Here is a 131,101-nt window from a genome sequence, read left to right as displayed (position 1 = left end):
AGAGTTTTCCAAACTCATTAATTATGTTGTTATTATGTGTAATAAAATCAAGATAAATATTTCTGAAGTAATTATTTATAAATATTATAAAATTTATTTATTTATTTTTTTAACAGTGTTTAATTTAATACAAAGATAAAAATTTATATTCAAAGTATTTTTTAATTTTATATTCATAATTCTAATAGATAAAAAATATTTTATTTTAAATTTTATTTTTAATTTATTAAATTATCTTTAATTTTATTATTTTTTTATTAAATTATTAATTTATACTTTTATTATATCTTCTTACTGTATTACACATTATTATTTTCTCTTACTATTATTTTCTATCAGACATTATTATTGCCTTGTTCTCCTTCTCATTTTCTTCTTCTTCCACTTTCTCTTCACCCGATCGTAATTAATGATCATCAAGTACCATTATTGCAACTTTCAATCTTGTCTATCACTTTGATCTATAATCATTTATTATGTTAACTTTTATGAGTTGTTGAAGTGTTGTTAAAAGAATTAGTTTTTGTGTCTTTTGAATATCTAGATGTATAAAAATAATAGTTTTTTCTTAATGTACATTTTAAGTTGTTTTATTATTCTATTAAAAAAGATGTATGACATAAAGCATTCAAAATTTTTGCTCAAATTATCAAAATTTGATGTTAATAATCCATAAAAATAATATCAAAATATATTATTTTTAACTAATTTAATAAAAATAGTATATTATTGTAAGTTTTTAACTAATAATTATAAATTTAAGTTGCAATTTAATATAGACCCTTAGAATAAAAGACGGTTACTGTTTCTTATATTTGACTACTTTTATATAAGTTGTACGTTTGTTTTATTGGGTAAATTAATTAAACTGTATTTTATTATTTTATTTTGCATGTTTTGAAATAATGCGATCCTACTATAAGGATGACATTAGTTTTCATAATCTTATAATACGAACCTTCTTATTATTTTGTTTGTCACTTAAATACTATTTATAAAAAAAATAATTACTTAAAGTGAAACACAGTAAAAAGAGAGACATTTTTTTGAATTTAGAGTTTTAATTTGTTTCTTAATCATCATTTGATATAATTCAAATTTAATATGTTAAAAAATTTGCTCGGTCTCTCACTCACTCATATTCTTAACTTCTTCTATAATAAATTTTTTAAATTATCTAATGCATAAAAGGTCACATCTTTGCATTTATCTTAAAAGTTAAAAGTTAAAAGTAAATGATATTAGTATTTTTAATAAAATTAAAATAAAAAAGATAGAAGGCTCTTGATATGTTCTTTTGTACTAGAATATTACAGTTTATTATATTATTATTTTATCTTTGTACTACAGAACAAAAAATAAAATTTTATATCTTCTTATTTTTATTTATTTTACTTTATTTTTATTACAGTTTATTATATTATTATATCATCTTTGTACAAAGTAGAATTTTATATCTTCTTGTTACTTATTTTACTTGTTTTGGCTATCTAAATTAGGCCGTATAATATCGTGAAAGTTGAAACGTTAAAAAATATATAATAAAAAATTTAGATGTTTATTGTGTTATCAGATTATTTAAAAAAATTAATTAATAAATATTTTTATCCTACCACATTTTTAATGTTATATGTTATCTAATATTTAGTACAAAAAATAATATTAACTAACATAGAATTGATTAAAAATTCAAAAAAGAATTAGCAAAATATTCATGAGAATTTTTTTATTTTACCATTGATAGGTACAGATTTTTTTGCGTCTTTTATATGCCAATCAAATAATTAATACCATATGGTCAAATGAATAATATTAAATTAATAAATTTTTTTGCAATATAAGTTATTTATTTTAATTTAATTACAAACAAATTTGCATTTACTTGAATATCAGTACTCTACATCATTAATTGTTTTAGGAAATAAACATATCAATTTTTTAACAAATCATTGGTAGGTGCAATTTTTTTTGGCATCTTTTCTATGTTAATCAAATAAGAATTTAATTTTGATATTCTATTAGTGTAAAATAGTTTCACGTGCATCTAATTATGCAACATTATCAAGATTAAACTCATCAAATAATCAAGGTTATATACCAAACAATATTGTGGAATACAAAATCATTAAATTTTTTGTTATGTAATTTATTTAATTTAATTTAAAAATAAATATTTATATACTCAAATTTTAATTACAATACTTTACATAATCAATAATTTAAAAAATAAAAAAATAATATCATTCAATACAAAATAATTTAAAAAGATAAGATTTAACTAAAAGGTAATAATTTATAATTGTAGTGAATAGAGGCGATACAATCACGATGTTGAAAGAAGGAGAAGGATGGCAATAGTAAAAATACAGAAAAGTGTATCTAGTGGTAAGAGAAAAAGCACTACGAATCCAATAATAAGATAAAAAAAATTAATAATAGAAAAATGAGATCAAACTCTTGGTATAAAATACTCACATAAAGAATATACCCAAAACAAAATGATAAGATCTATAAAAAAATTATTTATCACTGCTAATTATTCTTTTCCTCCTTTTATATATGGTATCGAAAATCAACATTTGGCATCGTCGTTATTTAGTTCAAAAAATCATAAAAATTAATCCAAATAATTGTTATATACAGAGAAGCACATTTAGAAATGGAGAAGAGAATTAAAAAAAATTGAAAAGGATAAATTATTGAAATGAAGAATTGAAGAAGATGTTATGCGTTTCTACAGTTATTAGTGAAAACACAGAATGAAAATGAGATAGAAGAATATGTGTTGTTAACTGTAAAAGTTTTTTTTTTATTTAAAGTAACTGACACATGCATGTACGAAAAACTTCTATCATTAAGGACAATATTAAAATATAAAATTGGACACTAAAAATTCAGTATTGGTATTATATATTATTATTATAGATTATAGATATATATTATATATTTTAACATATTTTTTATACTAATAGTTAATTTTTGTATGCAACTAGCTAGTATCATTGTACTATTAAACATTAGTTTCACGCTACCGTAAAAAAAAATATTTAATGAGCTTGAAAGCCATGGACCAAACTCGTGAAGGTATCTAACGGCTAAAAATTGTGAGTGCTTGATTGAATACAATTGTGGCTGTTGGGAATTCGGATTATATGTGGGATTAGTCTCACTAAAAATAGAGTATTTTTAACAATTTTTTGTACCAAATTTAAAATTGTGGTAAATAATTGTTTTTTTATAATAAAACTTTGTTGTTATTATAGAATAAGAATATTTTGTAATAAGAAATAATTTGTTACAAAATATTTTGATATTTTATAATAATATAATTCTTTTTGTTACAAATAATGTTGTCTTTTGTAACAATTTAGTATTTTATTGTAAAATTTTATAATGTTTTTGTTAGTCAAAAATAAAATAAATTTTTGAGATATCGAAGTCAATGTTCGATAAATTCTTTTCTATGGCCGTCAAAATGGGCTAAATTTATCGGGTCAGTCCGTTTATCCATTTAAATCGGCGAACTTTGCTTTTAAAATTAAGCTCATTTAAATTTCGGGTTAAACGGGTTGAACCCGATAAACCCAAAAAAATGACAGGTTAAATGGGCTAGTTTGTGGGCTAAATGGGTGGCCCATTTATTTTTTTTATATTTGTTTAAAAAAAGTAACACTTTTAGCAAATATTTATCCCGATCCGACCCGAAAATCCGACCCATCAACTAAAAAAATATTAATTTTCTAATATTTTTTTTACTTAAAAGTGATATTTTTTGTCAAAATATTTTTTAAAAAATAAAATAAAATGATAAATGGGCTGACCCATTTAACCCATCGGGCTGACCATAAAAAGTTCGAGTTAAAAAATCCTAACCCGCGAATATAGCGGGCTTAAACGGGCCGGGCTAGCCCGTTTGACAGCCCTATTCTTTTCAAAGGATAAATGACTCATCAAAAGGGATTTATCGATGAGAGAGATGAGGTCGATTAACAAGTCTTATGGAAGATAATTGTTGGCAGTTGTTAGCATCATTTAAAGTGCGGGAACAGATACTTAAAGATTAATGCATGTGAGAAATGTATTTGAAATTTGATTGGTTGAAGAATTTTATAAATAGCTGAAGATTAGAAGAAACACGGGTTGAAATCTCATTTTAGAAAATACTCTCGCACTCTTATATCCCCAACGAATTTCTAAGTTTGCTAAGAGCTTCCTTTTCTGTAGGGTTCCTTCCATAGCTTTTACATTTACTATAATTTCTTGTAATCTTTATTTTCTTGCAAATTTTCCTTTTCAGCAAATCTGTTCTTTCCATTTTCCTTTAAGATTCTTTACTTTGTATTTGATTTTAAAGTCCTTCGATTTTATTGAAGACAATTTATTGCTTTCTTTGAATTAAATGTTGTCTCTTTTGTTTCCAGTCATTTTATTTCCAAAGTTGTTTTCTTTTCTTTTTAGATTTTTCTTTATTATTTTAACAAATTAAAAGAATCTTTGATGCACTTTCGAAAACTGGTACTCGTAAGAGGAGTAGGTTTTGCTCCTAGATCATTAGATATCGAACCATACAGATTTACTAAAAATATGTAAAACAAATTGGCACGTCCAGTGGGACAATTTTAAAAATTATGTGTGTCAAAAAGCTTTTGTAATGATCTAGTGTATGCAACTTCAAAATGGTAGAATTATACATATGGCAAATGATGAATCATCTGCAAATGTAATGTTGCTATAGTTGCATAAACATCAGTAGAGATGACGTCGCTTTCTGAAAGTAGCACATTAGTAGAGAACGCAATGGTTACTGATCCCCTCGTTGGAAATAACAGGCATAACCCATGCCCACGAATTGCTTTGATCACCTTCATTATAACCACCAGTAACTGTTGGTTGGTCTCCTTATAGCCTGCCTCCAGGTTATAATCGACCATTGGGTGGTTATGCTCCTCCAATTAGATTTAAAAATATGTCAATTAGCAATTCGGTTCCTCTATTACATCCTGAGTTTTTTCGTGACTATCAAATGGGTTCCACATCGAATGGTCTTGGTTCGATGTCTGCTTTTCAATAACATGTCGATAAAAGTCATAATGATTTGGTTAATTTATTGACCCAGCAAATGACTACTATATTAAATCCTATGATGGCTGATCATGAGTCAAAATTTGAGCGACTTACTAGACAAGTTGAGCAGATTGCTCGAATTATTGATTATAATGAAGGAGATTAACAAAATATGCAAATGAACCGACAAGATATGATGAATATGCCTAGAAATAGGGATGGTGATATGCATGTCGAAGGAGATATTTGATAGGAGGATTTACACCGGTTCGAAATTCCACAAAAATAATTTCGTTATTAGTATAGTCCAAACCAATAGTCAATCCTCAAATCAAATTAAATTTTAGTTTTGTCACAAGTACAAACCCCAATAAAAATTAACCGAAATATTTAAACCTCGGGTCGTCTCATAAGGAACTGCAATGAAGTGCTCAATTATTGGCTATGAAAAACAATGGGTTTGATTTTATATTTTTGTAAGAAAATAAATGGCAAAAAAAGTAAATGAACAATTAACTAATAAAAGAAAGGAAAAATAATCTTGGCTAGATATAGATAATTGAGATCACCATCCTTGTCTACAAACCATATATTGACAATTATGAGGAACCAAGCTCATTAAGTCTACCTCCAAGAGCTTTAAGTACGTAATATCTACTCCAAAACTTGAGGTACGTCAAATGGCTTGATCAACATCAATCTATAAGTTCTAACCTAACTACTAATTAACTTAGTAGTAGGCTAGAGTCAATGGGTATCAAACTGATCACCAAGGGTTCTCAAATCACTGATTCAATGAGATCCAATGACTCAAGGTCACTCGATTCCTTTAGCTTAGGCCAAGAGTAAAGAAAACTACTCAAAAACTAGAGAAAACATTTCATCAAACACCTAGAGTGCAATAAAGGTAAACATCACAAAATGCAAGAATTAACAAAATCCATAACTAACACAAGCAAGAGATCAACAATAACAATGAATATAAACATAAAAGAGACATGGAAACATAAAATTTCATTAGAAGAAATCAAGATTCAACAATGGTCCATCAACATAAGAGAGAGAAAAATAAGAAATGACAAGTAAAACTAGAAGAGCAAAGATGTAATAACAAGAAATTAAAAGGGAAGACTAAATCAAAACAATAATTGAAAATTGGATTTAAGAAAATTAAACCTAAACTACCCTAAATTCTAGAGAGAAGGGAGAGCTTCTCTCTCTAGAATTCTAACCTAAAACATGATGAAAACTAAACTATGACTACTTGGTTCATCTCCCTTCAGTCCTTGGGTTCAATAGCATCAGAAATGAGTTGGATTGGGCCCAAAATGCTTCAGAAATCGCTGGCCACGAGTTGCCTTTAGTGAGTCACGTGCATCTTCCCACGCGTACGCGTGATGCACGCGTACGCATGTCTAGACGCCAGACAACTATAAGAAATTTTATATCATTTTGAAGCCCCGGATGTTAGCTTTCCAATGCAACTGGAACCTTTTCATTTGGATCTCTGTAGCTCAAGTTATGATCAATTGAGTACAAAGAGGTCAGGATTGACAGCTTTGCGATTCCTTCATTTCTTCATAAGTTCCCCACTTTGCATGCTTTCCTTCATTCCTTCAATCCAATTTTTGCCTTCTAAACCTGAAATCACTTAATAAACATATGAAGGCATCGAATGGAATTAAAGTGAATTCAATTTAGCTATTTTACGGTCTAAAAAGCATGTTTTCACACTTAAGCACAAATTTAGGAAGAATTACAAAACCATGCTATTTGATTGAATAAATGTGAGAAAAGTTGATAAAATCTCCCAAATTAAGCACAAGATAAACCACAAAATTGGGGTTTATCAAACCTCTTCACACTTAAACCAAGCATGTCCTCATGCTAAGAATAAAGAAGGACAAGAAAAGGGATATGAATATTTATTCAATGCAAGGAAACTATGTGCACCTATCTATATGAATGTAACCAAATGCAAAGTGATTCTACCTACTTGGTTAAAAGTAAATCAATCCCCAAGAACACATATGCACATGTAGGGCTAAGTAGTATGATGATTCATGAATCCTACCAATTTGAATATCAAAATAAAGTACAATTAGACTTGCAAGAAGAGAAGCTCATGAAAGCCAGGAACAAGGAATTGAGCATCGAACCCTCACCGGAAGTGTATCTGCTCTAGTTACTCAAGTGTATAGGTTCGATCACTCAATTTTCTTCTACTCATATTTTCTAAGATTTTTATTTCATCTAACAATCAATAATTATTCAATGCATGCATACATTCATCATGAGGACTTATTCATAGGTTGTAATGGGGCTAGGGTAAAGGTAGGGATGCATATGGTCAAGTGAGCTTGGAATTTGAATCTTTGATTAACCTAAGCTCTCACCAAACACATATAACAACCTATACAATTCTAACACACAACCTAACTACCCATGATTTCCACTTTTTCACATACTCATGCATTCTTTTTAATTCCCCACACATATGCATTGATTTTTATTGAACTTTACTTTGGGGCATTTTTGTCCCCTTTTTATTGATTCTTTTTTTTCTATATATATTTTTTTCTTTTTCTATTTTTTCTTTTGATATATATATATATATATATATATATATATATATATTTTTTTTTTCTTTTTATCTTTTTTTTTTCACTAAAGTATATACAAACGTATCAATGCATATGGTTTTACATATTTAATACATGAGTATGTTCCCAACTCTCCCAAACTTGAATGATAAGCACCCTCACTAGCCTAAGCTAATCAAAGATCCAAACAAGGGACATTTATTGTTTTTCACTTAAGGCTTGTAATGTGCTAAAATTAAGAACAAATGGGTTAAGCATAGGCTCAAAGTTGGCTAACAATGGGAGAAAAAAGGTAAGGCTATTTGGGTAAGTGAGCTATTTGAAATGATGGCCTCAATCATATAAATGCATATATACATGGAATAATGGACATATAGACTCAAACAAATTAAAGATTACAATCATAGAAAGAGAAAAATGCACACAAGAATAGAAAATAAGTGGTTACAAGATGTAACCTCACAATTGGGCTCAAAACTCACATGCTTGTGTTCTTAGCTCAAAAACTATGTTCCAAAATACATTCTTCAAGCAAGTTAAACAAAAAATTTTTTCAAATAGGTAGGGTGCCATAAAAACAGTTTCTTGGAAAAGAAATCATCACCCTAACCAAGTAGTCCTTAACATAAAAAGAAGTGGTAAAATATGTATGATAAACCACTATTTTATGGTTTATCTTGTGCATAATTGAGTGGTTTTTATCAACTCTTTACCCACTTATTCATATGATTTGCATGTTTTACATTTTTCTTCCTGATTCTGTGCTATGATTGAAAACATGCTTCTTTGGTCTTAATTTTGCTATGTTTAATCCTCTCTTATTACCATTCGATGCCTTGATATGTGTGTTAAGTGATTTTAGAGATTAATGTACAAATTCTAACTAACATGCAATCTGTCATGCAATGCAACAACTAACTAGCAAAGAAAATTAAGAATTGGTGTTGAAAGAAAGAGATTGTTACCCATGGAGATCGGTCGGACGATTTCCCCACACATAAAAATTTGCACCGTCCTCGGTGCATGCAAAGAAGGGCAATGTGGATGGATTGCTACAACTGATGAGCTCCTTCAAAAGATTGTGCGAGTGGACTTATTTGTTGCCCCATTTAGAAAATTTTTCTTTTCATTTCCTTCTTGGTGGCCAACCTCAAAGGGGAGAAAGAAGAAATAAAATTAAGCCTACAACAAAGATATTAAAGCAAAGAGAACATAGGCGGGGGCTAATGCCAAATAAAAGTAAGGTTCTCACTACATGTTAGCTACCCATGTGAGTGAGAAAACAATTTGAGCAAAAACATATTAACTAATACTTGATGCAAGAACGAAGTTGAAGCATGAAGAACACTTAGGAGCATCAAGTTTAAATAGAAATTGACACAAACAAAATTAGGGATAAGCATGAGAGCAATTGATCTTATCCTAACTCAATGATAATGAAGCGTAAAAATAAAGAATAATGAGTTAGGAAGGACTAAAGCACTAATCTTGTGTGTATATCAAGTATTACAGTTAATGCCAAACAAGTCACGAAGCCCCAAGATTAACCAAGAAATTCCCAACAATTGAGTAAAAGAATTCAACACCATTATTAAAATAAGAACATAGAAAAAAAGGAAAAACAAGTTACAAAAATAAAATTGAAATGCAATGAACGAGAATGAACAAATGCAACATGCTAAAGGAGAATGAAAACTAAGAGAAATAAGAAGTGAAAGTTTGAAGAGAGTAAGAAGAAGAAAGTAAGAAAAGAAGAAGAAAGAAGAAAGAAAGAAGAAAGAAAAGAGGAGAATAAGGGAAAAAAAAGAAAACAGGGGAAAACAGGGCGCGGAAGGCGACGCTCCACGTGTGCGCGTGGGTAGCAGGGGAGACAAGCGACGCGTACGCGCATAGTACGCATATGCGTGTATGGAGAGAGTGCGAATCGACGCGTCCGCATGATGCATGCTCACGCGTGGAATGAGAATTGTGCCTGAGACACAATTTTGGCACCAAGTTGGCATAACTCTCGGGAAAAAAGTATGGGTGCTGCACTGACGTATCAACGCGTACGTGTGATGTACGCGTATGCGTGCCTACCCCTTTTTTTTAGAAACACCAAAAACAGCTTTAAATAATCCTAACACTATCTACAACTTAAAACTGACCAAAATGCAAAATTAACAAAAATATTTTTTGGTTTTTGAAGAATTTTCAAACACAAAACAAACATAACTTGCACCTCAAGCAAAGTGCAATTCAAGATAAAAGTGCAACCTAAACCACTAACAACCCAAGCATTAAAACAAGAATATATGAAGATGAAAACTACCTACAATGGCAACTCAAATCACTTATTCACTATATCTACAAGAGAATGGAAAGAGTTTACCATGGTGGGGTGTCTCCCACCTACCACTTTTGGTTTAAGTCCTTAAGTTGGACATTTGAGAGGCTCTTTGTCATGGTGGTTTATGCTTGTATTCATCCTTGAACCTCCAAGGATGCTTGCTTCTCAACCAGTTGTCAGAATTTCCAACCAACTTCACCAAGCTTGGGTGAGGTTCTTTCCAAGATATGAGCTCCCAAAATTGGTCTTCATGTTGTGATCCGGGATCCCATATCTTATTTTTATACCCATCTTCTAATTGATCATCATGATTCCATCTGGGTTGTAGGTATATAGAATTCTCCTTAAGGCACCAAATTCTCCTCCTAGACCCATACAATTTAATATTCCTCCAACCATAGTATCTATGCTTTGAGGGTTCAACCTTAATGAGCCGAACATTGTTTTTCCAACCACTACACAATTTTCTCATACTCTTAACTCCACAAAGAGCTCTAAGTTTCCTATCCGTCTCAAGCAAACCATATTCAAGTGAGAAAGTAAAGCTTAGGGATAGCAATTTTACCCACTTGAATATTGTGTTGGATGGTGACTTAGGAAGGGGTGTCTCCAATAGTCTTGCAAGTTCCACTCCCTTGTGCTCTTCTATGATTATCTCCACCTCTTCACAAGCTTCTTCAATTTCAATCTCTTCCTCTTGGTAGCTTCCTTCCAATTCAATCTCTTTTTCATTGCTTACCAAGGGCATGTGAGGTTGTGCATATTCTTCTTTGATCTTAATTTCAAGCCCAATAGGAGAGGATTCGATTGTAGATAAGAAATTCTCAATGATTGAATCCATCTCTTGATCAACCTCTTCTAATCTTTCATCACTCATACTATGCCTTGGAGGTTGCGCATTATCCTCCTCAACATTAATTCCAAGTTCAATGGAAGAAGGTTCAACAACTTCTATAAAATCTTCAACAACATCACTTGGTGTGGAAGTGTTCTCAAGCTTGAAATCTACCTTTTGTTCAACTTTGCCTAGGCTTTCAACCACTTCTTCTTCATCAATAATCTCCATCATTTCCACTTGTTGCACGATACACTCCATGCTCCGCTCTTTGGTTGATTTTCCACATTCATCCGTGGAGATGCTTTGTCTACAATATGAATCTCATGTGTCCAATTTGGCTTTAAATTTGGCAAGGTTAGCCTCAATAGCTTCGTTCATTCTTTGGGCTTCCTCTTGCTTTCTTTGACGGATGATTGCTTGAAGCCGATCCATTGCTTCCTTGAAGCAATCCATTGGCTCTTGTTCCGCTTGACTAGTATAAGTAGGATCATATTGCTTTTGTATTGATGGATATGGGTATTCTTCCATGGAGGGTTGTGGTGAAAAGGAGGGTTCATTTTGTGGTTGAAAGTTATCATACATGAGAGGTGATTCATCTTGGTAAGAATAGTAACGTGGTGGTTTTTGAGGGTATTGGTGGTGGAATTGGGGTGGTTTTTGGGAGTAGTTATTTTGGAATTGTTGTGGTTCTATGTATGGTTCATATGGCTCATAAGGTGGTTGGTATGGTAGATAAGAATTAGAGTCATATGGAGGGGTTTGGTGATAGGGGGATTGTCAGTATGGTGGTTCAAAACTATGTTGAGGAGGTGGTTCATAGGCATATGGTGGTGGTTGTTGACAATCACAATAAGGGTCACCACATCCATTATATTGATATGCATTAGGATTGGAATTATACCCATAAGAAACCGGAAGTTGTTGTTGCCACGAAGGTTGATCAATCCCTTGAGGCTCCTCCCATCTTTGATTGTTTCACCCTTGATGCATGATGTCATTGTAGCTCCCATTTTCTACAACATAATTTGAGCCAAACTCGTAGCCAAAGTGAGGATGAGAATTCATAATAGCAAATAAAAAACAAAAGCTACAAAAATAAGCAACAGGTCCTAAGCCTAACAAAAACTAACAAACAAGCAAAAGATAAACATATTCACATATTCACAATAGCCAACAATATAACACCATTGCAATTCCCCGGCAACGGCGCCATTAATTTGATAGGAGGATTTACACCGGTTCGGGATTCCACAAAAATAATTCCGTTGTTAGTATAGTCCAAACCAATAGTCAATCCTCAAATAAAATTAAATTTTGATTTTGTCACAAGTACAAACCCCAATGAAAATTAACCGAAGTATTTAAACCTCGGGTCGTCTCACAAGGAATTGCAATGAAGTGCTCAATTATTGGCTATGAAGAACAAGGAGTTTAATTTTATATTTTTGCAAGAAAATAAATGGCAAGAAAAGTAAATGAACAATTAACTAATAAAAGAAAGGAAAAATACTCTTGGCTAGACATAGGTAATTGAGATCAAAATCCTTGTCTACAAATCATATATTGACAATTATGAGGAACCAAGCTCATTAAGTCTACCTTCAAGAGCTTTAAGTATGTAATATCTACTCCTAAGCTTGAGGTATGTCAAATGGCTTGATCAACATCAATCCATAATTCCTAACCTAACTACTAATTAACTTAGTAGTAGGCTAAAGTCAATGGGTATCAAATTGATCACCAAGGGTTCTCAAATCACCAATTCAATGAGACCCAATGACTCAAGGTCACTCAATTCCCTTAGCCTAGGCCAAGAGTAAAGAAAACTACTAAAAAACTAGAGAAAACATTTCATCAAACATCTAGAGTACAATAAAGGTAAACATCACAAAATGCAAGAATTAACAAAACCCATAACTAACACAAGTAAGAGATCAACAATAACAATGAAGATAAACATAAAAGAGACATGGAAACATAAAATTTCATTAGAAGAAATCAAGATCCAACAATGGTCCATCAACATAAGAGAGAGCAAAATAAGAAATGACAAGTAAAACTAGAAGAGCAAAGATGTAATAACAAGAAATTAAAAGGGAAGACTAAATCAAAACAAGAATTGAAAATTGGATTTAAGAAAATTAAAACTAAACTACCCTAAATTCTAGAGAGAAGGGAGAGCTTCTCTCTCTAGAATTCTAACCTAAAACATGATGAAAACTAAACTATGACTACTTGGTTCATCCCGCTTCAGTCCTTGGGTTTAATAGCATCAAAAATGAGTTGGATTGGGCCCAAAATGCTTCAGAAATCAATGGCCACGAGTTGCCTTTAGTGAGTCAAGTGCATCTTCCCATGCGTACGCGTGCATCACTAGACGCCAGGTAACTATAAGAAGTTTTATGTCATTTTAAAGCCCCGGATATTAGCTTTCCAACGCAACTGAAATCTTTTCATTTGGACCTTTGTAGCTCAAGTTATGATTGATTGAGTGCAAAGAGGTCAGGATTGACAGCTTTGTGATTCCTTCATTTCTTCATGAGTTCCCCCACTTTGCATGCTTTTCCTTCATTCCTTCAATCCAATCTTTGCCTTCTAAACCTGAAATCACTTAAAAAATATATCAAGGCATCGAATGGAATTAAAGTGAATTAAATTTAGCTATTTTAAGGCCTAAAAAGCATGTTTTCACACTTAAGCACAAATTTAGGGAGAATTACAAAACCATGATATTTCATTGAATAAATATGAGAAAAGTTGATAAAATCCTCCAAATTAAGCACACGATAAACCACAAAATTGGGGTTTATCAATATTCCTCGAGTGGTTTGACGTGATCAAAACGCAAATGAAGTGTTGGCTCGAATGCGAGCCAATCAACATGGTGAGAGATACCAAGTTACTAGAATTATTGATGATGTGCTTAATAGAGTCAGATTCAATGTGGGTTTCATGAATCGACCATATTTTGATTTTGCCTTTCTTGCTGTTATGCAACAGACAGAGGTGCCTAGGGGTGTGGAAACCCCAAAATAGTAACAAAGTTTGTAGGAGAAGTTGGTGAATCGACTACTGAGCATATTGCTTGATATATGGTTGAATTGGAAAATTTAGCGAATGATAAAAACTTGAAGATGAAATTTTTTCCTTATTGTTAACAAAGAATGCATTTACATGGCTTTCTAATATTAGGCCTAATTCGATTGTAACTTGGGCACAATTAGAGAGTGCTTTTCTTTCTCAATATTTTAGAAAATTGAATGTGACAGTCACAGACTTGGTGGCTTTCAAACTTCAAGATGGTGAATCAATAGATGACTTCATGATTCATTTTAAAAACGCTCGAAGTCGATGCTATGTGTCTCTTTCTGAAAGTGAAGTAGTGAAAATAGGAACTATGGGTTTAGAACTTTACATGCCTCGAAAGTTGCTTAATATTCATATATTTGACTTAGCTCATTTAGCTGAAAGAGTTCGTCAGTTAAAAATTCTTTGAAAAGAGAAAGAAAGAATTAAAAATGAGAAAATATTGAAAAATAAATCTTTTTTCTCGAGAAGAAAAGGTTTCATATGTTGAAATGGAATCCTCAAGTGAGGAATTTGATTTTGAAATGGCTGAATTAAAGAAAGGTCCATCTTATGTATATTCTTTGCTTAAGAAATCTCGAATGTTGATAGATCTAATGATACAAAATATAAGAGTGGAAAGAAGTACAACTTCGATATTTCAAAATCAGATCAAATATTTGATGTGTTACTGAAGAACTGAAGATTGATGGTTTAGAAGTTATAGTAAACTCTCGTTGTAAGTATAGTTACTAAACCAAGCAATCAACCTTTCTTACAAACGTTTTGGTTATCACAAGTAACAAACCCCTTTGAAATTGATAACTGAAGTATTTAAATCTCAGGTCGTCTTCTCAAGGAATTGCAGGGAGGTATGATTTATTATTGGTTATGGAAAAATGTATGTTTTTGGGGTTTCAATGTATAAGATAAGAAGCAACAATAGTAAATGGCAAAAGAAATAAAATAACTAGAAAAGCTCTTGGCAAGGTATTAGAACTGGAAGTCCTATCCTAGTTATCCTTATCAATTGTGATGAGAATTGGATTTTTCTCCCACTTTGTTAACCTCTAACTATGAAGGTAAGTTAAGTGGATGAATTAATTCGAATCCTCAGGTCCCAGTCTTTTCTTGGGAAAAGTTAGAGTTATTGGATCTCAAATTAATTCTTGAAGAATTCCAATTTTTAGTCAACACCTCGAGTTTGATAACTCAAGCGTCACCAATTATTTAACGCAAGCTAAAAGGGAAAATTCTAAATTAAATTAAAAGCATTCATGTAAATAAAGCAATCATAAATCTGACACATATCATATTACGTCTAAACATAAATTCAAGTCATAACATGGAAAGGTTCATAAGCCAATTGGGCAACATAATTCAAATACAAATAAAAGTATTAGAGTAAATAAAAGTAGAAAATAAATATTGAAAGAATATAGAACCTGGAATGAAGATGAATTGAACTAAACTAATAGAAATCCTAAGAGAGAGGAGAGAACCTCTCTCTCTAGAACCTACATCTAAATCCTAATAATTGTGAATTATGAATAACTTCTTGAGTCTCTGCATGTTCCCTGACTTTAATCTGTGTTTCTGGGCCGAAAACTGGGTTGAAATGTGGCCCAGAATCTCTGCCAGTGACTTTTGTAATTCTGCAGATCGCGCACGTCACGCGTCTGCGTCGTCCATGCGATCACGTCACTCAGCGTTTTTCGTATCACGCGTGCGCGTCGTCTACGCATTCGCGTCGTTCGTGCAGCTTCCAATCCGTGCGGTCGCGTCAGGCACGCGATCGTGTCACTCTGATTTCTTCCATTTCACGTGGTCGCGTGAGCCATGCGACCGCGTGACTTCTCGCTGGTCATCTCCTCAATTCCTTGTGTTCCTTCCATTTTTGCACGCTTCCTCTTTATTCTCTAAGCCATTCCTGCCCTATGAAGCCTGAAACACTTAACACACAGATCAAGGCATCGAATGGTAATAGGAGAGGATTAAGATTAGCTAAATTAAGACCAAAGAAACATGTTTTCAATCATAGAACTAAACTAGGAAGGAATTGTAAAATCATACAAATCATATGAATAAGTGGGTGAAAAGCTTGATAAAACCACTCAATTAAATACAATATAACCCATAAAATAGTGGTTTATCAACCTCCCCACACTTAAACATTAGCATGTCCTCATGCTAAACTCAAGGAGACCAAATAAATGAGTAGGGAAAGGCAAGACTCATGCAATGCAACCTATAAATGTGAATGCAACTACATGCTAAAATGATTCTACCTACTTGGTGAAAAAGTAAATAAATCTTTCAAGAATAAATATGAACTGGATTTCACTAATTCAAATCACAAAATACAATACAAATAACTTGCAAGAAGAAGATAGCTCATGAAAGTAGGGAACATAGAATTAAGCGCTGAACCCTTACTTGGTGGTGTATATCATTCTAACTCTCAAGTGTCTAGGGTCAATTCTCTCAATTCTCTACTAATCGTGCTTTCTATAGCTTGCTCTTCATCTAACAATCAACAAAAATTTAATGCACCAATACACAAATCAAGAGGTCTTTTAAGGGTTGTAATGGGGTTAGGGTCAAGGTAGGATTGTATTTGGCCAAGTGGACTAAAATCTGAATCCTTAATTAACATAAACTTTCCATCTAACTTAAGACAATCCATTTAATTAAAATGCAAAATCTAACTTCCCATTAACTGTGCTTTCCACATGTTCATGCATCCTAAATTTGAGTTTAGTACATATGCATTGATACCAACACTTACTTTGGGGCATTTTGTCCCCTTTTATTAATTGCTCTTTTCTTTTTTCTTTTTCACTTTTTTTTATTTTTACTTTTCTCAATGCATATGATTAAAGTATTGAATGCAATAATATGTGCTCAACCATTATTTTGCACATTTTCACTCAAATATACAACACCCAATTATTCAAACCAAATATTTTCAAACCCAACTTCCCTACACTTAAATCATGAGCACTTTCACTAGTCTAAGCTAACCAAGGATTCAAATTAAGGACATTATTATTTTCCGCTTAGAGTTAGTAATGAGCTAAAGTAAAGAACAAATGGGTATATTAGGCTCAAATTGATTTGCAAAGGATAATGAAAGGGTAAGACCATATTGGTATGTAAGCTTAGTGAAACAAGGGCCTCAATCATATTAGTGCATGCATACATCAAACAATGGAAATATAGAATTAAGCAAGACAAAGATCACAATTTTAGAGAGAAAAACACACACTAAAAATAAAATATTGGTTGATAAAATGCAACCAATCAAATAGGCTCAAAATCTCACTAGTTTTGTGTGTTCGAGCTTTAAACCATGTTCCAAAATAAGATTTCTTCAAACAAGTTTTTTCAAAAAGTTTTATTCAAATTAGTGAAATACTATAAAAATTTCTTGAAAAAGAAAATATTACTTTAACCAAGTGGTAAAATATGCACAAAAAAACAAACATGCAATCAAACATGCAAATGCAACAATGAAAAACAAAAATTGGTGTTGAGAAGGGACTAACTAACCCGTAGAGATCGGTATCGACCTCCCCACACTTAAAGATTACACCGTCCTCGGTGCATGCAAAGATATGCAGGTGGCGGGGGTTGTGGTTCCTCAGCCGGTGCTCGTTGTAGAGTCTTTCTCTTTACTCTTCCTGGTGGCCAGCCTGAAAAAGGGAGAGGAGAAAGGGACATGAAGTCAAAGGGATAGAGCAAGGGAGAGGGCAGTACTAATAAGAATCATGCCAAAATAAAGAAGAATGTCGTTAACACATGGTCGCGACTCCATGAAATTAGGATAGCAATGGAAACAGGGCATGATAAATTGAGGCAATTAAATGCAAGATGTTTATTGGCATGCTGGCAAAGGCATGAGTAGCGTAAATCAAGCATTAAAAGCCTTAATGTATTATTAGTCGTGAGAAACTAACAATAACGTTTGTATTGACAATGATATTTTATTAATAAAATAGTAAAGGGAATTTGTGAAAAGTAAGCATCGAATAGTAGAATAGAATAATGTAGAAAAGTGCATGATGCCATACGGGCTTTTTCACAAACACATAGCATGCATGATAAATAAGTTATTGAAAGTATTAAATTGAACATGCAAGCAGCCTTTTTTTTAAAAAGTTATATAATTGTCAAACAATTCTTTGAATAACCCACAAGCAAAATAAATAAATTTCTAACACCAATGAAAATAATGGAATGAATGAAATATGCAAATAAATTAAGTAAAATAAAATGAAAGATAATAAGAATGAGACGGGAAGGAAGGGAAGAAAGAAGTAATGAAGAAAGGAGGGAGGAAAAATTAGGATTGGGGAAGAAAAGATAAGATATTTTGGCAATTTAGGGTAAGCTATGCGACGCAAGCAACGCGGACGCGTCAGGGACGCGGTCGCGTGACTTGCGCTTAAATTAATCGACGCGGTCACGTCGGTCACGCGGACGCGTGACGCATTTTGTGCTACTGGCACGAGGGCAGCCTCGCGCTCGCACAACTCTCTGTTCAAAAATTCATTATTGCCAAATTCCAGGGTGACGCGGTCGCGTGGTTGACGCGATCGTGTGGATGGCTAAATTATGAAAATGGCACGGACGCGTGGGGGCACGCGTACGCGTGGCAAGGCTTGTGCTTCTATCACGAGTCCAGCCCAATTCTAGCTCAACTTTCGGCCATACACCCTGTTTACGTCGATTTCTAGGCACACGTTCGCGTGGGTGACGCGGACGCGTGGGAGGCGTTTTTTCCAAATGACGCGGCTGCTCGGTTGACGCGGACGCGTGGTCCTGTTTGTGCCAAAGGCATGCCTCCGGCCACGCTATCGCGTGACTCTCTGTTCATATTATTTTCTTTCCAACGCACATATGACGCGGAAGCATCAGCAACGCTTACGCGTCACGTGCGTGATTTTTTTTATGCAATATGCAGAATGCAATGCTTAATATGAATGCTATGCATGATTCCAGGTTCGATAAAATTTCAAAAACAGATTGAAATGGAAAAGGAACGATCATACCATGGTGGGTTGTCTCCCACTTAGCACTTTTAGTTAAAGTCCTTAAGTTGGACATTTGGTGAGCTTCTTATTATGGTGGCTTGTGCTTGTATTCATCCAAAAACCTCCACCAGTGTTTGGAATTCCAACAGCCTCCGGGGTCCCAAACAAGGAATGTAAAGCCCTTGAGCAGTTTCAAACAGGTTCTCAGGCTTCCGGGGTGTTGAATGTCAGAGCGGATTCCAGGATCCCAAACATTGCTTTTGCACCCGTCTTCTTATTGAGCAATATTGCTCCATCCGGTAGCAAGCAATCTGAATTCTCACTAAAGAAGCCAAATAACTTCCTAGACCCATTCAGTTGAGCTCTACACCAACCTTTGCATTTAAACTTAAAGCTTCCAACCATAATGAACCTTGCAGGACAATTCTTTCCATTGACCATCTTCTTCTTACTCTTAATGCCACAAAGAGATCTAAGTTGACCATCCGTCTCCAGTAGCCTGTATTCAAGTGGAATTAGAAAGCTAAGGGATATGAATTTCACCCACTTGAATGTTTTGAAGGATGATGGCAACTTCGGGGGAGGTGTTTCTAATGAACGTGCAAGCTCCACTCCCTTGTGCTCCTCTTCGACATCTGCCACCTCTTTGTAATCTTCAATATCAACCTCTTCCTTTTGGTGAATTTCTTCCAATTTAATCTCTTCTTCATTTTTCACCAAGGGCATGGGATGTTGTGCTTCTTCTTCTTTAATTTCCATGTCATGTCCAATGGGAGAGGATTCAAATGTAGATAAGAATTCATTAATGATTGAATCCATCTCTTGATCGTCTCCTTCAAAGTCTTCAACTATGATATGCTTTGGAGGTTGTACTCCCTCCTCAACATCAGCTTCAAATGTCTTTGAAGGATGCTTTATAACTTGACTTTCCCATGGAGGTTCAGCATCTCCTAAGTCTTCAACCACTGCTTCCTCTTCCTCTTCAATAATTCCGACTTCCTTCACTTGTTCTAGTACAAATTCATGCTCCTTACTGTCCACCGAAGTTTCTAATGTCTCCTTCATGCTTCGTTCTTCATTAGATTGTCCACATGAAGCCATGGGGGTTCCTTGAGTGTCCGAACGTTTGGAAGCTAATTGATTTATTGCTTGCTCCAGTTGATGAAGGGTTGCATGAAATTGGTCTACTGATTCCTTGAGGTGAGCCTGTGATTCTTGGGTCGATCCAAAAATTGGCAGTGGTGGTTCTTGGGAGTAATTGGGGTTGGATTGGGGTGGTTCTACATATGGTTCATACGGTTCATAGGGTGGTTGGTATGGTGGATATGAGTTAGGGTCATATGGAGGTGAATGGCAGAAAGGGGCTTGTGAGTGTGGTGGTTCAAAGTTATGTTGTGAGGATGGTCTCTGAGCATACGGTGGGGCTTGTTGGTAGCTACTAGGTGGTCCACCATATCTATCAGCTTGGTATGCATTATAGAATAGTCTTTGTCTGTGATATCTTGGAAGATGTTGTTGCCTAAAGGGGTGATCAGATCCTTGTGGCTCCATCCATCTTTGATTGCTTAGACCCTGATGCATAGTCCTGTTATAGCTTCCACTCCTTGCAACAAAATTAGAACCAAACTCAAAGCGAGAGGGGTGAGAATTCATAATAGCTATCAGAAATAAGAAGGAAGAGAAGGAACAAATAAACAAGTAAAAGAATTTTTTTTTGAAAATATTTACAATAACCAATAATAAGGCACACGTTTGCAATTCCCCAGCAACGACGCCATTTTGAAGAACTGAAGATTGATGGTTTAGAAGTTATAGTAGACTCTCGTTGTAAGTATAGTTACTAAACTAAGCAATCAACCTTTCTTACAAACGTTTTGGTTGTCACAAGTAACAAACCCCTTTGAAATTGATAACTGAAGTATTTAAACCTCGGGTCGTCTTCTCAAGGAATTGCAGGGAGGTATGATTTATTATTGGTTATGAAAAAAGGTATGTTTTTGGGGTTTCAATGTATAAGATAAGAAGCAACAATAGTAAATGGCAAAAGAAATAAAATAACTAGAAAAGCTCTTGGCAAGGTATTAAAACTGGAAGTCCTATCCTAGTTATCCTTATCAATTGTGATGAGGATTGGATTTTTCTCCCACTTTGTTAACCTCTAACTACGAAGGTAAGTTAAGTGGATGAATTAATTCGAATCCTCAGGTCCCAGTCTTTCCTTGGGAAAAGTTAGAGTTATTGGATCTCGAATTAATTCTTGAAGAATTCCAATTTTCAGTCAACACCTCGAGTTTGATAACTCAAGCGTCACCAATTATTTAACCCAAGCCAAAAGGGAAAATTCTAAATTAAATTAAAAGCATTCATGTAAATAAAGCAATCATAAATCTGACACATATCAAATTACGTCTAAACATAATTCAAGTCATAACATGGAAAGGTTCATAAGCCAATTGGGCAACATAATTCAAATACAAATAAAAGTATTAGAGTAAATAAAAGTAGAAAATAAATATTAAAGGAACATAGAACCTGGAATGAAGATGAATTGAACTAAACTAATAGAAATCCTAAAATCCTAAATCCTAAGAGAGAGGACAGAACCTCTCTCTCTAGAACCTACATTTAAATCCTAATAATTGTGAATTATGAATAACTTCTTGAGTCTCTGCATGTTCCTTGACTTTAATCTGTATTTCTGGGCCGAAAACTGGGTTGAAATGTGGCCCAGAATCTCTGCCAGTGACTTTTGTAATTCTGCAGATCGCGCACGTCACGCGTCCGCATCGTCCACGCGATCGCGTCACTCAGCGTTTTTTGTATCACGCGTGCGCGTCGTCCACGCATTCGCGTCGTTCGTGCAGCTTCCAATCCGCGCGGTCGCGTCTGGCACGCGATAGCGTTACTCTGATTTCTTCCATTTCACGCGGTCGTGTGAGTCATGCGACCGCGTGACTTCCCGCTGGTCATCTCTTCAATTCCTTGTGTTCCTTCCATTTTTGCACCCTTCCTCTTTATTCTCTAAGCCATTCCTGCCCTATGAAGCCTGAAATACTTAACACACAGATCAAAGCATCGCATGGTAATAGGAGAGGATTAAGATTAGCTAAATTAAGACCAAAGAAGCATGTTTTCAATCATAGAACTAAACTAGGAAGGAATTGTAAAATCATGCAAATCATATGAATAAGTGGGTAAAAAGCTTGATAAAACCACTCAATTAAATACAATATAGCCCATAAAATAGTGGTTTATCAGTTACCTAAAGAAATAATTAATCTTTTCAGAAGGCAAGATATTGCTTTCAATAAAAGATTTAAAGAGAAAATCCTATTGTAAATTTTATCAAGCAACTAACCATTCGACTAATAATTGTGTCTATTTCAAGGACTTGATTCAAGAGGCAATAATAGAAGGGAGATTAAAGTTCGATGATGGCAAGAAAGATATGAAGGTTGACTTTGATTCTTTCAATGCTAGTGCAAAATTTGTGTAGCCTTTCTTAGGGATCAGCATGGTTGGTTTTTCCTATGGATTTGATACAGCTTTGGGAGATTTCAAAACCAATGTTCGAACAGTGTATCCGAGTGTTGGTGAAGGATTGTTAAAATTTCTGATGCAGTAGAAATTAAAGGATCGAGATGTGTCTTTATGCCCTCAATGTAATACTGTGTTCGATGTTGATACTACATCCATTTTCGAGAAAGATTGAATGAAAAAAGAGTTAGCCCATAAAGAAGGACAAATTCGTCAGAGCCAACCTCCTCAAAGACAAGAGGGACAAAGGTTTGGTGTCCCTCAAAGGAATTTTTCCTCTTTAATAAGTCGTTCACAAGCTTTGAATGTGCAATGGATAAGAAATTGTCAAGAGTTTTATAATCGAGATGCGCAATATAGGCTTAATCCTCAGAGAGGTCATCAAGGTTTTAATCGAAGCCATTATCCATATGCTCGAGAAAGAGCTAGAAGAAACCGAGGTGGAAGGAATAGACGACAAATGGTGCAAAAGGAATCAATGAATTCTAAAGACAAGGGGACAACGCCTTCTGTTCATTCTCGAATAGTTTTTTCATCTGATGGAAAAACTGTTTCTAAAGAGATTCCCTCACTAGCTAAATTCGAAAAGGGCAATGCTAATATTGTAGCCCTAATTGATGATAAAGAAAAAGATGTTGATTTGGATGAAGAATATTTTGAGGAAGGTGATGAGAAAATAGTAAGCACTATCTTAATCATACCTACTGAATATTTAGGAGAATACAAAGAAAATCTGAATGAGGATTATGATGTAAAAGATGAAGAGGCTTTTTCTTTTATTCGATTAGAGGACAAATTGGGGTATTTCCAAAGGCCAACTGAAAAAGAGAAGTCACACCTTCGACCATTACATGTTACTTCTTACATGAGTGGTATTTATGTTAACAAAGTTTTGGTCGATAGAGGGGCAACAATTAGTTTGTTGCCAGAAAGGATGTTAACTAAGGTAGGGAAGCTTTCTGATGACTTAATCCCTATTAATATTTCAGTGACTGATTATAGTGGTGTATCAACTCCTTGATGGGGGGAAAATCGTCGGTAAACATTTTTACAAAAATAGTCGTGTTGCAAGTATAGTTCTAAACTGACAATTAAACCTCAATCAAATTTAATTTGTTTGTCACTTAAGCAAACCCAATAAAAATCAACCGAAGTATTTAAATCTCGGGCCGTCTCTCAAGTTATTGCAGGGAAGTGTACTTATAATTGATTATGGAAGAGTATTTTTGGGGTTTTTATAATAAGAAATGAGAATGTAAAATGGGAAGAAAATAAACTAAACTAAAGAAGCTCTTAGCAAGGACTGACAATTAGAATTCATATCCTCATTATCATCATCAATTGTGATGATAATTGCTTCGTGCTTTCACTTAGTTAACCTCTAACAATGAAGGAAAGTCAAGTGAGCAAAATCAACTTAAATTCACAAGTTCTAATCAAAGACTAGATTTAGTGAAGTCTAAGCCAATTAGCAATTTTCAATCACCAGTCAACAAAAGAGTTTTGATAACTCAAGAGTCTCTAATTGATCAATCCAAGTTAAGAATACCAAAATTCTAATTTAAAATCCTCCCAAGCATTTCATCAAACACTTGGAACACACAAAACAAAAACATAGAAAATTGACAAGACATAAGAAATTCTAAGACTACAAAAGCATGGAAATAACAATAACAAAGCAATTGAACAATAAGAAACATGAACCATGAATTGCACTAATGAAAGTTGAGAGTAACACATGAGTTCATAAACTAAATTAGCAAAATAAAAGAACCAATGGGAGGAATAGATAACTAAAGTACTAGAATAAGTCAGAGTAGAAGAAAGCTAAATTAAAGCAAGGTAGAATTCTGAAATTGAGAATGAACAAGACTAAAAACCCTAAAAACCTAGAAAGAGGAGAGAGACCCTCTCTCTAGAAAACAACATCTAAAACCTAATGTGTGAATAATGAGGTGTGTATGTATGATTCCTCCCATTCTGCCCACTCTGCAGCCTCTAAGCTTCATTTTTGGGCTTGAAACTAGGCCAAAAATAGCCCAGAAATTGCCCCTAGCATTTTCTGTGAATTGCAGCACGTGACGCTCGTCACGCGTACACGTCACTGAATAAAAAACTTGGTCACGCATATGCATCGTCCCACGGGTACACGTTGCTTGTATCCTGCGCCAGTCACGCGTACGCGTCATACCACGTGCGCATCGCTTCAGAATCTGAAATACTTAGTTTCTTGTGTTCCTTCCACTTTTGTATGCTTCCTTTCCATCCTCTAAGCCATTCCTGCCCTTTAAACCCTGAAAACACTCAGCAAACATATCACGACATCGAATGGTAATAAGGAAGAATTAAAATTAGCAAAATTAAGGCCAAAGAAGCATGTTTTCAATCATAGTACAAAATTAGGAAGGAAAATGTAAAACATGCGAATTATATGCGTAAGTGTGAGAATAATGAATAAAATTCACTAAATTAAGCACAAGATAAACCCTAAAAATGGGGTTTATCACTCCTACGAAAGGATTAGTAACTCTCCAAGTGCAAGTGTGGTCTTCATATTGAAATACTATTTTTGTGGTGGTGTCCTCGAAGGCTAGTTATAATGCATTACTTGGATGAAACTTGATTCATGGTGTTGAAGCTGTACCTTCGACCGTGCATTAGAGCATTCTTCTTTGGACTAATGAAGGAAAATTTGAAGTGATAGTAGATTCAAGGCTTTATATAGAACAGTTACATGTCAATTTTAAGGTGTTAATGAATCCACATTTCATGGTATTTGTTTGCTTTAATTTGGTGGATTTCATTAATTTTTCTTGCATTTATTCATTGAAATAACATATTTTATGATTTCTTCCTAAATTATTCTTGAAAGTAAAAAAAAAATTTTTTTAGGCCTTTTGATTGCTAAATTTTATTCACTTTAATTCCATTCGATACCTTGATGTATTTGTTGAGTGATTTCAGGTTTCCAAGGCAAAGTATGAACTGAAGAAATGAGAAAAGAGCATGCAAAATAGGAGAAATCATGAAGAAATGGAGTTTGGAAGTTTCAGCATCCATGCGTACGCACAAGTGAGATTCAGCAAGTGTGCGTACGCACCTGTGCGTACGCACAAGTCCTGGCACGTGACTCATTAATGAAAAGACGCTGGGAGCAATTTTTGGACCCTCCAAAGCCCAATCCAATTTATTTCTGAAGCTATTTTAAGCCAGTTTCAAGAAGGATGAAGGGGGGAGCATGTAGGGTAGCTTAGAACATGTTTTAGGTTTATTTTTCTAGAGAGAGAAGCTCCCTCCTCTCTCTAGAGTTTAGGTTTTCTTAATTTAATTTCTCTTTAATTTTAGAATTTGATTATTGTTTTAGTATAGTTTCATTTATATTTTCATGTTTTCTTGCCTTGATCTTCTTAGTTTCTTTTGTTATTTATTCAATTGTCACTTTGAGTTTATGAACACTTGTCAATTTTGGTTCCATTAATGTAATTTTGATGTTTTATATTTCTTTAATGCTTGTTTGAGTTTCTATTATCATTTCCAAGCAATTGGTAGTGTAGATTTTATTTTTATTATTGATGATTGGGATTTTTGATGGTATAGAATTTTACAAATGAATTCTCGTTGCAAGTATAGTTTCTAAACCAACAATAATCCTTTCATACAAAAGATTGTTTGTCACAAGTAACAAACCCCTAATTTTATAAACCGAAGTATTCAAACCTCGGGTCGTTCTCCCTAGGAATTACAATAAAGTGTCTTGTTATTGGTTATGAGTTATTTTGGGGTTTTGGATAAGAAGCATGAAAGTAAATGGCAATGAAAATAAACTAACAACTATAAAAGGCTCTTGGCAAGGTATGAAAATTAGAAGTCCTATCCTAGTTATCCTTCTCAATTGTGATGAGAATTGTTCATTGCTACCACTTAGTTAACCTTTACTAAATAAAGGAAAGTCAAGTGGATGAATTGACTTGAGCCACAAGTCCTAGCCAACTCCCAAGGAAAGACTAGCTTTAGTGCACTCCAAACCAATTAGCAATCTCTCCAATTACCAATCAACAAAGGAATTAGATAACTCAAGTGTCACTAATTACTCTACCTAGGCCAAGAGGAACAAAATCTTACTAATAGCTATAAGAGACATTTCATCAAACACATAGAGTGCAATACAAGTAAACACATGAATTTGCAAGAATTAAAGAGAGATCTAACTACAAAGGCAAGAGGTCCTCTTTTTGTAATCCGGGATCCCACACTTTGTTTTCACACCCATCTTGAGGTTGATCATCATTATTAGTCCATCCGGGTGGTAAGCAAGATGAATTCTCTATGAAGTGTCCAACAATCCTCCTAGACCCATCTATTTGAGCACTACTCCAACCTTTATATCTCATGTTTGATGCATCAACCATAATTAGCCTTGATTTGCAACGCCCACCACAAAACCTTTTCCGCTTACGCTTCATCCCACAAACTTCCCTAAGTTGGCCATCCGTTTCAAGCAAACCATATTCAAGTGGGATAATAAAACTAATAGAAATGAATTTCACCCACTCAAATGAAGGTGTAGATGGCAACCTAGGCAAAGATGCTTCCAAAGATCTTGACAAAGCATAACCAACCCTCGTTCTTCTATTTCTAGGGACTTCCATCTCTTCACAAGATCTCTTAATCTCAATCCTTTGTTCAACAATTTTATTAAAACCTTTTCCTTTACTCAAATCATAATAGGGAGGGTGAAAAAAATTTACCTCCTCAACGCCTTCAAATCCAACCGGAGAAGGTTCTTCATGCTCAAAGGATTCTTCACCACTAAGACTTGATGCTTGATCTTCATCTCCAAGGGAACTCAATTCTTTCTCTATCCCATCCAAGTCTTCATATGGAATATGCCTTGGAAGGTGTGCACTTTCCTCCCTAGCATCAATTTTAATCATCTTGTAGGGGTTTTCTTCAACTTTATGTTCCCATGGAGGCTCCGCATCTCCTAAGTCTTCTACCACTTCTTCCTTGTCTTCAACAATTAAAGCTTCCTCCAATTGTTCCAATACAAAGCAACTTCCTTCATTTCCCACCGGAGTTTCCAATCTCTCCTTCATGCTATGTTCTTCATTTGATTCTCCACATGTAGCCATGGGAGTTCCTTGAGTGTTCAAGCATTGGGAGGCTAATTGATTTGTTACCGCATCCAAGGCGGCCATGAAATCTTGCACATCCCTTTTCATCTCTTCTTGCCCTTGAACAAGAACACCAAGGGTTTCATCCATTAGAGATTGGGGTGGGTGGAAGGGTTCATCATTTTGGGAGAAGGGTTCATAATAGGAAGGTGGTTCTTCTTGGTAGATTTGTGGTGGTTCAATGTTTTCCATTCTTTCCACTTGTTGCACAACACACTCCATGGTTGCTTGAAATTGATCCAATGTTTCCTTGAGATGATCCCTTGACTCTTGTTCCTCTTGGATAATATGATTAGGATCATATGGCTCTTGGATCAATGGATATGAGTATTCTTCCATGGGAGGTTGTGGTGGAAAGTAGTATTCATCTTGTGGTTGAAAATTTTCGTATATTGGAGGTGGTTCATCTTGGTAATAATATGGAGGGGGTGGCTCTTGAAAATGTTGATGTTGGGGTGGTGGTAGCTCTATGTGTGGTTCATATGGCTCATATGGTTGTTGGTAGGATAGATATGGATTAGGGTCATATGAAGGTGGTTGGTAAAAAGAGGCTTGTGAGTATGGTTGAGAGTTATGTTGAGGATATGGTTCATAGGCATATGGTGGTGGTTCTTGAAAGTCACAAGGTGATTCACCATAGCCATTGGATTGGTATGCATAATAGAATGGCTCTTCTTCATAGTGCATTAGTGGAGGTTGTTGCCATGAAGATTGATCATATGCATATGGCTCCTCCCACCTTTGGTTGTCCCATCCTTGATGCATGTTGTCATTGAAATTCACATCTCCTACAACAAAGTTGTAATCATACTCATAGCCAAAATGAGAATTCATGGTGAAAAGAGAAAACAAAAATCAAAAGCTAATAGAAAATAAGAGAAACAAAATTCTACAAATATCAAACAAAGCATAAAAGCAAGATATTCACACTATTCACATATGTACAATAACCAATAACATAACACCATTGCAATTCCCCGGCAACGGCGCCATTTTGATGATTGAGATTTTTGATGGTATAGAATTTTACAAATGAATTCTCGTTGCAAGTATAGTTTCTAAACCAACAATAATCCTTTCATACAAAAGATTGTTTGTCACAAGTAACAAACCCCTAATTTTATAAACCGAAGTATTCAAACCTCGGGTCGTTCTCCCTAGGAATTACAATAAAGTGTCTTGTTATTGGTTATGAGTTATTTTGGGGTTTTGGATAAGAAGCATGAAAGTAAATGGCAATGAAAATAAACTAACAACTATAAAAGGCTCTTGGCAAGGTATGAAAATTAGAAGTCCTATCCTAGTTATCCTTCTCAATTGTGATGAGAATTGTTCATTGCTACCACTTAGTTAACCTTTACTAAATAAAGGAAAGTCAAGTGGATGAATTGACTTGAGCCACAAGTCCTAGCCAACTCCCAAGGAAAGACTAGCTTTAGTGCACTCCAAACCAATTAGCAATCTCTCCAATTACCAATCAACAAAGGAATTAGATAACTCAAGTGTCACTAATTACTCTACCTAGGCCAAGAGGAACAAAATCTTACTAATAGCTATAAGAGACATTTCATCAAACACATAGAGTGCAATACAAGTAAACACATGAATTTGCAAGAATTAAAGAGAGATCTAACTACAAAGGCAAGAGGTCCACAATAGAAAACTAAATCAATCATGAAACAACAAAGAACTTACCAATTGCATTGAGGAGAAATGTAGATCTACAAAAGAGAATTCACAAACTACAAACAAAGAAATTACATTAGAAGAAGAATTCTACAACTACAATAGAGGAGAGGAACGAAAATTGGAAGAGAGAAGAAGAAGAAATAGATCTAGATCTAAGAACTAACCTAATCCTAATTCTAGAGAGAAGAGAGAGCTTCTCTCTCTAGAAACTAACTAAAAGCTAAACTAAAACTAATTGGTAACTAACTTTATGGTAAAAGTATCTTGATTCCCCTTCAATCCTTGGCTTAAATAGCATCAGAAATGAGTTGGATTGGGCCCACAAGGCTTCTAAAATCGCTGGCCACGTTGTGCTTTAAGTGAACCAGGTGGCAGCAACGGCGCATGCGCGTACTATGCGCGTGCGTGCCACCATACGTATAGCAACTATGGCAAATCTTATATCATTTCGAAGCCCCGGATGTTAGCTTTCTAACCCAACTGGAACCGCATCATTTGGACCTCTGTAGCTCAAGTTATGGTCGTTTAAGTGCGAAGAGGTCGGCTTGACAGCTTTCTGGTTCTTTCTTTTCTTCACGAGTTCTCCAACTTTTCATGCTTTCTTTCTTCATTCCCTTGATCAAATCTTTGCCTCCTAAACCTTAAATCACTTAACAAACATATCAAGGCATCTAATGGAATCAAGGTGAATTAAATTTATTTATTTCAAGACCTAAAAAGCATGTTTTCACTCTTAAGCACAATTAAGGGAGAAGTTATAAAACCATGCTATTTTATTGAATAAATGTGGGTAAAAGGTCATAAAATCCCTTAAATGAAGCATAAGATAAACCCTACAAATGGGGTTTATCAATTATATTATAATATTTTTTCCTTTTATGCACACCAAGTGTTTGACAAAATGCTTGGCTTTGTTTTAGAGTAGTTTTATATACTTTTGCGTTGGAATTGGGGAATTAGGTGAACTTGAGTCATAGATGTCCATTCTAGATTGTATTAGGATTATTAGTTGGTTTGGTTTCCACTAACGCTAGTCTTTCACTAAGTTAATTAGTGAGTTGATTAGGATTTGTGGATTGAGATCAATTATGCCCTTTTGATTTATCCTCGATGTTAGAATTGATTAATTGGGATTAATTCTTCGCAATTACGATGTTTGTGGTCTATGACTAGGATAGGAATCCTTAATTCCCAACCCTTACCAAGAGTTCCTTTTTGCCACTTGAATTATATTTTTGAATTACTTACTTTGAGTTTTAATTCCTTGCATGTTTATTTACTTTCTTGCTATTTACATTTCTTGTCAATTGCTATCTCAACCCCCATTCCCTTATAGCCAATAATTGGGCACTTAATTGCAATTTCTAGGGAGAACGACCCGAGGTTCAATACTCTCAGTTTTTTATATTGGTTTGTTTTGTGACAATCTTTATTTAAACTTTGATTGAGAGGGTTATTTGTCGGTTTGGACTATGCTCACGACGGAATTGTTTTGTTAAATTTTCGAACCGACGATTCTTCTACTGTCAAGTTTTTGGTGCCATTGTTGGGGAGTTGCAATAATCTTACATTGTTGGTGATGAACGGATAATTTATACACTTTTTGGCATTGTTTTTAGGTAGTTTTTAGTATGATTTAATTAGTTTTTAGTTTATAATTATTAGTTTTTATGCAAAAATCATATTTCTAGACTTTACTATGAGTTTGTGTGTTTTTCTGTGATTTTAGGTATTTTCTGGCTGAAATTGAGGGACCTGAGCAAAAATCTGATTTAGAGGCTGAAAAAGGACTGTAGATGCTGTTGGATTCTGACCTCCCTGCACTCGAAATGGATTTATTGGAGCTACAAAAGCCCAATTGGCGTGCTTTCAATTGCGTTGGAAAGTAGACATCTTGGGCTTTCCAGCAATTTATAATAATTCATACTTTGCTCGAGATTTGATAGCCCAAATTGGCGTCAAAACGCCGGTCAGAGACCCTTTTCTGGCGTTTAACGCCAGAACTGGTATAAAAGCTGGAGTTAAACACCCAAACTGGCACCAGAGTTGGCGTTTAACTCCAAGAAAAGCCTATGCACGTGAAAGCTTCAATGCTCAACCCAAGCACACACCAAGTGGTCCCCGAAAGTGGATTTCTGCACTATCTACCTTAGTTACTCATTTTCTGTAAACTCTAGCTACTAGTTTTAGTATAAATATTACTTGTTCTCATTGTATTAGTAGTCTTGGTTATTCTGGTTCCCCATCTGGGGCCAAAACCAATGAACTCCATTATCACTTATGTATTTTCAACGGTGGAGTTTCTACACCTCATAGATTAAGGTGTGGAGCTTTGCTGTTCCTCATGAATTAATGCAATTACTACTGTTCTTCTATTCAATTCAAGCATATTCTTATTCTAAGATATTCACTCGCATTTCAACCTGATGAATGTGATGCTCCGTGACACTCATCATCATTCTTCCTTATGAATGCGTGCCTGACAACCACTTCCGTTCTACCTACAATAGCTTGAGTGTGTATCTCTTGGCCTTCTGATCCACGACACATGGTTGCCTCTCCTGACAACAGAGCCTTCCATTCCATGAGATCAGAGTCTTCGTGGTATAAGCTAGAATCAATTGGCAGCATTCTTGAGATCTGGAAATTCTAAACCTTGTCTGTGGTATTCCGAGTAGGATCTGTGATGGGATGACTGTGACGAGCTTCAAACTCGCAAGTGCTGGGTGCAGTGACAGTGCGCAAAAGGATCGATGGATCTTATTCCGACATGATCGAGAACCGACAGCTGATTAGTCATGCGGGAAACCGTAGAAGACCATTTTCACTGAGAGGACGGATGGTAGCCATTGACAATGGTGATCTCCCAACATACAGCTTGCCATGGAAAGGAGTACGCATGACTGGATGAAAGCAATAGGAAAGCAGAGATTCAGAAGGAATATAGGATCTTCATACGCTTATCTGAAATTCCCACCAATGAATTACATAAGTATTTCTATCTTATTTTGTGTCTTATTTATCTTTTAATTATCAAAACCCCATAACCATTTGAATCTGTTTGACTGAGATTTACAAGATGACCATAGCTTGCTTCAAGCCGACAATCTCCGTGGGATCGACCCTAACTCACGACCTAGTGCACTTGCTGGTTAGTTGCGCGGAGTTGTGAAAAGTGTGATTCACAATTTCGTGTACAAAGTTTTTGGCGCCGTTGCCGTGGATTGTTCGAGTTTGGACAACTGACGGTTCATCTTGTTGCTTAAATTAGGTATTTTTCTTTTTATTTTTTTCTTCAGAATTTTTAAGAATGGATTCTAGAGTTTCAGATGATGCTTTTATCATCACAAGAGCCTTTTTGATTCCCATCAATTTGGCTGTTGTATGTAATGCTTTGCTAAAGCTTGGCTAGCCATGTCTAATCTTTTTAGATTGAAGCTTTAGACTAACATTCCATGATTCCTGGAATTCTTATTAAAAATTTTGAGTTTCTTATTTTCTTTTTAAAAATAATTTTCAAAAAAATACAAAAAAATTTTATTTATAAAATATAAAACAAGAAAATAATATTTTGTGTTTCTTGTTTGAGTCTAGTGTCAATTTTTAAGTTTGGTGTCAATTACATGTTTCTATTTTTCTTGCATTTTTTCGAAAATGTGTTCTTGTGTTCTTCATTGATCTTCAAGTTGTTCTTGATGATTTTCTTTGTCTGATCTTTAAATTCTCTTGTTTTGTGTCTTTTGTTGTTTCTCATGTGCATTCTCAAAGTGTTAGTGTCTCTAGTATGAAAATTTCTAAGTTTGGTGTCTTGCATGTCTTTCTTTTCTCAAAAATTTTCAAAAATATGTTCTTGATGTTCATCATGATCTTCATAGTGTTCTTGGTGCATCTTGACATTCAAAGTGTTCTTGCATGTATTCCTTGTTTTGATCTTAGTTTTTCATGTTTAATTTCATTCTGTTGTTTTTCTCTCTCATCATTAAAAATTCAAAAAAAATTCAAAATCATGTCTTTTCAAGTCAATAATACAGAGAATTGAAGATTCAGAACATATAGCAGAGGAATCACAAAGAAAAAATTGGGCGTTCAAAACGCCCAGCAAAGAAGGATTTCTTGCGTTTAAACGCCAGCCAGGGTACCTGGCTGGGCATTTAACGTCCAAGGAGGTAGCCAAGTGGGCGTTAAACGCCAAAATGGATACCATTCTGGGCGTTTAATGCCAGGATAGCACCAAGGAGGTAATTTTGTTTTCAATTTAGATCTTTTTCAATTTTTCAAGTTTTAAAACTAATTTTTCAAAATCTTATCTTTTCATATCCTCTCTTATCAATCATATCTTTTTCAAAATCAAATCTTTTTCATTTTTCTTTTAATATTTTCAAAAATCCTTGCTAACAATTAATGTTGTGATTCAAAAATTTCAAGCTTGTTACTTTCTTGTTAGGAAAGATTTAATATTTGAATTTTAGAATCATATCTTTTAATTTCTTGTTAGTCAAGTCATCAATTTTAAAAATCAAATCTTTTCTTTTAATTTGTTTTTCAATCATATCTTTTCAATCATATCTTTTTAAAATCATATCTTTTTCAATCAAATCTTTTTCTCAATCACATCTTTTTAAATTTTAATTTCAAAATCTTTTTCTAACTTCTTATCTTTTCAAAACTACTATTTCTTATCTTTTTTCAAAACTACTTAACTATTTTTTCTCTCTCTCTCTCTAATTTTCAAAAACCCCTAACAACTTTTTCAAAATTCTTTTTAATTCACTAATTGTTTTAAACTCTAATTTTATTTTATTTAAAAATTTTCGAAAATTCTCTCTCTCCCATCTCTTTCTATTTAATCACTAACACTTATCCTCCTTTAATAATTCGGACGCCCTCCCTCTCTATAAGTTCGAATTCTTCACTCTACCTCATCCTTCTATTCTTCTTTTCCTCTGACACATCAAGGAATCTCTATACTGTGACATAGAGGATTCCATACTTTTTTTGTTTTCTTCTCTTTTATATGAGTAGTAACAAAGATAAAGGCATTCTTGTTGAAGCTGATCATGAACCTGAAAGGACTTTGAAGAGGAAGTTAAAGGAAGCCAGAGCACAACTCTCTAGAGAGGATCTGACAGAAATTTTTGAAAAAGAAGAAGACATGGCAGCCGAAAATAACAACAATGCCAACAATGCAAGGAAGGTGCTTGGTAACTTTACTGCACCAACTCCCGACTTCTATGGGAGAAGCATGTCTATTACTGCCATTGGAGCAAACAACTTTGAGCTTAAGCCTCAATTAGTTTCTCTGATGCAACAGAATTACAAGTTTCATAGACTTCCATTGGAAGATCCTGATCAGTTCTTAGCTGAATTTTTGCAAATCTGTGACACTGTTAAGACCAATAGAGTTGATCCCAAGGTCTACAGACTTATGCTTTTCCCTTTTGCTGTAAGAGATAGAGCTAGTATATGGTTAAACTCACAACCTAGAGACAGCCTGAACTATTGGAAAAAGCTGGTCAATGCCTTCTTAGCTAAATTCTTTCCACCTCAAAAGATGAGTAAGCTTAGAGTGAAAGTTCAAACCTTCAAACAGAAGGAAGGTGAATCCCTCTATGAAGCTTGGGAAAGATACAAGCAATTGATCAGAAGGTGTCCTTCTGACATGCTTTCAGAATGGAGCATCATAGGTATCTTCTATGATGGTCTGTCTGAGTTATCCAAGATGTCATTGGACCATTCTGCAGGCGGATCCATTCATCTGAAGAAAACGACTGTAGAAGCTCAGGAACTCATTGAAATAGTTGCAAATAACCAGTTCATGTACACTTCTAAAAGAAATCCTGTGAATAATGGGACAACTCAGAAGAAAGGAGTTATTGAGATTGATACTCTGAATGCCATATTGGCTCAGAACAAATTATTGACTCAGCAAGTCAATATAATTTCTCAGAGTCTGACTAGATTGCAAGCTGCATCCGGCAGTACTAAAGAAGCATCTTCTGAAGAAAAAGCTTATGATCCTGAGAACCCTGCAATGAAAGAGGTGAATTACATGGGAGAACCCTATGGAAACACCTATAATCCTTCATGGAGAAATCATCCAAATCTCTCATGGAAGGACGAACAGAAGCCTCAACAAGGCTTCAACAACAATAATGGTGGATGAAATAGGTTTAGCAATAGCAAGCCTTTTCCATCATCTTCTCAGCAACAGACAGAGAACTATGAGCAGAGCCATCCTGGCTTAGCAACCATAGTCTCTGATCTATCTAAGACCACACTAAGTTTCATGAATGAAACAAGGTCCTCCATTAGAAATTTGGAGGCACAAGTGGGTCAGTTGAGTAAACAGGTTACTGAAACTCCTCCTAGCACTCTCCCAAGCAATACAGAAGAGAACCTAAAGAGAGAGTGCAAGGCCATCAATATCACCAAAGTGGCCGAATGTACAGAGGAGGAGGAGGACGTGAATCACAATGAGGAAGACCTCATGGGATGTCTTCTGGACAAAAAGGAGTTCTCTAGTGAGGAACCAAGGGAATCTGAGGCTCACACAGACACCATAGAGATTTCATTGAACCTACTTCTGGCATTCATGAGCTCTGATGAGTATTCTTCCTAGAGGATGAAGATGTTACTGAAGAGTAAGTTGCTAAGTACCTTGGAGCAATCATGAAGCTGAATGCCAAGTTATTTGGTAATGAGACTTGGGAGGATGAAGCCCCTTTGCTCACCAATGAACTGAATGACTTGATTAGGCAGACATTACCTCAGAAGAAATCGGATCTCGGAAAATTCTTAATACCCTGTACCATAGGCACTATGACCTTTCAGAAGGTTCTGTGTGACCTGGGGTCAGGCATAAACCTCATGCCACTCTCTGTAATAGAGAAACTGGAAATCTTTGAGGTACAAGTTACAAGAATCTCACTAGAGATGACAGACAAATCCATAAAACAGGCTTATGGACTTGTAGAGGATGTTTTAGTGAAGGTTGAGGGTCTTTACATCCCTGCTGACTTCATAATCCTGGACACTGGAAAGAATAAAGATGAATCTATCATCCTTGGCAGACCCTTTCTAGCCACAGCAAAAGCTGTGATTGATGTTGACAGAGGAGAGTTGGTCCTTCAAGTGAATGAGGACTACCTTGTGTTTAAGCCTCAAGAATCTCCTTCTGTATACATGGAGAAGAAGTATGAACAACTTCTCTCAATACAGAGTCAAACAGAGCCCCCACATTCAAACTCTAAGTTTGGTGTTGGGAGGCCATCATCATGCTCTGAGTATCTGTGAGGCTCCATGCGAGCCCACTGTCAAGCTATTGACATTAAAGAAGAACTTATTAGGAGGCAACCCAATTTTTTTATTTATCTATGTTAAATTTCCATTTTCCATTGTTATTTTCTGTTTTCTTTAGGTTGATGATCATGTGGAGTGACAAAAATAATTGCAAAAATCAAAGCAAATTCAAAAATAGCATTACAAATAGCACACCCTGGAAGATGAACTTACTGGGGTTTAAACGCCAGTAAGGGTAGCAGAATGGGCGTTAAACGCCCAGTCTGGCATTATTCTGGGTGTTTAACGCCAGAAAAGGGCACCAGACTGGCGTTTAACGCCAGAAAAGGGCACTAAGTTGGCGTTAAACGCCAGAAAGGGAAGAAAAGCTGGCGTTAAACGCCAGAAATAGGTAGCAACCTGGCATTTAACGCTAGGATTAGCACTCAGAGGGTGTTTACACGCCAGAATGGTGCAGGGATGAGAAATCCTTGACACCTCAGGATCTATGGACCCTACAGGATCCCCACCTACCTCAACTCAATCTCTCTCTTCTTCACACATTCTAATAACACCCTTCCCTAAATACCCTTCACCAATCACCTCCATTTCTCTTTCCCAATACCCTTCACCACTCACCTCCATCCACTCTTCCCCAAACACCCCACCTACCCTACCATTCAAAATTCAAAAACTTTCCATCCCAAACCCAACCCTCACACACAAACATCCCTCTTTTCCACTCCTATATAAACCCCTCATCACTCCTTCATCTTCACACCTCATTTACATTATTCCCCTCCTTGGCCGAACCTTTTTTCACCCTCCATCTCCTCTATTTCTTCTTCTTCTCCATCCCTTCTTTCTTCTTTTGCTCGAAGACGTGCAACCCTTTTAAGTTTGGTGTGGTAAAAGCGTTGCTTTTTTTATTTTTCCATAACTATTTATGGCACCTAAGGCTGGAGAAACCTCTAGAAAAAGGAAGGGAAAGGCTAAAGCTTCCACCTCTGAGTCATGGGAGATGGAGAAATTCATCTTAAAGGTCTATGAAGACCACTTCTATGAAGTTGTGGCCAAGAAGAAAGTGATCTTTGAGGTCCCTTTCATGCTCAAAAGGAATGAGTATCCGGAGATCTAACATGAGATTTGAAGAAGAGGTTAGGAAGTTCTCACCAACCCCATTCAACAAGTCAGAATCTTAATGGTTCAAGAGTTCTATGCCAATGCATGGATCACCAAGAACCATGATCAAAGTGTGAACCCAAACCCAAAGAATTGGCTTACAATGGTTCGGGGGAAATACTTAGATTTCAGTCTGGAAAATGTAAGGTTGGCACTCAACTTGCCAATGATGCAAGGAGATGCACGCCCCTACACTAGAAGGGTCAACTTTGATCAAAGGTTGGACCAAGTCCTCATGGACATATGTGTGGAAGATGATCAGTGGAAAAGAGACTACAAAGGCAAGCCGGTTCATTTGAGAAGGCATGACCTTAAACCTGTGGCTAGAGGATGGTTGGAATTCATCCAACGCTCGATTATTCCTACTAGCAACAGATCCGAAGTGACTATGGATCGGGCTACCATGATCCATAGCATCATGATTTGAGAGGAAGTGAAAGTTCATGAGATCATACCTCTAAAACTATACAAGGTTGCTGACAAACCTTCCACTTTGGCAAGGTTAGCCTTTCCTCATCTCATCTGTCACCTATGCAATTTAGCTGGAATTGTCATAGAAGGAGACATCCTCATTGAAGAGGACAAGCCCATCACTAAAAGGAGGATGGAGCAAACAAGAGAGCCCACTCATGGACCTCAACAAGAGCATGAGGAAGTCCCTCATCAAGAAATCCCTGAGATGCCTCAGGGGATACATTTTCCTCCACAAAACTATTGGGAACAACTCAATACTTCTCTAGGAGATTTGAGTTCCAATATGGAGCAACTAAGGATGGAGCACCAAAAGCACTGCATTATTCTCCATGAAATTAGGGAGGATCAAATAGTCATGAGGGAAGAGCAACAAAGGCAAGGAAGAGACATTGAGGAGCTCAAGCACTCCATAGGATCTTCAAGAAGAAGAACTAGCCGCCATCACTAAGGTGGACCCGTTCTTTAATCTCCTTGTTCTTATTTTTCTATTTTTTTTATTTTTATGCTTGATGTTTGTCTATGTTTGTGTCTTTATTACATGACCATTAGTGTCTAGTGTCTGTGTCTTGAAGCTATGAATAATTCCATGAATCCTTCACCTTTCTTAAATAAATTGTTTTAATTGCAAAAGAACAAGAAGTACATGAATTTCGAATTCTATCTTGAAATTGGTTTAATTATGTTGATGTGGTGGCAATACTTTTTGTTTTCTGAATGAAAGCTTGAACATTGCATATTTTTTATAGTGAAGTTATGAATGTTAAAATTGTTGGCTCTTGAAAGAATGATGAAAAAGGAGAAATGTTATTAATAATCTGAAAAAAATTATGAAATTGATTATTGAATCAAGAAAAAATAGTGAAAAACAAAGCTTGCGAAAAAAAAATGGCAAAAAAAATGAAAAAGAAAGAAAAAGAAAAAGCAAGCAAAAAAAGCCAATAGGCCTCTAAATCAAAAGGCAAGGGTAAAATGGATCCAAGGCTTTGAGAATTAATGGATATGAGGGCCCAAAGGAATAAAATCCTGGCCTAAGCGGCTAAATCAAGCTGTCCCTAACCATGTGCTTGTGTCATGAAGGTCCAAGTGAAAAGCTTGAGACTAAGTGGTTAAAGTTGTGATCCAAAGCAGAAAGAGTGTGCTTAAGAACTCTGGACACCTCTAACTGGGGACTTTAGCAAAGCTGAGTCACAATCTGAAAAGGTTCACCCAGTTATGTGTCTGTGACAATTATGTATTCGGTGGTAATACTGGAAAACAAAGTGCTTAGGGTCACGGTCAAGACTCATAATGTAGCTGTGTTCAAGAATCAACATACTAAACTAAAAGAATCAATAACACTATCTTAATTTTGAATTCTTAGAGATGCCAATCATTCTGAACTTCAAAGGATAAAGTGAGATGCCAAAACTGTTCAGAAGCAAAAAGCTACTAGTCCCGCTCATCTAATTGGAGCTAAGCTTCATTGATATTTTGGAATTCATTGTATATTCTCTTTTTTTTATTCTATTTTGTTTTCAGTTGCTTGGGGACAAGCAACAATTTAAGTTTGGTGTTGTGATGAGCGGATAATTTATACGCTTTTTAGCATTATTTTTAGGTAGTTTTTAGTATGATTTAGTTAGTTTTTAGTATATAATTATTAGTTTTTATGCAAAAATTACATTTCTGGACGTTACTATGAGTTTGTGTGTTTTTCTATGATTTCAGGTATTTTTTGGCTGAAATTGAGGGACCTGAGCAAAAATCTGATTCAGAGGCTGAAAAAGGACTGCAGATGCTGTTGGATTCTGACCTCCCTACACTCGAAATGGATTTTATGGAGCTACAGAAGCCCAATTGGTGCGCTCTCAATTGCGTTGGAAAGTAGACATCTTGGGCTTTCCAGCAATGTATAATAATTCATACTTTTCTCGAGATTTAATGGCCCAAATTGGTGTCAAAACGCCAGTCAGAGACCCTTTTCTAGCGTTTAACGCCAGAACTAGCATAAAAGCTGGAGTTAAATGCCCAAACCGGCACTAGAGTTGGCGTTTAACTCCAAGAAAAGCCTATGCACATGAAATCTTCAATGCTCAGCCCAAGCACACACCAAGTGGGCCCCGAAAGTGGATTTCTGCATTATCTACCTTAGTTACTCATTTTCTGTAAACCCTAGCTACTAGTTTTAGTATAAATATTACTTGTTCTCATTGTATTAGTAGTCTTGGTTATTCCGGTTCCCCCTCTTGGGCCGAAACCAATGAACTCCATTATCACTTATGTATTTTCAACGGTGGAGTTTCTATACCTCATAGATTAAGGTGTGGAGCTCTGCTGTTCCTCATGAATTAATGAAATTACTACTGTTCTTCTATTCAATTCAAGCTTATTCTTATTCTAAGATATTCACTCGCACTTCAACCTGATGAATGTGATGATCCGTGACACTCATCATCATTCTTCCTTATGAACACGTGCCTGACAACCACTTCCGTTCTACATGCAATAGCTTAAGTGTGTATCTCTTGGCCTCCTGATCCACGACGCATGGTTGCCTCTCCTGACAACAAAGCCTTCCATTCCATGAGATCAGAGTCTTTGTGGTATAAGCTAGAATCAATTGGCAGCATTCTCGAGATCCGGAAAGTCTAAACCTTGTCTGTGGTATTCCGAGTAGGATCTGGGATGGGATGACTGTGACGAGCTTCAAACTCGCGAGTGCTGGGCGCAGTGACAGTGCGCAAAAGGATCAATGGATCTTATTCTGACATGATCGAGAACCGGCAACTGATTAGCCATGCGGGAAACTGTAGAGGACCATTTTCACTGAGAGGACGGACAGTAGCCATTGACAATAGTGATCCCCCAACATACAGCTTGCCATGGAAAGGAGTACGTATGACTGGATGAAAGCAATAGGAAAGCAAAGATTCAGACGGAACAAAGGATCTCCATACGCTTATCTGAAATTCCCACCAATGAATTACATAAGTATTTCTATCTTATTTTATGTCTTATTTATCTTTTAATTATCAAAACCCCATAACCATTTGAATCTGCCTAACTAAGATTTACAAGATGACCATAACTTGCTTCAAGCCGACAATCTCTGTGGAATCGACCCTTACTCACGTAAGGTGTTTCTTGGACGACCCAGTACACTTGCTGGTTAGTTGTGCGGAGTTGTGAAAAGTGTGATTCACGATTTCGTGTACCAATTGGCTATTGTTAATATGTGAATATGTGAATAGTTTGTCTTTGATTGGTTGCTTGTTTTTGCTAGTTTTAGGAGTTTATTTTACTTGTTCTTATTATCTTTTGTTTTTATTTTCTTTTTCTCCTATGAATTCTCACCCATTGGACTATGAGTTTGGTTGCTATTGTGTTGTAGGAATTGGAAATTTCAAATGTTTGTTACCTAGATGGAATAAAGAAAATCCACAAGAAGATTGGGTGCACAAGTTTTGGAATCTCAAAAGCCATGGAAAATGCAAGTATGGGTGGAGATTCAAGGAAGAATGGAAGCACAAGCCTCCTTAATGAGAGCTTCTCTAAAAATCTAACTTAAGGACTCTAAATAGAAGTTCTTGGTGGGAGACACCCCACTATTGTAAAACTTTTCAACTTTTCTCCTTTATTTCATTCCAATAAATATATTTCTTGGTTTGGTTGTTAGCTTGTCTTAATAGATCTTTATTTTAAAATGTGTATTTGAGTAATTAGTAATCTTGTTTGAAATTGTCTTTTTTATTTGAATTACATGTTTAAAATTTTTAATTAGTTTTTGAATGGTTGAAATAGTTTTGAGTAGATTTTTGTTTGTGCATATTACAAATGCTTTGAATAGTTCAATAATTATGATTTGAAAAATAAAATTTTGGATAATTTTAAAATTTAATGTAAATAGTTATATATTTTTTGTTATTTTTGTTTATATGCATATTGAAATGTTGAGTGAAATCGCGTTTAAAACAAAAAAATTGTACGCACGCACAAAATAGCACCCCCCCAATTTCAGGTTCTCTACTCTGTGCCTGCACACTTATTTCTGCGTACGCACATATTAGAAAAATGAGAAGCCACAGCCTTTCTCTGAGCCAACGAAGCTCTTCCCCTTTCGTCTTCTCTGAGCCAACCAACGTCCATCATCATCCTCATCTTCTTCACCATCATCACCATCCATCACTATCTCAGACCACCGCCGCAACCCTTTCTCTTTTCTTCTTCCTCTCCTCTTTTTTCTTCCCCTCATCCCTGACCCATGGCGGAACCACCATCCCGAGCCGACTCCAGCTCGCGTCTCTTCTTAGCGTCAAATCACCATCGCGAACCAGCCTCCCCCCTAATCCATAGCCCCGCCATCTTCCCCCTGTCAAACCCTAGCGCCACCTGTCACTTGGGTAATAAGCTAATACATATACAAAGAGTGAGTACAGTAGTAATAGGTACATACATATACAAAGAGTGAGTACAACAGTAATACGCATATACTAGTGTAGTATAGATAGTTAGTTACAAGGTTAGTGTATATAATCAATTGTTAGTCAAAAAGTCATTAGATTAGCTGAGTGAGAACTAGAATTGTTAGTTCCCTCAACTTCACCCTCTCTTCCTCTAGTTCATGCATCTTTCAAATTCAGAGCTTCAATTCAAGTTTATCTCTCTTTTCAATGTCTCCCAACTATGAATTTAACATGGTGCGGTGAGCGATTGCCGCTTGCAATCACTTCGATCACTCTTTCTGTTCCGTTTCTTCTCCTCACAATTTCACAATTTTTCTCTGAATTTTTTTCCTTTTCTTCAGTTTCTTTCTCCTTTCTTGTTTTCTCCTCTTTTTTTGAACTCATACCATCGAGATTGATGAGATTTGTCTAGTTTCACACACCACACATCTTGAAATAAAGCATTTTTGATCAACAAGATCAAGAAAAGAAGATCCGAATTTGCATCAATTTCTCAGATTCGTTGATTTCCGAATTTCAAGCCATGGATCCTCCAATGATTAACACACAACCAGCACCCAGTGGCATCAATCTCAATGCCCTAGCTTATCTGGTAGCTCAGATCAATAGCTTCCAGGAAAATTCTCCTCGTCCTCCAGCTAATCCTATCATGGATCCCTCATCCTCGTTCTTTCTTCATCCTGGTGATAGTCTAGGTAACCCCCTCATATCTAAAATATTAAATCACAAGAATTATAATTCGTGGTCAAGATTGATGTTGCGAGCCCTAATTTCAAAGAACAAGATCACATTTGTTGATGGTTCTCTCCCAAATCCGATTGAAACCGATCCAACTTATGAAGCATGGAAAAAGTATAATACGATGGTAGTTTCTTGGATCAATTTGTCTCTCAGCCAAGATATTTGAAATAGTGTGATTTGGAATGGTGTGGCTAACAATTTGTGGGAAGATTTAAAGAAGTGATTTTACCAAGGAGATGTGTTCCGGATTACAGAACTTGAAGAGGATCTTTTCTCGATCAAGCAAGGTGACCTATCCACCTCTTCCCACGTGCATTTGTGTCTCGAATGGCAATTTCTCCACCATTGTCAGAACCTATAGAGATGATTGATGAGCGAATAATTTATACGCTTTTTGGCATTGTTTTTACATAGTTTTTAGTATGTTTTAGTTACTTTTTAGTATATTTTTTATTAGTTTTTATGCAAAATTCACAATTCTGGACTTTGCTATGAGTTTTTGTGTTTTTCTGTGATTTCAGGTATTTTTTGGCTGAAATTGAGGGACCTGAGCAAAAATCTGATTCAGAGGCTGAGAAAGGACTGAAGATGCTATTGGATCCTGACCTCCTTACACTCTAAGTGGATTTTCTCGAGCTAAAGAATCCCAATTGGCGCGCTCTCAATTGCGTTGGAAAGCAGACATCTTGGGCTTTGCAGCAATATATAATAGTTCATACTTTGCCTGAGATTTGATGGCCCAAAATGGCGTCCAAACTCCCACGCACCAAAGCTGGAGTTAAACGCCCAAACTGGCACCCAAGCTGGCATTTAAACTCCAAGAAGAGCTTATGCACGTGAAAGCTTCAATGCTCAGCCCAAACACACACCATGTGGGCCCCAGAAGTGGATTTATACACTATCTGCACTTAGTTACTCATTTTCTGTAAACTTAGTTTACTAGTTTAGTATAAATAGCACTCTTTACTATTGTATTCATATCTTTAGACTTATCTTTAGATCATTTTGCACGTTTGGGAGAGGCTGGCCATTCGGCCATGCCTAGACCTTTTGTTCTTATGTATTTTCAACTGTGGAGTTTCTACACCTCATAGATTACGGTGAGGAGCTCTGCTGTTCCTCATAAATTAATGCAAGTACTATTGTTTTTCCTTCAATTCATGCCTACTTCTTCTCCAAGATATACTCTTGTACTTAACTCAGTTATGTCAGACTGAAGGGGTGACCCGTGACAATCACCCACTATTTTCAGTACTCGCTTAGCCAAGATCTGCATGCCTGACAACCACAAAGCGGTCTACATGATGTTCAACGTAGTCATTGGATGACAGCCGGAGTATAATCTCTTGGGTCTCTAATCAACGATTCATATCGTCTCTCCTGACAACAGAGCATCTGAATCTAAGATTAGAACCTTCGTGGTATAGGCTAGAAACAATTGGCAGCATTCCTGAGATCCAGAAAGTCTAAACCTTGTCTGTGGTATTCCGAGTAGGATCTGGGAGGGGATGACTGTGATGAGCTTCAAACTCGCGACTGTTGGGCGCAGTGACAGTGCGCAAAAGGATCAATGGATCTTATTCTGACACAAGTGAGAACCGACAACTGATTAGCCATGCGGTAGCTGTGCCTGGTATTTTTCAACCGAGATGAGAAATCCGACAGTTGATTAGCCGTGCAGAAATCGTAGAGGACCATTTTCACTGAGAGTACGGATGGTAGCCATTGACAACGGTGATCCACCAACTTACAGCTTGCCATGGAAGGGAGGACGCATGATTGGATAAAGACAATAGGAAAGCAAAGTTTCAGAAGCAACAAAGCATCTCCAAACGCTTATATGAAATTCCCACCAATGAATTACATAAGTATCTCTATGTTATTTTCCTTTGTATTTATCTTTTAATTATCAAATCCTTATAACCATTTGAATCCGCCTGGCTGAGATTTACAAGATGACCATAGCTTGCTTCAAGCTGACAATCTCCGTGGGATCGACCCATACTCACGTAAGGTATTACTTGGACGACCCAGTGCACTTGCTGGTTAGTTGTGCGGAGTTGTGAAAAGTGTGATCACAATTTCGTGCACCAAGTTTACGGTGCCGTTGCCGGGGATTGTTCGAGTTTGGACAACTGACGGTTCATCTTGTTGCTTAGATTAGGTAATTTTATTTTATGTTTAAGCTTTCTTTTATTTTTATTTTTATTTTCGAAAAAAACAAAAAAAAATAATAAAATCATAAAATCAAAAATATTTTGTGTTTCTTGTTTGAGTTTTGAGTCAAATTTTAAGTTTGGTGTCAATTGCATGTTTTAATTTTTCTTTAATTTTCAAAAATATATGCATTGTGTTCTTCATTGATCTTCAAGTTGTTCTTGATGATTTTCCTTGTTTGATCTATAAATTTTCTTGTTTTGTGTCTTTTCTTGTTTTTCTTGTGAATTTTCGAATTCATGGTGTCTAAACATTAAAAATTTTTAAGTTTGGTATCTTGCATGTCTTTCTTTTCTTAAAAATTTTCAAAAATATGTTCCTGATGTTCATCTTGATCTTCAAAGTGTTCTTGGTGTTCATCTTGACATTCAAAGTGTTCTTGCATGCATTATTTATTTTTGATCTTAAATTTCTATGTCATGTGTCATTTTGTTGTTTTTCTCTTTCTTCATTAATATAAAAAAATTAAAATAATATCTTTTCCTTATTTTACTCATAAATTTCGAAATTTTGGGTTGACTTAGTCAAAATTTTTTAAAATTTAGTTGTTTATTATTAGTCAAGTCAAAATTTCAATTTAAAAATTCTATCTTTTCAAATCTTTTTCAAAATCAAATTTTTTCATTCTTCTTTCATGTTTTTTGAAAATTCTTCAAAATAAATTTTCAAAAATCTTTTTCATTTTTTTCTTTATGTTTTCGAAAATCTTTAAACAAATTTTTAAAATCTTTTTCTTAATTTTAATTCATATTTTCGAAATTATTGCTAACATTTAATGTTTTGATTCAAAAATTTCAAGTTTGTGACTTTCTTGTTAAGAAAGGTTCAATCTTTAAATTCTAGAATCATATCTTTTAGTTTCTTGTTAGTCAAGTTATCAACTTTAATTTCAAAAATCAAATCTTCTTAATTTCTTTTTCAAATCTTTTTCAAAATAAATTTCAATCATATCTTTTTAAAATTTTAATTTCAAAATCTTTTTCTAATTTCTTATCTTTTCAAAAATTATTTTCAAATCTTTTTCAACTAATTACTTGATTTGTTTGTTTTAATTTTAAAAAGTTTACTATTTCTTATTTTTTTCAAAACCACCTAACTACTTTTCTCTATCATTAATTTCGAAAACTAACTAACAAATTTTTCAAAAATCTCTTTAATTAATTAATTCAATTAGTTTTCAATTTGCTTTTATTTCCTTTCTTAAATTTTGAATACTAACCAATAATTAAAATAAAAACAAAAATATTTTTCTTTTCTTTTCTTTTAATTTTTGAATTTTCCTCTCTCTCTTTCTATTTATTTTATTTATTTACTAACACTTCTCTTCTTCTTAAAATTCGAACCCTCTCTCCCTCTCTGTGTTCGAATTCTCTTTATTTTCTCTCTACCTCATTCTTCTCTTCTTCTCTTCTTCTACTCACCTAAAGAAATCTTTGTACTGTGACATAGAGGATTCCTCTTCTTTTCTGTTCTCTTCTTTTCATATGAGCAAGAACATGGATAAAGATATTCTTGTTGAAGCCGATCCTGAACCTAAAAGGAATTTGAAGAGGAAGCTAAGAGAAGCTAAAGCACAACTCTCTGGAGAGGACCTGACAGAAATTTTCGAAAAAGAAGAAGACATGGCAGCCAAAAATAACAACAATGGTGGAGATGCAAGGAAGATGCTTGGTGACTATGCTGCACCAACTTCCAACTTCTATGGAAGAAGCATCTCAATTCCTGCCATTGGAGCAAACAACTTTGAGCTTAAGCCTCAATTAGTTTCTCTAATGCAGCAGAACTGCAAGTTTCATGGACTTCCATCAGAAGATCCTCATCAATTTTTATCTGAATTCTTGCAGATCTGTGATACTGTTAAGACCAATGGGGTTGATCCCGAGGTCTACAGACTTATGCTTTTCTCCTTTGCTGTAAGAGACAGAGTTAGGACATGGTTGGACTCACAACCTAAAAAAAGCCTGAACTCTTGGGACAAGCTGGTCAATGCTTTCTTGGCCAAATTCTTTCCACCTCAAAAGATGAGTAAGCTCAGAGTGGACGTCCAAACCTTCAGACAGAAGGAAGGTGAATTCCTCTATGAAGCTTGGGAAAGGTACAAGCAATTAACCAAAAGGTGTCCTTCTGACATGTTTCCGGAATGGAGCATCATATGTATATTCTATGATGGTCTGTCTGAGTTATCCAAGATGTCATTGGACCACTCTGTTGGTGGATCTCTTCATCTGAAAACGCCTGCAGAAGCCCAGGAACTCATTGAGATGGTTACAAATAACCAGTTCTTGAGATGGTTGTAAACAATGGGACAACTCAGAAGAAAGGAGTTCTTGAGATTGATACTCTGAACGCCATACGGTAGTACTAAAGAAGCCTCCTCTGAAGGAGAAGCTTATGACCCTGAGAATCCTGCAATGGAAGAGGTGAATTATATGGGAGAACCCTATGGAAACACCTATAACCCTTCATGGAGAATTCACCCAAATTTCTCATGGAAGGATCAACAGAAGCTTCAACAAGGCTTCAATAACAATAATGGTGGGAGAAACAGGTTTGGCAATAGCAAGCCTTTCCCATCATCTTCTCAGTAACAGACAGAGAATTCTGAGTAGAGCTTCTCTGGCTTAGCAACCACAGTCTATGATCTATCTAAGACCACTCTTAGTTTCATGACTGAGGAACGGTCCTCCATCAAAAATTTGGAGGTACAAGTGGGTCAGCTGAGTAAAAGAGTTACTGAAACTCCTCCTAGTACTCTCCCAAGCAATACAGAAGAGAATCCAAAAAGAGAGTGCAAGGCCATTACTATAACCAACATGGCCAAACCTGTAAAGGAGGAAAAGGCAGTGATTCCCAGTGAGGAAGACCTCATGGGATGTCCACTGGCCAACAAGAAGTTCCCTATTGAGGAACCAAAGGAGTCTGAGGCTCATATAGAGACCATAGAGATTCCACTGAACTTCCTATTACCATTCATGAGCTCTGATGAGTATTCTTCCTCTGAAGAAGATGAAGTTATTGCTAAAGAGCAATTTGCTCAGTATTTAGGAGCAATCATGAAGCTGCATGCCAAATTATATGGTAAAGAGACTTAGGAGGATAAACCTCCATTGCTCATCAATGAACTAAATGCATTGGTTCAACTGAAGTTACCTCAGAAGAAAGAGGATCCCAAAAGGTTCTTAATACCTTGCACCATAGGCACCATGACCTTTGAGAAGGCTTTGTGTGACCTGGGGTCAGGTGTAAACCTCATGCCACTCTCTGTAATAGAGAAACTAGGGATCTTTGAGGTACAAGCTGCAAGAATTTCACTAGAGATGGCAGACAAATAAAAAAAAACAGGCTTATGGACTTGTAGAGGATGTCTTGGTAAAGGTTAAAGGCCTTTACATCCCTGCTGACTTCATAATCCTAGACACTGAAAAGGATGAGGATGCATCCATCATTCTTGGAAGACCCTTCCTAGCCACAGTAAAGGCTGTGATTGATGTACATAGAGGAGAGTTAGTCCTTCAAGTGAATGAGGACTACCTTGTGTTTAAGGCTCAAGGATCTTCCTCTATAATCATGGAGAAGAAGCATGAAAAGCTTCATCCAATTCTCTCCATTCAGAGTCAAGCAAAGCCCCACATTTAAACTCTAAGTTTGGTGTTGGGAGGCCATAATCATGCTCTGAGCATCTGTGAAGCTCTGTAAGAGCTTCCTGTCAAGCTATTGACATTAAAGAATCACTTATTGGGAGGCAACCTAATTTTATTTATCTATATTAATTACTCTTTCATTTTATTTTCCATTGTTATTATATGTCTTCTTTAGGTTGATGATCATGTTGAGTCACAAAAACAGCTGCAGAATTAAAGCGAGAATAAAAAATAGCAAAAAAAATTAGCACACCCTGGAGGGCAAGCTTACTGGCGTTTAAACACCAGTAAGGCTAGAAAAGTAGGCGTTTAACGCCCAGTCTGGCACCATTCTGGGCGTTTAACGCCAAAAATGGCACACAGAAGGTGTTTGAACGCCAGAAAGGTGCAGGGATGAAAAATCCTTGACACCTCAGGATCTGTGGACCCCACAGGATCTCTACTTACCCCAACTCATTCTCACTCCTCCTCACACCTTTCTATAACACCCTTCCCCAAACACTATTCACCTATCAAATCCTACCCTCTTCCCCATAACCTCTTTACCACTCACATCCATCCACTCTTTCCTATCATACAACCCACTTAACCCCACCCACTCAAATTCAAACAATTTCCCTCCCAAATGCAACCCCTATCACACGGATTCCCTTTCCCTCTTACCCTATAAATACCCCTCCTTACTCATTCACTTTCACACAACACAAACACTCCAAACCCCTCTTGGCCGAACCACTCCTCCACCTCTATCTCCTCCATTTCTTCTTCCTCTACTCCTTTCTTTCTTCTTTTGCTCGAGGACGAGCAAACCTTTTAAGTTTGGTGTGGAAAAAAACGTTGCTTTTTGTTTTTTTCATAACCATTAATGGCACCTAAGGCCGGAAAAACCTCTAGAAAGAGAAAAGGGAAGACAATTGCTTCCACTTCTGAGTCATGGGAGATGGAGAAGTTCATCTCAAAGGTCCATCAAGACCACTTCTATGAAGTTGTGGCCAAGAAGAAGGTGATCCCTGAGGTCCCCTTCAAGCTCAAAAAGGGGCGAATATCCGGAGATCCGACAAGAGATTCGGAGAAGAGGTTGGGAAGCTCTCACCAACCCCATCCAACAAGTCAGAATCTTAATAGTTCAAGAATTCTATGCTAATGCATGGATCACCAAGAACCATGATCAAAGTATGAACCCGAACCCAAAGAATTGGCTCATAATGGTTCGGGAGAAATACTTAGATTTCAGTCCGGAAAATGTGAGGCTGGCATTCAACTTGCCAATGATGCAAGGAGATCTTCATCTTTTCACAAGAAGGGTCAACTTTAATCAAAGGTTGGACCAAGTCCTCATGGTTAGAGTTCATCCAACGCTCTATCATTCCTACTAGCAACAGATCCGAAGTAACTGTGGATCAGGCTATCATGATCCATAGTATCATGATTGGAGAGGAAGTGGAAGTTCATGAGATCATACCTCTAGAACTGTACAAAGTGGCTGACAAGCCCTCCACTTTGGCAAGGTTAGCCTTCCCTTATCTCATCTGTCACCTATGCAATTTAGCCGGAATTGTCATAGAGGAAGACCTCCTCATTGAAGAGGACAAGCCCATCACTAAAAAGAGGATGGAGCAAACAAGAGAGCCCACTCATGGACCTCAACAAGTGTATGAGGAAGTTCCTCATCAAGAAATCCCTGAGATACCTCAAGGGATGTATTTTCCTCCACACAACTATTGGGAGCAACTCAAAACCTCTTTAGGGATTTGAGTTCCAATATGGAGCAACTAAGGATGGAACACCAAGAGCATTCCATCATCCTCCATGAAATTAGAGAGGACCAAAGAGCCATGAGGGAAGAGCAACAAAGGAAAGGAAGAGACATTGAGGAGCTCAAGCACTCCATAGGATCTTCAAGAGGAAGAACTAGCCGCCATCACTAAGGTGGACCCGTTTTTTAATTTCCTTGCTCTTATCTTTTTGTTTTTTCGATTTTTATGCTTTATGTTTTGACTATGTTTGTGTCTTTATTACATGATCATTAGTGTCTAGTGTCTATGCCTTGAAGCTATGAATGTCCCATAAATCCTTCACCTTTCTTAAATGAAAAATATTTCTAATTGCAAAAGAATAAGAAGTACATGAATTTTGAATTCTATATTGAAATTAGTTTAATTATTTTGATGTGGTGGCAACACTTTTTGTTTTCTGAATGAATGCTTGAACAATGCATATTTTTTATAGTAAAGTTTATGAATGTTAAAATTGTTGGCTCTTGAAAGATTAATAAAAAAAGAGAAATGTTATTGATAATTAGAAAAATTATAAAATTGATTCTTGAACCAAGAAAAAGCAGTGAAAAATACAAAGCTTGCGAAAAAAAGAGAAAAAATGGCAAAAAAATAAAGAAAAAAAAGAAAAAGAAAAAGCAAGCAGAAAAAGCCAATAGCTCTTTAAACCAAAAGGCAAGAGCAAAAAGCCAATAACCCTTTAAACTAAAAGGCAAGGGTAAAAAGGATCCAAGACTTTGAGCATTAATGGATAGGAGGGCCCAAAGGAATAAAATTCTGGCCTAAACAGCTAAATCAAGCTGTCCCTAACCATGTGCTTGGGTCATGAAGGTCCAAGTAAAAAGCTTGAGACTGAGTGGTTAAAGTCGTGATCCAAAGCAAAAGAGTGTGCTTAAGAACTCTGGGCACCTCTAACTGGGGACTCTAGCAAAGCTGAGTCACAATCTGGAAAGGTTCACCCAGTTATGTGTCTGTGGCATTTATGTATCCGATGGTAATACTGGAAAACAAGATACTTAGGGTCACGACCAAGACTCATAAATTAGCTGTGTTCAAGAATCAACTTACTGAACTAGGAGAATCAATAAACACTATCTGAATTCTGAGTTCCTATGGATGCCAATTATTCTGAACTTCAAAGGATAAAGTGAGATGCCAAAACTGCTCAGAAACAAAAAGCTACTAGCCCTGCTCATCTAATTGGGACTAAGGTTCATTGATATTTTGAGATTTATTGTATATTCTCTGCTTTTTATCCAATTTGGTTTTCAGTTGCTTGGGGACAAGCAACAATTTAAGTTTGGTGTGTGATGAGTAGATAATTTATACGCTTTTTGGCATTGTTTTTACATAGTTTTTAGTATGTTTTAGTTACTTTTTAGTATATTTTTATTAGTTTTTATGCAAAGTTCACAATTCTGGACTTTACTATGAGTTTGTGTGTTTTTCTGTGATTTCAGGTATTTTCTGGCTAAAATTGAGGGACCTGAGCAAAAATCTGAATCAGAGGCTGAGAAAGGATTGAAGATGTTGTTGGATCCTGACCACCCTGTACTCGAAGTGGATTTTTTGGAGCTACAAAAGCCTAATTGGCGCAAACTGGCATCCAAACGCCCACCAGAGACCCTTTTCTGGCGTAAAATGCCAGAACTGGCACTAAAGCTGGAGTTAAACGCCCAAACTGGCACCCAAGCTGGCGTTTAAACTCCAAGAAGAGCCTATGCACATGAAAGCTTCAATGCTCAGCCCAAACACATACCAAGTGGGCCCCGGATGTGGATTTCTGCACTATCTGCACTTAGTTATTCATTTTCTGTAAACCTAGTTTACTAGTTTAGTATAAATAGCACTCTTTACTATTGTATTCATATCTTTAGACTTATCTTTAGATCATTTTACACGTTTGGGAGAGGCTGGCCATTTGGCCATGCCTAGACCTTTTGTTCTTATGTATTTTCAACGGTGGAGTTTCTACACCTCATAGATTAAGGTGAGGAGCTCTGCTGTTCCTCATGAATTAATGCAAGTACTATTGTTTTTCCTTCAATTCACGCCTACTTCTTCTCCAAGATATACTCTTGTACTTAACTCAATCTAGACAATCACCCACTTTGAGTACTTGCTTAGCCAAGATCCGCGTGCCTGACAACCACAAAGCGATCTACATAATGTTAAACGTAGTCATTGGACGACAGCCGGAGTATAATCACTTGGGTCTCTAATCAATGATTCACATCGTATCTCCTGACAGTAGAACATCTGAATCTGAGATTAGAACCTTCGTGGTATAGGCTAGAAACAATTGGCAGCATTCTTGAGATCCAGAAAGTCTAAACCTTGTCTGTGGTTTTCCGAGTAGGATCTGGGAGGGGATGACTGTGACGAGCTTCAAACTCGCGATTGTTGGGCGTAATGACAGTGCGCAAAAGAATCAATGGATCTTATTCCGACACAAGTGAGAACCAACAACTGGTTAGCCATGCGGTAGCTGTGCCTGGTATTTTTCATCCCAGACGAGAAATCCGACAGTTGATTAGCCGTGCAGAAATCGTAGAGGACCATTTTCACTGAGAGGACGGATGGTAGCCATTGACAACGGTGATCCACCAACTTACAGCTTGCCATGGAAGGGAGGATGCATGATTGGATGAAGACAATAGGAAAGTAGAGGTTCAGAAGCAACAAAGCATCTCCAAATGCTTATCTGAAATTCCCACCAATAAATTACATAAGTATCTCTATGTTATTTTCCTTTGTATTTATCTTTTAATTATCAAATCCTTATAACCATTTGAATCTGCCTGACTGAGATTTACAAGATGACCATAGCTTGCTTCAAGCTGACAATCTCCATGGGATCGACCCTTACTCACGTAAGGTATTACTTGGATGACCCAGTGCACTTGCTGGTTAGTTGTGCGAAGTTGTGAAAAGTGTGATCACAATTTTGTGCACCAATGATACCTTTCTTGTTAGATTTTTGCACGGATTGAATGAATAATACACCACGGTCAGGTCCAACATAATGCTTATGAAACCCCCTCCCACCAATAGATACAGTTTTCTCGATGCTGTTACAACAAGAGAGACAAGCTTCCAGTTCAGATCTCATGAATTTCAACTTGCAAATCAATGCAATCAGCAATCAAAATAGTCACACCTCCTTTAGAGGTAGAGGTCATGGAAGAGATGGTAGATGTGGCAGAGGAAGAGGTTGTGGAGGAAGAAACACCCTCAGGCAATGCTCATTTGTGGCAGAGAGGGACATTTAGTGGACAATTGCTACCGAAAGCATGGCTTCCCTCCGCACCTCAAAGCCAATACAGCCCATAATGTCAACAACATCACTGTTAAGGTAATTGATGAGAAAGACAGTGACACTATTGATATCTACAAGAAAGAAAGTAGTATCTCCCAAGTCTCATTTACACAAGAACAAAAGCAAGCTCTACTAACACTGCTCCAACACCATGGAGCCACCACTTCTCATAATGTGAACAACCTTTCCACTGTCACAAACCCTACGTCCTCCGATGCAGGTAATTCTGTGATCATGTCCATAGTGTTGTCATAGAATAGTGAATCCTGGGTTATTGACACATGAGCCACGGTCCATGTTACACATACTTTTGTTGCATTTCATTCACATCAAACAATCAATCCTGTTAGAGTTAAGCTCCCAAACAAAAGCATTGTCACAACTTTGATTTCTGGCATAGTCAAAATTTCTAATACATTGTACCTCACTGATGTTCTTTACATTCTATCTTTTGCATTAATTCTGATTTCAGTCTCAAAATTAATAGAGTCAATTGATTGCCAATTTATTTTTAACAAATTTAGTTGTGAGATACAGAACTACCATACAATGAAGATGATTGGAGTAGCTAAACTCATTGAGGATTTGTATGCAATAAAATCAGATACCAAGAAATTGAACACTCACACAACTATGTCCATACAAACAGCAACAGCTTCACCAGTCACACACCACACTGATCAAGCACTTAAGCATATTAGACTAGGTCATATTCCATTTAATAAATTGCATTTCATGCAACAGTTGTATCCCACAGTTTTAAACTTCAAATTTAATAAAGATGCTGCTACTCTTTCTTGTGATTCGTGCCACTTGTCTAAGCATAAAAGAAAACCTTTTTCTCACAATTTCTCTAGAACTCAATATTTATTTGAACTCATTCATGTAGATATTTGGGGTCCTATCAATGTTATTTCCACCAAGAAAAACAAATATTTTTTAACAATAGTAGAAGATTATAGTAGATATACATAGATTTTTCCAATGAATTTGAAATCTAATGCAGCAGTTTTAATTCAACAATTTGTAAATTTTGTTCACACTCAATTTGAAAAAAAAAAAGTTAAATGCATCAGATCTAATAATGGAAAAGAATTTCAAATGCATGAATTTTACAAATCAAAGGAAATTATGCATCAATCCTCTTGTGTTGAAAATCCTCAACAGAATGGGATTGTTGAAAGAAAGCATCAACATTTGCTTCAAGTCACCAGAGCAATCTTGTATGAGTCTTGTGTTCCACATTGCTACTGGGACTTGGCAGCAGTATATGCCACTCAAATTGTCAACTAAATTTCCAGCAATTTACTAGACAACAAGAGCCCCTTGGAGATTCTTTATCACAAAACCACAATTTTTGAAAATTTCAAAGCGTTTGGGTGCCTTGCATACATTTCCACACTGTCAGCTCATGGGACTAAATTAGATGCTAGAGCCAAAAAGTGTGTATTTCTTGGTTTCAAAGAAGGCACAAAAGGTTTCTTATTGCTTGACATCACCAATAATAAATTGCTAGTATCTAGAGACGTTGTTTTCTATGAGAATATTTTCCCTTTTAAAGAAAGTAATACTGCAGCATCTCCTTTGGCATCATTAGATCCGACTCACAACAAATCTCATGCATCACTTAACTTTGATGACATATTCACATACACCCAAACCACTTTACCTCATATCTGGTGCACGAAATTGCAATAACACTTTTGCAATCCCGCACAACTAACCAGCAAGTGCACTGGGTCGTCCAAGTAATACCTTGCGTGAGCAAGGGTCGATCCCACGGAGATTGTCAGCTTGAAGCAAGCTATGGTTATCTTGTAAATCTTAGTCAGGATATCAGAAATTATCAGGATTGATTGTAAAAAGCAAAAGAACATGAAAAAGGTACTTGTTTTGCAGTAATGGAGAATAGGCTGAGGCTTTGGAGATGCTCCATCTTCCGAATCTCTGCTTTCCTACTGTCTTCTTCATCAAACACGCAAGGCTCCTTCCATGGCAAGCTGTATGTAGGGTTTCACCATTGTCAGTGGCTACCTCCCATCCTCTCAGTGAAAATACGTCCCTGATGCTCTGTCACAGCATAGGCTAATCATCTGTCGGTTCTCAATCAGGCCGGAATAGAATCCAGTGATTCTTTTGCGTCTGTCACTAACGCCCCGCCTTCAGGAGTTTGAAGCACGTCACAGTCATCCAGTCATTGAATCCTACTCAGAATACCACAGACAAGGTTTAGACCTTCCGGATTCTCTTGAATGCCGCCATCAGTTCTAGCTTATACCACGAAGATTCCGATTATAGAACCCAAGAGATATCTACTTAATCTAAAATAGAACGGAGGTGGTTGTCAGTCACACGTTCATAGTTGAGAATATGATGAGTGTCACGGATCATCACATTCATCCGGGTTAAGAGCAAGTGATATCTTAGAATGGAAGCAAGCATGATTGAATAAGAAACAGTAGTAATTGCATTAATCCATCAAGACACAGCAGAGCTCCTCACCCCCAACCATGGGGTTTAGAGGCTCATGCTGTGGAAGGTACACAATGAAACGTCTAAAATGTTATGAGGTCCTGAGGTCCAGATACAATGTCAAAAGGTTCTATTAATAGTAAACTAGTATCCTAAGGTTTACAGAAATGAGTAAATGACAGAAAAATCCACTTCCGGGCCCACTTGGTGTGTGCTTGGGCTGAGCAATGAAGCATTTTCGTGTAGAGACCTTTTCTGGAGTTAAACGCCAGCTTTCATGCCAGTTTGGGCGTTTAACTCCAAGTTTTATGCCAGTTCCGGCGTTTAACGCTGGAATTTCTGTAGGTGACTTTGAGCGCCGGTTTGGGCCATCAAATCTTGGGCAAAGTATGGACTATTATATATTGCTGGAAAGCCCAGGATGTCTACTTTCCAATGCCGTTGAGAGCGCGCCAATTGGGCTTCTGTAGCTCCAGAAAATCCACTTCGAGTGCAGGGAGGTCAGAATCCAACAGCATCTGTAGTCCTTTTCAGTCTCTGGATCAGATTTTTGCTCAGAACCTTCAATTTCAGTCAGAAAATACCTGAAATCACAGAAAAACACACAAACTCATAGTAAAGTCCAGAAAAGTGAATTTTAACTAAAAACTAATAAAAATATAATAAAAACTAACTAAAAGATACCAAAAACATACTAAAAATAATGCCAAAAAGCGTATAAATTATCCGCTCATCAATATCCCTACCACAATTTCTTTTAACCCTCCCATCCAATCACATGCAGTGTCATCACATAATAACAATAGTATTGCATCATCTCATCATGCTCACTCACAACAACCCCTTAGGAGATTCAAAAGAATAAAAAGAAAACCAACTCATCTAGAGAATTTTTATTGCATGCATACTTCCAAAGAGACAGCAACCACAACCAATTGTAGATATCCTATTTCTAACCATTTATAATATCATAATCTTTCAACTACACATAGAACTTTGTCTGTGAGTGTTGCATTATCCGTTGAGCCAAAACATTCTGAAGAAGCTGTGACAGAATCTTGTTGGAGGGATGCTATTTCAGCTGAGCTCGAAGCCTTGAATACAAATAAGACTTGGGCGATCACTCTTTTACCTCCAGGCAAGAAACCAATAGGTTGTAAATGGGTCTTCAAATTGAAATTGAAACCCGATGGCAGCATTAAGAGACATAAAGCGAGGCTCATAGTAAATGGGTACAATCAAAGACAAGGATTTGACTTCTTTGATACTTACAGCCCGGTTGCAAAAATGACTACACTAAGGATTCTCTTAGCCTTAGCAGTAGCAAAGGGTTGGTTGCTTCAGCAACTCGACGTTAATACGGCTTTCCTCCATGGTGATCTAGATGAACAAGTTTACATGAGTTTACCTCCGGGCCTCAATGTGGAGAAACCTGGCATAGTTTGCAAATTAACCAAGTCACTCTATGGCCTCAAACAGGCCAGTCGGCAATGGAATGTCAAGCTGACCTCTTTACTCTTGAGCTTAGGCTATTTACAGTCCAAACATGATTACTCCTTATTCACTGAATCAAACAATAGTGCTTTTACTGCTATTCTTGTTTATGTAGATGACCTAATCCTCACAGGAAATGACCAATTAGAGATCAACATCACCAAGCAACAATTGCATGCAGCATTCAAAATAAAAGATATTGGCAATTTAAAGTACTTCTTGGGTCTTGAGATAGCTAGATCAAGCACTGGTGTTGCGGTTCGCCAAAGAAAATATGTCTCAGACTTACTCACTGAATACAAAATGATCGAATGCAAGCCGCCACAACTCCAATGGATTATGCAACCAAACTGGCCAAGGATTCAGCACCAGCATTCTCAGACGTGTCGGTTTATAGACGCCTCATTGGCAGACTTGTCTACCTCATAACAACGCGGCCAGACATTTCGTTCGCAGTGGGAAAGTTAAGCCATTGTTTGGACTGCCCTACCACTGCCCAATATAGTTTAGCTCTCCGAATTCTCAAATACCTGAAGAATGCCCCCGTAGCAGGTCTCTTCTTCTCTGCCTCCTCAGACCTGCTCCCTTTCAGTTACTCAGATGCAGATTGGGCAGCATGTCCAGATAGTAAAAAATCAGTCTCTGGCTACTGCTTCTACATAGGCACTTCACTTATCTCATGGAAGAGCAAAAAACATTCTGGTGGAGTATAAAGCGCTAGCACTTGCAACATGTGAAGCTCGGTGGATCTCATTCATTCTGGCTGACCTGCATGTTCCAGTCACCAAATCCATCCCAATCTACTGTGATAGTCAGTTTGCAAGGTATATAGCTGCCAATCCAGTCTTTCATGAACGTGTCAAACATATTAAGGTAGATTGTCATGTGGTAAGAGAGAAAATAATTTCTGGGCTCATCAAGCTTTTGCCTATCACCAGCAAAGACCAAAATGTGGACATCCTCACAAAAGCACTTGCTCCACGACCCTTCAAATCAGGTTATGCTAAGTTGGGATTGCTCAACATTTGCGATCCCAACTTAAGGGAGAATGTATGATTTTTGTATGAACATAGTTTTTTTTCCTTTTCATTGTATGAGCCTCTGTATGTTTATATTTTTTTCTTGAGAAAGTTTATGTAAATCCCAAGTACATGTTTATATAACTCTCACTATAAGTTGCCAACTTTTTAGACTTGACAACTTAAGCGGGAATGTCACTTGGGTAATAAGCTAATACATATATAAAGAATGAGTACAGTAGTAATAGGTACATACATATACAAAGAGTGAGTACAACAGTAATACGCATATACTAGTGTAGTACTGATAGTTAGTTACAAGGTTAGTGTATATAATCAATTGTTAGTCACAAAGTCATTAGATTAGCTGAGTGAGAACTAAAATTGTTAGTTCCTTCAACTTCACCCTCTCTTCCTCTGATTTGTGGATCTTTCACATTCAGAACTTCAATTCAAGTTTATCTCTCTTTTTAATGTCTCCCAACTATGAATTTAACACCGCTCAGGGCCACTGAACCTTCGTGGATCAGCCTAGCACAGCCGCGATTCCATCCCTGTTTCACGTTCATCCTCCTCTCACTGGCCGAACTACCACCGCTAACCACCGTAGCCTCCACCATCGACGAGCCAAGGCGACCCAACCCTCTTCTCCTTTATCCGCGAGCCCAGAACCACCAACTCCTCCTCGCCGTCGTCCACCATCACCTTCGCATAGCCCTCCTTTCTTCTTCCCACCGTCGCCAGCGTTGCCGCCCCCGGCGTCACAACCAATACCACCAACCTTCCACACACGAGCTCCAACCCCCTTGCTCCATCGCCTCTCCCACTGCCTTGAAGGTCAGAATAGGGCGAAACCCCTGTTTCCATTTCGCTGCCTTTCTGCCGCGGCCAGTGCGCCGCCAGGACGGCGGTGTTGCTCCGGCCATTTGCTCACCATCATCAACCTTCCCCTTCCCTTCCTCTGTTCTAACTCTGTTCCCAAGTCTTCGTCTTTCCCCTATTTTATTTTGTTTAATTTATTACTGCTTGTAGTTAATTTTACTAATTTAGTTTAGTTAGTTTATGCATGCTTAGTTGATTAGGTGGTTAGAGAATTTGAATTGGTTAGTGGATTTAGGTTTGTTTTAATTATTGCTTCTGTTCGGACTGAATTGATCTTTTCTTGAAAGGTTGCCCTGGATGATGATGACTTTGATGAATTTCTGAATTTGAGTTATCACTACTATTGTAATTTTTTTTCCAATTTGAACTTAATCACTTGATTCGGGATGCTTAATTGTTTGAATTCATGTTGAATACTTGTGATTGGTTGTTAAATTCAAAGAAGAGAATGCTGCCTGAATCTATTATTTTTGTTCATTGTGCTATTTTGATGATGTATTTTAAGCCATTATTTTTGTCCATTCTTCAAAGAAAGAATGCTGTTTGTTGCTGGTTGGTTTGTTTAAATTGCTTATTGATGTTTTGTTACTATATGTTAGCTTATTTGCTTATTTCATATGAATTCACATGTGGTTTTTGTGTGTTTAGTTGTTAATACATTCATATGAAACTTGATTTGATTGGTTAAATTTGGAAAACAAGCCAATTTACTGTTGAAATGTTGCCGGATTTTTCCTAACATGAATTCATTAAGTGACATTGTCTTATTTGGTGCAACAAGACTCTATTTGACAGAATTCTATGTCAATAGAATCTTGGTTGCTAAACAATTTTAGAAATTTTATCAAGAACTTTCTTACAAATTTTGGTAAATTATTTAACTTCTTTACTTGTTCTGAATTGTGTGTTATTCATAAGCATTGAATAGCCTTAATTGATTTTTCAATTGACCATAAACTTGGATTTCTTTTAAATTGGAGCCTCTTTTGCATAAACTCACAAGATTAAAGGTTTTTAATCTATGTGGCTGATTTAATTCATTTTATCCATGCCTAAATCACCTTAAGTCACAGAGCATAAACTTTTCAATTCTTGTTTCAACTTGTGATTTCATGCTTCCTTATAATTTGGTGTTTCAATTTTCTTTATCTACCTTGTTCATCAAGGTTTTAACTTTGTCAATGCCAAATTATTTTAATTTATGCTAATTACTTGTGATTAATACTTATTTGATTATGTGCTCTATATATACATTTACATTACTTGTTTTGGCATCTTGAATTGCTGAGAAGTGAACATGAACTTCCTTGTTTTGGAATTTGTTGGAATTTTCAGAAATTAAGAGACGTTTTACTATGTACATAACTTTTGACTTTCTTTTCTTTTTCAACTAACTTTTTCTTTTTCTTCACATAACTTTTTTCTTTTTCTTCACATAACTTTTGACTTTCTTTTTTCCTTTTCAACTAACATTAATTTTTAACTATTTTCTTTTTCTTTGTGCATAGTAACAACGCTCCTTTCTTCTCTTTATCTTTGATAAACAAGCAAGTTAACTATCTTGGATTACTTGGATTGATTGGAAGTTACTTTTGTTTACTTTTAACTTGAATTTTAACTTGAATCTCATGCATGCTTCCATCCAAATTTATATTATCTATTCACTTCATATATATGCTATTTTGTGACTCAGTTCTCTACTTCTCAGCAACGCCATCATTGTTATAGCCCTTCCATTGCTTGATCCACCGGTTATCTGATGACATAGCCCGTTCGGAGCGTCGCTCCATACGACACTATGGGCACTTGAGGAGGATCAGGTGTATAATTAAACACTGAAACCTCTTAATGTTGACATGATGCTTAATTCTTATGATTGTAAAGGCTGTTTTCTGACTTCAGAGGGACTTAGTGTGAAGCTTTATCAGCCAAAGCTTAATTTTCCTCGTACTGGGTGCACGTGGGAGTAGTGGTTCTTAAAAGTTAATAGTTCGAGGATATTTTGTCATGGCTAAAAAACAAGATGTTTCGAATTATTTGGCTACTTTAGAAAGTTATTTAAGTAGTTTTAATTCTACAGAAAGTCTTTCTTTTGTTAGAAGTGATTCTTCTGATGAAGTTGAATCACCTAGAGATTTTAATTTAGTTTTTTCAATTCCTAGTATGAATTCGATTCCTCAAATCAAATTTCGACGTAATTTAGGTCCTACTTCTTTTTCCATTCCAAGGAATAATATTGTTAACCAGTCTTGTGTCGATGTATCTCAAAGGCTTTGTATTGAAAATGATTCGATTGATGATTTGGTTAATAATAAAGTTTGTTTTTCCTCAAATGAGCTAATAGACTTATCTTTCAATTGTATTTATGATTTGGAATCTTTAGATTTTGAAAAGTATATAGTTAATGATGATAATATTGAAAAAGGTTTTGAGTCTCAAGATCCTCTTAAAAAAATTAACTTGGGATCTAGTGATGATGTGAGACCCACTTATATTTGTAAAAATATTGATGAGTGATTTTGAGCAAAATTGACCAATCTTTTAGTTAAGTACAAAGATTGTTTTGCTTGAAATTATCATGAGATGCTTGGACTTGATTGTTCTTTAGTAGAACATCGATTAGCTTTAAAGCCATCTTCTCGGCCAGTAAAGTAAGCACTTCGACGTTTTGCACTTGAGATTAATCTTAAGATTAAAGAAGAAATCGAAAGATTGATTAAAGCAAAAAGTTTATTCGAATAGCTCGTTATGTTGATTGGGTGTCAAATATTGTACCAGTAATGAAAAAGAATGGAAAATTGTGAGTATGTATTAATTTTAGAGATCTAAATAATACTACTCCTAAAGATGAATATTTTATGCCTATTGCAGACATAGTCGATTCTGCAGCAGGCAATGACATTTTGAGTTTTATGGATGATTATTCTGGATATAACCAAATCTTTATAGCCAAAGATGATGTGTCAAAAACTACTTTTCGATGTCTTCGGACTTTAGAAACTCTTGAATGGGTGGTGATGCCTTTTGCTTTGAAAAATATTGGCGCGAAGGGTCAACGTGCCATGAATACTATTTTCCATGAGTTCATTGAAAAATTTATATATATCGATGATGTAATGGTTAAGTCAAACTCAATACACCAACATCTCAATCATTTATGTCAAGCATTTGACACAATGCGTAAAAAAGTTTAAAGATGAATCCTTTAAAATATGCATTCAGAGTATCTGCGAAAAAATTTTTAGGATTTGTAGTTCAAAAGAGAGGAATTGCCATTGATCAAAATAAAGCTAAAACAATCTTAGAACTACCTCCACCGACATCAAAGAAAGCGGTACAGTCTTTCTTGGGAAAGATTAATTTCCTTCAACATTTTATCTTTAATCTTTTTGGTCGAGCACGGGTTTTTTAATCTTTAGTCAAGCTTTAAGATGAGTCCCAATATGTATGGACAGTGGAACATCAAATGGCGGTTGATTCAATCAAAGATTATTTGTCCAAACCTTTCTCGATGCTACAGCCTTGATAGAAGTTTTCTGCACCTTCTACTTTTGTTGTCTCTATGTCTCTATTTTCCTTTCTGGAGCTTTTGGGGGAGGTGCTTCTAAAGTGCTAAGATGAGTCCTTATTGATTTCTTCATGACATCGTCCAAAGTACGATCATATCGAGAATAGTAGTTATTCCACCATTCGATGAAAAAATTGGTAACAAAGTCACTGTGAATGAAGGTAAGTAAAGAATAATGACTTTGATTTTTGTCGCTGAGATCGAGACATTTCATGACATCTTCTTTTGTTTTGAGAGTGACATGACAAAGAACTGGGTGCTTTCTTGGGAAAGAAGCTGGAATGGCTTGTGAAAAACTCATTTGTCTAGCCACATAGTGAGGGGCATGAAGGGTTACTTTGAATTGCTCTTTCTTGTATTGAGGGATGTCTATTGGAAAGATCTGAATTGCAAGAAAGTTGGACCAAGTCATGTTATTTGAAGTGTGGATGTCATCATCCGAAAATAGATGACGTTGAAACCAAGAAGGTCCACACCTTCGATCTGCAAAAGGGGTAAGTCTTAGGTTCTTGTTTCAAAAAACTTTGCATGAATGAAGTTTTAAAAATGCTTCCCAAAAAAGTTCCTCTGTTGAATTCCATTTTCAAAATTTGGTTATAGTGTGACTAGTCAGATTCCTTCGATATTTTATTTATCGGAGCTTGTGATTTTCCCTTGTTCATTTGCCCTAATTCATCATATAGATTGCCAAAGATTAATTTGGCCAAGTTAAATTTGTGTCCTACATGAAGTAAGGCAATTAAGGGGATGAATAATTTTTGCATCAAGACACTTCTTAAACAGAATACAATAGCATTTAACCAATAATAAAAAAATGCTACACACTTATCATCAATAACAGGAGTGTTTTCTTTCCCCATATTGAGCTTAATAAATTTTTTGTAAGATCTTTTTCGATGATTTTGTACTGCCGACTTGGTTTCATTTAAAATGTGGCAATAGAGTTGCCCATTGGTAGTCCAGTGATAGAAACTACATCAAAAAGTGTGGGGCCAACCAAACCACATGCACTACAAGAAACATCGTTAAAATCGACTGCCAAATCGACGACTAAGCCGTCGATAATATTAAAAATCGATGACAAAATAGACGACAGAGATGGTCGTTATTAATCTTGTCGATTTTTCAAAATTTTAATAAAATCGACAGGTTGGGGAGCCGTCGATAATAATTTATTAAAATCGACGGTCTTTCCGTCTATATTATGAGTATAAGAATTTCCCCTTCTTGCTAAAATCGACAACATTGCCGTCGATATTATTATATAAAATCGACGTCATTTTTGTCGATATTTAATTTAATAAAATTGACAATATTTTCGTCTGTAATATGATTTACCAGCTTAATAAAATCGACAACGCTGTCGTCGATATTATTATATAAAATCGACGTCCTTGCTATCGATATTTGATTTATTAAAATCGACATCCTTGCTGTCGATATTTGATTCATTAAAATCGACACAGTTGTCATCGATTTAATTTTTTAAGTACCGACAAATTCTTTGTCTATTTTAAATTTAAAAAGCGACAACACTATTGTCGATTTTAATAGCCATATTTTTTAAATTTTTTTCTATTTGAAAAATAGTAAACAATTAATGCAAATAAACTTTTAAATATAAAAATAAAATTTATACAGAATATTAGATAATAAGACAAATAAATATAAAAATAAAAATAAAATTTATATTAAATATTAGATAATGAGTTTACAAACTTATCAAAATATAAATAATCCTCTAACATAAAGATTTAAAACAAGATAAATAACTAAACTTAGACTTGTAATAAGTAACAATTGAGCTGAACAAAGTTGTGTTAACATAACGTCCTTGCTGCTGTTAGCCTCAACTCCGGTTGATTTATTTGCTTCAGAAGATCAGTAGAAGTAACACGTAACATAAAACTGTAATTAGTACACTCAAGCAGAAAATTTATATTTTTGATACATAATGTTGACAGTGAAAGTGTTAAATATAGCAGAACACCAAAATCTCGAGTAGTGTATAGGAGGAAAACGTGATACATGATGAGGTATCGATATGGAAAACCATGAATCAGGATTCATATTGCCGAATCGCTGATAAAATTTCAGCAATGCCTTCAAATTTTATCCTTTCTTTGAGAATCATCTTTAGCTAAATCAAGTGCTCGCTTTTCACATGTTGCACGCTTAGTAGCATCGGCAATGGATTCAAAATCCTCAACATGAGCTACACCAACTATTCTCCTGTGTATTAATGATCAATTGATCATTATGAAAGTGTTAGCCATGTCTCCTAAGAATTTTCATGTTGCTCAAATCGTAAATACAGGCCATTGCTTCAGAATCATACTATTCAACAAATATATATCTTATTGACCTCAACTAAACATCAGTGTAAATGATTATATACACATTAGAAAGTAGAGAGCAATTCCAACATTGTCACTGAATTTTATACCTAATATGTTTCCTCACACGAGCACTCTAGACTAGAGTCATGCAAAAGACACATTCTAATATTACCATTCCATATTTTTTTATAGGAAAAATGCAATTAGTAAACTATGTCCACTTAGCAACACTTAGTTTCAACTTCCAATAACCAGGAATTCATATCCACTTAGCAGCACTTAGTTTTAACTTCCAATAACCATCCCTATGATCTATGGTTTCCAGAAGAATTAAATGCTAAGTAGTGGGGAAAACAGTTCTGATATAACCGAGTGACCAAGAAAGAGAGGGAAATATAGCCAGACTCACATTGCATCTGAAGAGCAGAAGGGTCTGAACGACTTCCCAATGACCATATCTACAAGCTTGCATCAAAGCCGTCTTCAAATAACAAATCAAAGTGAGTCCAAAACATTAATTAGTAAACTATATCCTCAGTAAGTGCATTATAAACATGCTACAAAATAGAAGTGAGATCTAACAAAAAAATTTCAATGTCTCATATTATCATGCAGATATCTCTAGAATTTTTATCAGATCCATCTGCTAATCTGTCACTTACAACTATGCATACTCTTGTTATAAGTTCTCCAAAAAGGAATAGAATCATATCCTAAAACTGCAAAGCTGGACCAAAATGGAACAAAAAAGTTACAAATTTGCAATTCCAAATACAGAACAGAATCTCCAATTCTCAAAATTGAAACTAGAACAACACTTGCACCAATTGTAAACAACCATACAATTCAACTTCCTCAAATTAAAACCAATTACCGCAACAGAGCTTAAATCTAACCCAGAATCAACCTACCATTTAAAATGAAAAGAGAAAAAGAGAACAGCAAAAATGAAAGACTCTACCTGGCTGCAATAGTTCCTTAATTTCACATCAGCTCCATTCTCAAGTAACAAAGCCACAATCTAATGGAAACCCAAATCTAAGAACAAAAGAAGAAACTTTTTGAGGCATGAAAATCAGAAAAAGACAAAAAGGATATTGAGATGAGATTAAACATTTGGATTCATGAAATGAACCTCGTTATGGCCCTTGGAAGCTGCAAAATAAGTTTAATTAGACTTCGCAGACGAACCATCCAATACAGCACTTGGTTGGGGCAAATGCCATTCATACATGCCCTCAGAAGCTGAAGTGGACACAGCACGAGAATGCACACAAGGCCTAGGCAATCTAGAGAAGTCAGCAGATTGATACACATTCCAATATTTTTAGTTCTATAACAATGACTAAGACTGTAATAGAAACGACAATAGTTATTTCCTTTTCTTTTCTTTTTCTTTCTATTTTTATGGTGAAGCACTGGATTAAAAAAATAGTTGTTTAAGAATTTTATTTTAAGATTGAAAACTTCATCCAGTCTATATATAGAAATTTCAAAAGTTATATGTAGTTATAAAATTACAAAAAACTCAAAGTTATATTTAGAACTTGTCTCTGCAGTATTCCTTCTGCCAAAAGCTACTTGATTGATGCCATCTAGCTGCCTCTCTAGCTTCACAAGTCAAAATAGAACTTATTACTGTGATTGAAGAAAACTAGCATGGACTGACCTTGACAGGGACAACAACCTCATAGAGGAGTATAGCTTCTCTAGCTACACAATAAAATTCCAATGCAACTCTTGTAGATGACAGACAAACATCCTGAAAATTAATAATTTATTTATTAATGCAAAACTAATTGTAGGTCAACTAACTGAAAATATTTATATGAATGCAATTTAAGTAATCTTACACTAAAAGTCACACTCTAGGAGCAGATTTCTAGCCTTTGACATGATATTGGTTTTTTTCTTGTGTGCAAAGTGAACCTCAACATCATCAGCAAACTTGCTCAGTCTGCTATCATTGTCATCCGATGCGGAGATGAACTTAAGGTCTTTTAAAGAATATTCAAATTCTATTGTACATTTATATGAGATGATAAATTTAATTTATTTAAATAATATGTGCTGAGATACCACAGAGAAATTACCTTAACTTTGGAGCGCCAAACAGGTTCAGACTTGCCAAGGCTTGCAAGATGCTCAACACGTAATTGAATCTTCGAAAACAGAAAAAAAACAAACATGAAAACCAAGCTAATTAGAATGCAAGGCAATAATAATATTGAATAATTGAAAGAAGAAAAAATGCCACAGAGATTGGGGATTATAATAATACTTTAAGGAGGGAAGCATGGAGAGATGGATCTGGAAGGGATTGATTGAGAGATTGAAGATCCCCCATCAACTGTTTCAGCTCCACCTCCATTGTTTCTCGTTTTCGTCTTCTTCTTGTTTCTGGATTTCGGATCTGAATTCAAATTGAGATTGAAATGTGAATCCCAAACCCAGAATTGAAAAATCTTGAGCTGAACCCGCACCACTGCTCAGTGCCGCAGCTCCGTTAACTGTAGTGTTGGTGTAACTCGTAAGACCAATGGCGGGCTCGGCAGAGGAGTAGGAGAAGCTCTACTCTCAGGCGGAGGACGGCGGGTTTTCTTAGGAGTTGGAGAAGAAGAAGCTCTGCTCTCTGCCTCTCTCTGTGACCGTGACTCCATTCTGGTCTCTACTGTCGAGCCTTGGAGGAGAAGAAGAAGCGTCCTTTAGACTCTAATTCTCTGAAGATTTGGGGTTAAATTTTGGGAAAATGAGTGAAACGAGCAGGACGCGGGAAGTAAATGCGGGATTAGTTTTTTGTTGATAAAAATTGACGGCTATTTCGTCAATTTTAGTTAAAATAAAAATCAACATTCTATCCGTCTATTTTATATAATAAATCTATACCATTCATTCAATTTAAAAAAGAAATCTTTATCGTCTAAATATATCGATGACAAAAACTGTCGATATTTTACTTATTAAAACAGACAACAAGTTCGTCAATTTTATAGAAAAAAAAATTTCAACTCCTATTCTGTCGGTAATATGACGATAGTAGTAAGGTATTAAAAAAATTATTAAAATAATAGACGACATTGTCGTCGATTTTAATATTTTTTATTAATCATCTTTTTTCATTTTATCGACGGAAAGCCGTCAAAAAATATCGACGAAAAACTTAACCGTCGATTTTTGGCGTCGATAATTACACTGTTTCTTGTTGTGATGGAAGGTGAAAGTTGTTGGTAGTTCTGTTCCAAAAGCAGAGAACAGCACCAATCATCTAATGATGCGTGATGGGTGTGAAATGAGAGAGGCGAAGGAGATCATGAATACCTTATAATTTTCAGGTTTCACCTTTTACGGATTTGCCCCTTTGATACCAGGAGAGAAAGTTGGCATTTTTTAAGGAAATCTTAAGCTTATTTCAAAAAGGTTTTTTGCCGTCAATGAAGGGTGCTATGAAAAAGGTCCTATTTAATGAGCAAATCCTCCCATTCGGCACTAGAAAATGACGAGAAGTTTTTTCAGCATGTTCCAAAGAATGTATAGGGATAATGATGCAGTAAGTATCTTCTTCAACAGTGAAGTGAAAAAGAATTTTTTGTCATTTGTGGTGTTACCTGGATCCTCGATGATAATGTCTCCATTTCGAGATAAAATATCTAAGTCGAATTGTACAAAAGTATCAATCATGACCTTTTTGCCTTTATCTTTGGTTAATGAAATTTTTGGAGCTTTAGATGAGGCCATTTGATTATATTGAGATAAAATCAAAGAAGAAGGATGAGTTTGAAGATGGAACGATTATTGGATAATGAGGAGAAAAATGGAAGAATTAGAAGATCGAAAGTTAACGTTGTTAAGTGTTGTGAAGATGTTACCAAGTAGAATAAGAGAAAGTAAGTAGAGCTTTTTCCATTTTGTACTTTATTTTTCAAATTTAGAAGAGAGAAAAGCAATAATTAATGGGAGAACGTGTTGTAGTGGGCGTAATTATTGGATTTCTAGAGATATTAGCCGTTAATGAGCTTTGTGCGAATTAATTGATTAATTATGGCATTTAAAGGAAACTTTTAAGTAGGATTAAGCATTTTGTTTTCAAATTGACTTTGAAAAGACGCGTTAATCCTAAGGGGACAATTTGTTAGTGAAAAATAAAATAAATTTTGAGATATTGAGGTCAAGGCTCGATAAGTTCTTTTCAAAGGATAAAGGACTCGTCGAAAGGGATTTATCGATGAAAGAGATGGGGTCGATCAACAAATCTTATCGAAGATAATTGATGGTGGTTGTTAACATCATTCAAAGTGCGGGAACAGTTACTTAAAGATTAATGTACGTTGATAAGAGAATATCTTATACCCTTTTTATAGCATTTTCTTATTGTTTTTAGTTATATTTTATTAAGTCTTAGTATGTTTTAGTGCAAAATTCATCTTTTGGATGCTACTTTGAGTTTTTGTGTTTATCCTATGATTTTAAATGAATTTCTGGCGAATTTGACAGAATCTTGTTCAGAGACGAAGAAAGGATAGCAGATGTTGTCAATCCTAACCTCCGTGCATTCCAATGAGCATATCTTGAGTTATAGAGGTCCAATTAATGCGGTCTCAATAGAGTTGGAAAACTAACTTTCGGAGTTTTCCAGCAATATATAATAGTGTATACTTTTCTTCCAGAATGATTTCCAAAAACTGACATTGAAGATCCACATCTGGAGTTCAACGCCCAAAAAGGACCAGCCTCCAGCGTTGAACGTCCAAGACTGACGTTCAATGCCAGCCAGGGAGCAAAAGGCAGTGAACTCACCCCCCTAATGGGCGTTCAACGCCCACTTCCCAAGTTAGACGCCAAGCCTTGACTGAAGCAAACACCAAAATGGGCCCTAAAGTGGATTTTAGCACTCTTTAGCTTATTTAGTTTTAACTTTGTACTTTTTAAATTTAAATTAACATCTTTTAGGGTTAGCATCTCCTATTTAAAGAGGATATCACTAAGGTTCACACACACAGAGAGATTATATTTCAGATCTTAGTTTTTCTCTGTAAATCATGAGCAACGAAACCTCTTGGTTAAGGTTAGAAGTTCTGCTTATCTCTATGGATTAATATCATTACTATTCTATTTTAATATATGTTTGATTTAGTTCTAAGGTGTGTTTTCTTTCTTCATCCAAATGAGGCTGGGTATGTCCCTTTTTCTACATGAGTTCTTGTGATACTCGGAATAAGGTCACTTGAGCTATAGCTTGAAAACACTCCTCCTAAATCGAAATTATCTAGGCTGACTGGGATATGTGACATATAATCCCGTTAGTTATGGGTAATTGAGGTTTTTATGGCGCTAAACTAGTTTTTCTGAACTTCATCCCCTGATCCGAAAGATCTGACCTTGTCTGTGGCATTTTGAGTAGGATTGGAGGAGATTAATTCGCTAGGGAAATAGGTTTTAATCACTTATAGTTTGCCATAGAATGAATCATTCATTGTTAAAATAGTTTGTAAGAAATATTAATCTGGAAAGATAAATATCTCCAAAACCTTAATTGTTTCACATCATTGTTTCTACACCAATTCTTTACTACTTTCTTTATTATCTTGTTTTATGCGAATTCAACAACAGCAACTCTTTTTCTATTTGCCTGACTAAGTCCTGCAAGATAACTATTTCTTGTTCAATCCAACAATCCTCGTGGGATCGACCCTCACTTATCTGAGGTATTACTTGGACGACCTGGTGCACTTGCGGGTGAAGTTGTGCAAGTTTTAATTTCGTGCACCATACATGAGAAATGTATTTGAAATTTGATTAGTCGAAGAATCTTATAAATAGCTGAAGATTGGAAGAAACAAGAGTTGAAATCTCATTTCAGAAAATACTCTCGCACTCTCATATCCCCAGCGAATTCCTAAATTTGCTAAGAGCTTCCTTTTCTGTAAGGTTCCTTCCATAGTTTTTACATTTACCTTAAATTTCTTGTAATCTTTACTTTCTCACAAATTTACCTTTTCAGCAAGTTTGTTCTTTCTATTTTCCTTTAAGATTCTTTACTTTGTATTTGATTGCAAAGTCCTTCGATTTTATCGAAGGTAGTTTATTACTTTCTTTAAATTAAATGTTATCTCTTTTGTTTCCAGTCATTTTATTCCCAAAGTTATTTTTTATTTTCAGATTTTTCTTTGTTATTTTAACCAATTAAAAGAACATTTAAAGCATTTTCGAAAATTGGTACTCACAGGAGGAGTAGGTTTCACTCCCATATCGTTAGATATCGAACCACCCAAATTTGTTAAAAATCTATAAAACATTTTTTTAACAAAAGATTAGTTATTGTAAAGTTTCAACATATTTTGTAAGATACTATCAATTTATTTCAAAAATTCAATTATTTTGTAACAAAAAATTAATTTATCACAAAATTCAATATGATTTGTAATTAATTTTTTCATTGTCACAAAATTCAAGGATTTTTTGTAACTAAAAAGAAATTTCATTTTAAAATGTCAAAACTTTTAAGAGTGAAAAAAATTTGTTTATATAATTTTTACTTTGTTTCAAAAACTTTACTGGGTAATTTTACTTTGTTTCAAAAATTTAATTTTTCTAAAATAATTTTCTTTCGAAAGGTAAAAGTAATTGCATTTCATAGAAAGAAAATATAAAAAGTCCAAAGAGGGATAAATAAAGTAAAAAAAGTAGGGTTCTCCTATAAACAGTAACAAAGAAAACACAATCTCAATCAGAGAAAAAAAAAAGGGAATTGGGGCTAAAGGAACTTCGACTTTATCCTCTTCGAGCAAGGTCCTTGTGGAGCTTCACTGTTGCATTCAACACAGTTTGAGCTGATGATTTCCTCTCCTCAAAGATATCCTCATTTATTGCTTTTCGTATGTTCCAACACAAGATTGCAAAGAGCTCCATCTTGTGGACACGATCTCTTCCAGCTCTAGCCGCACCAAGCACAGACAACCACCAATCAGCAAAGGTTGTGCTCGCTTGGCTTCTAGAAATCAAGCTCAGAGGCAACATATTCCAAGCTTTTGCAGCAACCAACACCTTTGTAAATAGTGACAAGTGGATTCTTCTTTAGTTCTATATCGAGGATAGCTAGATGGGGTAGAGGAAAATCTTCTATGTAAGAGGCTTAGAATAGGTAATGTCTCATGCATGGATCTCCAAATAAAAATTTTAATTTTGTGTGGTACCTTCGAGCTCTATATACTTCTCCAAATCACAGGTCTTTGCATAAGAGGGGATATTGCTCAATAGGGGTATGAGTAAAGGCATGGGAAACCTTATATGTAGAGGAGAGACATCAAACTTTCCACTTTTATTGTCACTCTAGATTAATCTATCAACACATTTAGCATTCACAGAGACAACCAGTATTTAGGTAGCTATTTCAATGCTGAAGCATTGTTCAATCAAGCTCCTGTTCTATTTTCTATTCTCTACAAGTCTTTCACCCTCAACATATTTGTTGTTATGTTGTTACTAGGATTGATATTGGGGGGGATATGGAGAGAGAAGCCAAGGGTCTTGATAAATTTTAACTGATTTTTCATTTTAATACTCCATTGGATTTCTTTTTCTGCTATTTTTCTGTCTTCTAGCATACTCTATCATCCCCAAGAGGACAGATTCTCCTTGTCTACAGTTAGAGGTAAAACATAGAGAGAATATTTCTCTTGTAGTATCTGATATAGCAGAGAGTTCGGGTTCATCACTATTCTCCAAAATTGCTTACCCAACAGGGCCAAAGTTTGCGCTTTCAAGTCTTTAAAACCCAAACCACCCTCCTTCTTTATCCGTGTCCTATAATCCCAGTTAATTCAAGCCATTTTTCTTTCGGAACCATGCTGACCCGATTAGAATTTGGATAAGATACTGTGTAATATTAATGAAAAGAATGACGAAGAATGGTCAATGAAAAAAACTAAGAAAATTGATGTAATATTAGCCTTTTTCTTTACCTTTTTATGGACGTTAAGTTTTAGCTTTGTTTTCAAATAATATATATATATATATATATATATTATGTGCATTATGCAGGATGATATCAGCTTCATGATCAATGAATCCTATAAAATTAAAACTTCTATCACTCTAAATGAAGCATTTGTAGCTATGAGAGGTGAGAAAAGTAATGCAAGTTATGTCATAAAGGCTTAAAAATTAAATTAAAGATTCAAGCACAACTTGGAAAGGCAACACAAGATCGTGAGGAGATAAAGGCAATAGATGTCCTCAAAAAACATGAAGAGTAACATACACGGCAAAAGAAAGAGTTAGCTCAAGTAAAATCTCAACAAATTCTTGTGACACTACAAGAAAAATGCTGAGTACTGGATTTATCGGTGGAATAACGAAAATTATCTGCCAGTAACGTGTTTACCATCGGATTTTTCATTGAAATCAATCCAACGGTATAACCCTAGCTGGTAACTAATTACCATCATATTTTTTAATTCGCCGGTAGGTATCTTCACCGGTAATTTTGGCTCTCCACAATTTTCTTTCCCGCCTATTTACCGTCGGATACTGTCCCCTATAAATTCAACAAAAAATCCAATTTTTATTTATTTTTTTACTTAATAAGTGGTCAAATTCTTTTTTTATTATTTAAATATATTTTTTACACAATTAGTTGTCAAATTCTAAAGAATAGAAACCAAATATGGTAAATTAAATATCAAGTGTAAAAAAAATTAACAGTAAAAAAGGAAAATATACAGTAAAACAGTCTACAACAAAATTCTAATATCTAAAGATCCTGATAGTCGTCGTCATTATCCCCCTGGTCCTGCTAAGACGGTGGATCATGCGGTGATGTCGGTGCCCTTGTAATAGTACCGCTGCCACTGTCCCGCATCTACTGTTGGTACACCGTCATCTATTGCTCCATCCGCTGAAGTTGTTCCAGCTCCCGCTTACACTCCAGCCTGAGAAAATCTGTGTCTGATATGCATGTGAGAATCTCCTGATATTTCTCCTCAAATTGCTATAGTTGCTCTGCCTGTTGCTGTAGTTTTTCTTATTGCTCCAACACCTGCTACCTCAAATCGACACCGTCTTCGCGATTGATAGGTCGCCTGGTGGCAAAGACAGATGAATGTCTCAGTGGGAAAGTGCATATTTTTAGTGAAGAACGATGTAAATCCTGAAAAATTAATAAAAATGTTAGGGCCAACGGACTAAATTAATTATTTATTATTCAAAGAAATTATAAAATTAAATTTTATATTTTGAAGATGTAAAAATGTTTAAAATACGAATTTTAACACTAATTTTAAAGGTTTTAGCCCAAAATTGGGCCAACGAACTAAATCGGCCGAACCGAGCCCATATCGAGCCCAAGACCCAAATTATATAAGCCCTAACTATGAGCATTCAGTTCGTTTTCTTCAAAAGAAAAAGTGAGCGCTCATGGAAGAGAAGAAGAGAAAGAAGGTTTTGCGCACTTTCAATCTGGAGCTCCGATTGATAAGTCGTTTGTGACCACGCATTCGTCTCGGAGTCCTCTTCACTTCTACCCCAAAAAGTGGTAAGAAAATTCAAATTCTATGCCCAGTTCTCCCTTCTTTATATTTTCGCGAATTTGGATTTTGTATTGAGATATTTTGTGATCTTGATGGTTTAGGGGTACTTTGGGTTTTACCCCAATCATCAATGGATAAATTAAAGAAATCCTAACCCTTGTGAATTATTTAATTTAGCAAAAACCTAGTATTGACTATGATGCAATTATATGAAATTGTGTGATATTAGATGGAATTCATGTGAAATTGAAGTTAAAGTAGTGAAAAAAAAAAACAAAATTGTGGTGGATGTTAGCTGGTTGAGTTGATTTGAAGTCTTGGAGCTTGTGTGAAGAGGAGGGTTTTGAGGTGTTACGGGCTTAGAGAGAAATCGGCAAAGGTATGGTTTTAGTTTCTCGTAGTTAATATATAATATTGCATGAAAACTTAGGTTAGTGGCACTAAGATAGGTTGGAATTGTATGTATTGAGAGATTGAATATGTGTGTATAGTATGTGTGGTGGATTTGATTTGGAGGTTGAAATTGAGTATGTATAGGAAGTTGATAATGATGATGATGTGATATGAGTTTTGATGATGGTTTGTGATGTTTTGCTGCATAATGAGTATGATGATGAGTATGAGAAATCTTGGGATAGAGGCTGGGACCGGTAAGTTGTTAAATTAAGATTTGTGAGGTTGGTGTTGAATATAAATTATATGTTGGGTTCGATAGTGAAGTGGTTAGAATGGATGCAATTATTGTATATATGTATGTATGTGATAAAAATGATGTTGAATTGGTGATGAAGCATTTGTATTTTGAGTAACTAAGAGATTGATAACTAGTGGAATAGTGTTTGGAAGTCATGAGAATGTTTGGGATGGATTTGGTTGATTTTGGATTGAAAAGTTTGGAAAATTTTGAGTTTTTAGTAAAAGCATAATTTTTTACCAACTTCGGCGGGTCATAACTTGGTTTCCGGATCCCCAAACTTTATGAAATCTATTTTGAATGAAAATTGGGTCCGTGAAGTTTACAACATTTGAAGAACGAACGAACTATGATTTTTTACGAAAAAGTTAGGTGCTTTTGAAGTTTGGGTTTAAAACACAATTTTTGCAAAAAACCCGAATTTCAGGTATACGTGCATTCGCACAATATCGTGTGCACGCACAAACCAGAGCATTGGTGAGATTCTTGTGTACGTACGAGGGAGTGTGCGTATGCACACCCTGGGGATTTTGTAAGTTGTACGTACGCACAGTACCATGCGTATGCACGATGCCTTGTTTTACACTAAAGCCCTTTTTTAACTGTTTGACCTTCCCGGCAAGCTTATAACCCTCCGAAACCACCATTTTGTTAAAAATTCACAATTTTTGAACTATCAACCATTACTCCAATTTTTTCCCAAACATCTGAAAATTTTGTTTAAGATCCGATAGCTAGGTTTTAGGCTACGGAATAGGGGTAAGGGTATTGATGGAGCTAGTTTTGGTATCAAAGGAGATTTGAGATATGAATAATTGACTTGATGAGATATTATAAATGATGAATGAGACATGATAAGATGATGATGAATGAGATTGATTGATGATGATGGTGAGGATCAATTTTATTTATGATTTTTAAATGGATTGAAATGATATTGAGAATAAATTTTTTAATGAGATACCTGGACAATAGCAGCAGTAGTGGTTCTTCACACTTGCTCTGGATTAGTAATTGAGAGCCTGGGCAGTAGCAGTAACAATGGTTCATCCCACTTACTCCGGGCCAATGATTGAGATGCTTAGGCAGTTGCAGTAGTAGTGATTTATTTCTCTTGCTCTGAGTTGAATTTGTAAACACCCGTTTGGGTAGTAGCAGCAGTAATAGTTTATTTCACTTGCTCTGGGTTAAGTGGGTAGTAGCAAGGGATTGTGGTTCAAACCCACTTGCTTTGTGATGGGGTTTTTCTGTCTAAGGTTATATGATCGATAGATGATATCATCGGCCATAGCACAAACATGCATCATATACACTTGTATGTTTTGTTTGAGTATGATTTATTTTCACTTGCCTAATTATTTGGCTGTAATTAACTACTATTTGTCCTATCTTTTGTACTTGCTATCCATATATGTATTTTCCTTGATTATATTGTATGTGTTGCATCTAAGAGACCCCTCATATGATGGAGGCGTAATGAGGGTTGTTCCACTGGTGATTCGGAGGTTTGAAGAAGACATGAGGTGAAGAGTTAGTTTAGAAATGGAAATTCTTTGGGTAGATTACCAAACTTTATGGTTTAGTATTGATTTTACATTTGATTCTGAGTGTCAGAGTTCTAGGAAATGCCTCTGACTTTTCTAGGACCTTATATATTAACTATACAGACACCTTTACGATGCTGAGAACCTCGGTTCTCGTTCTATACATATTTTGCTATTTTTTAGATGCAGGTCAAGAAGCACTTCATTGAGCATTCTAGAAGCGAAAACTATATTCTTGGAGCTTAGTATTTTGTTTCTAGTTGTATATATGTATATGTATTCTCCTCCATGTATATTTTTGTGTAAGTCCCTCCTAGAGGTTGACAATGGAGAAATAGGTGTTTATATTGTAGTTTGGGTTATACTTGTGGGTTCTATCTATATATGTATATATGTATTTATACTCTGGCCAGCCTTTACTTTGTAGGTCGAGTCTGGAGCTTGTTATTTGTTTCTTTTGGAATTCTGGTTTTATATAATATTCTTTCTGTTCGATCTTATCTATTCTCCTATGTTTACCCAGACGAGTGTGATGTGATTTCTGATACATTTTGTTAAGCTTCTTTTTTAATGCTCCTAGTTATAATTTCTTTCAACTATATTTATATACGTATTTTTATTTTTAGAGGTCGTAGCGCCTCGCCACCTCTGATTTACGTCTTAGGCGTAAAGTTTTATGTGGTATGGTATTACATTATAGTATCAGAATAGTTCATTCCTGTAGAGCCTGAGGGACGGACTGATTATGCTTCTAAGCAAACTCTGGGTTGTGCGTACATGCTATTTAGGATGTTTGCTTGACATATATAGTATAAATGTTCATGAGAATTACTTTTGGATATTCGAATCACTAGACTTGAGTTATTAAGATTGATCACCTTAATATCAAATGTTCGGTGTGGACAAGACTTAAATGGCGTCTCGTGGATACGAGCGAGGTGATACAATTGATTATATGGCTGCTATGAAGAATATGGCTATCGATGTGCAAGCTACTGCTGAAAGGATTGAACAAACAAATTATGAACAGAGATGGAGGCAGTAATAGACCTGGTGGTGGAGACAACCAAAGAATTAGAACTCGTGCAGCTAAATGATTAAGTTATTAGTGGCTTAAAACCAGAGTACAGCAGTGGAAGCACGATGATTGTGAAGACATTAGGACTACTAGGATGAGGAGGAGGAGTTGCAGGAGACAAGGCGTTGCTAAGTTTGGCAAAAGGTCAGGGAACTACATATTGAGTTAAAGGAGAACTCTTCTTGCTTACTTTTGTGGTGATCGATATTTTCGAGGGAAAAAATTTTTATTAAAAGGGTAGGATGTAAATGCCGAGAAATTAATAAATAACTAACCAATAAATTAATTATTATTTAAAGAAATTAGGAAATTAAATTTTATATTTTGAAGAGGTAAAAATATTTAAAATACAAATTTTGACACTAATTTTAAAGGTTTTGGCCCAAAATTGGGCCAACGGGCTAAACCGGTTGAATCGAGTCCATATTAGGCCCAAGGCCTAACTTATGTAAGCCCTAACTATGAGAATTCAGCTCATTTCCTTCAAAATAAAGAGTAAGGGTTCGTGGTAGAGAAGAAGAGAAAGAGTGTTTTGTGCACTATTCACCACCACTGTAAATCGCTCATAACTTTCAATTCATAGCTCCTGTTGACGAGCCATTTGTGACCACGCATTCATATTGGAGTTCTCTTCATTTCTATCTGAATAAAGTGGTAAGAAAACTCAAATTCTATGCCTAGTTCTCCCTTCTTTGCATTTTTGCAAATTTGTATTTTTGTATTGAGAGATTTTGTGATCTTGATGCTTTAGAGGTACTTTAACATTGGATAATTGTTGAGTTTTACCCCAATCATCAATGGGTAAGGTAAAGAAACCCTAATCATTTTGAATTTTTGGATTAGTGAAAATCTAGTATTGAGTATGATGCAATTATATGAAATTGTGTTATATTAGATGGAATTCATGTGAAATTAAAGTTAAAGTGGTGAAAAGGAACAAAGTTGTGATGGATGTAAGCTAGTTGAGTTGATTTGAAGACTTGGAGCTTGTGTGAAGATGAGGATTTTGAGGTTTTTCTGGCTTGGGGAGAAATCGGCCAAGGTAAGGTTTTGGTTTCTCGTAGTTAATATATAATGTTGCGTAAAAATTTAGGTTAGTGGCCCCAAGATAGGTTAGAATTGCATGTATATATTGAGGGATTGAATGTGTGTGTTTGTAATATGTGTGGTGGATTTGATTTGGAGGTTGAAATTTAGTATGTGTAGAAAGTTGATAATAATGATGTATTATGAGTTTTGATGATGGTTGGTGATGTTGTGTTGCATAATGAGTATGAAAAATATTGGGTCGAAGGCCAGGATCGGTAAGTCTGGGTAAGTATGTAAATTGAGATTTCTGAGATTGGTGTTGGATATAAATTATATATTGGGTTTGATAGTAAAGTGGTTGGAATCGATGCAATTATTGTATATATGTATGTATGTGATGAAAATGATGTTGAATTGGTGATGAAGCATTTTATTTTAAGTGACTAAGAGATTGATAAATAGTGGATTAGTGTTTTGAAGTCCTAAGAATGTTTGGGATGGATTTGGTTATGATTTGGTTGATTTTGGATTGAAAAGTTTGGAAAACTTGACTTTTTGAGTTTTTGTTAAAAACATAATTTTTGACCAACTTATGCAGGCCATAACTTGGCTTCTAGATCCGAAACTTTGTGAAAATTATTTTGAATAAAAATTGTGTCCATGAAGTTTACAACTTTCGAAGAATGGACAAAAAATAATTTTTTACGAAAAAGTTATGTGCATTTGAGGTTTGGGTTTAAAAACACAATTTTTGCAGAAAACCAGAATTTCTGGTATGCGTGCGTACGTACACTATTGTGTCCATGCATAGACCAAAGCGTTGGTAAGACTCATGCATATGCATGAGGGGATGTGCGTACGCACACAAAGAGAAGTTCGTCTGGTGTGTGCGAACGCACAATACCATACATACGAACGATGCCATGTTTTACACCAAAGCCCTGTTTTTAACTGTTTGACCTTCTTGACAAGCTTGTAACCTCTGAAACCCTCGTTTTGTTAAAAATTTTCAATTTTTGAACTATCAACCCTTACTCCAATTTTTTTCCAAACCTCTGAAAATTCTGTTTAAGGTCTGATAGCTATGTTTTAGAATACAAAATAAGGGTAAGAGTGTTGATAGAGCTAGTTTTGGTATCAAAGAAAATTTGGGATGTGAATGATTGACTTGGTGAGATATTATAAATGATGAATGAGACATGATGAGAATGATTATGACATTATGAAATGATGATGAATGAGATTGATTGATGATGATGGTGAGGATCAATTTTAATTATGATTTTTGAATGGATTGGAATGATATTGAGAATGAATTTTTTTAATGAGATATCTCGGCAGTAGCAGCAATAGTGGTTTTTTCTACTTGCTCTGGGTTAGTGATTGAGAGCCTGGGCAGTAGCAGCAGTAGTGGTTTGTCCCACTTGCTCCAGGTTAGTGATTGAGATGCTTGGGTAGTTGCAGCAGTAGTGGTTTATTTTTTTTTGCTCTGGGTTGAGTTCATAAACACCCGCCTAGATAGTAGCAGCAGTAGTGGTTTATTCCACTTGCTCTAGGTTAAGGGGTAGTAGTAAGGGGTTGTAGCTCAGACCCACTTGCTCCACGATGGGGTGTTTCAGTCCAAGGTTAGTTACCAGGACATGTCGGATTTTGCTATATAACTGACGGATGATATCATCGGCTATAGGACAGACATGTATCATATGCACTTGTATGTTTTATTTGAATATGCTTTATTTTGGCTTGCCTAATTGTTTAGCTGTAATTAATTGCTATTTATCCTATCTGCTATACTTGGTATCCATATATGTGTTTTTCTTAATTTTATTGTATGTGATTGCATCTGATAGACCCTTCATATGGTGTAGGTGTGATGAGGGTTGTTTCACTGGTGATTCAGACGTTTGAAGAAGACAGGAGGCAAAGAGTTAGTTTAGAAATGGAAATCCTTTGGGTAGATTACCAAACTTTATGGTTTAGTTTTAAGTTTGATTCTGAGTGTCAGAGTTCTAGAAAATGCCTCTGGCTTTTTCGGGACCTTATATATTAACTATGTGGGCACCTTTACCGTGCTGAGAATCTCTGGTTCTCATTCTATACATATTCTACTATTTTTCAAATGCAGGTCGAGAGGCACCTCACTGAGCATTTTGGAGGCCTTCCGGAAGCGAAGAATTATACTCTTGGGGCTTAGTATTTTGTTTCTAGTTGGATATATGTATATGTATTCTCTGCCCTATATATTTTTGTGCAAGTCCCTCCTAGAGGTTGACAATGGAGAAATAGGTGTTTATATTGTAGTTTGGGTTATAATTTTGGGTTGTGTGTGTGTGTGTGTGTGTGTGTGTGTGTGTGTGTGTGTGTGTGTGTGTGTGTCTGTGTGTGTGTGTATATATATATATATACTCTCGCCGGCCTTTACTTTGCAGGTCAAGTCTGGAGCTTGTTATTTATATCTTTCGGAATTCTGGTTTTATATATTATCCTTTCTGTTTGATCTTATCTATTCTCCTATGTTTACTTGGACGAGTGTGATGCGATTTCTGATACGTTTTGTTTAGCTTCTTTTTCAAAGCTCCTAGTTATAATTTTTTTCAACTATATTTATATACGTATTTTTATTTTTAGAGGTCATAGCGCCTCGCCACCTCTGATTTACATCCTAGGCATAAAGCTCTGTATGGTAGGGTGTTACAGATCCTAACCCGTAGATGCAGTTCTTGTGTGACTTGGATGTGGTCTTGCACCAAACCATATCAGGATCAACTTCAGCTTTGCCAAAGTTGTTGCTGTCATCTCTAGGCTGTTGAGATTGCTAGGTTGTAATACATGTTATGATTAGGACTACAGTTAATTGACAATTAAACTTTATACCCTACAATGTTTACTCACATAATGATTTGTAGTCCGCTGATAAGCAAATGTCTCCTTCTTTTCCTTTAAGGTGTGGGTGTACTTGAAAGTATCTGCCTTCGTTGCATCATGACTCAACGTCTTAGACTACGCAGGTTGAAACAACATGTTAAATCAAGTTATAATGACATTATATTTCAAAAATAAAACAAAATTAATAACAAATTGAAACAATTTACATATTGGCCTTTCCTTTGTCTTCATAAAAGTCGCTAACCCACCAATATACTTCGACGACCTGGCTAATACTCTATTAGGTCTGTTCGTGAGACGACAACACTTGAGCCCCTCATCAGTCTCCCAATGAACGTACAGTGCCTTCTTAAGGTCCAGGCAGAGCCAAATAGTGAGGTGGTCACATTGCTTACATACGTCCTCTAGCATCTGCTGCAGCCGCCTAGCCATCCAATAGTCAAAGATCTTCTTGATCATTACATCATGCGTCTTGTCCCATATAAATTTCTCTTGCACAAAGAACATTTAACACTAGTTAATCAAAATTAAATACATAATTAAACAAAATAGAATATATAAACTAAGTATGGTTTGAATATGTAGAGTTTTTACCTCCTATTTCTGAAACTATCGCTGTTTGGTCTCAACAGGGATCTTTGTGTAGCTCGGCCACGGATGGTCGTACATCAGTTTGATGACAATAGTATACTTCTGTGTACATGTACTGTTATTTGGTGAAAATCTATCAATGAAAAACTTAAGATTAGTAGTTTACTCAAAAATTATTTGAAGCAATCTATAAACTTCAATTATATTCGTATTTTTTAAAAAAAATTGGCAAAGTTTCATCTATAAATAGAATGCGCCACAAACTCTATCCTTCAACAATAAATCCTAAACAATTTACAAACAAACCGATATGGAATTATATGACTTAAGCAGCAACATCCATCATGTCAACAATCAAGTAGTATGCAAATAAAACTAGATATCTTAACAACATAAATCCATTAACCTAAATCTAACCTATCTTAACACAACCTAAATCCACTAAAACTAAAAAATTGAGTGTAAATAAACTAAACTAATTAACTAAAATAGTATGCATATAAAAGACTTAAAATAGTACTCACGTTGTCAAACTACTAAGCCAATCATCATCCATACGATGGGAGCTGGTGGAGGGCCATTTGGCTGGGATCTATAAGAGAATTCTAGCATCACGGTGTTTCTTGCTGGGGCATCGTCGTCATCAAAACAGTAGGCTGCTAAGCGGACGGAAGTGGTGGATGAGTCCACTCTGGTGAAGTAGCTGGATGACTTCCTGGTTGTGAGGGTGGTACAGCAGAAAGACCCACGTAGTTAGGATTAGGGACCATGATGAACAGTTGATCATGTGCACCTATTGTCTGTGACATCCCAAGGGTAGTTGGAGTAGAGGGTGATGACCGAGAAGTCCTAGGGATGTTAGTAGACACCCTCTCTCTACCACGACCATGCAGCCGATTTGTGACACATCTGTTTGTCATCATGTCTGTAAAGAGCATACGAATTATATTCAAATTTGTAACCATTAAAATTAAAATCTTATAAAATTCAAATTTGCAACAATAATTCCCATTGATTTTATTTTTCAATTTCATTCAAAATGTTATAAAAATTTCGACAAACTTTACCTAAAATTCGGATTTCTCTATTCTTCAAGGGTTCCATCCAAACCAAATATCTCTTATCCCTACTCAAATTTTCAAATATCAAACAATTTACTCAATATAAAATTTTTTAGTTTGTTATATTTAATTGTCTTTAAGTTATTAATTCTTTCAATTATTAAGACAACAAACAAGGGTTCAAATCCTAATCCACCTACCAAGAAGTTTCAAACATTGTTACTAATAAATTTTATTAGTAGAGCTATTAATCCCTTTCTAATCTTTAATCAACTTTCACTCAGTCATTTAAACAAACTTCAAAAACATAAATTATAATACCTAAAATGTTAATCAACTCAAAAATCTAAATCATAATACTAATTAACAACTAAAACCTAAATTAATCTTAAATTTAACTAAAACAAAAAGAGAAATTAATTAGAAAATGATAATTTTATCAGAGAAGGGAGACGGGTGGCTATAGGTGGTTGTCATTAACAACTATTGGTGGAGGCAGAGGGAGCAACGACGGTAGAATGTTGGTGGTGGCCGATACTACAGGAGCGGTTGGGCGGCTGGCAGAGGTGCTTGGCAGAGAGAGAGAGAGAGAGAGAGAGAGAGGCCGTCAGAAGGGCTGCTAGAGGGGGCTATTGAGGGAGAGATGAGAGGGTTAGAGAGAGAGAAAAAGAGAGAGAGAGTGAGTGAGTGATTCAAAATAAGGGGGAAGAAGGTTTGCGGTTCAAATTTAAGGCACACTTACCGTCAGATTTACCGGTGAATTTATTCGACGATAAAACTTCACAGTGCTCCAAAACACAACGTTTGACTAACCTAAGTTATCGTCGGATTTATTTGCCAGTAAATTCGGCGGTAATGCGTGCGCCAATTACTTTGTTCCCTTCAAATCTTACTGGCAAATTTATAGTCGGAAAGTAGAATTCGATAGTATTTTTATTTCCTTGACGAATTTATTGTCAAATCTGCAAATAAATCGGACGGTAAACCCGACGCTAATATCCGACGGTACTCAGCCTTTTTCTTGTTATGTGAACTCTTTGATAGTGTATTTTGATAATGAAAATGGTTAGACAATTTAAAATATATGTAGAGTTGCTTTTGGTTTTAATACATATTAGTACATGGTTAATATATTATTAGTCTATGTTTAATTGCATATAGATCTATTTATTACATTTTGGTTGTGTTATGATTGAAAAATGACAAATGTCCTGTTATTTAATTTGGTATAATTAGTTGTGTAATGATTGAGAAATGGGTGATAAATTGGTTATTTTTATAGAATCGTAGACGGTGAAAATATCCAAACTTTAGAAAAGATTATACCAAAATTTTTCTAACAATTTTAAATAAAAGTGACTGAGAACAATTGTAATTAGTTTTACGTGTTATTTTTTATTTTTGTTTTAGTTTTTCACATTTACAGGAATATTAAATTGATGATATAGTACTAGCTACATGAGTCAAGGATATTTTGATATATTAATGATATTAATTTATGTATAACTTTTAATTTGTAGTTGAACTTGTAAAATTAATTTTGATGTTATTTTATTTTGAAATAATCTTAGTTAAAATAAAAGATGTTTAAATTATTTATGTTATTATATATATTATATAAATATTGATTTGGTTAGTAAATTAGTTAATATATCAATTAATTAAAAAATAAATACAATTTTTAAATCATGTGTGTAATTTATATTAAAAAATGTTGTATTTTTGTAACTAAAGAAATGAAAAATGTTATAAAATTAAATTATATTTTATAACAAAATTTTATAACAAAAAATTATATTATTATAAAAAATATTTCACAAGTAAAAAATTATTACCATATTTGTAATAAATTTTTGTTTTTGTATTAAAAAATTTTGTTATAAATATAATTTTTGTTGTAATAATTTTATATTTTATTATAAAACGTTTTTGTAATAGGACATATCATAACAACTCTGTAACAATTTTTTTTTTTTTGGTTACAAAATCTTATCGTAACAAAATTAACATTTTTTGTAATATTTTTTGTATAAATACTTTTTTTGGTATTCTCTCTGATAAATTTATTGTTCAAATTATGGCAAGAAAATTAGACACCTTGAAAAAAATTGAGAAGGAGAGCAAGTTCCATAGTTTCAAAGAGGGAGAAAAGAAAGATAATAAGAATGAGAAGAATCATAGTAACTTGGTAAGAATGGTTTGTAGCATTTTCAATTTGCCATCCTCATTGTTTCTTTCTGTCTTCTCTCTCTTCTTTTTGTCTTTTGTTTATTGTCTTCTTCAGCTTACTCTCCATCTCTTTTTCTCTTCTTTTCTTTTTTTGTGTTTTCTTTTAAAGAATTGTCTATCATGAAAAAAATATAAATTGGATCTTAAAACTCCATCTAAAAAATCTAAATAATAAGATTTCATTCTAGTGGATGAGAATGCTGCCGTACAAATGATGTTGTGTTTCAAAATATGACTCTAAACTATTTTTAATATCAAATGTGTGTGGACGTTGTTAGAAAAAAAAAAAGGAAATTGCAATTCTTTAATATAGTTCGATAAATATAAATTGACAAATTTCTGCTAATAAGAGAAAATAATTTTTAAATAAATAAATTAAATTAATTATTTGTTTAGATTTTTTTAAATATTCACATTTTTCTTTTATTAATACACATATTTTTTTAAAATTTAAAAAAGTTTAAAAACTATATATCAATAAATTATTTATTTATTTATTACAATAATTTAAATTGGAGTGGATTGAAAAATAAATTTAAATTGATGTAATATAAATTCTATTATTTTGAACAAAATTAAATTAAATTAAAAATAAAAATCAAATATATATTATCTAAATCATAATGAGTTATATTAATTTATTTTATAAATTGATTTAGATCATACTATAAATATAGTTTTATGTCATCGTCAATGTAAACGAGATATTAATATGCATATCTCATTGTTACTATTAACAAGATACGTTGAATCTAGTTTTTGAACCTATTTCATTTATAAAGAAAATAAATATAGTATTTTTTACGGTGGTACTATTATATAATCAAGTTATTTTAGTAACCAGGTTGACCTAATAAAAAAGAAAGAAACAACACATAAAAAAATATTTAATTGAATTTAATTACAAAAATAATTTGTTTATCTAATATTTTTTATTTTTTATTACTTATTTTATTAGTAATGGTAATAATATAAATAATAAAAAAATATAAATATTTTTTTAAAAATATATATCATCAATAAATAAATAAATAATTTATTTATTTAAAAATGTCTAAAATGAGAAAAGTTTGAATCCAGTAAAAATAAAAAAATAAAAAGGACACGTCGTGACAAAATTGCAAGTGTTGTATGCTAAATTTTATATTTGTGATTTCATTCTAAATTTATTCTAAATTCTTTTAAGTATCCTATCCTGTTCCTTTAAGTATCATTAGATACTTTTACCACCGTATAAAACTCTCCCTCTTACAATAACTCTTAACAAAAAACTATAACTAATCATAAAAAAATAACTTGACATAAATTTATATCATAAACAATAAATAAAAATTAAAAGTTTTCTTTCCAATAAAAAGAATAAACTTTATTCTCTATTATGATCTTACTTATTTAATTGATTAAAATAAAAATAATTTAATTAAATAGTATTAAGATTTGAATATTTTTATTGTTATTTAATATAATTATTTTTTTTAAATCCTGTTGACATATGACAAGAAAATATTAGTCACTTTTAGCCAATTCAATTCTCTCTAAATATTATTTTGGTACCTTATTATTGTATAAGAAATAAATTTTTCTGTTTTTTAAAGAGAAGAATGCACTTTTTTTTTCTCTTATATCACTGTGAATAAGAATTCTCTTTTGATTTTATTAGAAAATCTCTTGGTAGAACTCTAACAAGTAACTCTCTCTAATTTTTATTTATAGTCCATTTATCGTAAAAAGTAATTTCATATTATTTTTATGTCATAAATAATAAATAAAAATTACAAATGTCTCTTTTATCTTTAATAAAGAAGACAAATTTTGATTTTTATTGTGGTCTCACCTATTTACTTAATTAAAATCAAATAACAAAAATATAATTTATTAATAATTTATCAATTATCAAATATATTTTTTTATTTTTTAATATTAAAAGTTATTTTTTAAGTCTCTAGTTAGAGGTTCTCAAATTTTTCTTTCAGTATTCATTCTTTTCTCTCCAATGATACTAGCTCCTATTTTCTGACACTTGTAAAAAGAATTAGCCTTAAGCTATCTCTCTTTATTTGCATAAAGAAATTTCTTGAAAGCTCGCAAAAGCAAATTAGAGACTAAATTTTTTCGTTATTGGAGTTGCTTTTAATCACACTTCTCTTTTTTTTTTTTCTTTTTTTTTTTCTTTCTTACATTTCATCATCCCATTATTACCCATTCTGACCATATAGTTGTCAACAAAAAGAGGTGTACTAGATATTAATTAGTCTTTTTTTTATTTGACAAGAATAATACTTGTAAAGAGACATTGACAATCATAATATGGTAGCAGTAGAGTTGTCACTCCCTCGCTTTCTTTAGATTTTAATCTCTTTCTTCTTCTAAATCTTTTTTTCTTCTTTTTTTTGTAAAAAAAAATAAATTTTATTGTTGTTGAAGAACTCTGTAGTGAGGGTGGGTAGGGGTAAGCTAGAGATCAGATATGGTTGTGGCATTTAAGAACGGCTAAGGTTGAGGGGAAACATTAGAGTGATGACAATCGTATAGGATGAAGTGGCATCATATCGAATTACCATCATGACATATAATAATATATACTTTATGTCACTAACATTAGAAATTAGTGTGTATTTTAAGAGAATATTTAATCAGTAATATCCATATAAAAATCAGTCATTAATAATAAACTACTTCATCTAAAATATGTATTAAAATACAAAATAATTATTAAAAATATATAAAATAATATCTATGTTGATTGTTTATTTTAGTTTAAATGTTTAGAAATAACATAAAAATTTAAATTAATTACTGTTTTTACTCATAAATATTTAAAATAGATGTTGTATACATAAAAGATCGAATTCAGTTAACAATAAGAAGAGAACTAAATAAAATATTGGGAAGAGACTAAAAATTAAATTTACAATAAAATAAGATTAAAATAAAAATTTTATAAAATTAAACTAAAATTTGTGTATAATTTATAAAAATATAATCAAAATTTAGAGGGCCATTGTTCCCTTTTTTATTATGAGACTCTACTTCAAGTTAACAAAATTATGTAAATTTTAAAAAATTATTCAAAATTCTTAAACTATCTATTTTAACCTAGATCAGTTTACTCATTTCAATCTCCAATTTTTTATTACTACTAGAAGTGTTCATGAATCAGATTCGATTCATATATTCATAGTGTTTAAGCAAATTCGATCCGAAAAATGCAAATATTGATCCGATTCGCAAGGCTATTGGATCGAATCTGCACACTAATAGAATCAGATAGCGAATTTTATAAAGGTATTTGCATATCCGATCTATATATTTATAGATCTACAAAAATAAATAAATAAATAAGTAAATATTTTTTTATATTTTATTTCAACTAATAATTATTATATATATTGTATTATTTTATTTTTATTATTTAAAAAAGTATGTTTAATATTATTTTAAAAGTAAATATGTTTAAAAGAATTAGAAAATAAAATTTTATTGATATTTTAATAAAAATAAACTTTTTAAAATTTTTGTATATTTTATAAATATATCTAAAATATGATCCAATTCAACTCGCAAATATGGAGTTAAGCCCCACTTTAGTCCCTGAGATTGACGAGTTGCAGTGATTTAGTCCTCCAAATCCCAATTATACTAAATTAGTACCACAGATTCGAAAAAATACACCACATTAGTCCTTCTCCCAATTTTTGTCACCGGAGCACTGACGCTGTCAATGATGTGGCCAGTTCTTGCCATGCTGGACAGAATGAAACGACGTCATTTCTAATTTGGCACTAAATACTTCCTTTGAACTACATTATTTGTATGTGATGGGAAATAAAAAGTTAGCCACCCTTTTTTGTTTCTACTATTTGTCTTCTACTTCTCCATGAGTGACGCAAAGAAAAAAAAAAGTTCTCTTCCATGAGTGACCAAAAATAGCAATAGGTAGCTGCAATAAGACTTTTCGAGACCATTGGAACACGACGTTCTCTGTGAAGTTGTCGGAAGAGTTCATTTGCCACTACAGGGATCTTCTGTCTCATCACTGAGGTTAGTGAGGATCATAACTTTTTTTTTCAAATTTAATGGAATGTTGTGATGTTTGTTGATTATGGTTAAGTGTTTTGTATATTGTCAGTTTACGAGTTTTGAAGCTGATTTTGTGTTAGGATTTTATTTTGAAGTTTTGTGGGACTGTGTTTAGGAATTTTCTTTTATGCTCTGTTCCGATGGTGGAAGAATCAGCACCTTCACATGAGTGATCATGTTTTTTTTATGATATTTTCTATGGCTTTTATGAATGTTATTGATGAAAACTGTCTTAAAGTTATCAGTGTGTGTTACTGTTGATGAAAATAAATTATTTTGAACCATGCAGATGGATGTGCAGTTAGATATTATGTTCCACCATGAAAAAAGTTTCAGAAAGATGAGAATAGGATAACTATTTATTTCCCTGATAAGAAGGCATCATGTGTGGTGACATTGATCAAGATACTTCGGATGTATTATGGGTGAGGAATTATTATAAAGAACTAGGATATGATAAGATAGAAGAATGTTGGTGGCATGTTTCTAGGAGGAGTTTAGACAGTGGTTTAAGAGAGATATGTTTCATGGCTCAAGAAAATGATGGACTGGTTGATATTTACTTTGAGCATGCAATGTCATCACCAGAATTTCTAGAGGGGAAGGAGATTGTTCTGTATGTTGAAGATGAGCATGATGAACCCAAACAAGATATTATCCGCAGTGGAAGCAGGATGCAAATCATCACATATATGTTATAATTTAGGCAATTGTGGATGTCGAGAATACGGAGAATTAAAAGTGGTTTCTAGAACTGCTCCACGAGGACCTCGGAAACTATAAAAAAAACAAATGGTGCTTTATGAGTGACATGCAAAAGGTATACTCATTCATTATATTTATTTTCTTCCATGGTAAATAGTGTAAATGAACTTGTTAATTTCTTGTATGATTTCTTGTTGATAAATAATCTAAATGGATTCTGGATTATAAATAGAGAAAATAAACTTATTGATTTCTTGTATGGTTCTGTACTTGTTGATTGGTCTGAATAGGACTTGCTTTCTGGTTGAAATTTTTGATATTGGATTGTCATTATTAGGTGTGAATAGTGTAATATAGGGACCAAAATAGAGAACGATTTAAAGATAGGGGATTGTTATCTCTGCTGTCCAGGAGGTTATGCCGCATGTTCACCATAGGTTCTGCGTGTGGTACCTATGAAAAAATTTTAACAAGCAGTGAAAAGATCTAGAGTTAAGGGGCTTACTCTGGGAATGTGCAAGATCAACCACATATCAAGACTTCTCAGATAATTTGAACAAGATTAAAAAAATTAATAAAGATGTATGGAATTACCTAAACAAGTGGCCTAGAGAGTCATGGACGAAAAAATGAAGAAATGAATTAGAAGAAATGAAGATGTAATTGAATTAGGAATCTTTTTGTGAATCATACTCTTGTTTTTTGGTTTCAGTATATGACAGTAGACCAATTATTATATTTGAAAATATTGTAAAGTTGATGGCACTCTCTGTCCTTGTTATTGGTGTATTTTAAATTAAAAACTATCTTTTAATTTGGTTAGGGATGTGTCACTGATATGGCAGGTGTTTACTTGTTAATACTCATGCTGAAAACTCATTGTTATGTTAGCATCTTATTATTATTATTATAACAAATTGTTCTACCTTTAATTATGTTACTACAGGTTCTTTTTTTACAATATTTTTTCCATCATTTTGTTGGACGACAAAAACAGAATTCTTGGTTTATGTTTATAGTAAGACTACCAACTTCAACAATTCACAATGACACTTTTTTTTGTCCACTTTACAATAATCCTAATCACATTAAAACATATTCATTCTCAAACCTTAAATACCAACATGAAAACAACAACAAACATTATAAATAGAGCCAACAATAACATGTACAATTTATGGGTTCTAACTTCAGCCTCTAACTTTCCAATTCTCCAAGCCAAATTGACCCTCAGTTCATCAACATTCTCGGTAGTAGTCACCCTTTTACCGATGTCTTCTTCTCTAATGTTAGCCCAGACAAACAAACCACACCACCTCTTTCCGCTGACATTATAGTTAGGACACCCAAAGAATGGCTTGTTAGGGTTAGCTTCTGTTGTGGACCACCAAAGAACAGGGCGGCAGCCACACCCACACTACTCTGGAACACTCGATGTTCTACTGGTTCTTCTGGAGATATTTCTGTTTGACCGCATGAAACTCTGACTCCCACTTACACTCATGATCGTAAATCCAGAAAGCTGCACGACAAAGAAGAAGACGAAGAACCAGAAAAAATTGGTAGAAGAAAAAGAGGAAGTTAAGACAGAAATCTTGGTTATAAAAGGGGACAAGGACTAAATTTGAGCTAATCAAATTTATTGCTATGTCATCTAACCGTTGTTGGGTCTAGCGTGGTAAGAACTGGCCACGTCACTAACGACGTCAGTGTTTCGGTGACGGAAATTGGGAAAAAGATTAACGTGGTGCATTTTTTTTTAATCTGGAGGATTAATTTAGTATAATTAGAATCTGTAAGATTAAATTAGTGCAACTCGCCAATCTTAGAAATCAAAATGAAACTTAACTCTACAAATATATGAATTAAATTAGATCAAAACTTAAAAATTATAGATATTAAATATAATTCGATAATTTTAGTGGTGATTAAAAATTTTGGCTACATCCCCGTTCACCCCGCAAGTGGACATGTTCCGTCAACTGCTGCATCCTGCATGTCACACGAAGAAGATGAAAACGCGTGAAATCCACAATTTGTGAGAAAAAGAGAGCCCTGCATTGAATACCAAATTACCAATGGCCGAATATGACAAACACCAGGAAAATTCATACTGGATGATTTATATTGACTGATATATAATAGCCACATAGCTCGAAACTTAAAAAAAAAAAAAATTCAAGTCAGATATCTTTTTCTTGACTGAAAAAAAGTCACTTACAATGTTTAGGTGTTTTTTGTAATCTTAATTACAACGATAATAGATAAGTTTGATATACCATTCTCATTTTTATTTTTTATATTAAATTAACATGCACTTCTTATTAGATTTTATTATAAAAAATTTATATTTTAATTTGACTCCTAAAATTATATACAAAGGTGTTTTCGATTTTTTAGTAAGTATTTAGTTAACATAAAAATTATATATATAGTAAAAATTAATGATTATATATTTGTGATATACGTATTATTTTATACATTTTTAATATTATATTTTATATTTATATATATATATATTATTAAAATATTATATACATACTAAAATTTAGTTAATTTTTTTATATAAAAAAAATATTGATATTTTTGTAAAAAATTGAATTATTTGGTATAATTATAAATGGATAGATTTTGAAAGTAAAAAAAATATATGAGAGGACGCATTGCAATACCTAAAGGCGTGTTGAACACGTGGTACGTGGTACGTGGTAATATATATCTCAGTTAACATACAGAGGCGTGTTGAAACATGTAGGAAGACGTATTGAATATTTTCATCTAATACACTTCAAATGTTAATATTTAAATAAAACATCATCTCCACTTTTATATTAAAAATAATTTCTACTAAAATTTTACTATTAAATTAATTATTATATATTTGTGTATAAATATATAATATGATTAATATTTTATATAAAATAATAATTTATTTTATTAAGCTATCTCCAATTTAAACGTCGTAAATCCAAGTCTTCTTTTTAACAAGTCAAAAAGCATGTTACTTATTTTGACTAATCAGTAATCACACCGTGTTTCAAAATTAGTTATCTCAGGATTAAAAGAAACGAAAATACTAGTACAGTTAACACAAACATTCTTCTTCCATAACCAATGGGAATATAGGAGCATCCTCTATATGAACCCAAACTCAATTCTAATACAACATATGAAAGCAAAAATGAGAAGTAGTGTGAGCGTGTTTGCCATGGCTCTTATTTTGATGGGTGTGTTGTACTGTGAAGGTTGCTGGAACATTGAGAGAGAAGCACTGCTTGCTCTCAATGTCCAATTTCTCATGCCTTTAAGTTGGGTAGATGGCACAGATTGTTGCCAATGGGAGAGGGTAGATTGCAACTCCACCACACGCCGAGTCACCAAACTTGACCTCTCTGTTGTCGCTTTTGAATATTGGCATCCAAATTACACACATTTTCTAGTCTTTGAAGATCTCAAGAGCCTCAACTTGGGATCTAATGGCATAACTTACTGTCTCCAATACGAAGGTCAATCATTTTCTATAACTTGATCAATTTCAAATTACTCGGATTGTTTTTTCATGCGTCACTACTTATTATTGGGACAGTTTAAAAGTGCAACAGGTTAGTCTTTCGATCTTTTTTTTTATCAAATGGCTGAGCATGTTTTTAGAGACTAATATGATGTACTTTTGTCAGAGACTTAATTGCTGCAGTTGAAATCATAGGATTATTTTAATTCAATCTTATGAATTATTATGTCTAGTATGAGATGTGGTTAGAATCTACCGTATTTAAGTTGACACAGTTTTGATGTACAAAATAACATTGCTATATTTACTTTACATTTCAGGGATGAGATTAAATAATCTGGAGGTGCTTGTCTTAGGAGCTAACTCATTGAATACTTCCACTGCCATTCTATCATGTGTGGATGGCTTTTCATCTCTCAAGTCTCTATCATTAGCTTTGAACTGGTTCGAAGCAACTTCTTCCACATCATTGCATGCAGCTTTTCAAACACTCTCATCGAATTTGCTTAGTCTGGAGGTTCTTGATGTGAGTGGTAATCATTTGAGTAATGACGTGCTTTCAGCTCTGGGTGGATTTAAATCTTTGAAAAACCTGAGTTTGTCTGGTACTGGATTGATCTCAGAGTCAACGCTTTATATCCAAGGTAAACTATGTTTTCTTTTACAGAGATATTTTGCATAAGCATATCATGCATTTGATTAGCTGTAGCCAACGAAACTATGCGAGTCTTTATAGTTAGTAAGTACTCTCTCTGGTAGGCATGTAAAAAGCACAGTTTAGTGCCCAAGCATTTCCCGTTGATATAGGGTCCGAGATAGATTAATTAAAAGAATTAAAAAAATATATTTATAATAATAATAAAATATTTATGTGAATAATATTATAGAATTATTTTTTAATTATATTTAATTATAAATTTAATATTTTTTATAATTTTATAAATTTATTTGAATTATGTCATTCTATTAATTTTATTTTTTATATAATAGAAATGTAAAAAAAATAGAGAATAAAAAAAAGAGAGAAAGATAAAATAATGAGACAGAAAATTTATTAATTTTAGAAGAAAAGATTTTATTTAATTGTAATGAAAGATCATAATATCTTATGACATATTTTAGTTTATCAAATTAGTAATATAAAATATAAATTATAAGTTATATATAAAGTGAGAAGGATAGAAAAAAAAAAGATAAAAAAAAAAATATAGATAACAGAATGGAAGAAAGAATTTATTAATTTTAGTTAAAATATTTCATCTTCATATAACATATTTTGGTTGTGAATTAGTAATATATATAATATAGTTATATTTTATTTTTAATTTTAATTTTAATTATAATTAAAAAAAATCATGTTATATATTTTGATTATCAAATTTACAATTAGTAATTGATAATAATATATAAAATAGTAGAATGGGTATAGAAATAAGAGAAATAAAGTGGGTGAAGGAATGAAAGAGATAGAAGAAGAGAGGGGGAGAAGGAGATGACTTTTAATTTTAGAAAAAAAATTATTTCTATTGTAACAAAAGAATGACATGTGACACATTTTAGTTGTAAAATTAGTAATAGATATAATAGATTTTTGGTGCAGTGACAAAGTCACCTAAACTTTCATCACAAATAATTTCTAGGCAATGTAGCTAATATTGGACAGAACAATAACAGTGTGTCCCTTGCAGGTTTATTCTCCAAGCTGATCAATCTTGAGGTACTTGACATGAGCTGGAATAACTTCAGTGGGAAGAATGATATTGCAGCCTCTTTGTCTGGACTTTCATCCCTTAAGTCTCTGGATTTAGGAGTCAACCAAATGACTTTGCTGTCGATTCTTAGTAACGTCACATTTTACAGACAACGAATTTCTTTCCTGTTTCAAATTTTTTTTAGCTGTCATTTATTTTTAGTTAGATTGACAATAATAAGATTTGATTAAGAACCCCTTCACCACTAGACGATTTCTAGTGGCTAGGCTTTCGTTATTATCTAATTATGTAACAATAATCAATGTATACATTTGTAGGTATATCCAAATTAAGCTCCTTGGAGATCCTTCGCTTATCAGGAAACTCCTTTAGCGACAACCACCTATGGTATCTAGGTATGTCACCTTCTAATGAATGAGATATTTAATACAAATCTTATGATCATCTTCACTGTTTGCTAATTATGTACAACCTAATAAAATTGCACAGAAAAAGAAGGATTTGAGTGGCCAATCAATCTACAATTCCTTGTATTAGGTTCTTGTGGTTTAAGTAACAATTTTATTTCCTTATTGAGTGGGCTTCAACATCTCAAATCCCTTGATTTAAGCTCCAACCAATTCGAAGGATCGTTGAATATAACTGGTCAGTTTTCATACGCTACAGTTATATTTTGTGTCAAGAAATATATGCTTTGTTTAGTGAAAATATATTCAATTAAACCCTGTGTTTATGTCAAGCAGGAGTGTTGGGTTCAAGCAATTTGAAGATTTTAGATCTAAGTAATAACAACATCAATAGTCTTGTCCACCAAGGTATTTATGCAATTTGGTCTTGTCTTATAATTATGTTCCATATTATTCATCCACATACATAGTTATGACCACCTGCATAATCATACCAAGACAAGTTTTCTTTATCATCGTGTGCCTACTTAAAAGTTAGAAGTTGGAGTTTTAATTAACCATCCCTGTATATTTTCAGGCTCAAGAATTTTAAATTTGGAAGTCCTTTCTTTAGATTCAAATAAGATAGATGGAAGCATGTTAAGGAAGTCACTCACCGCTTTCGAGTCTGTTAGGGAGCTTTCTCTGACCAATAATCAATTCAAAGAAATAGTTGTTGCTGCAGGTAATAACACCTACTATTAGTTTATCCTTTATAATTTCGTTCTCTTTATTGAAAATTAAGTTAATGTTACTCTCTTTTTGTTTTTCGTTTTGTAGATTTTCGTGATTTGAGTAACCTGGAACGCTTGTTTCTGAACGATTCTACCCTAGTAAATGAGTTTTTCAAAAGCATCGGAGTGTTGACGTCTCTAAGAGTTTTGTCTATAATTGGGTGTGGAATCAAGGGCACCCTCCCTGATGCTGGTAAAATTTTTATCTGTCTATTTTGTGTTTCTGAAGTGCTAAATGAATTTGTCAGATTTAAATTGAGCTCTAAACACATGGTTGCAACCAAAGTACATTTAAATTGAGCATTAAACAAATGTATCTGTCCAGAATTATTTTAGTCCTTCTTCGTATTAGGCTTAGAGAAATAGTCCAGAACAATATCTATAATAATAAATATTCTTACATAAATCACATGGTTTACAACTACTGTTTCATAGACTCGTTGTTTTTATCTAATTTTAGCTTATTCTAATGTACTTATATAGTACTTCTATTATCTGTATTTTTAACATGGCAGTGCCATCCAAATTAAATTTCATAGGTTTCTTTGAGCTTAGGAGGATGGAGGAGCTAGATCTGAGTTACAATGAAATGCAGGGGCCACTTCCGCCATCATTTGCGAATATGTCATCTCTCAGGAGGTTGGACCTTTCTTATAATCACTTCACAGGCAATTTTGGTTCAAACCTTGCAAGCCTTACATCACTTGAATATCTTAACTTTGAAAGAAACCAATTTGAGTTTCCTATTTCATTCACACTATTTGCCAATTATTCAAACCTCAAGTTCATATATGGGGATGGGAACAAAGCCATTTTAGACTCACACACTACTTTGAATAGTTTCCTTCCAAAATTTCAATTGCAAGTGCTAAGTTTGTCTTCCAAGACTGAAGCCAAATCTCTTCCCTTTCCAAATTTTCTTCTTTACCAATACAACTTAACTTATTTGGATTTGAGTGGTACTAGATTGGGAGGAGAGTTTCCGAATTGGTTGTTGGAAAACAACACAAAACTGACGGACCTTTTTCTTGGAAGTTGTTCCTTCACAGGTAGTTTCAAGCTACCATCTAGTCCTCTTGTTAGCTTGATAAAGATTGATGTATCTGACAATGCGATAACAGGACAAATCCCAAGCAACAACATAAGTTCAATCTTTCCGAACTTAACATTTCTAAACATGTCTATGAATGATATTCATGGTTCAATTCCTCATGAAATTGGACAAATGAGCTCGCTGGTTACGTTGGATCTCTCTGATAATTACTTGTCTGGAGAATTACTTAAAAATGTATCCGCTGCTAGTTCGATGCTCAGCCTCTTGAAACTTTCGAACAACCACCTTGGTGGAGCCGTGTTCCCAACTTTGTCAAGGCTCAGGCAATTGGTGAATTTGTATTTGGATGGAAATAGCTTTACGGGTAGCATATCTTTTAACATATCAATCTCATTGGAAGTAATTGAAATAAGCAACAATCACTTTGTGGGAGAGCTTCCAAGCAGAGGGATAGAAAAACTATTAAGTTTGAAGGCACTTTCAATGTCCAATAATCATTTAGAAGGATCAATACCACCAGAAATTGCACAACTCATTTCTCTAACATATTTAGATCTCTCACAAAACAACTTCACAGGTTCTGTTCCATCATTTGTTGAATCTCCTGTGTCTCTGAGCTTTATTCACTTAAGTAGCAACAAGTTAAGTGAATTGCCAAAAAGAATGTTCAAGGAAGGTTCTTCCATATTGATGCTTGACCTTAGTTACAACCAAATAACTAAAAGCATTGGAGATTTGATACAAGACCTTACAAGCTCACAGTTGAGCATTCTTCTTCTTAATGATAACCATTTTGGTGGACAAATACCAAAGCAGATATGCCACTTGATGGATTTAAGCATATTAGACCTTTCTCATAACAACTTTTTTGGTTCAATACCTAGTTGCTTAGGCAAAATGCCTTTTCAGAATCAAGACCCTGAGCACTTGCTGAATATATTGAACGGTATCTTTCCGAGTAGGGGTGTGTTCGTGTTGCCATTTGTGCAAGAGAGAGCAAACTTCACTACCAAGAAAAGATCCTACATTTATACGGGAATAGTCCTAGCTTATATGTCTGGAATCGACTTGTCCGATAACAGATTAAACGGGACAATTCCATCTGAGCTAGGGAACTTGACAACAATTAGAGCATTGAATTTGTCCCACAATGACTTGAGAGGGAAAATTCCAACTACATTCTCTAGCTTAGCACAAATTGAAAGTTTGGATCTTTCTTTCAATAATTTAGGTGGTAATATCCCTCCTCAACTAACTGAACTAAGCTCCCTTGCTGTGTTCAGTGTAGCACACAACAACTTATCAGGTTCAACACCTGAAATGAAAGGTCAGTTTTCAACATTTGATGATAGCAGCTACGAGGGTAATCCTTTCCTTTGTGGACCTCCACTGCCAAGAAGTTGCAATCCTAATGCAAAACCATATGAAAAGTTACCAAATGGAACTGACACTGATGGGGACAATGGTAATTGGCTGGACATGCTTGATTTCTGGGTGAGTTTTTCTATTGCTTACACAACAATATTGTTGGTAATTGTAACAGTTTTTTGCATCAATCCTTATTGGAGGAGAGTATGGTTTTACTACATTGAATTTGTCAGCATCAATGGTTACTACTTCATTGAAGATAATTTTCGAAGCCTTTTGCGTGCCGGAAATATGTAACGAGATACCCTGTATTTTTAGAGTATCTGTTTTCTGTGTTTGTCTCAAATCTCAAGTGTGTTTCAATAAATATGATGATGAAAATAAAGTTTTTCTTGTTTATATGTTGTTTTCTTTTCTCTTTCGTCTTAGAAACCAAAATAAAAATATGAAGGGAGTACTAAATATCATATGAAAATAAAGTTTTTCTTATTTATATGCTGTTTTCTTTTAGGATTTTTTTTTACTTGTATAATAAACAAAAGTTGGATTTAATTATAAAAAGTAAATACCTTTAATTTTTTCATTAATTTTGAAAGAGGCTAAAACGACTTTTTAGGAATAAAATTCTCTAGTTATGTTAGAAACTAGTTATAACAATAGTAAATATTTTATATTTTTAATGTATTTAATATATTAAAATTATTATAAATTTAAAATTTTAATTAAAACCTTTGGTTTAATTTTTTTTTCTTAATCAAAAATAGAAATACTCAAATCCACGACCTCCTAGATGAGTATGAGGGCATCGAATTCGATAGTCCCAAAACGTTTGGACCATTAAATGGTCCCATAATAAAACATGTTTTTAAAATTTTTTTAACAACTGCTACATAGTCCTTTAACTAATTTTAATTACAAATTAATCCCGTATATTTTATTTAATTATAAAAACTATTTTTTATTTTATAAATTATTATTTTATCAATTATCTATTATGTTTATTAACAATCAAAAACAAAAACAATAACGAATTATATCTTCCATTGATTGTAATAAAGCTTTTGGCCATTTCAATGGATTAAAAGTTTATATTTGATCCGTGATGCTCGTCCCGGGCTGCAAAATCGTGTTTCCTTGAAAACCAATCGATTGAATTATAACTCAATTGATTGGATTACAGTGTATCACAAAACAATCGATTGAAAATTGGAAGACATCATGGTTTTCGCATAAATCAATCGATTGGTCATATGACCCAATCGATTGAACGATGAATAAAAAGTGAATTTTTGTAATTCAATCTATTGTTTATACTCTCCTATCGATTGAATGCTTGAAAACAACTTGAGGTCTCACAATTCAATTGATTGTTTTTGTTACTCAATCGATTGTTTTTGTTACTCAATCGATTGAATTCACCAAAACAATATGGATTGACTAAATTCAATAGATTGGTTGTGTACGTGAATTCCAATTCAATCGATTGAATTGTGTACTACGCCGTTTTAAATTCCGTTTTAAACTTTCTTTTCGTTAAAAAAAATTATTATCTTATTATTCATCTATCTTATCTTTAAAATTCTATCTTCAATTTATAAGGTTTTATTTTGATTTAGATACTCTAATCTTATCTTTTCCTTAATATTAACATTATAAATTGATGAATAATCTATCACCAATTATTCAATCCCACCATTGGAATGGTGTATCAATCTCTTTGATTATAAAAAATTTCATTGATTTATGCGAAAACCATGCTGCCTTACAATTTTCAATCGATTGTTTTGTGATACACTGTAATCCAATCGATTGGTTTTCAAGGAAACACGATTTCGCAACTCGGACGAACGCTACAGATCAATGGAAGATATAATTCATTATTGTTTTTGTTTTTTATTGTTAATAAACATAATAGATGATTGATAAAATAATAATTTACAAATTAAAAAACAGTTTTTATAATTAAATAAAATATATGAGGTTAATTTGTAATTAAAATTAGTTAAAGGATTATGTAACCGTTGTTAAAAAAACTTTAAAAATATGTTTTGTTATGAGACCATTTAATGGTCCAAATATTTTGGGACCATCAAATTCTTTACCGAATATGAGAAGATTTTGCCGTTTGAGCTATTATTTATCGGCTGTTAATTACTTTCTTAACAATAGCAAGGGAAGTAATTATAAATTTAAAATTTTAATTAAAACGGTTGGTTTATTACTTTGTTAACAATAGCAACGAAAGTAATTTCTACTCATATGGCTTATACTATTAAAGGTTAATTACTCGTTTGATATAATTTTATCGAATTTTTAATTAAATTTTTATATGTTTTTTGGATAATTCAAAAATACATTTGAATAATTTTGTCATTGATAAAAATATATTTAAATTTTATTATTAACAAAAATATTCTCAAATAATTTAAAATGGAATTAATATTTAATTTGGTCTCTGAATTTGCATGCAAGTCTTAATTTAGTCTCTGAAATTTTAATTACCTCTATTTAGTCCCCAAATTTTCTAAACGTGCCTCACATTAGTTCCTAAAATGATTTTTAGTTAAAAAACGTTAATGGAGCACTAAAATGGATAATCAAATGCCACACTGAAACATGAAAAATGATTTAGTTTTGGTTTTGGCATTCAAACAGCTCAAAAATAATGATGTCACATCACTTGTTTTATTAGGTAAAATTTTAATAAACAATACTTATGATGTTTTTTGGTTATTTGAGTGTGAAAACCAAAACAGAATCATTTTACAGAGTCTAGTATGGCATCCGCCTGTCCATGACAGCATTCTATTAATATGTATACATTGCAAATTGTTTCAAGGACTAACATGAGTCATGTCCCCAAAGTTGAGGGACTAAATAAAAACAATTAAAATTTTAGGGACTAAATTGAGGCTCGTATGTAAATTCAGGGACTAAATTAAGTATTATCTCTTAAAAATGTGATAAAAATACCCAACATTAAATATGTATTCTCAAAAATGTTTTAGAAATTGAATTTTAATACGATTTTTTGCAAACATGATTAGAAAAATGGATATTTTTAATTTATCCTTAAAATTTAGTGAATTTTCGCTAAGTATATATATAGAGAAATAAAAAATATTTGTGATTTTTTTGCCAACAACGAATAATACTTTTAAAAAATAAAATAAAAATATAGAGATCAAATTTTTATCTCCTTTTTTGTGTGTATTTTTTAAATAGTTATCTAAATATTTTTACAAAATTTTGGATCAAATACACAAGTAGTTTATCAAATACAAAAGTTGTTTGCCCATTACAAAAAAAATAACATTCTTTTTGGATATTTTTATCGTATTTTTAAATTATTTAAAAATATTTTTGTTAATAATAAAACTCGAGTGCATTTTTGTCAACGACAAAATTATTTGGGTGCTTTGATAATTTACCCTTTATTTTTAATTAAATTTTTATATTATATCAAATTTTATAATTAAATTTTTATCATAACAAAAATATTAAAATTAATAGAATATTTTATTAAATAAAATGAATATACTTATCATTTGACTAAATATTTTATATTAGTTAAGGATAGACTCTTATAATTCTAATATTTTTATCATACAGTAAAAATTTAATTACAAATTTTAATATTGTATAAAAATTTAATTAAAAAATAAAAAATAAAGAGTTAATTAAAAATTTGATAAGATTCCGATGTCAAAGAATAATTAAACCTATTATTAACTGCATTTTTGTGTGAAAGTCCGAAATACCAAGGTTATTAGGATAATATTAATGTGGAACCTTTCAATTCACTACCAACAAATTTCCTTCGTAATACGTGACCGTTTACGCTTCTCAAAACACACAAAAAGACTTTACAATTTCCAAATATCAGTGTCTATTATTAACATCTATTTGTACAACCTTATCGTATCCAAACTGAAAGTAGATACTCGTTACAATATTCAAATATTTTGCCATCATGTCTTCTAGCTCTACTAAAGAAGGGAATCAAGTTCGCTTGAAACTCTTGATACACAAAGAGAAAAACATTGTCCTTTTCGCTGAGGCTGGGAAGGACTTTGTGGACGCTCTCTTTAGTTTCTTAACGTTGCTATTAGGTGCCATTGTAAAATTTGCGGGGGAGGAATCAAGTATTCCGACAGTTAGAGTTGGACGTTTGACCACACTCTACGAAAGTGTTGCAAAGCTCGACAAAGAGTGTTTGAGGAACGAGATCTGTAAGGAGATGCTACTGCATCCAAGAAACATGCCGCTGGAGCTGTATCGACGGAAGCTAAAACTGAACGTCAACGGTTCAGAAACCTTTAAGTACTTCACGCCGTCGCGTCCAGGATGTAGTTGTTTGAGTGCTTTCAAGAATGAAAAATGCTATTGCGGGTCTCCAACTTTCGTTGAGAAGAACTTAACAAGTTTTGGTGGGGAGTTTGATAATGGATTTGTCAAGGAAACTGATTTCATCATTTGTAATGATCTTTATGTGATGCCTAATGCCATTGAAAATAATCTAGTGCTTTTTCAGAATCACGGAGTTCAAAATATCAATGCTGTTTTGGAACAAACTGTGATTGTTAGTAAGAATGAGGTAATTTAATTCTTCTTCTCATATTGGTTTTATTGATTTTAATATATCTTAATTCTGGATGAATTGTTTTGAGTATAGTTACTGGATCTTCAAGTGTTCTCTGTCGTCGAAGACCCCTTTAACGGATGTTTTCTTACTAAAGAAACGGGCCCTTCCTGATTTTCATCAGTGGTACCCGGCCTTGCCCAAGTTAGACATTGGGAAGTTACCTAATGATTGCGCTATGAATATGGATTTGAAGGTAATAGTAAGTAAATCAAGTAAGAAGATTGTGATGGTTCAGGGAGAGAAAGATTTTGCAAACTTCATCTTAAGTTTTCTCACTTACCCTCTAGTAGGGTTGTTGAATATTCTGCGTCGATCTCCTTCTTCTAGCTGCTTAGAGCAATTATATAAGAGCGTGCATCTTCTTTTGGGAGAAGACAAATACTTTACCTCTCATAAGCTCCAATACTACCTCGCTCATCCTCCTTGTTCACAGATGTTTTATTCAAAAGAGGGCATCTTCCGTCCAACATATTTGGCATCAACATTTTATGATTCATTCTATTACAAGTTTAATGGACCTGAAGTGTCTACTTATCACAATATGAAGATAACATTTGAAGGATTTGTGGAAGGGCCTCATAAGTTTATGGTAACTGATGATTTAGTTGTGAGTAAAATGTTCTCTAGTTTGTGTTTATGGTATTTTAATGGAGCAGATGTTTCTGCGATCTCTGACTTGGAGCAAATGACTGTGCGTATAGGCTTGAAAGAAGTACGCTATGCTTGTGTTTGATTCTTTATTTTATTTTATTTTTAAGTTCAATTCTTATTTTTTAGGATTAATGCTCTTTACGAACTAAATAATGATTCTTACTTATCTGTGTGGTGCAGGGTTTCGGCATACTTCAAGCTTCGTTGTTCTCTCGGTCTGCTTTGACAAATGGCCTCCGTCATCTCTTGCAAGCTAATATAAAGCAAGAGAAATAAAACGGTTATTTTTCTTTTTCTTTCTGTCACTAAAAAAAGGCCTATGGTCACCGTAAAAAATCGTGACCTTAGCTAGTAAAAAAGGTGATTATAGATCTATGGTCACGGTTTTGGACCTATAGTCACGATTTTTTACTGTGGTCTATTCTCTCGTGGCCATAGGTCTATGGTCATGATTTTTTGAGCTATGGTCACGGTTTTTATGGTCACAGTTTTAATTTTTAAAATCTGATACTTTAGGCCACTTTTTTTTACCTTTCCATAGGTTAATCTATGGTCACGGATAGCCTTATCTATGGTCAGGTGTTTCACCGTGACCATAGCCTCTATAATCACTCCTCCTTAAAACCGTGACCATAGATAAGGCTATGGTCACGGTTAAGGTCACACTTTCTTAAAACCGTGACTATAGCCTATCTTAAAAAAATGAGAAAAGAGTGAAGAATTACCCTTTTCAATTCCTTTTTGCGACGCTCCTTTCGATAAGAATCTTAAAAATTAATTGGAAAAAAAATTACCTAAAATTAGAGGAGTAGAGACCACCCAGCAGTGAAGCAGGGAAGCAATAGCAACGACGCGAAAGAAGGGAAGCAACAAGCCTGGCGAGGAGGCAAAGAAGCAGCGACGACCCACAGCAAGGAGCGGAGCAACGACGACCCAAGACCAGGAGCGAAGAAGCAGCCACGGCGCACACAGTGAAGAGAGACTGAGTTGAGATACGCAGTGAATAGAGTGGGGGTTTCTGCCTTCGGCGATGGTGGGGGCTAGGAGGAAGGAAAATGAGTTCGGAAGAAGAAGAAGAAGAAGAACGAAATGGGCTAGGGTTATCTTCTTCTTTTTTTTTTTATAAGTTACGAGGGAATGAGAATTTTGGGAAGGAGGAGGATTTTGGGAAAGATGGGGAAACGACCACGTTTCAGGGAGGGATAATAAAAAAATGAAAAAATAGAGATTTTGAGAGAGGGGAAACGACGCTGTTTTGGGGACGAAATTAAAAAAAATAAAAAAAATTGTGATAATGTATAGACCACTTTAGGCCACTCACAATAACCGTGACCATAGACTCTTTTAGGTCATCCTCCAAAACTGTGATCATAGATACCTTTAGGTCACCCCCCAAAACCGTGACTATAGACCCCTTTAGGCCACCCCCAAAATTGTGACCATAGACTCTTTTAGGCCACCCCCCAAAACCGTGACCATAAACCCTTTTAGGTCACCTTTTTTTGAAAAATCGTGACCATAGACCCTTTTTGGTCACTGTAAAAAATCGTGAACATAGACCTCTTTAGGTTACTCCCAAAACCGTGACCATAGACCCCTTTAGGTCACCCCCAAATAATCGTGACCATAGACCCTTTTAGGCCACCCCACAAAACCGTGACCATAGACCCATTTAGGTCACCCTTTTTTGAAAAATCGTGACCATAGATTCCTTTAGGCCACCCCCAAAACCGTGACCATAGACACTTTTAGGCCACCCTTTTTTAAAAAACCGTGACCATAGATGCTCTATGATCACCTTTTTTCTAAAAACCGTGACCATAGCTTTTTTTTTTTTGCCACGGTAAAAAACCATGACCATAGACCCTCTATGGTCATGATTTTTTATCGTGACCAAAAAAACTGTGGCCATAGACCCAAAATGTTGTAGTGTGTATTGTATTGTCTTAGTTATGTTATCTCTTGATATTGAAGATTCTGAAAATATATAAATGTTGTTTTGAAAAAGTTCGTTGATTAATGGACCTCATCAGTAATTTTCTGTGAATGTGTTTCTTTTTCCCTTCAATTTTGTGATGTTTGGAGTTGCTATGTTCGATTGAATTTGTGTAATATTTTAAGAGAAAGTATGGGGGATATGTACAATATGAATAAAATTAAAATTAAAATTAGTTAATAATTAATTTAATTAATTTTTAATAATTTTGAATTTTAAATCTTAAAAATATAAAGATTTGGTTACGAAAAATTACATATTTCTTTATTTTACATGTAAAAAAATGTGCTACAGCTTCTTTTTCTCCATCTTTGATATCTTCTCTAGCCGTGCGGCCTCACCTGAGTTGTTCAAACCAAGGGCCCCCGGCCAAAAGTTCTGGCACCAACAAAAATTAGGGAAATGGGATCCACAAAAGAGAACACCAGTGATGCATTGTTCACCAACAGAAGTATTGGTGTCCACGGGATGTCCATGGGAGGAGTATGACGACGATAGGGATAGCGATGGCGTGGTTGCGGGAGCTGTGCCTGTGAGGCCAATTCGCAGCGAATACACGATCTCACCCTCCACGTGCTACTCTGCATTAATATTGATATTGATCCCAAACTATCTTGATATTAATATCAAATTCTTTAACATGAATCTTAGATTAGGGCTCTTGTATTTTCAGTAAGGAACTTGACTATAATATAATATTTGAATTGAATAATGCTGTTATGTGTCTTTCGATAAACATACAGGAAATTCTTCTATTTCAATGGCTCATTTTAATAGGTACATGGTTATTTTAATTTTTATATGGATTATTATTTTGATTGTATTGGATTTAGTTATGATGGTTATTTTAATTTTTAATTAGATGGTTATTTTATTTTATTCAGTTTAAGTTGGATGGTCATTTCACTAGGTAATCAGATGATTATTTTAATAATTACGTGGATGGTTGTTTAATGGCCGGTGAAGGAACTTGAACTTTTAATGTCGAAGAAGTGGGATGATTGATGAGAATGGAGTAGCAGATAGTTGGGGAGGGAGAAGAAGGTGTTTGGGTAAATTCCACTAGTAAATTAGCATTGTGATGGTTAATTTTTTGAAATAACTATTTGAATTTCTTTTTTTTTTTATATTGGGCCAAATTTAAAACCTATTGTATACATTATCAAGATTCTTCATTGTCTTCCTAACGGAGTTCATATTTTAAATAAGTCTCCAAGATTAGCCTCCAAGAATATTTAACTAGAATTTTCAGCCTGATTTTTTTTTGTTATTCATCAGATACGTTTTCAGTCTAATTTGACTTTATTAAAACTAACAGCGACGTCTTGCGTGTCTCTTTTTGGTTGGTTTCTAGTCCACATAGCCAAAACAACATTGTATTTGAAATGGACAAAACTATCCAAATCCTAAAAAATTCGAAAATTTCAAATTACCCATAATAACTTCATTTAACCACAACCTCTCTTCGTTCCCTTTCATCACCAAACTCATATTTTCTATGCATCCTCTTCAAACAATAATTAAACTACGAAAAAAGTTTAAGAGCCAGCAGAATTTGTTATTTTTAGTCAATACTTTTAACTATTAGTCCAATTTTTTAGTCTAGCAATTCAACAATATATTTTTATCCCACATATAACACTCTTACTATCAGAATGTCACGCTTCCGGCTATTACGACGGCTCTCATATATTAAATAATAGGGTATGAGCCTTTATGCATAAATCTATCGATAATTTTACTAAAAACTTAAAATTTTTTCAACAAGAACAAACAACAACACATATTCACACTTTAATATTAATAATACATTATAGTATTACATACAAAAGCAATTACAAAACCTACCACTCTCAATAAAACTCTAACTAATAAGGCGAGGGGAAAATGAATTCTAACAACTCAACTTGTAAACATAATTTTCTATACTCCTGTAGCTCTGCACTAATCCTTCGCACTTGTAGCTGAAAATGGTAGAAATATGGGATAAGAACTGGAGAGTTCTTAGTAGGGTCGGAATGTATAATTATGTTTATTTTATTACTATAGTCAACAACAACGAGCAATAGAATACATTGAGACTTAACAAATAAAGAACATAGAAATCAAACAATCATATAGCATACTCATAATCACAGGACATACTCATAAACAAATATGCACAAACAAGTACGATGCATGTCTGTCCTATGGCTAATGAGCTCATTTGTCGGTTATATAGCCAATCCGACATGTCCGATAGCTAATTCGGATATTATCTCTCTATTGTGCACAAATATCTCAGCACATCAGCTGACCATTAGAGGGAGAGTGCCCTGTCACCATTAGAGGAAATATGTGTCCTGTCACAATTAGAGGAAATAGATGCCCTGTCACCCTTACAACCAGAGAGAAAACACAAACATACTTGTCATCAATCCTCCTCAATCATGTCTCATTTATCATAATCATTCAATTTCATAATCAAAATCAATTTTCATCATTCTTCTTCCTCATCCTTTTCCTGGAACAAGTGGACAACGCCATTGCATCTTACCCGGAGTCTCAAATCCTTATCCGGAGCAAGTGAACAATGCCCACAACTAGAAAATTATTTAATACAGGCAAATTTATAGATAGATTTAGCCTTTATTACAGACGAATTTTTGGTTACCGATAAAATTACCGACGGATTTTGTCCCTCTGTAAAAGCCTCGTCGAAAATTATTTACCGACGGTTTTTTTCGTCGGAAAATTACCGATGGATTTTTACTAATTAACGACGGATTTTTCCTCTGTAAATTCTCAATCAATTTTCCTGAAATGGCGAACTTATCTGTCGGTAATTGGCAACAGATTTTTCAACAAATTTTTTGTCTGTAATTTGAACATTGGAAAATAATCCCACACTCTGAATACAGACAGAAAATCTGTCTGTAAATACGTCAGTAAGATAAAATAGAATTTTTTTTAGATTTTTCTATTGAAAAATAAACTTGTTTTCATACAAAATAAATATAAATTTAATACAAATTTTTATCTAATTTGTATTCGAATATTTATAATATTTCAAAAATTAAACAAATTCATCGTATTATCAAACTAAAAGAAAAGTACTTTAAACAATCAAGTCAATATAATTCAAAACATAAACAAAGTGTATTGATACATCAACTATAATTCAAAACAAATACCACTGAAAAAAAACCTATAAAATTTGTACTGTAGCATGCACTAAAGGTGTATAAAACAATCTGCTCTTGTAGCTAACGACTATCAGAATTAGCCTAAATATAAACATAAACCTAGTCTAGAATTAATGATGAGTTTTGGCCGTGTGTCATGAACATTAAGTCGAGCAATATTGATATTCTTCTCTACAACATCGATGCCTGTCACGGTAGCTCCCAAGCGAGCCAATGGCTGAAGACCAAAGGAGAGTATAACTATAAATGAGGATAAAAAGAACACTGGTTTCCAGTTGGAAACATAATAATCTTAATGAGTAAGAGTATAACTATAATATGCATCAAAGAAAGGTATTAGGTTTCCGCATTTCTATCTAACAATTAACATATCTAGTCAATTTGTTACCAAATTTTTACAATTCCAGGTTCCTAGCTAACAAATGTGACCTCCAAATCCCCACATTTCCGTATTGGCCAGTAGATACAAAGAACAAGCGTTTTTTCACTATGTCACAACAAGGAGAAAAAGATACCTCAGAAAGAATTCCTTCTCCACACCCTACATCAACAATTTTAAGTCCTTCAAAGGGTCGTGTACTATAAGGGTCCCTCCTGAGACAAGAAAATTACAATTACTAATTTATTAACCATATAGCACCAAAAGGACAAAATATATATCATTACTTCCATTGTTCTCTATATCTATCTCTTTCTATCTTCATTTGGCATCAAAAGCAATTCTAACAATGGATTTTACTAACAAATACTTTTCATCAAGAGCAAGCGGTAGTACATACATGATACATGCATAAAACAATGGAACTAAATGGATTGCAAAATGAATCATTAGTACTATATAGGAATTATAAGCACAAAAGAGGTGGCTTACCTAAAATATTGACAGAGTGTAGACCTGATGAAAGCAAGTCTTGTAAGATTCATGAGATGCAAAGGTTTGAAAGGGCCTTCAGAATCCCACCTAGTTATGCAGGCAAAAATACAAACAGATAGAGGACATCCATTATATTAGTCAGACATTTCTACAAATATTTAGAGGAACTCATACCCTTGATTCTATAGAGATCTAACAAAAAGAAAATTGCACAATAAACAAAATTCAAGCTGCTGCGGTGAAGTGTCTTAGCCAACTTCTCTGCATCATTTGAACCTAGAAAAGGAGAACAGTTTAGATAATAAACAAAATTTGTGAATCCTCAATAACTTATGAATACATGGTAAGAGCAAATTCAGCTTTGTATCCCTTAGAGGATTTGGAACGTTGTTATTTTCTGTTTTTTGAACATTTTTTAAAAGAAAATGAATAAGTCAGTTACCTCTTCTTTTTCTTTGAATGTATCTATCTTTCCTTATATAGACCCCAATAGCTATTCCAACTACCAAAACAATCACTGCACTAACTACTGCAACCACTATCACTATAAGAATACCTGCACAAACCAGCAAATGAACTACTCAAGAATATAAATATTTATCTTTATCAGGTACAAAATAAGTTTCTCACAATATTAGAAGAGTAACACCAATTCATCATGATATGCAATAATTGAGACAAGATAATTTTAGCCTTTAGCATGTTGGTCCATTAGGGACAATTGAAATTAGGTAGCACAATAGGATTAGATAAGATTAGATAGAATTAGTTAATGACTGTTTATTACTTAGGAATATAGACAACAGCTAAACCTCGATCGAAAATCAATTCTAGTCATTCTAATTAATTGTAAAAGAATAGTCTTATTACGAATTCCTTGAGAAAGTGGGTTTTTTGTGTAATTTGCTCGAAATAAATGTATCAATTATGTTGTTCCATAGTAGAAAAAAGAATTCATTACCTCTTGATCTTCCATTATTCTGTTCTTTGTTAAGTTTCCTATTAGAATAAATGAAATCCTCAATTACCTATGAATTATTATAGGAACAAAAGGAACTAAGTTGGAGAGCAATTAACATGAAAGCAATTCTCATAAGCCGCACACAAAGAAAAAAAAAGATACTCTAAACTCAACCAACTTGGAGAGCTGTGTCAATGCCTCCCTTGAAAGCTCAGCTTTCTGAATGTCACTGTCCTGCCTGTACCCTTCATCTCCAACAACAAATCCGGGGATTGGAGGCCCTTCTGAACACCTTCACACAGCACAATATCTTCTATCTGTTCATTAACAAGAATAACCAAATATACTACTTCAGTACTATTTTATGACACTGAAATTTTCTATCAGACCTAGAAAATTAACATTTATACTCACTTTCTCACTGTCATGTAAACTTAACTCTATGAAAATGGTGCATTGGAGAGGGGAAAAAAGTGGACATATGAGAGGACAATTGGGTCATGGGAAGAAGCGAAAAGCTAAGAGGATAACATATCTGAAGATAAATAGAGATAAGTGATTGCTAGTTACTAATATTTTGATAACAGAAATTGCAAATACTGCACATAGAAAATCAAGAGACCACTAGAAATAAAATTAGTTAGACACTTACTTGTGACTGAGTTGTTTATAGCATGAATCAAGAGCCATAAGGTAGCAAGTTTGAGAAAGTTTTCCATCAATAACCTACAAGAGAAATTATAAAGAGTATTATTGCAATGGATATCCTTAGATGCTCAGTCAAATGCCATATCTAGACACTAATAAATTTTTAAGGATAATCTAATTATCACAACAATAAGAAACAAAGTGAAATTATCTTTCAAATTACATGATCCCAAAGGTAAAATCTTGTGATAGAAAATGAAAAGCTTACTGGATATTCACTAGCAAGATTAGGCTTGTAAAAATCATAAGCATGAGGCATGTGGCTTGCCCTCAATTTGCTTTCAAATGCAATGGGAGCATCAGAACCAACAAGCATGGCAATAGTAGCAGCTCCTCCAGTAGGCCTAGCAGGTCCTTCGGCATAAACCTGAAAAACAGAAACATCCATTTTAGATTTTAGAGAATAACCCCCAACAATATAACACGTATGTTTGATTAGGAATTGATCTTACAGCACTGTCAGTGCAGACAACAAGTCCATAGCGTCCATCCCACGAATTGCTCTCCACCCAGTTGACACAATTGAACAACGCAGCAGTTCCTCCATAGCATGCGTTACTTGAATCCGATAAATTGAAGTGAATATAAAGTCTTTTTAATGAAAATGTAGTTCATTTTACAATTTGGGTATTTTGTTTAAAGAATTGCCATTAAAAAATAATTTAAAGAAAAGATAATCATGAAATTTTTGGCTATGATGGAAACGTCTCTCACTGTCCTCATAACTTTAGAATCCTGTATGCACCTTATTATGCCATCTATGGAAAACAAATATCCTTTTATCTAAAAAAAAATTAAAAAACAAAAATCAAAACAAAACTTACAGAGTATTGCTGCATGGCATATTCATTCTCCTCTCTATCTCAAAACTCAATGTTCATGCCTATAATAACACTTACCACGTTCTCTCTGAAGATGTCTATATTATAATTTACCTTCTGTTACACTCATCTCCGGCCACCGGCCTTTCTTGGAGGAGGAGTGGAGTCTTCGTCGTCGGATTGAATGTCTCCATACTACCAAACTCCGTGACGGCTAGTCTTAGCTTCACTCTGGAACTGCTCCAAATTATCAAGGGCTAGCTGTCTATCTTTTTTGTCCCACCTGCTTCTTTTCTCTATCCTATCAAGTCCTTGCTAGAAGTTCCATAAGAGAAAATGTTCAGGTGGATTGCATTTTGAAGGAAAATGTGAATAGTACAAGCAAATAGGAAGTGAATTAATTTACATACAGTAACATACAACAACAACAACAACAACAAAGCCTTATCCCACTAAGTGGGGTCGGCTACATGAATCAAACGATGCCATTATGCTCTGTCATGCGTCATGTCTACAGAGAGACTGTTTACATGTAGATCTCGTTGGACCACCTCATGGATGGTCTTCTTAGGTCTTCCTCTGCCTTTCTTCCCTTGTCCATCTTCCATCTCATCTACCCTCCTGACTCGATGTTTTATCGGTCTTCTTCTCACATGTCCAAACCACCTAAGACGCGATTCAACCATCTTTTTCACAATGGGTGCTACTCTAACTCTCTCCCTTATATCTTCGTTCCTTATTTTATCCAATCGCGTATGACCACTTATCCATCTCTACATCTTTATCTCTGCCACACTCAGCTTATGTTCGTGCTCCCCTTTAGCCGCCCAACACTTCGTACCATAAAGCATATCCGGTCTTATAGCGGTGCGATAGAATTTACCTTTAAGTTTTAAAGGCACTTTTTTGGTCGCATATAAAACCAGATGCACTCCGCCATTTTGACCAACCTGCTTGGATCCTATGATTTACATCCTGTTCAATCTCTCCATTATCTTGTATGATGCACCCAAGATACTTAAAATTTTTAACTTTTCGTAGGATGTTTTCTCTAATTTTCACCTCTAGATTAGAGTTTTCCCTTCTCAGACTGAACTTACATTCCATATATTCCGTCTTGCTACGGCTTATACGGAGACCATACACTTCTAGAGCTTCTCTCCATAACTATAACTTCTTATTTAGGTCTTCCTTTGACTCTCCCATAAGGACGATATCATTGGCAAAAAGCATGCACCATGGCAAAGGCTCTTGGATGTGCTCTGTGAGTACTTCCAAGACTAATGTGAATAGGTATGGACTTAAGGATGATCCCTGGTGTAATCCTATACCAATAGGAAATTTCTCTGTCATACCACCTTGAGTCTTCACACTAGTTATGGCCCTATCGTACATGTCTTTAATTGCACGAATATATGCAATCCTTACTCTCCTCTTTTCTAAAACCTTTCATAAGACCTCCCTTGGTACCCTATTATACGCTTTTTCCAAATTAATAAACACCATATGTAGATCCCTTTTATTACTACGATACCTCTCCATCATCCTTCTTAATAGGTATATCGCTTCAGTGGTAGATCTGCCTGGCATAAATCTAAATTGGTTCTCTGTTACTTATGTCTCTTTTCTCAACCTCTGCTCTATCACCCTTTCCCATAATTTCATGGTATGACTCATAAGCTTGATTCCTCTATAGTTTTTGCAACTTTGTATATCCCCCTTATTCTTGTAGATAGGTACCAAGGTGATCTTTCTCCGCTCATCAGGCATCCTTTTTTACCTTAAAATCTCATTAAAAAGCTTGTTTAACCAATTGATGCCTTTTTCTCCAAGGCCCTTTCAAACCTCAATCGGGATATTATCTGGTCCTACTGCACTGCTATTTTTCATCTGCTTTAGAGCCTCTTTTACCTCGAAGTCTCGAATCCTTCGATAGTAGTCAAAGTTTTGGTCTTCTTCTCTTGTGCATAACCGACCAAGGCTCGGAAGAGTCTTCTGTCCCTCATTAAATAACTCGTAGAAGTAGCTCTTCCACCTTTCATTAATCTTCTCCTCTTGAGCCAACACCTCTCCATCCTTATCCTTTATGCACTTAACCTAATCCAAATCTCTCGTTCTTCTTTCACGGCTCTTTGCGATTCTATATATACCCTTTTCTCCTTCTTTCATGCCCAAAGACTGGTAGAGACCCTCATATACTTTTGTTCTTGCTTCACTTACAGCCACTTTTGTCTCTTTCTTAGCCGTCTTATATTTTTTTCAGTTATCTGCATTGCGGCATAAAGACCATTCTTTAAAGCACTCTCTTTTTATCTTTATCTTTTCTTGTACACTTGTATTCCACCACCAGGACTCCTTGTCTCTTGGTCCTATTCCTTTAAATTCACCAAAGCTTTCTTTTACTATTCTTCTAATAACTTCTGCCATCTCCCTCCACATCTCTTCTGCGCTTCCATTCCTATCCCACTTTGCTTCTTCTTCTACCTGTCTTAGGAAGCTTCTTTGTTCCTCGCCTTTCATCCGCCACCACCTCATCCTTGGGTTCTTCGTATGATGTCTTTTCCTCAACTTTTGTTTAACGCAGAAATCCATGACGAACACCCTATGTTGTGTTGTCAAACTCTCTCCTGGGATAATTTTACAATTAATGCAAAATTTCTGGTCGACTCTCCTCAACAAGAAGAAGTCAATTTGAGAGCTTGTCATGCCACTCTTATAGGTTATAAGATGTTCGTCTCTCTTTTTAAAATATGTATTTGCGATGAGAAGATCAAATGTTGAGGAAAAGTCCAAAATAGTTTTACCCTCGGCATTGATCACCCCGAAACCATGGCCTCCGTGAATATTCCCATATCTAGTTACTTCTCTCCCAACATGGCCATTTAAATCTCCTCCTAAGAAAATCTTATCTCCCAAGGGTATGTATTGAACCAAACTTTCTAGATCCTCCCAAAATCTTAGCTTGTGTTGTTCGTTTGAACCCACTTGCAGTGCATAGGCGCTAATCACATGGAAAGCACCTCCCTCCACCACAAGTTTGATAGAGATGATCCGATCTCCCACCATCTTGACATCCACTACGTCCTTTTTCCACTATTTATCCACAGTTATTCCAACCCCATTCCTATTTTTCATCTTTCCTGTATACCAAAGTTTGAAACCAGAAGTATCCAACTCTCTCGCCTTCGCACCAACCCATTTTGTTTCTTGTAGGCACATAATGTTAATATTCCTCCTTGTCATGGTGTCCACCACCTCCATGGACTTTCCTGTTAGAGTGCCTATGTTCTATGTCCCAAGTCTCAACCTTCTGTCGCTCTGACCTTTACCTTTTACTTTGTGAACTAGCTTATTTACCCTCGTCCGTTCACAAAAATGTGAGAACCGTTGCTCATTTAACACTACATCCGGGTACCAATTCAGTGGCTCTTGCTCATTTGATACCGTACTCGAGGCATACGATGCGTTACTTCCTGGCAACGACCTAGCTTTAGCATAATAATGTCTTTGATTCATGTCATGGGGGTTCGACTATATTTTTATGTTGGTTGTCGAAGACCTAACACAACCCTCCTCCTTTATTCGGGCTTGGGACTGGCTATGTACCGCAAGTGTAACATAGGCGGAGTTACATACAAGAAGGAAAATAGGAAGTGAATCAAGATGAATTCACTCCTGAAGTAGTATTAGTGGACTAAGAAAATGCAAAAAAAAAGTCAAAATATAATAGATTTGAGCTTCCTAGCTTCAATTTGTGGAGATGAAATTTAAAATAGTTATCAGGTAATTTTTCACATGAAAGGAGAACAAAAAAATATAAAAAAAACACTCAGTTTCTCACAATCAATTCACTAGATACCTGATTAGTGACACTGCTGCAGAAATATGCTTGGACTCTTTCTCATTTACAGCCTCATGAGTCCTCTTCATATGCTCTAAAGCTGATCCAGCGGTACTTACACTACAGATATAAAAATAAGATACTAAGAATTTTGCTAAAGGAGGACTTCATCAAAAAACCATGGGCAAGCCACTAACCTTTGCTGCATGAGTAACTCTATACGGCAATGCTTTGCTGCAGAAGTTCAAACAAATGTGCAAACTATATAGTTCAAATTGTCTTATATATATATTTAAAAATATTTTAATATTTAACGAAATATCATGCAACTTTAATTTATTCATTGTTAGTCACATTCTCTTTATTTGAACTTGACTATCACAGTGTCTTCAATCAAGCTTTTCTGCTTCAATTAATTTTGTATACTTTTTGTTTTGCTTTATATAATAGTTGGAACCATTAAACAAGTGAGCCACAAAAGCAAAGTATGATAAACCTAGCTAAAACTGGCATAGAAAAATTGAGCCTTAAGATTTATCGGCGTAATTTAAACAATGCATACCTGAATCGGCATAATTTAAACAACTGCTGGTAGATGCTCTGGTCCTCTTTGGAGCAGGAACCGATTAAGATCGGGTCGAATTCTATCGATTCGCTTGCAATGGAGCGCGATAGAGCAGCGACGATGACAGAGCAGCGACGGAAACAGAGCGCGACGACCTTGAGTCTGAAACGCCCGTGAGAGAAGCGATATACCAGAGAGATAGAGAGAGGTCGACGACGAGACCAGCCGTGAAAGAGGTGAGACTCAGTGAGCTTGAGGGTGAGAGTGGCGAAAGAAGAGCGAAGAAACTCAAAGGAGGGTTAGGGATTCTTCGTAGCGGTTAGGAGTACTTGACGGAGGCATTGCGATCGAGCGCCGGCAACCGGTGACGTTCTTCGCAGAGTGCTGCTAGGGGCTCTTCGTCGCGGTTAGAGGTTTTTCATCATGGTCAGGGATTTTTCCTGAGGCACAATAAAGAAATGGTTAGGGTACAGTGAGGCACAATGAAGACAGGGTTAGGGTTAGCTAGGGTTAATAATTTTCGTGAGGCACAATGAAAGACGGTATTCATCTTCATGGAGTGCTTTGTGAATTGAGTCTAAGTTATTTGTGAATGGAGCTCGAGAAAGAGAACGGGTAAATTAGGTTTAAGTTTTTTTTTTCCGACAGAAAAATTTAAGTTTTCATATGTAATAATTTAATAAAATATAGTGTTTTGTCTATTTAATTACAGACGGATTTTTTGTCTATAACTATTTCTCACAAAAAAATAAATTTTTTCGACAGAATTATAGACAGATTGTTTTTTCCGTTTGCAATTTATGCTAATTTTTTTTGTTTTTTGACAAAAAATTCCTCTGAAATTCTGTCTGTATTTCTGTGGGATAAAATCTGTCAGAAATATCTGTCTGTAATAACTAGTTTTCTAGTAGTGGTCACTACATCTTTTCAGTGTCTCTTTCTCAAATAAGTCAAACTCGAAATATAAACCTTTTCTTGATAAATCAAATTCAAACATAATACTTTTCTTAATAAAACTCAAATTGTAATTATTTCTTTAATAATTCAAATCAACTAATATAATTCTTAAAGCTTTTGGATATTCATTTTGACCCCAAACTTTTTTAAAAATTACACTTTAATCATTAAACTTTTAAAAATTCTACTTTAACTCACAAACTTCTTTTATTTAACTTCCAACCCAAAACTCTTTCTTAATTATATTTTTGCCACAAAATAGTCAAAACATGAGATTTTTGTGTTTTTCAAAGAACCAAATCAAACTCATCAAAATTACTTGATTTTTAACTAGTTTTTCAATGATTTCGGTAACTGATTTTTCACCATTTTTCATTTAATCTCGCAGCCATCAAACCTCATCACATTTATCTCGAAATACCACATCACAACAGCCCCAAAATAATCAAAACATCCCAGCTAGCTGTTCATACATAGCAGAACTAAAATCTCAAGCAAACAACAATAATTCAACAAAAATTCAACATAAACTTAATCAATTTTGAACAATAATCAATCAAACCAACATTTACTTATCAAATTCACATTTAATAAATATAAAATTACCAAACCTACCTCCGTGCAAAAATCACAACAATAGAAACTTCAAGAAAGGTTTATGAATGAGAAATTGAAGAAGAAAACATCAAAAATCGGCTACTCTATTTCCGGAGCTTCCTCGGTCGAACTTTGCATAGAAGGACAACAGCTATACTATCAATTTTTTCCAAACAAAAGTGACATCAATGTGAAGAGAAAAAAATACAAAAACTTTAATCAAATTAGATTTTTAACTAGAGTTACGGAGCTCAAGAAATTGAACGCCAAAAGTTTCAAGATCATGGAGATTCTCTCTTTCTCAGTCTCGGTTTCTTTCTCTCCTTTATTTTTTTCAACTTCAGTTCGGTGGTGAATGAAAGGAAATGAAGATAATTAAAGGTTAAATGATGATGTTGTGGTGCTAAAGCATTGTCATATATATATATATATATATATATACAAGCCACGTTTTATTTTCTTTTTCTTTGTTTTTTTAGGCTGCGTTTGTTTATAAAGATAGGACACTGAGATAGGGACACTGAGATACAAGATTGTGTTTGACAGAGAAGACATGAACAGAGACAATGTGTCCAGAGACACTGAATTAGTGTATTTTGTGTCCATCCTGGCAGGAAGGACACAGAGACACTAACAAGAGATACAACTTATTTTTTATTTTTTTATTATTCTTGTTAATTTTTCATAATTATATTTTTTATTGTTATATTTTTCATCTCAAATTTTTTAAATGAAAAAAAATAAGAATAAATTGAATTTTTATAATTTGTTCTAATTTATCACCAAACAAAATATAAGAACAGAAAATTTTGTGTCTCTGTCCATTAGTATCTTGTCTTATCCTATTCTCAGTGTCTTGTCCTATCCTGTTCTTAGAAACAAACGCAGCCTTAATGGCATTCGGCCATGAGACTTTTTCTTTGTTCCCTTAGTAGAATTTGGCCAAGAGAATGGGACTAATGGTAAAGGATATTGATTAATGGTGATAAATGTGGCTAGGTGTCAAGTTCTGGAATTATTGAGTCAGCGGTTCAAATTATAGATATGTTAAACGGATAATTATAAAAGTTGGATATATTAAAATACAAGTAATAATATATATAAAGAGATAAATATGTATGAGTTACTAATATAAATGACATTAGTAACATAATAATAAAAGATATACGATGAAGCATTAGCAAAATTAAGCTCCAAAAAATACCGAGTGGAGTTTGAACTCAATAATAATAATATTAACTAAAATTTATTCTAATCAAAACGGGTAAATAATAATAACAATAATAATTTTATCTTTTTTCAAAATATCTTGTTATAATAAAAAATATATAATAATTCTAACTAATTTAAACTCTAGTTATCATAAAATTAATTATGTAAAATATTTTATTATAAAAAATTATATAATGACTTTAATTTATCCAAATTCAAATGATAATAATAATTATAAAAATAAATTTAATTTTGCCTAATAAAATAATTTCTAAGAATAGTTCAAATTAATAGAATAAATTATAATTAAATTTAAATTTAATAATCATAAATTAATTTAATTATTCTTAATAAATTAGTTTCTAAAAGTAAGGATCTTTAATTGATAAAATAAATTATAACTTATTTATAGTTAGATTTTTTGAAAACGCAGGTCGTTATATTCTATCCACCTTACAAAAATTTTCGTCATTGAAAATTGATACAAGATAGAAGAAATTTAAACTTACTTTACTTTTGAACACATTAAGAAAAAAGCAAAAAAATTTAGCATATATAGTTTTCAAATAACAAGAACTCGTCTGATTTGAATATAAGAGAAAAGTGTGATGTGAAGTAGAAGTTACAAGATGATTTGAGGATCATTCTGTTGCATCAGAATGAGTTCAAGATCATATCAAAAAGTACATGATTCATGAAAAGAAGTATAAACAACAACGGAGAGAGATAGTCCAAAAGATTCAAGCAGATATTTAGAAACAAGGTCAAGCAAGGATACACGCGAACAAAGGAATGAGATTGAAAAATAAATAAATCACTTTCTAGAAAAGAAATTCGAACAAAGGATTTCAACGCAAATATAAAACAAAGGACGGTGTACCAAGTCACAGGATACAAACAGGTATTGCGATTCAAAATCGAGTTAGTCATAAAAAATCACCTCTAATGTTCCTAAAATCTGTTATTCGCACCACCTATTAATTCTATATTTGTCTATCACAATTCATTAGTGTTTCTGTATACACAAATCATCATCAGTATTAAGTTGGCCAGATCTAATACTATGAAAAATGCAACGGTCGACTAACAGTATTAATTAATAGATAATCATGTATTTGAAACTCAAACTCTTCTTCTCATTAGCCAATCCATTCTCAAGGCTCTAACAAAAATGAACTGCTCTGATACCATAATGTAACATCCTTACTATTAGAATCTCACGCTTCCGTGTGCGCCACTCTGATAGCAAGGGTATTACGACGACTATCTGTAACGACCCTCAATTTTAAAAATATAAATATAAATAAGTTATCATTTATTTTATAGATTGGAGTTCCTTATTTTTAGAAATTATTTTATTAAAAATGATTTAATTAATTTATAACTATTCGAATTGAATTAAATTCATATTCTTATATATTTTTGTTATGATAAAATATTTTATATAATTAAAACTATAATTTTAGTAATTTAATTTATAAATAATAAAAATTATATATATATATATATATTTTAATTTGAATAATTGATATTTTTAATTTAAAAAAATAATAATAGAGTTTAGTTAATAATATTATTATCGAGCTCGATATCTGCCGATATGAAAAAATATCGGTACTTTTTGGTGAACTTAGCTTTATTAATGCTTCACCATATATCTTTTATCATTATGTTGCTAATGTCATTTATATTAGTAACTCATATATATTATTACTTGTTTAAGATATTTATAACTTAAATCGCTGATTCAATAGCTTAAATGAATGACACGTACCCCACCACATGTCATCCAAACCTTAAGCATGCAAATTCTCATTAATAATCATCGTCTTCAGCGTATTCATTAGGAAAGAAAAGAAAGAATGGCCATGAGAGAGAGAATGAGAAACCATGGAACTTTCGAATTTCGACATTTGATTTCTTGAGATCCGTAACTCCAATAAAAAATCTAAATCGATAAAAGTGTTTGTATCCTTCTCCTCTACACGTTGGTGCCACTTTTGAGGTGAAAGTTGATGGTGATGTAGCTCTCCTACCCTTTGAGTTCGGTGGTGCACGAAATTGTGATCATCAATGGCGCCATCAACATGGTATGCTCAATTGCAATCTCAACTCTTTATCACAACTTCACACAACTAACCAGCAAGTGCACTGGGTCGTCCAAGTAATAAACCTTACGCGAGTAAGGGTCGATCCCACGGAGATTGTTGGTATGAAGCAAGCTATGGTCACCTTGTAAATCTCAGTCAGGTAGACTCAAATGGTTATGGAAGATAACATAGAATATAAAATAAGGATAGAGATACTTATGTAATTCATTGGTGAGAATTTCAGATAAGCGTATGGAGATGCTTTGTCCCTTCCGTCTCTCTGCTTTCCTACTGTCTTCATCCAATCCTTCTTACTCCTTTCCATGGCAAGCTGTATATTGGGCATCACCGTTGTCAGTGGCTACAGTCCCGTCCTCTCAGTGAAAATGTTCAACGCGCTCTGTCATAGCACGGCTATTCAGCTGTCGGTTCTCGATCATGTCGGAATAGAATCCAGTGATTCTTTTGCGTCTGTCACTAACGCCCCACAATCGAGAGTTTGAAGCTCGTCACAGTCATTCAATCCTTGAATCCTACTCAGAATACCACAGATAAGGTTTAGACCTTCTGGATTCTCTTGAATGCCGCCATCAATTCTAGCTTATACTACGAAGATTCCGATTAAGGGATCCAAGAGATATCCACTCAATCGAAAGTAGAACGGAGGTGGTTGTCAGGCACACGTTCATAGGTGAGAATGATGATGAGTGTCACAGATCATCACATTCATCAAGTTGAAGAACAAGTGATATCTTAGAACAAGAATAAGCTGAATTGAATAGAAGAACAATAGTAATTACATTAATACTCGAGGTACAGCAGAGCTCTACACCTTAATCTATGGTGTGTAAAAACTCCACCGTTAAAAATACATAAGTGATAATGGTGATCATTGGTTTCGGCCCCAGAGAGGGAACCAGAAGAACCAAGATTCTGACCTAAGGACTAAACGTCCAGAGATTGATAATACAATAGCAAAAGGTCTTATTTATAAAGAACTAGTAGCCTAAGGTTTACAAAGATGAGTAAATGACATAAAAATCCACTTTCGGGCCCACTTGGTGTGTGATTGGGCTGAGCATTGAAGCATTTTTGTGTAGAGATTTTTCTTGGAGTTAAACGCCAGCTTTTGTGCCAGTTTGGGCGTTTAACTCCCATTCTTGTGCCAGTTCCGGCGTTAAACGCCAAAATTCTTGAGCTGACTTGGAATGCCTGTTTGGGCCATCAAATCTCGGGCAAAGTATAGACTATTATACATTGCTGGAAATCCCAGGATGTCTACTTTCCAACGCAGTTGAGAGCACGCCAATTGAGCTTCTGTAGCTCTAGAAAATCCACTTCGATTGTAGGGAGGTCAAAATCCAACAGCATCTGCAGTCCTTTTCAGCCTCTAAATCAGATTTTTGCTCAGGTCCCTCAATTTCAGCCAGAAAATACCTGAAATCACAGAAAAATACACAAACTCATATTAAAGTGCAAAAAAGTGAATTTTAACTAAAAACTAATAAAAATATAATAAAAACTAACTAAAACATACTAAAAACATACTAAAAACAATGCCAAAAAGCGTATAAATTATCCGCTCATCACAACACCAAACTTAAATTGTTGCTTGTCCCCAAGCAACTGAAAATCAGATAAGATAAAAAGAAGAGAATATACAATGAATTCCAAAAACATCTATGAAGATCAGTACTAATTAGATGAGCGGAGATTTTAGCTTTTTGCCTCTGAACAGTTTTGGCATCTCACTTTATCCTTTGAAATTCAGAATAATTGGCTTCCATAGGAACTCAGAATCCAGATAGTGTTAATGATTCTCTAGTTAAGTATGATGATTCTTGAACACAGCTACTTTATGAGTCTTGACCGTGGCCCAAAGTACTCTGTCTTCCAGTATTACCACCGGATACATACATGCCACAGACACATAACTGGGTGAACCTTTTTAGATTGTGACTCACTTTTGCTAAAGTCCCCAATTAGAGGTGTCCAGGGTTCTTAAGCACACTCTTTTTGCCTTGGATCACTTTTTATTTTTACCCTTGCCTTTTGGTTTAAAGGGCTATTGGCTTTTTCTGCTTACTTTCTCTTTTTTTTTTCGTGTACTCTCTTTTTTTCTTCTCTTTTTTTTGAATTCACTGCTTTTTCTTGCTTCAAGAATCATTTTTATGATTTTTCAGATCCTCAGTAACATGTCTCCTTTTTCATCATTCTTTCAAGAGCCAACATTCATGAACAACAAATTCAAAATACATATGCACTGTTCAAGCATACATTCAGAAAACAAAAGTATTGCCACCACATCAAAATAATTAATCTGTTATAAAATTTGAAATTCATGCGATTCTTCTCTTTTTCAATTAAGAACATTTTTCATTTAAGAAAGGTGATGGATTCATAGGACATTCATAACTTTAAGGCATAGACACTAAGACACTAATGATCATAAGACACAAACATAGACAAACATAAGCATGAAAATTCAAAAAACAGAAAAATAAAGAACAAGGAGATTAAAGAACGGGTCCACCTTAGTGATGGCGGCTTGTTCTTCCTCTTGAAGATCTTATGGAGTGCTTGAGCACCTCAATGTCTCTTCCTTGCCTTTGTTGCTCCTCTCTCATGATTCTTTGATCTTCTCTAATTTCATGGAGGAGAATGGACTGTTCTTGGTGCTCCACCTTTAGTTGTCCCATGTTGGAACTCAATTCTCCTAGGGAGGTGTTGATTTGCTCCCAATAGTTTTGAGGAGGAAAATGCATCCCTTGAGGCATCTCAGGAATTTCATGATGAGTGGGATCTCTTGTTTGCTCCATCCTCTTCTTAGTGATGGGCTTGTCCTCATCAATGAGGATGCCTCCTTCTATGTCAACTCCAACTGAATAACAGAAGTGACAAATGAGATGAGGGAAGGCTGACCTTGCCAAGGTAGAGGACTTGTCCGCCACCTTATAAAGTTCTTGGGATATAACCTCATGAACTTCTACTTCCTCTCCAATCATGATGCTATGAATCATGATAGCCCGGTCTATAGTAACTTCGGACCGGTTGCTAGTGGGAATGATTGAGCGTTGGATAAACTCCAACCATCCCCTAGCCACGGGCTTGAACCAGCTTTCCTCTTGAATCTCTCTTCCATTGAGCGCCCTCTTCACAAATGTCTGTGAGGACTTAGTCCAACCTTTGATTAAAGTTGACCCTTCTAGTGTAAGAGTGTTCATCTCCTTGCATCATGGGCAAGTTGAATGCTAACCTTACATTTTCCAGACTAAAATCTAAGCATTTCCCCCGAACCATTGTAAGCCAATTCTTTGGGTCCGGGTTCACACTTTGATCATGGTTCTTGGTGATCCATGCATTGGCATAGAACTCTTGAACCATTAAGATTCCGACTTGTTGAATGGGGTTGGTAAGAACTTCCCAACCTCTTCTTCGGATCTTATGTCGGATCTCCGGATATTCACTCTTTTTGAGTTTGAAAGGGACCTCGGGGATCACCTTCTTCATGGCCACAACTTCATAGAAGTGGTCTTGATGCACCTTGAGATGAATCTCTCCATCTCCCATGACTCGGAGGTGGAAGCTTTTGCTTTCCCTTTCATCTTTCTAGAGGTTTCTCTGGCCTTAGATGCCATAAATGGTTATGGAAAAACAAAAAGCAATGCTTTTACCACACCAAACTTAGAAGGTTTGCTCGTCCTCGAGCAAAAGAAGAAAGAAGAGAGTAGTAGAAGAAGAAGAAATAGAGGAGATGGAGGTGGCTTTGTGGTTTGACCAAGGGGGAGAAGTAGTGTTTAGGTTGTGTGAAAATGAAAGAGTGAAAGTGGTTTGAATTTTGAATGGTGAGGTAGGTGGGGTTTTATGAAGGATGGATGTGAGTGGTGAAGAGAATAGTGGGATTTGATAGGTGAGGGGATTTTGGGGAAGAGGTGTTGAGGTAATTGGTGAATGGGTGAATAAGAGAGAGAGTAGTGGGGTAGGTGGGGATCCTGTGGGGTCCACAGATCCTGAGGTGTCAAGAAAAATTCATCCCTGCACCAAGTGGCGAGCAAAAATGCTCTTTCTGCCAATTCTGGCGTTAAACGCTGGGTTGGTGCCCATTTTTGGCGTTTAACGCCAACTTCTTGCCCCTTCCTGGCGTTTAACGCCAGTTTGGTGCCCCTTTCTGGCGTTAAACGCCTAGAATGGTGCCAGACTGGGCGTTAAACGCCCATTTGCTGCCCTTACTGGCGTTTGAACGCCAGCAGAGTTTCCTCCAGGATGTGCTATTTTTCTTTCTATTTTTTATTCTGTTTCTGCTTTTTCAATTGATTTTGTGACTTCCCATGATCATCAAACTAAAAAAAAAACATAAAATAACAAAGGAAAATAGATAAATATAACATTGGGTTGCCTCCCAACAAGCACTTCTTTAATGTCAGTAGCTTGACAGTGGGCTCTCATGGAGCCTTACAGATGTTTAGAGCAATGTTGGAACCTCCCAACACCAAACTTAGAGTTTGAATGTGGGGGTTCAACACCAAACTTATAAGTTGGTTGTGGCCTCCCAACACCAAACTTAGAGTTTGACTGTGGGGGCTCTGTTTGACTCTGTTTTGAGAGAAGCTCTTCATGCTTCCTCTCCATGTTTACAGAGGGATATCCTTGAGCCCTAAACACAAAGGATTCTTCATTCACTTGAATGATCAATTCTCCTCTGTCAACATCAATCACATCTTTTGCTGTGGCTAGAAAGGGTCTGCCAAGGATGATGGATTCATCCATGCACTTTCCAGTCTCTAGGACTATGAAATCAGCAGGGATATAATGGTATTCAACCTTTACCAGAACATCCTCTACAAGTCCATAAGCTTGTTTTCTTGAATTGTCTGCCATCTCTAGTGAGATTTTTTGCAGCTTGTACCTCAAAGATCCCTAGCTTCTCCATTACAGAGAGAGGCATGAGGTTTATGCTTGACCCTAAGTCACACAGAGTCTTCTTAAAGGTCATGGTGCCTATGGTATAAGGTATTGAGAACTTTCCAGGGTCCTGTCTCTTTTGAGGTAATCTCTGCCTAGTCAAGTCATCCAGTTCTTTGGTGAGCAAAGGGGGTTCATCCTCCCAAGTCTCATTACCAAATAACTTGTCATTTAGCTTCATGATTGCTCCAAGGTACTTAGCAACTTGCTCTTCAGTGATATCTTCATCCTCTTCAGAGGAAGAATACTCATCAGAGCTCATGAATGGCAGAAGTAAATCCAATGGAATCTCTATGGTCTCAGTGTGAGCCTCAAATTCCCATGGTTCCTCATTAGGGAACTCATTGGAGGCCAGTGGACGTCCATTGAGGTCTTCCTCAGTGGCAATCACTGCCTCTTCCTCCTCTCCAAGTTCGGCCATGTAGGTCATGTTAATGGCCTTGCACTCTCCTTTTGGATTCTCTTCTGTATTGCTTGGAAGAGTACTAGGAGGGAGTTCAATAACTTTCTTGCTCAGCTGACCCACTTGTGCCTCCAAGTTTCTGATGGAGGACCTTGTTTCAGTCATGAAACTTTGAGTGGTTTTGATTAGATCAGAGACCATGGTTGCTAAGTCAGAGTGGCCCTGCTTAGAATTCTCTGTCTGTTGCTGAGAAGATGATGGAAAAGGCTTGCCATTGCTAAACCTGTTTCTTTCACCATTATTGTTGTTAAAACCTTGTTGAGGTCTCTGTTGATCCTTCCATGAGAGATTTGGATGATTTCTCTATGAAGGATTGTAGGTGTTTCCATAGGGTTCTCCCATGTAATTCACCTCTTCTATTGAAGGGTTCTCAGGATCATAAGCTTCTTCTTCAGATGAAGCGCCCTTAGTACTGCCTGGTGCAGCTTGCATTCCAAACAGACTTTGAGAAATCATATTGACTTGCTGAGTCAATATTTTGTTCTGAGCCAATATAGCATTCAGAGTATCAATCTCAAGAACTCCTTTCTTCTGATTCGTCCCATTGTTCACAGGATTCCTTTCAGAAGTGTACATGAATTGGTTATTTGCAACCATTTCAATGAGTTCTTGAGATTCTGTAGGCGTCTTCTTCAGATGAAGAGATCCTCCAGCAGAGCTATCCAATGACATCTTGGATAGTTTAGACAGACCATCATAGAAGATACCTATGATGCTCCATTCAGAAAGCATGTCAGAGGGACACTTTCTGATCAGTTGTTTGTATCTTTCCCAAGCTTCATAGAGGGATTCACCTTCCTTCTGTCTGAAGGTTTGGACTTCCACTCTAAGCTTACTCAATTTTTGAAGTGGAAAGAACTTTGCCAAGAAGGCATTGACTAGCTTTTCCCAAGAGTTCAGGCTTTCTTTAGGTTGTGAGTCCAACCATATCCTAGCTCTGTCTCTTACAGCAAAAGGGAATAGCACAAGTCTGTAGACCTCAGGGTCAACCCCATTGGTCTTGACAGTGTCACAGATTTGCAAGAATTCAGCTAAAAACTGATGAGGATCTTCCAATGAAAGTCCATGGTACTTGCAATTCTGTTGCATTAGAGAAACTAATTAAGGCTTAAGCTCAAAGTTGTTTGCTCCAATGGCAGGGATAGAGATGCTTCTCCCATAGAAGTCGGGAGTAGGTGCAGTAAAGTCACCCAGCACCTTCCTTGCATTATTGGCATTGTTGTTGTTTTCGGCTGCCATGGGTTCTTCTTCTTTGAAGATTTTTGTTAGGTCCTCTACAGAGAGTTGTGCTTTAGCTTCTCTTAGCTTCCGCTTCAAGGTCTTTTCAGGTTCAGGGTCAGCCTCAACAAGAATGCTTTTGTCTTTGCTCCTGCTCATATGAAAGAGAAAAGAACAAGAAAATATGGAATCCTCTATGTCACAGTATAGAGATTCCTTGAGGTGTCAGAGGAAAAGAAAAATAGAAGGAGAAGGTAGAAGAATTCGAACTTATCAAGAGAGATAGAGTTCGAATTGTGCATTAAGGAGGAGTGTTAGTCCATAAATAGAAGGATGTGAGAAGAGGGGAAGAAATTTTCGAAAATTAAAAGAAATTTTTAAAAAAAAGAATAATTGATTTTCGAAAACTAAGATAGAAAAAAAGTGATTTTTGAAAAAGATTTTGAAATTAGAAATCAAAAATATTTGATTGAAAACTATTTTGAAAAAGATGTGATTAAGAAGATATGATTGAAAAGATATAGTTTGAAAAACAATTTAAAAAGATTTGATTTTGAAAATTAATGACTTGGCTAACAAGAAAGATATGATTCAGACATTAAACTTTTCTCAACAGAAAAGGCAACATACTTGAAATGTTGAATCAAATCAATAATTGTTAGCAAGTATTTTTGAAAATGAAAAGAAATTGATTTTGAAAATATATGGTTGAAAAGATATAATTTGAAAAAGATTTGGTTTTGAAAAATTTTGAAAACTTGAAAAGATTTGCATTAAAAACAAAATCTTCCCTCTTGTGCCATCCTGGCGTTAAACGCCCAGAATGGTATCCATTCTAGCATTTAACGCCCAAAACGCTACTGATGGAGAGCAGAAGCTGGTGAATTAAAAATTTATTAAAATGGTTGTGTTGCAAGTATAGTTCTTAAC

The 131,101-nt window shown here is 34.7% G+C and overlaps 2 protein-coding genes, 1 long non-coding RNA gene and 2 other non-coding genes across 7 annotated transcripts; 3 read left to right on the top strand and 2 right to left on the bottom strand.

Annotated features, from left to right (window-relative positions):
* Nucleotides 1-34,893: 34,893 nt before the first annotated feature.
* LOC130977328 (small nucleolar RNA R71) lies at nt 34,894-35,001 on the bottom strand. Its single transcript, XR_009085024.1, has one exon. It is a non-coding gene; the product is annotated as a small nucleolar RNA R71 (small nucleolar RNA).
* A 12,696-nt stretch (nt 35,002-47,697) lies between these two features.
* Nucleotides 47,698-47,801, bottom strand: LOC130978696 (small nucleolar RNA R71). Its single transcript, XR_009086314.1, has one exon. It is a non-coding gene; the product is annotated as a small nucleolar RNA R71 (small nucleolar RNA).
* An 11,895-nt stretch (nt 47,802-59,696) lies between these two features.
* LOC130973208 (uncharacterized) lies at nt 59,697-62,605 on the top strand. 2 transcript variants are annotated; one of them, XR_009084059.1, is made up of 2 exons: nt 59,697-60,227; nt 61,966-62,605. It is a non-coding gene; the product is annotated as an uncharacterized LOC130973208 (long non-coding RNA). The 2 variants fall into 2 exon arrangements; XR_009084060.1 differs by lacking the exon at nt 59,697-60,227 and adding an exon at nt 60,234-60,372.
* Nucleotides 62,606-94,682: 32,077 nt separating this feature from the next.
* LOC130974208 (cuscuta receptor 1-like) lies at nt 94,683-100,824 on the top strand. 2 transcript variants are annotated; one of them, XM_057898986.1, is made up of 9 exons: nt 94,683-95,106; nt 95,432-95,755; nt 96,800-96,952; nt 97,141-97,218; nt 97,313-97,468; nt 97,567-97,638; nt 97,808-97,954; nt 98,050-98,196; nt 98,543-100,824. In XM_057898986.1, exons 1-9 carry the CDS (start codon nt 94,740-94,742, stop codon nt 100,720-100,722), a joined length of 3,624 nt encoding a protein of 1,207 aa, XP_057754969.1. In that variant the 5' UTR covers nt 94,683-94,739; the 3' UTR covers nt 100,723-100,824. The 2 variants fall into 2 exon arrangements, with proteins under 2 accessions (XP_057754969.1, XP_057754970.1); XM_057898987.1 differs by having other exon boundaries at nt 94,683-95,202.
* Nucleotides 100,825-104,398: 3,574 nt separating this feature from the next.
* Nucleotides 104,399-105,997, top strand: LOC130975313 (uncharacterized). The gene is made up of 4 exons (XM_057900124.1): nt 104,399-105,022; nt 105,117-105,263; nt 105,618-105,782; nt 105,902-105,997. The coding sequence occupies exons 1-4, from the start codon at nt 104,399-104,401 to the stop codon at nt 105,995-105,997; spliced, it is 1,032 nt and encodes a 343-aa protein (XP_057756107.1).
* The last annotated feature ends 25,104 nt before the right edge of the window (nt 105,998-131,101 follow it).

This window comes from Arachis stenosperma, chromosome 4 (genome assembly GCF_014773155.1).
Source record: "Arachis stenosperma cultivar V10309 chromosome 4, arast.V10309.gnm1.PFL2, whole genome shotgun sequence".
NCBI classification, from domain to species: Eukaryota; Viridiplantae; Streptophyta; class Magnoliopsida; order Fabales; family Fabaceae; genus Arachis; species Arachis stenosperma.
This window is presented reverse-complemented; position numbering and strand designations above follow the sequence as displayed.

Coding starts and splice junctions, on each gene's coding strand:
- LOC130974208 (XM_057898986.1), top strand. CDS start 94,740: ATGAACCCAAACTCAATTCTAATACAACATATGAAAGCAAAAATGAGA. Junction 95,756..96,799: donor GTCAACGCTTTATATCCAAG/GTAAACTATGTT, acceptor TGTCCCTTGCAG/GTTTATTCTCCAAGCTGATC. Junction 96,953..97,140: donor GACTTTGCTGTCGATTCTTA/GTAACGTCACAT, acceptor ATACATTTGTAG/GTATATCCAAATTAAGCTCC.
- LOC130975313 (XM_057900124.1), top strand. CDS start 104,399: ATGTCTTCTAGCTCTACTAAAGAAGGGAATCAAGTTCGCTTGAAACTC. Junction 105,264..105,617: donor CTATGAATATGGATTTGAAG/GTAATAGTAAGT, acceptor CACAATATGAAG/ATAACATTTGAAGGATTTGT. Junction 105,783..105,901: donor TGCGTATAGGCTTGAAAGAA/GTACGCTATGCT, acceptor TGTGTGGTGCAG/GGTTTCGGCATACTTCAAGC.